Consider the following 144,179-nt stretch of genomic DNA (forward strand, 5'->3'; position numbering starts at 1 on the left):
TGGCTCTTAATTGCTTCCACGAGTAAGTGACAGATGACCCTTCACTCATAGTTCAACGGGCATGGAAGTACAACATGCCATGTGCCTGCAGGAGAGTGGAAGCCCGTATGTCAGCAGCAAATTGACGAAGTGAGCACACTTAGCAACAGCCAAGTCCACGGGGCTTCTACTAATGCCAACTGTGGTGGCCGTAGCCCCTGGCATCCTGCTTCCTTTCCCTGAAGGCGGCTGGGCATTGCCGACCCTCCCATCTTTGCCAGGATCTAATCCAAGCCACTCTCTCCCCTGGTCATGCTTGTGAGTGGTACGCTGACGTTCCCATTGTTAACCCATCTAAATAATTCATACACTCAAGTCACAAAAAGCGCACACTTTTAGGCGCTTCCTGTGATCACAATTATCTTGTCGCCGGGCACACCTTATTTTCACCTCAGATCAAATTACACTCCCTGCATCGCTGACGTTCACAGTTTTTGTTTCTTTCTCAAAAATACTCAATCAATATCTCCCTTATTTGCTTCTCATCTGTGGTTTGACTGATGGCATTAATGGTCCCCGTTTTTCACCCCACCCCTGGATTCAGGCCCCTCGCCATGTGGCTTTATGTGGCCTCTTGCTAAAGAGGTGGGGTTTATTTCTCCATGAATTCAAAGGCTTTGTTTTGAATCAAGGAAAGTGTGCTTGGGTGGCACCTCTAGGCTCATCGGACACTGCTGAGAATGGCAGGAACCCACCGACAGGTGGGAACGGGGATCCTGAGCTTTTCCCAGGTTCGGTCGGAGCTGGGTGACAATCGGGTGCCTCTACCTGGCAGGCCTGGGGAAGGCAGGGGCCTGGCAACTGCTACCGATTACTCTCTTCCCGAGACTGAACTACTAACAGCCTGCTTATCTAGTGCTTCTCATCCCCGACTGCAAATCGGATCGCCTGGCTCACTTTAAAAAGTACCAGTCCCTGGGCTCCATCCCCCAGATTCTTAATAATGTGTAGCCTGAGTTGAGAACCACGTAACCAGTCTTCCTGTCCCTCAACTGTCCCTCCCAATTCAAGCTTCTTCACTTGGTTTTCTAAGTCACAGTATAGTTAGGCGCAATGCCTGCAATTTTTGAAGAAAAAAGATTAATATTCGCACAAATGTACAGTGATGTGCCATGTAAAGACGTTTCCATCAATGACAGACCACATACATGATGGCGGTCCTATAAGATTATAATAGATTATAATAAAAATTTTTTTGAAATACCGAAAGAATAAGCTGGATCCAACTAAGATGTTGAATTTCCTGCTCGCTCTGGGTAGTCTGAATAGGAGGCTCAGTGTGTTGTCCACCCGCCTTGTGCACCCCCACCCCTCAACCCCAAGTGAGGGAGAGGAGTGGGCTGGGGAGAGGGGTAGTCTGGGGGCACACACCCCACCGGCCTCTCTCTCTCACCCCGCCCCCCATCATTCCTGTCACAAGCTTTATCCCTCAGGGTCTCTTTCGATCCCCCATCTCCGCTCCCCCTCCTTCCTCCTTTCTGATGCTACTCTCCCCGCTCCGCCTCCCTCCGCAGTCCTCGCTGTCCCCCAACATATGTGCGCACATACTTTATCTTTGAGACCATATTTTCACTGTACCTTTTCTATGTTTAGATGCACACATACTTCCCATTGTGTTACAACTGCCTGCAGTACTCAGTACAGTACCTACAGCACAGGCTCGTAGCCCAGGAGCCATAGGCTGGCTATGCCACAGAGCCTAGGCATGCAGTGCACTATGCCATCTAGCTTTGTATTAAGTGTCCTCTGTGATGTTCACACGACAACAAAATCGCCTAATGTACTTCTCAGAACATATCCCTGTAGTTAGGAGCCATGCGACTGTATTACAAAGGTGAGCAAACTTTTTTTTGAGAATAACTTTTTAATCTACCGATTACACACAAGTGTCATTTAGAACATGTAAGGTGGCCGGATATAGGCATTGGCCCTAGCTCAGTATTTGCACGCCCTTCACAGTAATGATCTGATTCCTTAAAAAGACAGGGAGCTTATTGTAAGCCTTCAGAGAACTTTACACTGAAGAGATTCCTTAGGATATGCAGAAGAAGCCACAGTGAGACTGACTTGAAGACCAAAACTAAAGTATTACATTATTAATCATTCTACTTATTATAAAAATAAAAAAGAATTCCAATTATTTTTTTAAATATTAATTTTGGTCAGTAACACCCTCAATAAAGTATCATTTTAAGTTAAGAAAAAAGCAGTTTAAAAATTTTCCCTTAATTTATTTTACAGCAGATCACAGCAACTTAGCAAATGACAAAATATTAGGTTATCAGTATTTTTTAAAAAATTTATTCTCACCAACCTGGAACTTTAGACTTAACAGACTATTTATTACACTCTGGAGAGAGACACGAAAGAGAACACCAGGACACACAGCCGGCCAGGGGCGCTTTGGGATCTGTGGTCAGGGCAGGCTTCCTGGAGGAGGTGCCGCCCGACGTCAGGCCTGAATGGAAAGAAGGCGACAGGCATGTGACCATCTGGCAAGAAGGATTTCCAGGCAAAGGGAATGGTCAGCACGAAAGCTCTGTGCAGGGCTCCCGCTTGATGATGGACGGGAAAGGACGAGTGTGTCCTTCAGTCGATGCTGGCGGCAGCTCGTTGTCCAAAACGCCCAGCGCCCCAACCACCTGAACGCCGTAAAATGAACTGGGAACAGGAGCTCCGTGTAGTTTTAAAGCTCCACGAACAAGCACGGCTGGGGACGATACCAGGCTCTTCTGCATAACATTTATGGAGAATGGAGACGGGCATGGCCCTAGTCGGTTTTCCCTGTCAGTAACATGAAATACTCTTTTATTAATCTTATTATGAATCCGTTACCATTGTACGCGATCTCAGAAGACCATGTCAGAAATATACTATAACAATCAAAGGCCTAAATGAATATGAAAAGGCAATTATATGGCCAAATAAAAGTTTCTGCCTATTCTGTTACACTAGAAAGCATTTTGTAAATGTAAACATCGTACACAAATGTTGAATAAATATGTTAACATAATCTTCCTCTGGGTTTTCTTAAAATAAGCATCTCAGTAGGCAAAGAGTTATAATTTCATATTTAAGAGTTCTCTCAGGCCCACACTTTCCAGATCTAACAGTTACAGTAGGGAGCCACGGTCTCGGTAGAGACAATGAAGGTGACGGCTGGAAGCATTGGGTCAGGGGTAGACAGCTAGGTTCAAGTCCCTGCTTTGCCATTCGATAGCGTGTGACCTTGGACAAGGTACATAACCTCGTTTCAAAATGTGTAACATGCGATGATTCTTTTCATTTCAAATTGCTGTTGGAACACAATGACATTATTTCGAGAACGTAGCGCAGTGGCTGCGACACCCTCACGTTCACGATCGCATCAGAGGGCACGGGCGTGTTCAACAACCGCGTGCTTGTAGACTTTGAAATGCCCGAGACGGCCTCAGGATGAGAACGACACTGGCGTGCCTGCTGCCCTCCCCCTGGAAGACTTGGAACGGACAGCTGCCCTCTGCGGCTTTGTCAATCAAACCTCTGACAGTTCAGAACCCAGAGGAGACGAGATCAGCCTGCTGCCAGCTGGCTGGCTGTGCCTTTCGCCTAGCCAATTTGGCTTTTAATTCTTCATTAAGGAATTCGATAATAATCTTTCAAATGGTTTCTGGAGAGGATTCTTCCTGAAACAAACTATCACCTAAAAACTCATAAAGAATAACACCAATCCATACGAATAGGAAGCCAATTATACAATAATTACTTTGGAGAACTGTAAAGAGTAACGTTAGTCATGATAAAGAAAAAGATTCCACTTTAGGCAGATTTCCTATGCTGCTGCAGGGGTATCGATATATTTCCCCCTTTTTTCCATTTAAAACAAAGACAGTGAGTGCATTAACGATAGATAGTAAAATTTATTCTGGGTATCAACTCGAAATATCAACTGAGAGATGGAAAGGACTCCACAATCAACACCTCATCTGCTGGTGAGGTTGCATCTTCTGGATTTCAACTGCTATCTGTCCTGAGGTTCATTCTGCTTAGTAGCTCTGGCCCCTTCGTGGAGTGACTGATGGAAATGAGCACAGCCTCTTGCATCACAAGAAGAATCACGGCCTCCTCTGGACAACCAGCAGTCCTGGAAGAGTCAGGGTCTCTTAACCCAAGGGCCGGGACATCACTTTATTGGCATCGTTAAAGATACGGTGTGTCAGGAGGACAAACTTTGTTCCCTGTTGGACCAAAAAGAGACATAAGGCTTAAAAAATAGGCTGTTTCTTTTAGCTGCTGCTGCTGATTACTAAATGATCTTATGAACACAAAATCTTAAGGGTCTAGCATGTGTGCAAGTGCACGAAAGAATCAAAATGGATTCTATGGAACAAACACGCTGCTTAGTTTCATGGGGAAAAAAAATAACGAACCCAAAGTGAGGACTTGGGTTCAAGTCTAAGGTCAACTACTGTAGCTGAATGACCTTGGGCATGGTCATTTCCCTTCTCAGAATATATTTACTCATCTATAAAATGGGAATGATAATATTTATTTCACGTTCTTCATAGCATTGTGGTAGAAATTAAAACAGTATGTGCAGAAGTGCTAGGAAATTATAAGAGGAACTGCCATGTACATGGTATTATTACCAATTTCTAAGAATTATTGAACACCGTTTCCTTAGACCATAGCAGCAAACTGACACCTGACAAATGAGAACTCGATTTCATATCCCCTTGCCTCTGGCTGCTCTCGTCCTCAGTTGATAGGGTTAGCTCATGTGTCCCCGTTGGCACAGATCCTTGGGAGAGGCCATTTCTCTAAACGTAGGAAGGATTTCTAGCCCCTGTCCCATCCCATCTCTTTCCACATAGCCTTATGCCCGAACAAATGTCACTCAAAATTCCTAAAGCAAGAAAACCACGGGAAGCATGTAGACCCCCTGTTTTAGGTTCTCTCACCTTTGTCAAGATTCTTTATAGATCCTACTGACCACGGCCTCAACTCCTGAAATCTCTCTATAACAATAACTATTTCTTTACCATTTGCTGAACGCTTACTGTAGGTGGTCATGACATAAGCTCTTGCTGTGGAATATCGTATTTGATCCTTACAACAAACTGTTATTGCTCCAAACTGAAAGACGAAGAAACTGGTATTTGGAAAGCCAAACAGCTTTCTTGGGGTTGATAGCTAGCTAGTACATGTCAGAGATGGGACTAGACCCCAGGTATGCATGGCTCCCAAGAACGTGGTCTGATCACTACACTATCAAGTTTTTCCTGAAAAATTGTTCTATTGTTACTGTTAGTTTTGTCTAGACTCTACTCTTGGGATGGGTTTTCTAGCATACAGACTTCCTTCAGCATCAAAATTGATATTGTCGAATAATTTGTGTTTTCCTTTCAATAACTATTTATTGAGTTCTTCCTGTCTTCCAGGTACTACACTGGGTAGGTAGTGATTGTAAGATATGAATGAATCCAGTCCCTCAATTCTACAGAGCTTCCAAGTAAGGATAATAAATCAGCTACAACCTCCTCTCTAAGATATGTTAACGTGCACTGTATCGGGAAAATCTCTTCAAATTAAAATACAAACTCACGAAGACTTTCTTTATTGTTTATAAAAAGGTTCACCTTCAGATTCCTGATTTTCATTCATTCAATCAGTGAAACCATCAATATTTGTTAGGTGACTATTAGGAATCAAATCTCATGCTAACCAACCTAAAAATAATGTTCCATCTAGAAACCCTTTGTTTACTCACAGCTATTCCAGAAATACTATAGAACACCTAATGTTAATATACGTTAATTCTCAGTAACCCATCTTGATGGGGAAAGAAGATGGTTGGAATAAGTGTATATATATGTCTCAAGAATTTGAGACTTCCCACTTGAAGCTTTACAAAGATCTTTTGAACTTATAAACAATCTTCTTATTTTGCTCTGTGGAAGAAGTATTTATAAACAGTCCAATAGCTAAGATTTAGGATGCAAAAAAGAGGTAAAGGGAGAACTGAAAAGCAGCATGGGTAATCGGAAAGCTAAGCAAACTCTTGAATAACATCATTGTTTTTAATGTGTTTTCCACGGTTTCTCAGCACCCAGATCAAATCAAGTTTTCCTTTGTCTGAATGGTGATACCATTCTGTACCATAAAGCTTATTTTCAGATTTGTGGGGGTCATCTCTTTGGAAGAGAAAGAAATGGCCCTGACATATTTCTTTATACCTTCGCAGTAAAGAAAATAATTTGGGGCACATTAACAGGCACTAAATATGTACTGGCTGAATAACGGATAAAGATTCTTGGAGAAGTAACGGTAATACGTGAAGAACTGCACAGAACAAGAACAAAGATGTTACATAAAAGCCACTGTCTTCCCATTTGTTGAAAGAAGTTAGAATATAGTGGTTAAGAAGCCGAGTTCTGTCATTTTTTACTTCTGCATCTTTGGACAAATTAATCTTTCTGTGCTAAAGTTTATCCTCATCTATAAAATTGATAATAATAAGAGTGTTTACATTGTAAAGTTGTGAGAATTAAATTAGTTAATACAAGAGCAGCATTTATAACATTGGCACACAATGTGTTTGATTAATGTTAGCTATTATTTGTGATTCTTTTCTCTTATTTTCGAGAAGGCAAAAGTACATTAAAATGAGAAAATAAGATATAATAGATTAATTCATTTAAAGATGATAGGAAATTTAGCCCTTGTCACCACTTTATTTAGTTCTTTTCAGCACTTGTTTAATTTAAATAATAAATTCAAACTTGACTTTCAGGTAAAACGGCAGGTTTCGCACGTGCGTCTACTTTCATTCCCTTCCGAGACCACTAAAATGGCAGAAAACAATTTTTTAAAAGGCTAAACCCACAAGGACTTGAAGAATAAAAGAGGAGACAATGGCAACAAAATTTCTTCAGTCAGATCCTCACACGCATGGGAACTGGATTTATAACAATTCTGGCACTGATTACAGAACAGTGGGAAGGATGGAATGTGGATGGAAAAATACAACAAGGCATCCAAGAGATATGGACAAAACCAAAAGATCTAACCTATGTGTAATTGGAAGAAAAGATAAACAATACTTGGAATTTTCTAAGATGAAATGACAGATACCAAATAACAGTTCCAAGACCCTCAAAGAAAACCAAGCAGAATAAATGCTCCCCTCCCAAAAGGACCCCCACACCATAGGCATATCATATTCAAAGTGCTGAAAACCGGAGACAAAGAGAAAATTATGAAGGCTGTGAAAAAACACATGGTCCATACAGGGGAATAAAAATTAGTAGTAGACTTCTCTTTAGAAACTATGCAAGACAGAAGACAATGGAATTCCGTCTGTTACTTCATAACAATTAAAATCTGTCAAGTCAGAATCCTATACCCAGCAAAAATGTCTTTCAAAAAGGAAGGGGAAGGAAATACTGTCCTGAACCCAAACCAAAAACTAAAAACAAATCTGAGTAAATTCATTACCAGTAGACCCGCACTATAAGTAATGTTAAAGAAAGCTCTTCAGGCAAAAGGAATATAATAGCAGACAGAAATCTGAATCTACACAAAGAAAGTAACGATGTTGTAAAGGGAATAACTAAAGATAAAGTTCGGAATTCATTTTTTATTCTTTTTAATTGTTCTGAAGATAACTATCTAGAACAAAAATAGAAGTCTAGTGTATTCACAGCATCTGCAAGAGTAAATACGCAGCAACAGAAGAACGAGGCTAGGAGAGAGAAATTAAGGATATATTATTGTCCTTAAATTAGATATGAAACAGACTATTATTTAAAAGTAGACTCTGGGTAAATAAGATGTAAACAGTAAATCTTAAGGTAACTACTCCCTTTTTTCAAGAGAGGTATACGTGATAATCCAATAGTGAAAATAATATTAAATCATAAAATATTTTCAATTAATCGATAAGGACACAAAAGCACAAAAGGAACGAATAGAAAACAGTTGATTAGGTGACAGATTTTACTTCAACCACATCAGTAATCATAGTCAACACAAATCACACTAATTCAAAGATATATTGTTAGATAAGATAAAAAGCAAGACCTAATTATATGCTGCCTACAAAAATATCACTTTAAATATAAAGACATAGATTAGTTAAAAATAAAAGGATGAGAAAAGATAAGCCATACAGACACTATTCAAAAGAAAGCTCAAGTAGCTTTATTAAAATTAAAGTTGGTTTCAGACCAGAAATATTACCAGTAATAAAGCAGCCTATTACATAATGAAAAGCGATTCAATTTCCCAAGAAGACAAAAACATTAATGATTTTATGCCTATAAATTCAACAGCTTAGAGCAAATGAACAAATTCCTTGAAAAGTATATCTTATCGAAATTACATAAGGAAGAAATAGAAAAATTCAAATAGCTTTATATGCATTTTAAAAATTAAATTCATAATTAAAAACCTCATGACAAAGAAAACCCCAGGCCCAGATGGCTTTACTCATAAATTCTATCAAAAGTTTAAGAAAAAAACTAGAACTCTAAGAAAATAGAAGGAAATATTTTTAAGTTGTTTTATGAGGCTAGCATAACCTCGATACCAAAACTTGATAAAGACATTTAAAGAAAATTATCGACCAATTCTTACATGAATAAAGATACAAAGTCCTCAATAAAATATTAAGAAATCAAACTCAGTATCTATGAAAAGGATAAATGTTATTAATAAATGGAGTTTATGCCAGGATTGCAAGATGGGTTTCACGTTATAAAATCAATTCACCAATTGTAATTCATCACATTAACAGAATCAAAGGGAAAAATAATAATACCTCAATTGATGCAAAAACATTTTTGACAATATTTGACACGCATTCCTGAAAAAAATTCTGAAAATACTAAAAAAAAAGAAAAAAAATTCACCAACCTCATAATGAGCATATGCAAAAATCAACAGTTAACGTCACTGTTAATGGTAAAACAGTGAATGCTTCTGGCTTCGGGAGCAAGATGGCTGCTCTCTCCACATCTGTTCAGCACTCTACTAGAGGTCCTATCTAGTACAACAATGTAAGAAATAAAAAATATACAAATTTTTTTAAAAAGAAGCAAAAGTGTCTCTTTTTCAGATGACATGATCGTATATGTAAAACATCTTAAGAAATCTATCCCCCCAAATAGAATGAACAGAAATAATAGCCCACTCCACAACTGAGAATTGAATTAAGTAAAATCACAGGAATCAAGGTCAATGTACAAAATTTAACTACGCTTCAATTTTTACCAGCAAACAATTAGAAAGTGAAATTAAAATGCAATTCATTTATCATCTCAGGAAACACACAAACTACTCAAAAATAAGTTTAAGATATGTAAAACTTGTATTCTGAAAACTACTACATTTTGCAGAAATATATTAAATAAAAACTTAACACATATTGCATGCTGAAAAAACATATTGGAAAAATTAATATTGCTAAAGTATCAATCTTCCCCAAGTTGATCTGTAGATCCAGTATAATATCAATAAAAAAAAAAAAAACCAGGAGGCTTTTAGTAGAAATTAACAGCTGATCGAAAAATGTAAAATGTATATAAAAATGCAAAATATGAAGGGTAGTCAAAATAACCTTAAAAAAAAAAAAAACAAATTTGGAAGACTTATACTACCCGTTTTCATGACTTACTATAAAACTACAATAACACAAGTCAATAAAACAGAGTAAAGTCCTGACCATATAGCTCCACATTTATGATCAATTGACTTTGAACAAAGACACACACACGTGTGCACACACACACAATGGGGAAAAGAAAGTTTCCGCAACAAATGATTCTAGAACAACTCTATATCCATATTAAAAAAAAAAAAAGAACCATGCCTACTACCTCACACCATACACAAAAATTAGATTGAGATAGGAGGACCTAAAGGTACAAGCTGAAACTATAAAGCTTCGTGTTTTCTAAAAACAAACAAGCAAGCAAACAAACAAACAAAAAACAAGAGACTATCTGATGATCTGGAGGTTGGCAGATTTCTTTGACAGGATACACAAAACACTAACCATAAAAAATCATAAATTGGACATAATCAAAGTTAAATTTTTCTGCTTATCAAATGACACCATAAAGAAAATGTAAAGAGAGCCACGGACTAAGAGAAATATTTGCAAAACTGATTTCTGACAAAGAACTTGTTATCTAGAATAGACAAGAGGTCCTACAACTGGAATCACTACCAACAAGTGAATTTATACATCAGCAGTAGTATACTCACACAAGGAAATACTGTTTGGTAGTTACAAAGAATAAATTTCTGCATGACCCTCAGAGACACCATTTTGAGCAAAAGAAGCCAGACACAAAAGAGTATTGCATGATGCCATACAGGCTGTTCCAGAGCAGGTAAATCTAACTTATAATGAGAGACTATTACGACAGATATAATGAGAAATAAGTGATTGCCTCATGGAGGAGGATGGGCTGCAAAGGTGTATGAGGGAACTTTCTGGGGTGATGAAAATGTTCCACAGTGTACAGTTACATGGGTGTATTCATTTGTTAAAACTCATTGAACTATATATTTAAAAAATGTGTTTTTCATTGTATATAATTTATATCTTGATCTTTTACAAAAGTTATTTTAAAAACACCTTAATAGTAAGTGAAAAGAGCAAATCACAACAATATGGTTCCATGTATATAACATTCAAAAACAGGCAAAGCAAAATAACCTGTTTCTCACTGTGAAATTATTTTCTAAACAAATCTGCCACAAGAGCCGAAAGTGGTTGCTTCTGGGAAGACTACTGTTTTCCTCACAAAGCTAGGGACAACTTGACACTTTAAAATCCGGGTACACATAACTTCAGTAAAAATAAAGACAACAAAAGAAATCTTGCCCATTTGCAGGTTGCTATTAGCGTCAACAGAGAATTGTTGACATTTCATTTCGAATAGGAAATTATTTCCGATGGGTGACTCTGGCAGAAGCTTCAGGCCGTTCAGTCCAGGAGACTGAGGCCATTTGCTGTTGGGTGTACACTACGGGCCACCTTGTTCCTAGTCAAGCATAAAAGACAGTGGGGGGACTGAGCACATCAAGTGTGACAATGCGCTGGAAAAGTGTGCATTCGAGAGTAGAATTGTGACAGAAACCCAATCTGTACTGCCTAATTACAAAGTCTCACTTTCACCAAACTGACACAAATGTTAAGTCGCATTACATACTGTCTAATTAACGAGCAAACACAACACTTGAAGACCAGCGACTAGGTATTATTCAGTCGAATAAATGAAACACAAGGACTTGCAAATTCTCGGCCAACCCGGATCTGCCGTCTCAGCCAACTGCTGCAAGGTTAGGCCATTTTGTTTTCACACATCCCTCCTTTCAGGGCTCTGCTTGTAATATTTACAGAAAAAGGCAATGCTGGTAAACAGTTTCACACAATGAGGTGTGAGAGTTGATAGGGTCCTATTCAAGCTCTGAACTCCCCTGATGAGCTGCCAAAAGTTGTTAAGAATGGCCCAGTTGACAGGGTGATGACTGATACAGGAAAAACAAACAGCTCGGGTAATTCATGAAAACATGCAGCGCCAAGACAACTCAGAGTGTCGAGTGACAGTCGAGATAATGGAATTTTGGAGCTTTTCTTAAGGGGTCTTCTCTATGCAATTATTCTGTTAATAGATGCCCCCTTAATGTAGCTGATCTTCAACTTTCCACAGAATCATATTTATTATGATCACTGGCAGAGAGGTACTGGCCTTGGACTTTCATATAATGGTCAGTTTTTCATTCAATTTCCTCTTCCCAGAGCAGGATGAATTCCAGTCGAGGCCTGTGTCTGCCATTTAAAGAAGTAAAATATCCTATTTCCATTTCTATTACTAGAAACATTTCGAAGCATTGTTCCTTCATTTCTTTCATTTCTGAACCATTTGCTGCATACCTTTGATTAGAAAATAAATATTGGTTTACACACTCAGTTGCTAATATTTTAAAAGAGAACAATTTAAATGTGATTGAAATCAATTTCCAATTCATATAACCTGTTTTGGGTTCATTTCCTTAAATCAGGCGTGACAAAGCAAGAAAGTATCAATTTGTCAACGCTTTGCCTTTGTACCCATGAAGTTCACTGTGGTTTCTGTAACAATGGTCTATTTCTCAATGTTTTAGGAAGCAGAAATATAAAGACATACGCGAAGCATGTGCATACGCACACATGAGCGCTATGGGATCATATTCCCAGAGAAAGAGAAGGGAGGAAGTGTCAGGGAGCTGTGTCGTATTTTAGAGCCTGGCTACCCCAAGGTCTGGGGACAAGCAGTGTCTTTTATCAAAACAATTTCTCTAAGTTAGACCATTTATTTCAATTATTTTCTCTAAATAGAAAAAACAATCTTCGCAAAGTAACAACCAAATATACAGATTCTCCAGTAGCCTACCTAACCTAAGAATAGACAATGTATTTTAATTCTTTAATTCAGTTCATTTGACTTCAGTTTGTTTTTTTAAAAAAAGACGACCAGGAGCACAAAGGCTTTGTTTGGAAAGGTAAGCCACCTCCCACCATGTGACATGGGTTCTCCTGGGCCTCATTCTGCATTATTCCATTTGCCTGGTATCGGCCTCTGCATTATAGAGTAATTACAGAGCCGTTTTGTAGTAGGCCATTTGAAAAGTAGTTTTTAGGAAATAATTATCAACTCTATATGGTCTTTCAGGACACTCCAGAAAACTGTCCAGCTGCTATAAGAGCTCAGCATGTCACCTAACTCCAAGGAAATTCCTCTGGTATGCCCAACATGTGTTAACAGCAGGCAGTGTTGGTCTCTGATTCTCGGTGCTATGTCATATTTATGACACACAGCCAATGAATTAAATCACTTTGACATATTACACCAGCCTCTGATATGTTGCCAACGTAAAATGACATAACACACTGAAAATGATATTTTAAACTGTGATCACACATAGATCCAAATAACCAGTATGTAATAACACTTTCAAATATTAAAATGAAATGATAATAACCACTTTGTCCCATTATGAAAATGTGTCCTTCTCAGAATACTAATCATATATAATACTAGCTATTAACATGTATTTAATACCTTCTATGTATAGCCATTGTTTGTTATAAAGACTTTACGTAGAGTATCTCACATCCTCCTCATAAAAACCCTCTTAGGGAGGTCCTATTAATATCCCCATTTTATAGGTGAGAAAATCAAGGGTCAGAGAGGTAAAATAACCTGCTTGAGGTCACACAGCTGATAAGGAGCAGAAGCACCACTAACAATCTTGCTACATACATATCCTTGGAAAAGAACCCAGACATTTTAGTGGGCCTTTTAAAACTCGCTCCATAAACTAAATGATATCTCTGACATACACAGCTGGGTAAGAAATACGGAGCCCGTGAATGGTATGCTAGGCTTGCTACCTGAAGGTCAACAGGCAAATGACTCAGCTTCTGTGAACCTGTCTCTTTATATCTAAAATGGAGATAATGATGGTATCGTTATTTTGAAAATTCTGAGTCTCCAACACTGTTATGAGCTGACCTGTGTCCCCCTCTTAGTTCATCTGTTGAAGGCCTAACCCCCAGTACCTCAGAATGCGACTGTGTGTGGAGATGGGGCCATAAAGAAGTGATTGAGTTAAAATGAGGCTTTAGGGCGGGCCCTAATCCAATGTGACTGGTGTCCTTATGGGAAGAGGGGATCCGGACACCCAGGAGACACCAGGAACATGCACACTCAGAGGAAAGACCTTATGAGGAGAGAGAGAGAAGGTAGCCACCTACGAGCCAAAGAGAGCGGCCTCAGGAGAACCCAGACCTGATGGTACCTTCATCTTGGACTTATGGTCTCCAGAGGCGTGAAAAAATAAATGTCTGTTGTTTCAGCGATTCGGTTTGTCGTATTTTGTTATGGAAACTAATACAGATATATTTAAAATAATTAGCATAGTACCTGGCAAATAGTACGTGCTCGATAAATGGTCTTACTATTAGTTCAGTTGTAACACACACACACACACACACACAATAATACACACACACACAGAGCCCTTATTTTGGCTTAAAGGACACGTACCCTAAGGTATTAAACACAATCTGTATTTAATCATTTAAACATGTATTAAAACACAATCAGAAACATACTTCTTTTCCAATCCATAGACCTTTCATGATACTGAAAATCAAAAGACTGAATAAGGTTCACTTTTCAAACTGATGAAGTTAACACTGGTTAAAGGTCAGTTACTATTATACTGCATCATATTGTGATGTTAAACTGAGTGTGACTTAGGAAAGCTCTTTTCCTTCCTGGTAGCCATCAGAACACATGGATAAGTCTAAGTTGGAAACTGACACCATTTCGACAGTAATACACAAATGTCACGACAGAAAGGGAGAGGGAATATCCGAACATAAACCTGCATAGACACACAAAAAAGCACGACACTGAAATGTCCCTGAATGAAGCTACCTCGATCAGACCGGCATACAAATGTCATCTCGAGGGCCAATTCCACTCACTTGACTTGAACTCCTATGTTGAGAAAGGTTCTGATGACACATCTGGGCTCAGAAAAGAGTGCCAAATAGATTAGGAATGTTTGTTTGAACTTGGGGGGGAGAAAGACAGGGGTAAGTGTGCTACCTGGTTACTATTTCTGGATCTGGAAATTGGCAAATGGGCTCTCTGATGCTCATCTTTTAAGTTTGAGGCCCATCAAAGATTCAGGCTGTTGTACATATTGAATGTATTTCAATACTATAAGTCAGCAATTCTGGATTCACTAAAAAGTAAATGTTTTTCTTTATGTATGTACTCCTTGGGACATTTAAGCTTTCTTATTTAAGAATGTAAGGAAAACATTCTGTTGAGCTAACAAAGTCTATCAGCTGAATCACTTTTCATGTTGCTCTAAAATCTGAGCTAACTAACCCTAAAAATCACAGATTTTCAGAGGAAGACAAGGTTCCCCCAAAAAGCCACCATGGTAGCCTCTGGTGATCATCAAAAAATCAGTTTGTGACTCACACATTTGGATCAATAGCTTCTCAATCTCTAGGTACTGTGTAACTCCTGATAATTGCATTTTACTGTGGAGTAGGCTAGCTTGGGGGTGTGCTGCCCACTGAGCTGTTCCCTGGAATGCGAGAGGGAACATATTGGTCCCATAATGCTCAAACTTCGGTGAGCCGGTGCTGAGGCAGTGGCCAGCAAGCCTCTGCCCACTAGGGCCCCACTGGGAAAAGCCGTGGCCAATGATCAGCAGTTAGCATTGGCATCCAAAGTGCCACGCCCAGGTGTCTAAAGAAAGGTGCGAAGTCCAAGAATCGGGGTTGAAGCCCCAAATGGGCCAGTTGGCCTCACAGAGAAACCTCCAGCTCCAACCACAGTCCACCCCGTGGGCTAGAAAGGGAGAATGACAGAAACAGAGTGAGACAGAGACTGACTCGAGCCGAGCTCAGCACACGGTGGCACCAGCACCCGTGCCACTGAGTGGGCACCCCTTCCTCTCCAGGAAAACCACACTCAAGTGGTAGTCGAGACTCAGGGTGACCGCCGCAGTGGGAGAACAGAGGAGGGGCTTCGATGTCCCAAGTTGGTCATTTCATCCTAAACATGGGAGGCCTAGTTTCCGGCGCACGGTGCGACACACACGGTGATGGGCAATAAATATGTTGACTCGTTGGTTACATTTTAAAATAAACATTAGCCTATTACTATTCACTTAATCTAACAAATTATGCTAACATCTCTATTGAATTGGTTGGAGTAAATTGTCTCCTGTAGTAACCTATTGTACTGCTAAAATCTCTGCCAAAAGCTTGCAAATTAAAAATAATTCATTATATTTCTTTAAAATTTTATTCGAAATATGAAGGAGAACAAAATAAGGATTATGTTGGTTTATTTTCTATATAGAAAACTATCTAGAAGACTTTAAAGAACTCTTTGAGCTCTTAGAAAGTCCAATGGGCGAAAGAAAATATTAAAAATTTGACAGGCTGTTAAGATTTTCCAGATCGGGGGTGTCCGGCCAGCTGATATCTACTCCAGCCTCCCTCATGCTTTCCAGCTATGCACAGCGAGGGTCTGTAAACGGCACGTTTCTCATGCCGTCTGTAAGCAGTGTTTTCTCAGGCCGGCTTTGCCTGCCACCAGCAGAATCGTCATACTGTGGAAAACACCCAAAGTGACTGCTTTTTTCCTAAGAAATGCAGAGACAAGCTTTTATATAGAACAAGGCTGTCCTTAACTGATTCAGCATCCCATGCACGTCTGATCTACGGACCTTTCCGATTGAAATAATATTTCGTTAGGCTTTAAAAATGTTGCTGCTAAGGGAATGCACGTTCTCGTGCAAATATCGGGTTTCTAGCACCTTAACTGAAGAAACCCCCCAGTTCCTTTGCACTTCCGTCTCCTGCACGGTTCTAAGAACCAGAAGGCACGAAGACAGAAAACGGATTCGGGCAGCCTGAGTGGTGACCCCCTCCCACATTTCCTCTCCTCTGCGACCCCATGGAACGCTGTTTGAAGTCAGAAGGAGCTCCCCAGGAGGCGAGGGCTGACTCCGGCGCCGGCAAGCAGAGATGTTCAGCTACTGGACACGGAGCCACATGCGGCAGCTACGAAAACATCGCTGGGATGTGAAATCTTCGACTTACTTCGCTGGTATTCCCCGTGACCCCAAGTCTTTTTCAAACCCAAGGAACCGTGGGAGTAGATGAGCTTGGGGTGGGAAGCGAGACATGATTCTGTATTATTTAGCAAATTTGTATCGTGCAGTAAATCTCGGGGCCACGTCCCACTGTTTTTATTCCGCATCGTCCCCCGCGTCTGCAACTTCAGGCTGGGAGAGCACTGCACTTGACGCAAAGCCCAGTGGCACGCGGGGCTGGAAAGCTGGCCACTAAAATATTAGCTGTTTTACACTAATTATAAGTCAGAAGGAAATAGATGCCAGAAGAGGTCCCCAAAGTGTCTTTCTCAGGCTAAGCACAGCACTTATTTAAGTTTCTCCAGAGTATAGCTTCCTTTATCCTGTGGACAGAGGGCTGTGTGCATTTGCCAAGAGCAGTCGGGAGCCGGCTTCTGTGTCCCCTTGGCCTTGGGGAGCCGCAGAGTAGAGCCCTACTGTTTCATGTGAGCAGTCAACTGCAAAACAGCAGCGCTCACTCTACCGGTGGCTGGCTTTATCACACTTACGTTTTCTCTATAGTGCCAACAGAGTTGGACCAGACAGATGACCTCTACCATCTCTTCTTTCTCTGAGATGTCATAACTCCAGCCAGTGGTTCTGTAGCGCTGCATGCAGAGGGAGGGGACACCACGGAAAGCAGCAGAGCATGACTACACCAACCGAGGCTTCAGCATCAAACAGACCTGGGTCCAAGTCTCAGTTCTCTCATTCATGAATCCCATGAACTTGTCTTCTCTGAGCCTCAGTTTCCTCACTTGTAAAAGTAGAAATTATAGGGATAATCTACCCACTTTATGGGAATTAAATGAGGTCATGCGTGTTACACATGCGACGTGGTGCCTGGCACCGAGTAAACGCTCAGGAAATGTGAGCTTTCGTCATTAGCATCAGCTTCCAACCGCGGAGCACTGATCTACAAGCTTTTCTCCAAAAGGGACTGAGTTTAAGTCATCACAGCTGGAACACAGATGTGGGGGAGAGTGAGAGCAGACAGAATTTTCCTCTCAACATGGATCCCAATCTCACTCCTTCATAAAGCAGTATGGACCTGGCACATTACAAAGCAACGAAGGTGTTTCTGATGGCAGCTTCCTCCAGGGCAGACAGAAGGAAAACGTCACACTTCCTCCAGTCTAGAATAATCTAGCCCTACTTTAGTTAGCCTTCTTTATTCGTTCAACAAATATGTATCAAGCAGGTGCCAAACTTTGAGTCAAGAGTGGTAGAAGACAAAACTTGCAGCCTAGAGAGGAGAGGCGATGTGTGATAGGGAACACGGAGAACCAAAAGGGCTCCCTGAGGGGGTGACAGTGAAGCCCGGATCCAAAGGAAGAGACAAGAGTCCCAGGGAAAGAGAACGTAAGGACTCGAGGTTGGAAAGGGAAGCAGAAGACCAGGAAAAGTTGGTCAACAACAGCAAAGCGTGGGGTGGCTCGCTAGTCACCCACGCTCAGGGATGCCTCCTTCCAGAAGCTTTCGCACAGAGCTCATCATCTCACCCGTCCATGGAGCTCTAAGAATACAAGCTCCTAGCAGCTTCCAGAACCTTCTCAGCTATTTACCAGTTTAATTAAGATACTGCCCATTTGCAACAACATGATTGGACCTAGAGGGTATTATGTTAAGTGAAGTAAGTCAGATAGAGAAAGACACTGTGATTTCACTTACAAGTAGAATCTAAAAAAAAAAAAAAAGAATAAACAAAGCAGAAATAAATTCATAGATACACAGAACAAACTGATAGTTGCCAGATGGGAGAAGGGTTAGGGCGCTGGGTGAAAAAGGTGAAGGGATTAAGAAGTACAAATTGGTAGTTACAAAATAGTCGCAGGGATGTAAAGTATAGGGAGCACAGTCAATAACATTGTAACACAGTCAATAACATGGTGCCAGGTGGCACTAGACTAATCGGGGGAATCGCTTTGTAAATTATATAAATGTCCAACCACTACACTGGACATCTGAAACTAATATAAAGTAATGCTGAATCTTAACTGTAATTGAAAAATTTAAATTAAATTTTAAAAGAGATAGAGTCTGTAATAAAACTGATGTGGATCAGACCCAAATCAAAAGAGGTCTTAGAAGTTTTCACGACTCAAAAATGACCACCAAGGTAACCTTCCTCTACATCGACTCAGAAAATGGGAAGGAGCTGGTGGCAGTGGGCGGGGGGCTGGTTTCCACACACCTGTTTACCTGCTTCGTCCACAGCCAGTCCCTACATGGCTCAGTAGGTGCAGAAGGTCTAAGTTGATACTAATTACAGTTAGGCAGTTAAGAAATTCGAACTAGTCTCCTTTTCCCTAGACACATTTTTTCTCCCACTCCTCACCCACAGCCACTTCCTCTAAGATGCTTCAACTGTAAGAATTTCATGGCCCTGATGACAAATATGAAACCCAGAGTGGGTGATGGGTGATCTTTTAAGAAAGGCCTACCTGGAGAACAGACTCTGCTGGCAGGGCTGGGACTAGGGTGAGGCAGGTGAGGCAGGTGAGGCGCCTAGAATGCCAAATTCTGGACGGCACGCACCCTTGGCATCCAGTGAGACCTCCTCCAGGCCCCCTCTGCTCACCCGCGTACCAGCTGGTTCCAGACATCCTACTCTCACCCACAGGTACGATGAATTGTGGCTGCAGCGTCTGCCACAGAGAATCGCTCGTCAGACAGGAGAAATGGACCTGGGGAGGCTCACTGATGCGGCATGGAGCAGAGGGGGAAGCAAGGAGAACACGAAACAGTGCCAGACTCTGCGGACATTGCGACGTCAAGAAATTCATAAGGCTTTCCTTTTCCCTTTCTTTCTTTTCTCTTTCCTTTTTCTTCTTTAACTTTTTCTTTCTGTCTTTCTTTCTAGTATTGTAAACATCGGTACAAATAAACATTTTTACACAGAAATAAAAGAAAGAAAGACAAGAAAATCATAAGGCGGCTCTGGCTGTGAGCCTAACCCAGGAAGGAGTGTCACATTGAGGCAAAGGTTCCCTAGTGTAATCAACTGAAACACAGAGAGAGATTTTATATGGATTAAAGGTACAATCCACCAAGAAGATACAGTACAATTAAACCTTTACTCCATGGAAAAATACAGCATCAAAATTTATAAATAAATTATTGAAGATATAGGAGAACTTCTGAAAACCACAGCTCTCAGAGACTGACAGGTGGGGTATACAGAAAATAAGAATGTAGAATATTTGAAAACACAATTAGCAAGGCTGATTTAACCAGCCTTGATCTAACCAGACTTACGATGTTTTTCCTAAGGAGAAAATACGCTTTCGTTTTAAACGTGCATGGACTGTTTACAAAAATTAACAGCGTTTGATTACGAAGGCAATCCCAATATATTACCCCAGGTGGAAATCATCTAGGCTCCGTTCTTTAGCTATATATAAAACAAACAAATGAGAAATGAACAATAAATAAATGGATAGCTCTCTCTTCCTTACCTGCAACTGCTCCCAAACAACAAAAAAATTGCTCTAAGCATTTTTTTTTTTTAATTAACCAAAACTCCAAGGACAACCCATTTTTTTTTTTTAAATTCTCTTTTCAAAATAACTCCTTGGTTAGGAAACAATAAAAATGTAAAATTATGGACTATTCAGTTATAAAAGACAATGAAAGCAATATATATACAACTAACTACTAGACACAGCCAAAACAGAACTTAGAGGATAATTTATAGCCTACAAATATTTATTAAAAATCAAGAGAGATTATAAAAATAAACAAACTAGGCATTTAGCCACAAGATCCAAGCAAAAGTCACTCATATAAAGTGAGACTAAGTAAAAGGAAGAATGAAGATGAAAGGAAAATCAAACGAGTGAAAAAAAGAACATAACAATTAAACCAAAATCTTTTTTTATGCAAAATAAAATAAAACTCTAGCAAGTCTGAAAAGAAATAAAGTGGAGAAATCAAAGTAAACCATATTAGTTTAAGAAAGTGACATAATTACAGATATGGGGAAGATTTTTAAATGAAAATATTATGTAGAACTTTACAATGATAAATTGAAAATCTAAGTGAAATGGATCATTTTAAGAAAATACAAACAATTCAGAAAATAATCAAATATTTACTCCCTTCTCTTCTCCAAAAACAAAACAAAGTACACATTCATCCATTCGACAAATATTTAGCAGCTATTATTCTGAGATATCACATAAAGATGTTCATTCCCTTCCCCAGATTAATCTTAAATTCAGTGTATTCCCAAGAGAAATCTCCAAGGAATTTTAAAATGGAATTTGCAAACTGAGTCAAAGACTCATCCGAAAAAGCAAACATGTAAGAGGTTAAAATTTCTTTTGTAAAAAAAGAGATTTGACTTTACAAAGTCTAAATATACTATACTATATCAAAACATCCTATAAAAATTTCTACAGTCACGGTTCTGCAGAGGGCCTCCTTCCCCACACTAAGAAACAACAATAACACAACAACAGAGCCTGTTCAGAGTCATAAACTGTTGAGACTGGAAGGTGGGGACTAGACAGGGCAGTAGAGGATGGAGAATAATTTTTACTTTTCATCTTTGTAATAGTTTTCTATTGCTGCTGTAATAAATTACCACAAACTTGGCAGTATAAACAACACAAATTTATTTTCTCACAGTTTTGGAGGTCAGAAGTCCAAACTGGGTCTCACTGGGCAAAAACCAAGGTGTCAGCAGAGCTTCGTTCTTTCCTGGGAGCACAAGAGGAGAATCTGTTTCCTGCCTCGTCCAGCGTCCCGTGGTGGTGGCGATCCTTGGCTCACGCTGCAAAGCCAGCAGACAGCTTTGCTCAGAGGACTCTGTCTCACGTGCCATCACTCTGAGACTCTGCTGCCTGCCTCTTGCACATTTAAAAACTCTGCGATTACACTGGGCCCATCTGGATAATCCAGGATAATCTCTCACAATTTTAAAGTTAGCTGATTAGTGACTTTAATTCCATCTGTAACCTGCATTTCCCTTTGCCAGGTAATGGGGCACATTCACAGGTTCTGGAAATTAGGATGTGGGCATCTCCCCTTACCACAACTTTATACCTTTCTAAACTATTTGTACTTGTTAACGTAAATATGTATTGCTTTTATAATGTAAGATTAAGAGTCTTTAATAGATATTTTCAAAATTTTCAAGATTTATACTTACATTTATGTTAAAATTATAAAAAGTGTTATGTTCAAGTTTAGACAAATGGAATATTCTGAAGAACTGGCAATCCAGTATAGATGGAATATAGCATTGGACAAAGGTCATATTTTAAACCATGGAGAAATAAAGTAACAATTTATAAAAAAGAACCTGTGGATATTACTGGAAATATAAAGTTTGACCTTTTTTCACACCATACACCCAAATAAATCCCATATGGGTTAAAGATTAAAACTTACAACAAAATTAATAGAAGAAAATGTAGGAAAACATACTTGCAACGTTGGAATGGTGAAAAGCTTCTTTATGCTTCCATCCATAAAGCTAAACTTGATAATAGTAAAATAAAACAATGTAAAAAGACAAGCAACAGAAAAATATTTGATAAAGTATAACAAAGTCAATAGAGATCTTTTATAATTTGATAAGAAGAAAACACTACAAGAAAATGAGCAAAAGACCTGAACACGCCACTTCTCAGAAGAAATGTAATGGCAATAAACATAGGAACACACATTCACACTCAATCAGGAAAGGCAAATTGCAAGAAAAAGGTATCTGTGCAGGCACACTGTGTGGGTTAAGAACTGCGGTACGCCACTCCTCGATGTGGGGCCGAGCTCGGCTGATTACTCACCCGTGGACGTGGGCAAGTTACTTAAACTCTCTGTACCTCAGTGTCCCTGTAGGTAAAGTAGGGATTAGAATACATCTTAACTCTTTATTGCAAAGATGAGATGATTTAATATACGCGGTGCTTTAAATAATACCTGGCATAGAGTAATCACCCAATAAATGTTAGTTCCATCTTTTATTACGACACGTGCACAGAGATGCACACACACATGCTGTACACACACACACTTAGGCACACTCAGAGTTCCTTGTAACATTATTCGTCACAACAAAAAACTGGAAATAACTTGAAATGACATCGGTAGGCAATAAATTAATTTTTTACCTGCAAAATTACCTATTAAAAAGAACGAGGAAGATCTGGGCACCAATATAGAAAGATGTCTTTGATAAATTACGTGGGGAATAAAGTCACAGACATCTACAGAAATATCTAAAGTATGTTCTCTCAATACGGTAACGTAATATATGCACATAAATATATATCTGTATGTGCACGTGTATAACATGCACAGAAAATATTGTGAATGTTTGATATGTCATCGAATTGTTCGCAAAGGTGATCAAAGGGTCGGGAAGTGTGACGGTTGAGAGGGTAAAAGGGAGAGTTTATCAAATAAACATCTAGTTTCCTCTTTTCTTTTAACATAAGCATGTATTGTTCTAAAAATTACTTTAAAAAAATAGAAATCGTGATCTGTTGGAATAAATTCCCAAAAAACTGACATAGAGACAATGGTAAGCAAAAGAAAGTGAAAAAGTCAATTTGTTCTATAACTATATATTTTTTTCAAGAAAGAATGATTGGTAAAGAAATTAGTCTAGTTAACCCTTGAAAAATGGCAGTTTAGCTATAGTTTTTCAAATATTTTGAATGTGGGCTAAAAATGTCAGACATATATCTTTCAAGGACAAAGTTTCTACAATAAATAGCCTCCATTAATTGTTTTCACTGTCCATAACATTTTGTAAGTTTTATATCTCCCAGAAAAATGTGTTCGAAATTCAAATCATTGTACTTCAATACTGCTTAGATGACATAAACAAATTAAAATAAGGCCGACCTAAGCCAGTTGTGTTGATCAACCTGATCCCCTCTGAAAACGAGAAATGAAGTCGAATACCCTTTAATACTATTTATTAGTGGAGTAATATAATACATTTTGACAAGCTGAACAGTTGTAACAGGCGGCTGTGAAAGTCTCTACAGGGCTGTTTAGAATGAAAACAGGAGTGAGAGACAGCTCTATAACTGGGTTTTAAGAACAGCTCAGCCATCAACCGTATCCTAACCAAGTACTTTTATCCAGTTAATTTACGAAGGGAATCCCTTAGGGTCTCCAGCCGTCTACCACCGCAGCTCATTAGAGCCCAATATCCAACTTTTCTCATTGTAACACTGAAAGCATTTATGCTTAAAATGTAATTAAACTTAAAACAAACAAGATCTTTATTCCCTGACAGTCCCGCTATTTTTAAATTGACAAAGGCATGAACTTATATAGGATTATTTAGAAAGCACTATACATTTCAGCCACTTATGGCAAGACATTTGCCCAACTGTTCATCCTGCGTGCAATTAGAAATCTAAATACTTGGGTAACGGCTTTCTATGGGGAATTAAACTTGCAGATCTCTTACGAACGAGTAATGTGGTAAGACTTGCTGTCCAATGAGGTGTCTTATTGAAATATCCCAGGCCGTTTCACTTGTCACAGCTGTCGTTTCAGCCGCTTGCACTCACGGTGTATAGCTTTCATTACGAAAATAGAAATTTGTGTCCTAAGTGCTGTTACATTACTAATGCTAAATATTTAATTCCCTGGGGTTCCAATTATGGTCGAGCACTGGCAACACTGATTCTACTTTTTAATAACAACTGTAAAAGCAATCTGAGCATTTTTCAATTAATTAAATACATAGTGAACGAGTAACCTCTTGTCATTTTGCCCTCCAGGACCTGAGCTAATTGGTGTAGAATAAAATGTTTTGAAAATTAACGGATATTCCGGCCTGCACACTGTTATACCATTACATTACGGTTTGCGAAATGAAGTTTGTCCTCTAAGAGTTACCCTCGATACAGTCTGCAGATGTGAGAAAGTACCTGTGTTTTATGTACTTAACTGCGCCTCTAATTAGAGCAGAGATGAAAGGCGAGCGTAGTTTCTCTAAACACCAGTCAATATCAATAATACTTGGCACTGTTCACAGATAAATGAAACGAATTTCAACAGAGGAAAACTGACCAGGTTTCATTCATTATGTGTATTCGCAACTTAAACATTTTAAAAGTTTGCCGTAAGAATTCCTATCATTAATTCCACTCATGTAAAAAAGTTCAAAAATAAAGTTTTAGGCTTCTTCCAGGATAGAAAGTTACAAATCAAACATCTGGGAAAACCCTTCCTTTTGAAACACTGTTGTAATTTCTCCCTTTACCATAGAACAATGTCATAAATAAGCTCTAAATGGGTTTTTCCCCTTTAAAAGTACGGTGAAGATGAATCATAAAAGCAGATGCTATTTTACTCACATTTAAAAATGAACCTTTTTCTGAAGTGCGATGAAATCTGATTAAAGAGACCATCTCCTTGTAGAAAAACGTCTCTGACAGGTGTTCTTAACAGCTCCGCGTCTTGATTGGTCATAATCTAAAATCCATGCTCGGAAAGTGGATGCCTTTTCGGCAGCTGTCTTCCTAACAGAGATGATCCCCTAAACAGGTTTCACTGAATTAGGAATCTCGGCAAAAGCATTATGGCTCATGGAATAAGACACAGGAAGTGAAATTAATCACTCTGGGAGAGAAGGACAAAAATAATAGGGAAAATTTAATTATCTCCATAGCAATTTTTAGGGTTTAGAGTTTTAATATTTCTAAGATTTTAGTAACATCTTTGAGAAATGAATTTTAATTATAAGATTAACTTGATACTACCAGTCTGTTAATATAAATAGATCTGCCTAAATTTCTGATTTTTTAAAAACCAAACTAAATAATGAAAACATTTTAGAATTTGGGGGTTGGGTTGACTTCTCAGGAAGCAATCTTCAGTCCATTAGCAAATACACACACGCACATAAATAAAAACAAAAGTATAAGTTTGTTTAAGGTTTATTTAAATGTTATTCTATATGGAATGTAACATCTTAACAGACCTTCAAAATCATTGGCTTAACATAGCCTATTAACAAAAATTCTTAAAACAAAAAGCCATAAAACTTATAAAGGACATTAAATCTAGTTAAGCAAATTATTTTTGCCAGACTATTTTTTCCCATCTCAAAGAACAGTTATATTCTAAAACCTAAAAGTAACAACAAAGGAAACTTATGTTTTGGATATGAATGGCACAGATATTGTTTTAAGATATTAAGAAATGGATCATAATTTATACCAAAACATTTAAGTACTCAGTTTTGAAAAATAATTTCATTAGCTGACTACTGATAAAGGGCCAAAACACAACTGAGCAAAAACAATACTTGGTTCTGTAAAAAACTGCTAAATTATACATGCAATAACCGATAATTAATTAACAGAGACCTCGTTTAAAATAGAGTCAGGAGGCTAAAAGAAGGAACTCTCTCAAACATGTCACTCCACTCGACGCACACTACTGAGCCCAACAGGAAGTACCTGCGTCTCGCACAGGAAGCGATGCAGCTTTTCTACCTCAGCAAGGGGAAGAAAAGATTTCTCCTTGCCCAGTCCCAGCTCAGCCAGTGGGAGGCTGCCGTAACTCAGGCAATGACAAACCACTGTCCTTCAAACTTGCAGTTCCCTCCAGTGGGCTCTTCGTCTACAGCAGCCCCTCCTCCCAAGTCCAAAAAGAGCATCATTCTCCTTGGTTTCACTGGACCTGTGCATGGTTCACCATTAGACCTTATGCCTCGAACTGCAGCTCTTTGTTGTTTCTAAATAAGACCATTTTGCTTGAGAAATATCTGGCTATTTGTTTTAAGGTCAATGTTATGGCTTGGCTCATACAGGATCCAGAGAAGATCCTCAGCTCCGAGGCTGGCAAGCGACCTGGTGCAGTCACCACGGAGCCCACTGAGCTCACGGCTTCCTTACCATCACCGGAGTCTGAGGGTGAGTCCTTCTCCTGGATCCCAGCTCCTGCTCACCCGTGTTTTGAAGCTCCCCAGGTTCTACTCGGGATCTAATTCAGGACTTTGTCCTTTCCTGGTTAAGGCCTTGGTTTGTGCACAAGAACTCAGCTGGTATTTCGGCCTGACTCTGGAAATCGGGCTGCTCCACTGGGACTGTGCCATTCGGCCGTGGGTCCGATTCCTTCTGGAACTAAACTGTTCCTCCTGGAACAGCTTCTGCTGTTCAGCCTTCAGGCTGACTTTTTGACATCCAGCTGCTCCCAGGAAAATTCTGCTGGTACTTGGCCTGCAGGCTGTTTCGGCTTTTGCTCTAATGAAGAAGCTGCTGGAAAATGGGAGCCCAGCTACCTAAACACTTTGAGGGCACCCTTCATGGACCCCGGTTGATTTTGTTTAGAAATTGCTTTTCCCCATGCTCATTTCTGACTAAACGGATCAATTTGACCAAAAGTAATTTAGAATAGCAATAGCCATTATGGGGGACTTTTGAACTCTCCAAACTTACTTTTCTTAAAACTGAACTGGATAACCACAGCTCTGAAATTGTCAAAACTGAATGGAATGCCTATTTCGATTGAGGCTACTTCACACATTACCGGGAGTCTGAAATTGCCTCTTTGCAAAAGAAAATTTTTAAGATTAACTGAGGCAAAAAAAAAAAGACAAAACGGATCCTAAAACCTCATGCTCTTCTCTCCTGGGACCTGTGTCTCAGGCTCTGCCTCCGGGGCCATCCTCCTCCTCCTCTGGACCCTTCTCCACTCCTTGCTCCTCCGAATTTATCAGAACCTTTCCCTGTGAAATTAAGCCTTCTGAGGATCAAAGGGCCAAAGCCCTAATTTCTTAGATTCCCTGGACTAAACCTAAATTGCACATCGCAGGTAAAGATTTTCCCAAAAAACTGAGGATCCCCACATTTTTGCTAAGGAATTCAATACAGTCATTCAAATTTATCAACTTGATTTCTCTGGCTTATATTACTTAGTTTATATGCTTGTTGGTGAAGGCCTGACTAAGCATTGGGTGAAAACTGCCAATTGGGAAAATCTCGAAAAGTCTCTAGGATTCCAGCCAAGAGACCCGCCCGCTGACTTATATGTATCGGGCTTGGGCAACTGCTAAGCAACTCCTTTGGCCCATTCCTAGGGCTTACCCAAAGTCTGCTGATCGGAACAAAATTTGGGATCATTCACAAAAGTCTGATGAACCTGTTCATGACTACTGTAACTGGCTTCAGATTGTTTTCAGAGAAAATTCTGGTCTTCTTTCATATGTTGCTGCCACTCGAGTACCTTCAAACCTATGTTTATGAATGGGCTGAACGAAGATCTTTCTCTTTTAGTTAAAAGGATGGAACAGGAAACCACGTCCCTTCTAGATTTGGTCAATTTGGCAAATCAGCTTGCTTATACCCTAGGTGAGTCACCTGAAGGAAAAAAAAGCTAAAATTCTTAATTTACGACTCTGGCAAATGAAGGTCTCCATACAAAACCCAAACCGCCTAGTTTCTGCTTTTATTTGCAAAGAGCCAGGACACGGGAAAGTGATTCTCACAAACTTAAGCACTTCAAGTGACTCCGGCCTTCCGACACCCTCCTCACGACAGGGCTCCGAGGAGGCGCGGGGCTCTTCCCCGCTCTCCCTCCGAACTGGCTTGGAGAAACCACTGCCCGTGTTGACGCGGGAGCCACACTCGTGATGCTCAACCCCGCGGCTGTGAAGCAGCCCCGGCCTCAGAGGACGAAAGCAGTTCACGAGGTGGGGCTCTCTAAGCAGCCTCGACAAAGCCCTTTCTCTGAAACTAGCCCTATTTGTCTGAGCCCTTTGAGAGACACTCTGTTCTCCGTAGTTCCTCCGCCCCATTCGTTTATCAGGCCGAGACGCCTTAGAAAAATATCACGCTAAAACTGTTTCTCGCAAAAGAGGGAAATACTTCTAGAATTTGAAAGTAGCCATCAAAATAGCCAATCAGTGAATTAAATGACTGCTCCATGTCTGACGGCATTATAAATGAATCTGGGATTCATCCTCTTTATGGGCGAAATCTTCAACTGATATTGGCAGAATCCAGTGTGCCTCCTATTGATTCAAACAGATACCTCGAAACCCCTTCCCACTCAATCAATACCCTATAAGCAAAGAAACCCTTCAAGGTATAAAGCCCAACGATTACAAGACTCAGGGCCTCATTATCCTTTGGACGAGTCCCTATTCCACTCCCATTTTACCTGTGAGAAAACCCAAGGGCCAAGGGGAGAGGTTCATCCAGGACCTCTGAGCAATGAACAACACTGCCATCCTGACACTCTGTTGTTCCTAACGGCCACTAACATCCATCCCAACAGCAAGCAGGTCCTTTAGTGCAACTGACTTGTGTGGTGCATTCTTTAGCATGCAGGTTGGTGAAGGCAGACAAAACCTTGTCTTCACTTGGGGAGGAAAACAATTCACCTGGATGGCAATGCTTCAGGGTTTACCAAGAGCCCCTCTTACTTCTCACAAATTCTGAAGGCTGATCTGGATGACATGAAGTTCCCTAAGGGTCCTACTTTGTTGCAATATGTCCATGCAATATGACTTGCTTCTTTGCTTGTCCCGAGTCCATATGTTAAAGCTTTTTGTCTTTAAGGAACATAAGGTTGCCAAGGAAAAACTGCTGTCTGCCCAAACCCAAGCTCGACATTTGGTGCCTCTAATATCAGAACAGGGCTGCACGTAGATCCAGACAGGCCTCAGGTATTCTAAGTTTCCCCAAACCCTAAAGTAAGCGTCATCTGCAAGGTTTTCACAGGCTAGTTGGATATTGCTGAAATTGGATCCCTTATGGCCAAACCTTATGTTTTACTAAAGAATGAAAACCCCTGACCCAGTTTTATGGGACGAACAGGATGACACAGCCTTTAAAGCCCTAAAGGAGTTTAATGAATCCTCTGCCTTCGGGTATCTCAATTGTCAGATTCCCTTTTTCCTTTCTGTATATAAAAAGGGAATGCCCTTGGGGTACTCACCCAAAAGCATGGGGACCGCCATCGAAGCACAGGGTATTTTAGCCAGCAGCGGGACCTTGTGGCACAGGGACAATCCCCTTGGAGCCAGCACTGCCACTGCCCTTTGGTTAAAGTCACCAAGGAAATCGGTGGGGTCCCCGTGAACCATCTTTGTACCCCATGCAGTAGAGAGAGGCTCTCTGAATTCTCATCACATTCAACATGGTTCAGTCAGCCACCTCCCCTGCCCTGAAATCTTTTCGTTAACTGCTCCTCACGTAACTCTTTCACGTTGTAGTAATTTTAACCCTGCCTCTCTTCTCCCTTCCGTCACTGACAAAGCCCCTCCCAGATCTTAACACTGATGGATCACCTCCTGATTGACCCCTCGTGATGATGTGCAGGAAACTCCTTTGTGTAATGCTGACTTCTCATGGTTCACTGATGGTTCTTACTTAAAAGGTGACAACGGCAAATGTTGTGTTGAATATGCAATATAAACCCCCTTTGATGTAACTAAATTGGCACCTTTGCCTTTGGCTACTGTGAGCCAGAATCACACGCACTCACATAGACGTGCACCCTGGGCAAAGGCAAAACTGCCAACATTTACACTGACAGTATATGTGCTTCTGGAGCAGCTCATGATTCTGGAATGCTGTGGGTGCGATGTGGCTTCCTTAATTCCAATGGAAACAACATGTAAAAGGGCCCGTATATTCGGGAATGATCGGATGCCAGACTTTTACCTGCTGCTCAGCTATTATTAAGATCCCGGAGCATCCTAAATTTGACTGTCTGGAACCGAAGGGAAATCGCCCTGCTGACACATCGCGGAGGAATGCTGCCCTCGAAGGAACCCACAGCAGTCACACCTCTGTCACGGTCCGGAGGGATATTTCCCCAAATGATAACTTAGAACACCTGGCGAGAGAAGCCCAACGATTGGCCTCAGAAAAGGAAGAACAGGATTGGAAATCCAGCAGTCGTCGGTTTGCTAAAAGAAAAAGCTCTGGTTCGGGCCAAACAACAGCCCTACCCCACAGTGCTACCCACGACTCTAACTTCCACCCTAACTACGGCACCTGCGTCAAACCAGTCCACTGACGAAACGAAAGCCCTCACGCATCAGCACCGCTGGGGGGACATTTTAATGGCCTAATGACCACTCGAGGTTTGGCAAATGGATTTCATACAGTTGCCCCCATCTCGTGGGCAAATATGTTTTAGTCCTGGTCTGTATGTTCTCTCACCGGACTGCAGCTTTCTCTCGTAGACAGGCTACGGGCTCTTCTGTGGCTAAAGTCCTTTTGGAGAAGACTCTCCCTGCCTGGCCAGCCGCTGTTGACTCCACAGTGACCAGGAAACCCATTCGACCCATCAGGTACTTGGACAGGTCTGTGCTTCTCGACCAGTTATGACACTTTCACTGCATTTACCACCCTCACTCCTCAGGGTTAGCCAGACACACCAAAGGCGTGATAAAGATTCAACTGACAAAATCTGTAGATACTCTCCAAATACCTTAGCCAAGAGCATTGCCGTTGGTTCTCCTAAACCTCAGCTCCACCCGCTTCAGAATTCAAACTCTCATCCTTGAGACAGTCCCAGGGTGCCCAATGCCCCGGCCCCTACCTCTTTTGATCTGCAGCTGATAAAAGGACATATACTTCAGTCCTGTAAGGCCGAACTGCTTCTACGAAGATTCCCCGTGTTCTGGCAGAGCGACCTCTCCACGGGGCCCTCAGGGCTTGAAGACCTTAAGCAAGCTGGGGATTTTGTCTGTTGGAAAAGACACCTCCAGAAGGGCTCCTCCCAACTGCGCTGGCAAGGCCCTTATCAGGTACTGCCAACCAATGCTGTGCCGCCACTGCAGGCAAGAGTCTCCTGGAGTCACGCGAGACACCTAAAGCAAGCCCTGAGCCTGACTGGCTCGGCACGCCATCTGGTGACCTCAGAGTGAGGATTTCCCCAAATTCCCCAAATTCCCCAAATTGAAGCAGATGACACCTGATGAGACAGCTTTCCCAAGCTGTTCAGACCAGGCCAATGAGAAGGTTTAAAATTCAGTCTCTCTTACGTCGACACCAGTCACTGACTAGATTCTTATCCAAAGTCATAGTTTCTGATTTTACAACCTACAGGCTGTAATACTGATAACACGTTTTGTTCCAAATAATTTCTTCTGAGATAGCAAGGCTGTTTAATTGCTTCATAGTTTATTCCTGCATTGTCTTCTCCAAGCTTTTGTTTAATTATTTCGGTTCTGAGCTCGCCTTTGCAGGATTCCCTATTCCATGCTACAGACTTCAGATTGGCAATGCCTGCGAGCGCTCCCTCCCACCCCTTCTTGTTACTCAGACGGGACCACAGCAGGTGTCCAGTCTGTGCACCTCCCCTCTACCATGGGACATGGCACCCACGAAAGGACCTTCCTGGCATCAAGGGACAAAAGGCCACTGAATCCAGAAAAAACTCTCTCGATCATCCATTTTTTTTTTGGAGAAAGATCTTGATCGGAAGGGGGAAATGTGAAAATTAATAAATAGAAACCTCATTGGCAATGGAGTCGGGAGAACTCTCACATACATGTCACTCAACACGCACTACTGAGCTCAACAGGAAGTACCCTGCATTTCCAAGGAAGGCAATACTACATTCCATATAACACACAGGAAGTGATACCACATTACTACCTCAGCTGGGCGGAGAAAAGATTCCTCTTTCCCCAGTAACAGCTCAGCCAATGGGAGGCTGCCATTACTCGGGCATTACAAATCCCTACACTTCAAACTTTCAGTTCCCGCCAATGGGCTCTTCGTTTATAACAGCCCCTTCCAAGTCCACAAAAGAGCATCGCTCTCCTTTGTTTCACTGGGCCTGTGCGTGGTTCACCATTAGAATGCATGTCCTGAATTGCAATTCTTTGTTTTTCCCAAATAATCCTATTTTGCTGGAGAAATATCTGGCTCTTTGTTTAAGGTCAGCATAACTAAAGCCACTATATTCGGTCTGAGGGTCCCCAAACTATGGTACCCAACTGATCTGTTGATCCTCAGATCCCAACAGGCCACCTCCACCTGCCTCCGGCAGTAACAGGATCGCTGATAGCGGAGGACCACAGACTTCTTCCCTTTGGGATCACATGCCAGTCGAACTCCCCTTCTCTTTCTCTGCAAGATCTGACACTTCATGTTCTCAGAGGAGTTAGCAGCCCCAGTCTGCAAATTGAGAACTAATGTGTCTGCACATCAAGAACTAAGTCTCCCCTATTACATACCAATGACTACTGAGGAGTTAGTGCGGAGACCCACTGGTCTTCGAAGCAAAGGATGTGAGCCCGATCCCGAGAATACTAACAACGGGTGACCTGGGGAAGTCCCTGGATACCTCTGCACCTCTGGTCTCCTGGTTCAGACATGCGGGACAATAAAACTACTGGGTTGTTCTAAAGATCCAATAGGAAAATACAACGAAAACATTGGAGAAGCCAAAGAACCATGGAAATGCAAGCTAGCCAAAGCTCTGGTCTAACATTCACCTGCCAGCATCTTTAACAATGAATTTTTCATTGTGTTATCGTACAAAAAACTTACCATAGAAAAATGTGTGTAACTCATCCATAATAACGTGCATTAAAAAAAGAAAAAAATTAGAATCACAAACATTAAGGACAACATGGTTTGGGCCAGAGATGCTATTTTTAGAATTAAGGTTTTAGCTTTAGTCCCAATAAATTACAAGCCAAAAGAATTTATGTCTAGCGATTTATTTAAAAAAGGAAAAAAGTGCTAGGATAAATTTGCAGGATATTATCACAATATAGGCAGCATTTTATAAACTATGAACTTAAAACGAGGTCTGTTTTCAACCTGGTTTTGTGTGTGTGTGTGTGTGTGTGTGAAGGAATGTTCAACTACTTGCCTCATTTCCCAGACACAAGGCTCAGGCTCCCTATCCCGGGCAGAATGAGCTTCTGCAGAGCTCTGTGAAGTAAGAGCGAGTTGAGGCGAGTCGTCAAGCAGACCTCCCGCAGATCACGCAGTCTGGCTAAGACTCAGAGAGAACAAGGATTTTCAGGGAGACAAGATTTGCTCCCAGGCTGGTACGCAGCTGCCCCTTCCCAGGTCGTTCCTGGGTTGGGGGGAGCCCTTTCTCACGCCTGCCTGCCTGCCAATGTCCTCACCTGGTCTCCAAGGCCACAGACACATAACAGCAGTTGGAAGGGCAGAGGGAGGGCTACAGGTAGTGCAGTGAGGATATGGTTGATAGCAACTGAAGAAACAGAACTGTTTTAGGAAATGCCAATGAGAATTAAAAATCAAAAACTAAACTAAAACAAAACACCCAAGTCCTTTAATGAGAGCTGAACTATACAGTGCAATTCTCACTGGTGACCATGAGTTATGATCAAAGTTCAATGAGACTCTACAGTTTTCCAGGTAAGAGGAAAAGGTATGATCTTTTTTTAGAAGGTTTCTGTCACAAACAGTTAATGCTAATTCTTAAAAACTTGGCTATCTTAAATAGCCCGCTCCCTGAGGATTCCAGATTATCATGGTAGATAGTTTTGTGGTTAATGTACCATAATGTGACATAAATAAATATAGCTTAGCCTACACATCTCCACTGAAAATACATATGTCATAAAGTGACAAAATAGGTCAATAAACCAACCCATAGTAAATAATTCGAGTATAAAAGTATATAACATTAGAATAAACTTAAACTAGTCCTCTTCAAAACTGGCAACAAATTTATTCAAAATGGACCTTCAAAATGAAAACCTAAATGTCCAAAGGTAAATGGTGAGAAAAGAGGTATAAAACTGCTAATTTATACACTTTTGATAAAATCTAAAGAATGTACTACACTCATGAGAAGAGGCTACAGGAAGACAAACCTAGCTTATGCATCTGTGTGATGATTAAGTAATATCCTACACCATTCTTATTTGATTTCATATCATAAAGACATAGCAGGTGCTCAAACTGTTGAACTGTACAATTTACAAGGCATCTGGATGTCATGTAAATAAAGACAGGGGATATCAGGAATATCACTAGCTTTTTGGGGGCATTGGTGTTTGGAAATGTAAGACATGAGGAAAAGGGGCGAGGAAGAGTTTGAGATTTTAAAGGAAAGCCCTTCACGGACAGCTATAAAGCACAAGCTGACTGTTGCATCTGGGGCGAAAGCTGCTGGGTAAGTAACGTCTAGTTCCCGTCAGCTTACAGAGGACATCGTGGCTCATCTGAAGACACTCAAAATAGCACCAGGAGATGACAAGGACAAAGTGAGAAGCCCAGCCTCACAGCTCCCCCGGCATTAGCCTCACTCCTAGGTGGTCCCAGTTAGTCAGAGAGACAAAAGATGTTCTCGTTTGTGGTTTGGAGAAATAGGGTGGCAGAGTGACCTCCACAGAGCCCTTTGGAGCAGAGGAAGGTGACAAAGGCTACGTGTATTATTAGCAAGTCTTCTTCACCTCCTTCCCTGGTGCTGGTTACGTCAGGGTTTTAGTAATCCCATTTAGATTTTAATTTACATGGCTATTTGGTTTGGGCATTTTATAGAGTATATGACCACAGAAGCAGGCCTTTTTGCCTTTAACGTCTACTGGTTTAATTTATGCATTGCCACTCTGTCAACCACTCTGTGTTAATCACCTTTGCCAGTCTGCCCTGGGTGTGACCCCTAGACAGTACACCAGACCATGGACACTGGTATCTCTGGTGAGGGCCTGGGCCCTACCCCTTTAAGAAAAGCTTAACTCTCCACATCCCAAATTCACGCAGCCCACCAAAACACAGGCAGACACCGCTGACAGCACAAATTCACTTTATGGCAAGGTTTTAGTCCTCGAAGTTTCATATAAGAATCTCATCTGTCTATCTCATAAAGACCTGGGTTAGGGATTAATTTTACAAACACTTACACCATGTTCAGTGCGTGCCATGCATCTTTCACTCCAGGTTTCAGGCCTCTGCAACTGATTGGCAAGTAGGGGCAGATTACTCAGTGTTTATGCTATGTTAGAGGGAAAAAATCCAGGGATTTAGAAACTCTAAAGGTAAACTTAGCAAGGCCTCTGAAAGGCTATTTAGAGACAGGGCAGAAGAAGGGGTGCATTCTCTACCTTTTGAACAGTGTTTGGCAAACTGCAGCCTGTGGGCTAAATCCGGCCTGCAGCCTGTTTTCAAAATGTTATTGGAACACTTTTATAAAAGTGTCATTGGAACACAGCCACACCCACTTGTCTAAGGCTGCTTTTGCGTTGCAATGACAAAATAGTTGTAACAGACAACGTCTGGCCCACAAAGCCTAAAATATTCACCATTTGGCTTTGCAGAGAAGTCCACCAAGCTCTGCTTTAGCAGGTCTCTCTGAGAAGCAAGAAAATCCCAGGACTCTGCCTCTGCCCCGTGGGCCCTGACCTCGCTCTCCCCCAACCCTGAGCTGTCCAGATGCCGGTTTCGCTGTTATCTGGTAATTCTTCCCAACTACTGGCCTAAAATGCACCCCGTTTTCCAGTTGTGAGATGCCCAGTGAAGACACAAGTTATCAGAGATGTGACTAAATTCAAGTTCACTTCCCAGCTTCACACTCACTCAACACTGATGAGCACCGAGGCCTGCCCTACCTGTGCACTTGACGTCAAGTACAGGAAAGCCTCAAAGAGGATGTTAAAGGATGTGGGATTTCACCAGAAGGGGTGAGAGGAGGGAGGGCCTTCTAAACAGAAGAGGCAGGAGACGCACAGGGACGGAGGTGGCCGCGCACACTGGGGTGAACCCTCGGAAAGCCAGCTGCTGAGAGCAGGCTGCGTGAGCTGGAGCGGTAGGACATGCAGCTGGGGGAGTCCGCTGTGAGGTGGGGAGGGGCCCTGTGGACAGCGCTGACAGGTTGAGGTGTTAGGCAGGAGGGTGTCTCTAAAGAATTTCCGTGAGGCTATGACATGATCCGATTTCCATTTTGGGAAGATCGTTCTGACGGCTGGGGTGAGGCAGAGGGGGTGGGAGGTGTCTGTGCCCTCCCAGGCACTGCGGTGCCCTCCCCCTCAGGTGTAGTCTGAAGACCCCTCATCACGCTTCCCTACGCACTCCAGGCCGTTTGACCCTTTTTCCCGGGAACTCAGAGCACTGTCTGGACAACTGCACAAATGGTATCGTTCCCACCCCAAATCACCATTTTCTTGACTGCCTCCTAGCATCCTAGATGGATGCTTCTCCATCCATCTGCAGTGAAGGACCAACTGTTGTTTTGTTTCTAAATTCTAATCTTCTATAGACCAATATTTTTATAAAATACAAAGGCGTGTACCTGGATATCATGGCAATGTCAAACTGCTTTACGAGTTTCTAAATGTGTTCTTATTTTTGATACTTATCTTGAAAGGGGCTGATAAAAAAAGTTTGTGGACGTCCAGTTTCTGGTCTGACACGTAAGGAGCGTGTGGAAGTCATCACTCCACGCTAGTGACAAGTAAAAGGCTGAACAAACTGAAAAATCAACAAATCTTCTTAGGTCTGTAAGAGAAATGAGGTCGCAGGGCAAACAAACCGCTGCCCCGCAAACTGGAGAGACAGGTGAATCCAGAGAATCGACTTACCTCATGGGGCCCGGGGCCCAGGGCTGGGGCAGGAGAAACTGAACGTAACTCACAGATTGCTGGAGGCTCAGAGAGTCAGAAACTCGGGGAGGTGCTGTCACAGGGAGTTCCCCACACTTTTGTGAGTTTTCTCTCCCGGAGTTCAACCAGCTTCTCACAGTGATTATCAGAAAAAAATCCTCTCGCGTTTCTGAGGTTCCAGCAGGAGGAGGGGGTAAAGGAATCACTGTGAAGAGTGCCAGAGCATTCTGTTCTTCTTAACGAGATATACTGTCAGGAGAAACTATGTGAACAGAGCCTAATCTGCTGGGGTTTTATTAGAGCCTAACTGACCGGAGAGAAAATACCCACTTCCAGCGGGCTCTAGCCTTGCACGCAGAGGAAGGGAAATATGCAGCTCCAGCCCACTCTAGGCATCCTGTCCCACCTACGGGGGCTGGGTGACTGAGAAGCACTTCTGAAGTTCAGGCAAGAGGCACAGGCCCACTAAGAGACTGAGACCTGATCACAGGGCTACTGACACCTCCCCGCCCACCATGCCCCATCACCACGTTACCAAGGCCTATTTACGACAGTTCCTTTTACACAGTACGCCATGTCTGGATACCAAGAAAAAAATTACTAGGCAAACGAAATAAAACTAAAAGGCAAAAAGCAGTTTGAAAAGACAAAGCTTCGGAACTGGATTCAGATATGGACAGAGATGTTGAAAATCTTAGACCAGGAATTTAAATCAACTTTGATTAATGTGATAAGAACTCTAATGGCTAAAGTAGACAGCATCCAAGAACTAATAGGTAATGTAAGCAGAGAGATGGAAATTCTAAGAATCAAAAAAGAAATGTGAGAGATAAAAAAAGCACCGTAACAAATTAAGAATGCCTTTGATAGGCTTATTAGTAGACTGGACACGGCTGAGGAAAGAATCTCTGAGCTTGAGGATGTCTCAGTAGAAACCTCTACAGCTGAAAAACGACTGAGGAAAACAGAATAGAATATCCAAGAGCTGTGGGATAACTACACACGGTGCACATGTGCATAATGAACATTCCGGAAGTACAAGGAACAGAAAAAACCTTTGGAGCAGTAATTAATGTTAGACAACCAAACCACAGATCCAGTAAACTGAGAACAAGAACAGGACACATGCCAAGGCGGGGAAAAAAAACCCTACACGTAGGCATGTCATATTTAAATTGCAGAAAAGCAAAGATAAAGTCCTGAAAAAAAAAAGAAGAAGAAAAACACTTTACTTAGAGAGGAACAAAGGTAAGAATGACATCTGACTTTTCGGAATCATGCAAACAGGAGAGCGTGGAGTGAAATACTTAGGAGAGAAAAAACTCATCAATCTAGTCTTCTGTTTCCTAAAAAATTATCCTTCAAAAGTGGAGAAGTGAAGACTTTCTTAGAAAAACAAAAATTGAGACTTTGTTGATAGTAGACCTGTCTTGCAAGAAATGTTAAAAGACGTTCTGTAAGAAAAATGATGCGGTCCAGAAACTCAGATTTATATAAAAGATAAACACAGGAAAAGGAGTAAGTGAAGGTAAAATAATTTTTTCTTTTTAATTGCTCTGACAGTTTGTTCAAAAGAAGAGGAACCAATGTGATTATAGTGCCTCATTGTGTGTGTTGTGTGTGTGTGTGTGTGTGCTTGTGTGTGGTGTGTGTATACACACATACAAGCTTATGTATGCTTATGTGATAAATCCATAACCACAGTGGGAGATTCTGACACCTTTCTGAACAACTGACAAGGAGAAAGAAAGAAATAAGTAATTATATATATTGAATTGTGAACAAAGTCTATACGGCTTAGTGATCATGCTCCTTGGTTTTTGCCCAAATGCATTTAAAACTTTTATCCATGCGAAGACCCGTTAATAGCAGCTATATTTATAATTGCCAAAACTTTGAAGCAACCAAGATGGCCTTCATTAGGTGAATGGATAAACTGTGGCACATCCAGACAATGGAACAGTATTCAACCCCAAACAGAAATGAGCTATCGAGCCATGAAAAAGACATGGAGGAATCTTAAATGCATATTCCTGTGAAAGAATCCGATCTGAAAAAGCTAAATGCTATGTGATTCCAATTATGCGACATTTTGGAAAAGGCAAAACTATGGAGACAAAAGATCCGTGGCTGCCAGGGGTTAGTGGGAAGCGGAGGATGAATAGAGCACGGAGGATTTTTAGAGCAGTGAAACTATTCTTTACGGTACTATAACAGTGGGTAAATGTCATCAAACAATTGTCCAAACCCATAGAATGAACAACACTTGGGGTGAACCCTGATGCAAACTATGGACTCTGGGCGATGATGTCGCGGCACTGTAGGTGCAGCAGTTGGAGCAATGTGCCATCTGCTGGGGGATGTTGATATGCGGGAGGCTGTGCATGTGTGGGCGTGGGGACATGGAAAGCTCTGTATGTTCCACTCACTTTTACTGTGGACCTAAAACTGCTCTAAAAATAAAGTCTATTTTAAAAGTCTGTGGTCTTCCACAGTCCATGAACCACACTTACTGTTACACTGTGGACTGTGGCCTTTCTAGGTACAAAGAGCCTGACTCCTCAACCCTATGTCTCCAAGTATCTCTTATAGTGGGAACAGTGTGAGATTTGAGAGGTTTTAAAAGGTGGAACTGACCGAATCTGAGAAAAGCTATGAGAGTAACACTGACCTGATTTGGTAGCTGGGCCAAGAACAAGGCCATGAACCAAGACAAAATGTTGAGGCGGGCAAATAAGAAGCAGGGCTGGGGTAGAGAAGACGAAGCAGGGCGGGGTCAGGAGCTGCCCCAGTACAGAGCTGAAAATCCAAGACCAAGGCTCAGGCAAGGAAGCAACACTGACACGAAAGGCAGGGTCCCAGAGAGCAGGAGGCTTTGGGGGTTCGCCAAGGGAGGTGGCCAGTGAAAGCAAGAGTCAGGGGCCGTAAAGAGCCACCTTCAGGATTTCTAACCCATCGGCTAGACTGTAAACTCTGTCGGGGAGGGATCATGCCCGCGGAACGGTGGCCTCCACCCCACGCGCAGCGCTGTGCAGTACCCAGCATCTGGTAGGTGCTGAGTAAGTACTCGTGGAATGGATGTCTGAGGTAATAAGATGCAGATAACATTACATACTAATTACTCAAGCATATGCTGTAATCCACACTCATCAAGTTTCTAAAAACAAAAATACTCTTCGGTGTTTTTCTTGGAAATGTTTTGCCCCTATCTTTAAATTTCTATGCACAACTGAAACTGAGTACACTTAATTCATTGACACGTTTAGGGGATAACGACAACGAGGAGCACTCGCTCTCCTCACTTTCCCTGCTTCTCAACACCATCTTTTTCAAAACGAACACTGTGCGATCACAGTGAAGAGCTCATCTCTGACGACTTGCTTTTCACAGGACCATCACAACCATATCATGCAATTAAAAAAAAAAAAAAAAAAGAAAACATATTGTTTTGAGAAGTCCAACCTCTGGGAGAATAAAACTTACACCAGTATGAAAGAACAGAGTGTGTTCCCTGCCTGCTACTGGACTGTGAGTTCCAAAGCCCCTGGATGTCCTGCTAGCACCTGAAACCAATGGCTCGGCCGGCTCGCACTGGACCGTCTCGTCTCCCCTCTCGTCCTGCTTCCCCTGTCTCAAATCACCTGATCGCGGAAGTTCTCTGGAAACCGCCGTTGACATGCTTTTCCTTCACCCTCGTATGCAACAGGTCGCCAAGTCCTTTTACTTCTAGCATCTTAGTGTCCATCGAGCCACTGACATCTCTCCTTCCTCTGGCCACTCTCTTAGCTCAGGCAACTATGCTCTCTCACCTGGACTACTGTTGGCAAAAATCACCTCATTAGATTCTCACCATCGAATCGTGCTGGCCTCCGGTGCACCTCCCATGCCATCACCGAAAATCGCCTGAAGCAGCTGAATGTAAAACAAAGGGCGATTCTCTGTCAGGCAGATAAACGCCCTCCACAGCCGGGCCCCTGCTTACTTTCGTCTCTCTTTCCCATCTCTGCTCCTCTCAGACTTCTCCCGGACCCCAGTGCACCATGCTGTGCCTTGCCTTTGGTTTTTGCTCTCCCTGCCTGGAGCCCTCTTCCTTCAGGGCTCGACCCCAACGCCCCTCTCCTCCAGGAAGCCTTCTCGGACCTTGCCCACCCTCTGTCAGGCTTGGTTACGGACAGCTCCCCTGTGGTCCCACAGTACCTGGCCTTCCCCTCACCACGCTGTGCTGAAATGGCCTGTTTATACCCGTCTCTCCACAGTCGATGCTAAGCTCCACGCTCCACAAGGGCAAACCCTGCGTGCTGTCCACCATTTTCTCTCCAGGCCTGAGCCTGGTGCCCACTTTCTTGTTTTCAGGGAATACGTCTCATTCATATTTGATTCCCTGGATTTATCACAATGTTAAAACACAGAAGGTATGCATAAATGATAATGAATTCTACTGGTTCAAATTCGGTTCTGAGATTAACATACTTTAACTTGCTACTTATGCCCATATTCAGTGCCAAAATGTTTATGACACGTACAGATGATAGTAGACATTAATTTCTACCATATATAGAAAAACTATTACCAAGAATATGGTTGCGATACAAAGGTCTGGAAACTGAATTTCTTGAATTGGGTACATGCATCTTGAAGTTGGCAGCATTTGCTTTGGAGTCAAAAGCATCTGATCATCACTTACTAGCAAGTCATTTCATCTTCCTGGGACTTACTTTCTTCATATGAAAAACAAGTCTTCTAAAATAGCTTCAAGAGCCTGAGAGTGGAAGTGGCCTGCTATTTTTATGCATTAAGTTTGAAAGGTATTTTGAATAAGAAAATTCCTGGAAAAAAATTAAGTAGTCTACCAGTGTGTCTTGCAACTGACACTGTAGTATATTCATGCATAAAGTTTAAAGATGACAAGTGGGCTGGGGTAGTTTAGCAATAAGTTGTTCTAAAAACATTTTGTGGAGAAAATATATATAAACAATTACAGACAAAATTATAAAGTGCCTGGTATTTTAAAAGAATACACAGAGAATACAGCAATCACGCCAGAGTCAGGAAGTCTAGTGGTAACCAACCTATGATTTGCAGTATTTGTAAAAATTTTTTTAAACTGTCTAAAATTACACCGTTTCTTTTTCTTTTATTTTTTTTAACTGCTAGATAAACAGTATTACAAGATGATTCCACAACGCTCGGCCATTATACAGACTCAGAACTCTCAAGTCACTGACCTAACGTAGCCCTTTCACAACACACAATCCATTTTGGCGTCCACACGGGCAATGCCGTGTGGTTGGGGATGCTGGAATCAGCATCGCTACGTATAAAATCCTGAGTATCTTAATGCCTTTCATAACCACTCCGATGGAATCTATGATTTATATACATTTAAAGAAACGCTAAGAGACCCTACATCTCTTCCTTTTACCAAGTTCCCAAGTTAAAGGGACCTCGGTCATATTATAGCTTCCTATTTTAACCACCTAAAATTAGATGCATATTTGAAAAGGCGCTTAGCTGTTTTACCGTCTTGAACACTTTTAAAAAGTAATGCACAGAAATACCTGTATTTTCTTAGGTGGCTCAAAATAGCTTCTTAGTAAAGCCATCAGCCCTCTATATAATCTTACAAATGTATTCTTTATGCAACTTTTTATCTATACGTGATCTTGCTATTTTAATTTTGGAGTTCTTCCAAAAGGACTTTAAGTTCTTTCGCTATTTTAAGCCTGAAATAAACTCAAAATTTTAAAGTATTATAGTGTTAAAGATTATGCATTTAACATACCAGCAAAGAATAAAATATCATATTCCTTACTTACCATAAAAGAAGGAAAATAACATTTTGGTTTCCACGCACAAACAGATTGAACATCATAACCCAGAAGATACCTCCAAGCCCTAGTTTTAGGAGAATGAGCATCCACTTGTTTTTTTCATTCAAGCCCACTTATTTAAATTCAAATATTACTCTTTTTTAAAAAGCATGCTTCATTTCTGATGAGTTCCTAAAACACAGGAAGCTATTAAATATACTTTGGGGCAGTGACATACCCCTTTGACACCCCAGCAAATTCTAGCCAGGCCAGGTTCCACCCCACTTCCAACAAACCACAGCCCGGCGCACCGCCCCCCTCCTACCTGATGTTCTTCTCCTCGTCATCATATCTAAGCGCCTTCAGAACTCAGCCTGCCACACTCTGTGAGGCCTGCTCCAGCAGTTTCGGCTCTCCTCGTTCTCCAGGGTTCTGAAGGCTCTCATTTCTAGCAATGCGCACTCACGCTGGTCTCCATCTGCTTCTTTTTGCTTTCCCCCGTCTCCACTGCCCAAGGTAAACGCTATGAGAACCATGCTACGAGAACAAACAGATTGGCTGGATGACTGTTAGGTTCCCAGTGCCTAGAAGTGCTAGATAATGCGGGGCTTCGGTAGCTGCTTAAGGATAAATGACTACTGGTACATAAAGATTCCACATGTGCATACTAGCTTTCACCCAGGTCATTTTTAAGGGCAGGGATTTTGTGTTATCTTATGTCATTTGTATCACTACAGTCATGACCACAATGGGCTAAAGACGAGACTATAGTTAGTAGCGATGAAAAATGGGTCCCCTGAGCCTGGTGCTTCACTCAGAAAAGTTAAAGATTTATAACACTGACTTTTATTAGAAGGATCACTATAACCAGTTAACCACATCCAATGTTTCTTTAAAAAAAAAAAAAAAAGAAGCTACATCTTCCATCAATTTTAAAGTCAATATATATGATGAAAGATCAGAGTAAAAATTATTGAATATTCTTTCAGTGGGTCTCCCCAAAAATATAGCATACACGATTTTACACATACCTATGTCTCAGTAAGTTCAATTTAACAATATAATTTCCACCAGGATTTGGAACAGAGCTGTTTCTTGCATTAAACACCCTGTAAAATAGTTGTGTTTTTAGGAGCTATGTACTAGGGAAAAATACTTAAATTTTTTTTTCTTTTTCCTACTGAATACATATAGTTGAATTAAATAAGCATTAAATGCAACACCACTGATCACAAATTATAAAGATAATCAATTAATTCCATAAATAAAAAATGCAGGGAAGATGATAGCAACAAAAGCTAAAGTGTCTATAAATTCAGAAATTATTATAACATATACGTGAATGTCAAGTCTCTGTTAACACTTGGAAAATTCCCCCCAAGTTTCTCCAAGCAACCTGTCAGCTTTGCAACATCTTTCTACAGCATGTCTACCTTTATTCCTTTACATAGAAGGTGTTTCCCCCCAAAAAAGAAGCAATTTTTTAAAAAGTATTTCTCTAAAAATAAGAAAATGCTTTTTGGTATCTGGCTACAAATGATTTATGAGAGTGTGCATGTTTTAAGATCCTAAACAAATCCAGTTAAAGCAAAAACCCCACAAAAATGTAGGTGTCCTCCTTGTCTTCCCTTCCACACACATGAAATCACTTCTAGTCTTAAAAAGAAATACTCTATATAATGATCATATGAACCACAATGCACTCCTGGGCATTTATCCCAGGAAAGTGTGAACTTATGTTCACACAAAAACCTGTAAACGAATGCTTACAGCAGTTTTATTTGTAATAGTCAAAACTGGAAACTCTTGTCCCAACTGATGATGGTTAAACCAACCACGGGCCAATCACACCACAGAATACTACCCAACATGAAAAAAGAACCAATTATTGATGCATGCAAGTTGAATCTCCAGAAAATTATGCCTAGTAAGAAAAGCCAATCCTAGAAGGTTACGTACTATGCGATTACATGTATGTAACATTCTTGAAAAGACAAAATTTTAGAAATGGAGGACAGACCAGTGGCCGGTAGGGCTGAGGGAAGGGCGAGGAGAGAAGTGAGTATAGACTCCGACGGCACGAGAGATCCCGTGGTGAAGGAAGCGCTGTGTCTGACTGTGCCCATGCCGGCGTCCAGGCCGTGGTGCTGCACCACGTGCTGTAAGATGTCACTGCTGGGGCAACCGGAAAAGGGTACAAAGGATCTCTCCATTACTTAGTACAACTGCATGGGAAATCTATAATTATCTCAAAATACAGCATTTAAGATTAAAATAAAAAAGAAATACTCTAGTGTAATAAATTGACTCTGCCATATTGAGATCTGAGCTTAAGAAGTCATCACAGCACTTTGATTCTTGTAAAAACTACAGGAGCAGATGAAGTACTAACTGGGTTACTTGCAGCAGTTCCCGCGAGTGGCATCGGCATCTGCGGATCTCCCCAGGTCCCCCCACCCCCGGCCAAGGGCCATCCTGTCAGACACACCCCTTCACAGTGTTCACACCACAGGGGCTGGACGCCTGCCTGCCACAGGAATCCTGTTTTCCTATGTCACCACGAAGGCCACAACAAGGAGTTTCGCAATGGCAGGGCAAGTCATTATTATTCAGTCTCCTCAAATGTAAGAACTCTGTGAAAACTGCATGTCAACCTTCTTTACATAAATCAAATGTTCAAACACATAGCAAACGCCCTGCCAGTCAAGGCAACTATTTCTTGTACATGAGTTGAGCTAATAGATTTGTTGAGGAGAAAATGTTCTATTCCAGAGGGACTAATATAATTAAAATATATATGGACATGTATCAAGTCTTTTTTCTCCCCAAAACATAATAAGGTCACATTAGAAAGAAATTTTAAACCTACTCTAACGACAATGGATTGCCAAAAGAACTGCTATAATGGAGAAAGGCATTTTTTTGAGGCCTCTTTTTCAGGTATAAACATTCATTCGACCCAATAAAGGCATTTTAGAAAAAAAGTCAACATATAAAGTTGATTTTCTTCTAAACTTTGATTAAAACAGAAAATGTTTGCTGATACTCTACAATACTAAGCACTTCAAGTAAAACTGGTGAACAAGGAGCGCAAACGTTCTTCAGAATGACAACTGAGGATTTTAATTAGAAAAATACTATAGTCTACAAATAGGAACATCCAAAACATTTAAACCACTTGAGCCCTTGGATTTTTCCATGTCCTTTGCAACTAGATTGAGCAGACCCCAGGAAATTTCAAAGACCGACAGTTGAATCTGAAAGAAAAAAAAATCCATTTATTTGTCATGATCACTGTCACCATCAATCCCTAATATCTTACACTCCACCAACTGCACTTAACTTTGCCATGCACTTAACTTATGCTCAGGAGAAGACAAATCACTAATCGATTATGTACACTAATTAAAATGCTACCTTTAGGAGGCATTTCAATAACTTTGTAGCAGGGGTGAGTATTTCTTGTTTACTTTTAAACACATTTGACAACCCCTGAGCCAGGATGCACTGAACATTTGCAAACAATGCTACAGTCTACATAAACTATCAAACTGCCCCCTAAAAGTAGTACTACAATTCTGCAACTGGTGAGGTCACATGGGAAATAGAATTATATGCTAATTTGTTCCTATATTAAGTTATCCTAGAGCGTCAGATCAAACACAGTAAAATGAATTCTGGAAAAAAAAAATTAAGTAGATTGGTAATGTACTGTAGCAAAGCAAACTGTTTATCTTAATAGATACAAATCCATGAAAAATTTTTAAAACCAGGGTATTTTCACCTTTTCGAAAGCTAAATGTTTTAACCAACCCCAGGCAATGACTTGCATGATTTAAAAACATTGCATAAAGATTTTCCCTAAAGGAGAACAAGGGCAAGTTATTTTTTTTTTTCAAGGAGAGAAAAGAGATGGAGAAGGGCATAATATCCAAAAGAGAATTTCTCCAGAAAAAGTTTTACTTTATCAAATATTTAGTAGATATAATTCACAAAAAGTTCTACACAGGTACTGTAAAATGAACATACAGGTTTAAACTAAATAATGGGGTCAAAAGTTCTGACCATAATACATTTATTATTCTACTTATTATCCTTGCATGGATTTATCTGAAGAAAAATATGCTTTATTTAAAAATAACTATCAAAAACTCTATATCCATGTTTTTTCCTGGAAGGCATATCTCTAGATATGCCTTATCCATAGATACATTCTATGACTACTACACCGACTTAAAAAACCATAAACCAAATTAATCGTTGAAGAATTTGGACTACCAGGTTTATACATAATGATGGTACATCCCTCATATTTCTATCTTCAAAAGTTCTTTTAATAGAAAAAGGGAAAGAATTTGGGGGAAGGGGTGGTGGAAAAATAAAATCTTATACCATCTGAAACCATGGGACCAGTATTTTATAAAGCATCTAGTTTGTTGCAAGACACACTAAGATGAGTGACAGAGACTGTCGGTGTCCCAGACAGATACCTGGGAAAAATAAATAAAATAATTTTTTGTTCTAGAGTCTAGTCTTTTTCCATTAAAAGATATGTTTACATTGCAACATTTCCAATGCCATGCTACAAGAGGACCAGGACTCACGAAGAGCCATTTGAATTTCCTTTAAATCATAACTAATTTTTAATTTCTAAAGGGATTTTACCTCTCGCTTTTAATAAGATTTTATCACTATTAGTTATCATAAAATATGTTAGGTTCCCATGAAATATCAGTTTGACATCTTGTTTAAACACTTACTTTTCTTCTATATATTACTATTTTCCCCTCACCAAGTGAGATATGGAGATACTTATTCAGGCATAAAATCTTCAGGCTCCTTGATGGACTATAAAATAAAGCTATATCCGTCTCTGCTATCATTCGTTTGAAAGACCTTATTATGTATTGAGATCTTAATCCATAAAAAGGTGAGAATTACATTTAAAGAGGGGGTAGAAGTCTGACAAAAATGAAAACACGCACTGATGCCTACAATATCAGGACTTAAGTAAATTAATCTTCATTCCCACTGAAAGCAATCTGATGTCCAGGGACTGGGAATTATTCTACCATAAAATACGGCACATTAAATACTACAATATCCCATTTGAAATGTCTTAGGATAATTATTATGTCACCTACAAATGACTGTATATATAGTTATATTTTAATATTCATTACTGTAAATTCTAATGCAAAACATGTCGAAATTGTAAAAATATTAAGTAAGTTAAAGATAAGATCAAGTAGATCAATAGCTATGCTATGGCTAAGAGTAAGACTCCAAATAAAATCTGAAAAAGAATCGATAAAAACAAGGGCAAAATATTTGGACCCTGGTTATCACAAACGACACTATCATTCCTGATGGTTTGCATATAAAACTCCTTATCTCCACTAGCTAGTTGAAAAGAATGAAAAGCTTCTTAGAACCAGCTAAAAAGAAAGTCTTTACCGTGCTCCTTGAAAAAGCTCATTTTCACATTACTCAGGCTTCATTATGCTAAATCAATATTCGTTTAGTCACTGGGGTTATTGACATATTTTAAAATAAAAGTATACCCTTCAGCTACTGCACTCATTACAGGTAATTTGTCTTGTCAGAGAGCAGGGAATATTATCCTAGTCTTTCAGGGGCTGACAGCCCATGGAAATACCTCCCCATGGTTACAACTGTAAATAATTTTAAGGTAAAATATTGAAAAATCAATGACTGTTTCCTGCAATCTGTCACAAACAAATCAATCATAATCTGTACTGCCAGAGAGTATGATGTGAAGGAGATGGGAGCAGATGTAATTCTTGGCTGGAATCTCTCATTTCAAAATCACTTCACATAATGGTGTCATCATTTAAACACTTAACAGTCAGTGCAACTGCCACTGTAACGTCTAGTTGGACAAAACCACAAGGAGGAGGAGGAGAAATGCCATCACTATTATGTTAACAAACATTTAATTTAAATGGCTGCTGTATTAGAAAAATCCAGCTGAAAACTCTTCTACCTAACCCCTGTCAGAGTTCTAAATTCATCAGGGCTGCTTTTCTAGGTACTAATGCTTAATAAATTAGCATATGACTCAAAATTTGACTCTCTAACGCATGTCTACCTATTGTTTTAAAAGTCTATTATAGAGAATAAAATTTGGAATTAATAAATGAGACATCTGGATTGTGGAATGCCCATAATTCGATCTATATAACAAAGACAAAAAATAGTGTCAGAGATGTCAAGATTATACTTTTAAAGTAGGTCTAGAGGTCTCAGTTGCCCAGATATTAAATTTTATATTTTCCTTCTATTAATGAATATTAAATTTCAACTTTGTAATATTATAGCATATTTTAAGATGACCAGTAAGACCTATTAGTCAATTCAAAAATAGCCTTGCATTCCATACATACGCTACATCATAAAGCGATGTTTTAAAAGCCGGAGTACTAACCCAAGTATACGAAGTGTAAAAGTTGGTCCAGGTCATAATATTGAATTGTTCTGCAAACGTAAACTGCTTTTCAAGTAATCACTTTGATACCACCGTTTTTTTTTCCTAGGCTACATTTTAATGGTTTCCTCAGCTGTTTACAACCTCCACCTAGGCATGAATCAAAGAATCTGAGATTGGTATTATTTCCCCTTCCTGTTGTGTTAACCACATCACTTGATTGAAAGATTAAAGAGTCTTTTCCTGAAGATTTTTGTTTTTAAATGCATACTAGCTCCTCTAATAGAAGAAATTAATTTTATCACATTGCTTACCAATTTCCTAATGATATAATTAGACATCACGAAGCCCTTTATTTTCCTACTAATATCCCTCCACAGATAGAGTTCAGGGAGTAGATAGTTTTGGTGACTAGAAAAGTATATGATTTTTCTTAAAAAGGAAAAAAAAAAAAAAAGACATAAATGCCATTATACAATCAAGCCTGCATAAACAAACATTCTTAGATGTAGTAACTAGTCTTTTATGAGGTTTACATTTTTAATGTAACCTGCATATTCAATGTTGCGACCTAGCTTTAGAAGACAGCTTTTCTTATTGGTACAAAATAAATATCATTTTTATTCTTCGAGACTCTTAGATCCATCCTTTTAACACCAACATTAGGTTTTTGAAAATGAAACAGCATGTGAAGAAATTACCGAAGAGATCCAGAATAATACGGAGTCCTCCACTCCATCTGAATCCCTGAGACAGCTGCAAAGTGAGCAGTAAGCCAACCTAATGAGAAGAAAAGGAAAGCATTACTCGTAGCCTAGGATTACACGAAAAATGGAAAGGGACTTAAAGCTGTGAACGAGGAACAGAACCCGTGTGTGTGAGCTCCTGGCCTGCGGTGCACCAGCGCAGCAGGGGCTGGGCCCGGCTGACTCCCTGGCAGAGCTCTGGAACCAGTTGTCAACCACCACGTCTCCCACTCGGAGTTTGGTTGTGGCTGGCAATAAATCGGCCTGCAGAAGAGAGCATTCCCCCAGAGGAGGTAACAAAGACTGGGAGATAAATGAGGACGGCTCAGCAACCTGCTAAATGCACGCACATCAACCACAAACTGAAATGACATCTACTAGAACTGTGCAGGCAACCATCACAGATCGAATTCTCAGAAAGACGCTATTTTAAGGGTGCTGAGTATGCCTAGATGAGATTTCTCAGCTCTCCAAAACACAACCCATAGCTCTAAGAGGAGCAGCTCAAAACCTTAGCACAGAGAAATCAGATCATTTTCATATCTCAAATGTAAAGAAATTGCTGTCTACTAGATAAAGTTCTTATATGTAATAAAGGCTTAGGATTACAGAGGAAAGTATTCTTTTAAAAGAGATAATGTTACCTCCCTATCTTCGGAATCTCCTCCTTCCAATAGCCAGTATAGTAGCTCCATTATGAACTGTAGAGTCTTAAAAAGAAAAACAGCAATAGTTAGCTTCATCTTTCCTATCACTTCCTTCCTTCGTGGAATTACAATTTAATTACCGATACTTCAATTGATTTTATTCCTGAATGATACATTTCTCAAAGAGCATACTCTGGCTATTTCCACTAGAGAACATTTAGTACAACCTTCTCAATTAATCAAGCATAACCTATTACTGCTGAAAGGACATGTTTTCTTCATATTCTCAAAAGAGTGGGGACCCTCCCACTCCCCCGTACTTATTTTATATAAAAGGGGTATGAGTTTTAATACATTTGAATACCATGAATATACATGACATATAAATCTTAAGTATAAATTTTGGCTGACAACAGATATAAAACTCAACCAATTCACATATATGTTTAGATTTTTCTTAGATTTACCTTCAAGAGCAAAAACAAACAAACAAACAAACAAAAACCAATCCTCTTATCTTTTAAATTCAATAACTTTATATGTGGTTAAAAAAGAAAAAACAACAAAAAAAAAACTAACCTTAAAGGCAAACAAAGAGAAATCAGATTGCTTGCTGCTTAACATTTTCTTTGTGTTTGTGTTGCGTATTTTCTAACTCACTGTATGCTTCCACTCTTGGTCACACACACGAAAGCCCACCTCCATAAGACATCATCAGTGATAGGGGAACACAAGTATGCTATTTAAGAACAATTATGTACTTCATACTTAAGATTCACTTTAATGCCTTTCAAAGTATTCACAGAGAAGCATTTCTTCTATTTCAGACTCCACTGCCTTCTGTAAAATTAGCTGTGTTTTGGTCACAGAACCACCTTTTTTTACTTAACAAAATATTCTCTATCATGAAATCCAGCTCCTTGCTCTCCCCACTACACAACAGAAATATTCCGCAAGATAATTTTTTCTCATAGCTGCTCTCACCTGCTTATAATCAGGAGCCCCAATTTTGATGAGAAATGACAAGCTGTACACACAACTGTGTCTTCTTTGTCATTAACAGAGTTTAGTACTCGTGACTGGACGTGGTACTCCCACTAAATTTATTCTAAAAAGAACCGGGTAATGAAAATAACCAAAAACTGTAAGTTGGTATAAACACATTATTTCCTTTAAATAACAATTCAATTTCTAGAAAAGATCATAACCTTAGTCTTAATTTTTATGAAAAGCATCAAGTTTATAAATTTCACTATCCAGTGATATCATTAAAAATAACTTCAGGGTATTTCCATGTATCAAAAATTTTTCCATTTACTGAGGCTTTGTTTAATGCATTAGTAAAATTTTAATAACCAAAAGCTCCAAATGACATTCTCTACATTCTGTGCTTAGTCCCTGTTATCAATATAAATACTTTGGAGAAACTAACAGCGATGCTATTTGAGGTTCACTCCACACACAGGCACACTGTGCAGACACTCACTTGCCGATGAGCCTGGCGATGCGCAAGGACAAAGTTCAGTCAACATCTGGAGGAACCCCACAGTTCAGAAGTCAACTGAGCTGAAAATATCCGAATGTGTTACGGAAGCATCATACTTATCACCTGCACAGAAAATGGAAATGATTCTGTTTAAGGAAACACAGAAGGCCAGTTAAATACTTTTGGGATATTAGATATGAATATCTAATCTAATTTTCTCCAAGGTATCACTCCATATTATGGCAAAAAATAAAATAAATAAATAAATAAAAAGAGTTGTATCAAGGTATGAAATATAATTAGCCTGAGAAAAGGGTAGAAAAATGGATTACATAAATGACAACTGCAGGAGAAAATGATATTCTCTTCTCCTGAACAAATGTTAGGTGCATCCTCACTAATAAAGACTTAAACTCAAACTACATTACGACATACTGGTTTTCAATTTTGAAGCATCTAAGTTAATTTGCCAAGCTAAACTGGTGCTCAGGTATACTCGAGCTATAAAAATATTGCAGATTTATGCAGAAATAAGTCATAGGAATCACACTTCACAGTAGTGCTATAAAAGCAAACCAGTCATTACCAAGCAAGAAAAAATAATTCCAAGATTTTACATCTTCTGAGAGTTGCATCAGCTGCTATTCTATTAAGAACAATTATCCTCTATAAAACAGGTAACAATTATACCAAAAAGATGTCAGAAATCCAGAATCCAGTACAATGTCGAAACTGAAGGGAAATATACAAAGGTATTGCAATATTACCACAAAACGGGCTGTGCTATCTCAGTTAAAACATTATTCCAGACCGATACTGTTTTCATAATCTGTAATTCACTCGAGGTTACATGATTTCATTTACTTGCACGTTATCGACTGAAGAACATTTAAAATTTTTCTAAGATTTCTATAATGCAAAAATATATCAATTATTAGTGTGAGTCGTTAAAATACATGATAGGTTATTAGTTCACATTGCTACTTCATTTCTTTTAACATAGCATATCAAATTTGAAAATAATACATGGATAATAGCATGGAGAAGCTGATCCTAGCTATCAGAAAAAAAATTCTGATGGGGGAGTTGGGGGATCAGTAAAGCACTTATCTCAAAATTATTGCTCTTGTTTTAGTTTCAACAAACAAATCTAAATGAGTCTTTGATTTGAGTTTACCGTGTAATTCTAGCCAGCTAATTATGCTTGGAGTCACGAATGAGCTGTGACTCTACACCTGGCTTCTCCGATCATATGCCTATGGCCACCTCCACTTTCATTTCCTCTTTCTACAATGAGTTTTAATATTAAAGAAAAACAGTCACACATCTTACATACAGACTGATGGACAGCCAGCTTCCAGGAAATCATGATCTACAAAGGGGGCGGGGGCGGGGGACTCTTAATGCAATACTTATGTTAAAGGGTATTAGGTGCTGGGTAAGCCAAGTATAATATGATCAACAGTATCCGTCTTGCTATTGTTTTTGCATTCAGAGATTTGAAGCCAAGGACAGTAATATTAATTAAGTGGTCATCCAGGTTATGATTCATATCCTTAATCTAATAGAGGCTAAATGCACTATTCACTTGCTCATCAATTCAAATTTGCAGAACGATATTTTGGAAAAAGAAAACAGTCTTTTTTTCTATTTCTGGAAATAAAAAACAAGGCATTCCATAAGCAATGTAGCTAAGTATCTGATGATATGAAAAAAGAAATTGTTTTAGATCATTAAAACATTCTAGGAGACTGTTTTCCAAAAAATGGAGGGGCAAAAATTTGTAATATATTTACCTTTTTTTATTATATTCCTGTTTCTGCACATCAAGCATGCCTTCCTCTGCAGATTTATTCTGAACACTAATAAACGTGTTTAATATACTGCTCTATTTATGCTTTTCTTTCTAAATTAGTAACCATTATTCCACAAAGAGCACAAAGAAAGCCGACAAAGGCATTGCCAAAAAGCCACAAGTAGTATTAGGACATGCCAGAACACCTAACATTAAACTATCATTTCTCTCTACAACTTCTGTTGCCAAAGTGCTCACAAAATCTGGAAGCTCAAAGACAGGTTTCAAGTGCAATTAAATTCTCCAAAAGCAAAACTGTACAAAAATAGGCCGCCCTTCTTATGTCACCATTTTATAGACAACATTTTCTCAGGATCTTAATTAAGATAACGATGCACACCTGTGTCAACATTCTCTGGAAAGACAGCCTTATCAATCATAATCCTTTAAGTACACTCCAAAACAGCAAAGCGATATGACAGAAGCAATCTGTTGCCTTTCCTAGTCAGTGCTGTGTCTCTCCCACAAGAATGATGAGATCTTTAAAATACAGCAGACCTACTTTTATGAGTCTTTAAAGTTTTAACTGTAAACAGTTATTACACTAAATAAACAGGAATAACCTCTTTTGCACTTGATTTAAACAATGACAACTGTACAGCCAGAACTCGAAGAGCAAGCTCTTCTGCAATGTCTCAGCAATACAGCTGTGGATCTTATTTTAAAGTTTTCAGTTTTAAGAGTTATGCATATCTGGATCCGTGCAGACACGACAAACCAATAAATCCTTATGAACTTTTAAAATTAGAATTCTATAAGTCCGACGTTAAAAACAATCAGGGCATACCTATTCCTAGTCTAAGTTAAAATGTTCAGAAAGATACAAATGCAATAGTTAGCTCCCTCCTCGCAAACGAGTCGTCTTGGTAACCTGAAATAAGAGGTAGATGGCTAGCTGCCACCTGTGCTGGGGGAGAAAGCTTCAGTGACAAGAGCCTAGGGAAACTAGTACTAACAAGCAAGCAGGTCCCCAAACGGGAAAGCTGATGAACAAAGGAGGGAAAAGTGGGGAGAGGAGAACCTATCATCACCACCACAAGATAAAAAGTTAAAACCTCGTGTTTACCACAAAAAAAAAAAAAGAAAAGAAAAGAAAGGGAAAAAACCGTGAAAGCTTTCATATGAAAACGGAGAAAACCGGCCGGGTGCGATCTGAATTCCGTGTGCCTGCTAATGACCAGCTCTTCCCTTTCATATATTAACACAAGTGAATCTCAGACGCCGGGCGGCCGCGGCCAGCCGCGCTGCAGAGCCATCAATGTGCAAATAAAGCAGAAAATAGAGACATCCTTAAAAAATGAGTCTTAAATTTGACGTAGAGCGGAGGTGACAACCACAGCAACAGAACCATAAATTCTGAATGCTTCAATATCTTTCAGGATTCTCCCGTCTTGAGACCAAAAAAAAAAAAAAGACAGTAAAAGAAAAGGGGGAAAAAAGTGGGGGGTGGGGGGACAGCCAGCGGCCCAGAGCGGCAGGATGATCTGAAGATGCCGGTGACAAACTCAGATGCTCAGCGGCACAAACCTCCACGGTTCCATTTCCGAAATCGGCATCCTGGACGACAGCCGAGGATGAAGCCGCCGCGCGTGGATGGAGGGGACACGCCCACGCGCGCGCCCGCCCGAGGACCGTGACAGCAAGGGGAGGCCCGCCCCACACTTACGGTGCACCAGGGGACACGAACGCGGCTCGAGGGGCGAGACGCCCGGCCGCGACGGGGCGGGGACCGGCGGGACGGAGCGCGCGGGGCTCACCTCTCAGGCGCGGCGCGGGCCGCGGACGCTCCCTCGTGGCCGGCGCGCGCGAGCCGCTACCGACCGTTACCGCGAGGGGCTGCGGCGGCAGCGGGCGGAGCCTGGGGCGGTCGCTGAGGAGCGGAGGGGCCGCGAAAGGCGGGAGCCGACGGAGCAGGGGCGTGGGGGACGCGGCGAGGCGCTGCCCGCGACCCCCCGGGGCCTAGAACGCGCGCCGCAGGACCCCGCTCCTCCGCCGCCCGAGAGGCCGCCGCCGGCCGGCTGCACGCTCCGTCCTCCTCGGGCCGTCCGGGCCGCTCGGCCTCGTCTCGGTCTCGGTGGGGCTCGCAGCCACCTCGGCGGGGCTGTACCCGCCGCCGCTGCCACCGGCTTCCCGTCTCCATGACAATAGTGCGCCGACGCCCCGCCCAGCCCCCCCACTCGGCGCCGTGACTCGGAGGGAAGGCGGCTCACGTCCTCGGGGGGCGGAGTCAACGGAGGCCAGAGTCCAATTAGAGGTGAAGGCAGCGGGGACAGGGCCGCGAGGACCGACAGGGTCTCGGGGAAGGTCCGCTCGAGGGGCGGGGCCTGGGGAGGCGTCAGGGCGCATGCGCGGAGTCGCGCCGCCCTGCGTGGAAGAGGGAGCCGCACCGGCCGGTGTGCGGGGGCCGGGTCTTAGGAAATAAAGTGTACCTCGCCCGTCGAAGTCATTGCCGGGCACTTTGTGTATAGTCGTGCCTCGGCTTGCGCGTGACCCCGTTATCCAGGGCCACAAAGTCCCGGATATACCGAGCTCCAGCGCAGTGCCCGACAATGTGCCAGCCCTTGTCCTGGTTCACCAGCGCCCCTGTCTGTCCCCGAGATCGAGTGCGCCTGTAGCAGCAGCTCGGGGTGGAGAGACGCGCAGAGGGTCTGTTTCGTGCTCTGTAGGGCCGTCGTGGGCAAAGGGCTCCGCCTGTGACTCAGTTGTGTGTGTTTGTCTTGCCAGCGCCTCGCTGAACAAACAGTAGTTGGGTTGGGCACTGCTCTGCGGTGTGTTTACAGTGGCGCACGGGCGCGTGCGAAGGGGACAGGGGCTCGCACCGTCTACCGCCACCACGGGCTTGGCGGGGCGAGCAGCGGACGGAAAGCGCCGAGAACCCAGCAGCGAGGCATTGGGTGGGGGGGAGTGGGGTCCGGAGACCTACTCCAGTGTAGACGCTTCTCCGTCCGGCAGCTCTTGCCCACTACCGCCACTCTAGTGAAAGGCTACCCCGGCACGTCCTGGGCCCCCAGTATCTTCTCCCTCGCCGTCTGGCGGGGAGTCGGTGGAAGGAAGGCCGGGTCCTTTACGTGCAGATGTCCAAGGCCTATCCCTCGCCCACCTGCTGCTGCTGCCGCTGCTGCTGCCGCTGCTGCTGCTGCTGCTGCTGCTGCTGCTGTTGGCGGAGAGGGACAGGAATCCCGGACTCCCTGCGCCCTGGCCGGCGGTATTCATCTGGCTCTCCCAGCGACCTTCATTGCGGGTCCTCAACTCGCTGACTTGAGGGAGAAGCCAGGGGCGGGGGGTAGGCGATCCGCCTCAGCGCCCGGCCTCCTGGCGAACAAGAAATCCGCTAACTACTCGATATACTGTGGCGAAGAGATAGCAGAGCGTTCGCGCCTCGTTCCTTTTGTGCTTAGGGACGGCCGGACCGGCCACCAGGGCCCGCGCTGCGTCGGAACCCGAGCTCCACACGGACTCAGCAGAGGAGGAAAGTTGGAAGAGATCGGCGCGCCTGGGATATGATTGTCATCCTGGGGCCGGCGCTCTAGAGTCAGAGAGTGAGAGAGAGAGAGAGAGAGAGAGACCGGAGGGGGAGGGGGGCAGAAAAGGAGGAGGGGTAGAGGAGGGCCGCGGAGGAGAGGCGGGCGCGAGGGAGGGGCGAGGGGAGCGCCAGCGAGCGGGAGAGGGAGCCGGGAGGAAGAGGGAGAGGGCGAGGCGCGCCTGGCGGCCGGGTTGGCTGCGGCCGCCCAGAGGCTCCTGCCAGTCCAACCACCGACTACACCCCGGGAAGGAGGAGCTTCAGGCGCGCACAAGGCGTCAGAATCCTCAATTTCCAACTTAGCATCTTGGCAGGACCTTTGCGAAGCCAAAAGCAGAGCCCCCCAGTGCAAAGAGCGAGGGGGAAAAGAGAAAGCAGCAAAGGAGGGGGGGTTACCCAGCCGGGGCGAGTGAGACGCGCAGAGGAGCGGTCTCGGCGGTCACAGCCGGAGACGCGCGGGAAGCCAGCGAGGAGGCGCCGCGAGCCGGAGCCCGGGAGCCGGGGCCCGGGAGCCGGGGCCCGAGGAGCGGCGGCCCGGGGCGGCCGGAGGCCAGGTGCCCGCCCGTTCGCCCTCGCAGGGCGCCGCCCGGCTCGTTGGCGGCCGCGGCGCGGCGCGCCCCATGCCCGTGTGTGGCCATGTCCTACCCGCAGGGCTACTTGTACCAGCCGTCCGCCTCGCTGGCGCTCTACTCGTGCCCCGCGTACAGCACCAGCGTCATCTCGGGGCCCCGCACGGATGAGCTCGGCCGCTCGTCGTCGGGCTCCGCGTTCTCGCCCTACGCCGGCTCCACCGCCTTCACGGCGCCCTCGCCGGGCTACAACTCGCACCTCCAGTACGGCGCCGACCCCGCGGCGGCCGCGGCAGCCGCCTTCTCTTCGTACGTGGTGAGTGAGCTGGAGCCGCGGCGGGCGAGGGCAGCTGGGGCCGCGCGCGGCGGGCGGGGGCTGCGAGAACCCCGGCCTCGGCGCCACCGCGGACTGCCCGCGCCAAGCTTCGCGGCCGCTGAAAACTTGGGCGATTGTCTCACTCGGCTTCGCCCGGGCCTGGGGCTCGGGAGTGACACGGAGAAGAGAGCCGCGTCTTGCTACGATCGCTGCGCTGGCGGAAAGTGTTTTTGGGGGAGAGGTCGCTGCAATTAAAAAGCAGCATTTGGTTCAAACGTGAGCTCCAGGCCGCCTTGCGATTTTTATTTTATTTTATTTTTCAGTTTTGCAATTTTGGAAAAGTAGTTCTAAAGAAAGGGACCCGAAATATGAGCAGAAGAGTGCGAAATCTATGTAAATGTGTTTGGCTTCGCTTTTAATTAGTCCTCCAAAATGTTGCAAATCCGTAATCCTATCTTCGCAATCCGATTTGGAGGTATTAAATTTCTGAAAAGTCGGCCGAGCTGCGGTGCATCCGGGATTTTTCGGCCGGGTGCACTTTCTGGAAAAGCGTCGTGGCTTCGGTTTGGGATAACATTTTTGGAGGGGTGGGAGTGCTGCGGCAAGGTTTAGCTTTTCGTTTGCCTTTCTTTGGGGTGGAGAAAATGCCTTTGCTTCCCCGTGCTCTTTCTCTTGCGCCTAAAGTGAAGCCACCCGGGCGCGGAGCGCAGAGTCGCCGCCGCTGCCGGGGCCTCTCTCTGAGTGGAGGGCCTGGCCACGGTGGTCGCATCTGCGTATGGGGGACGGACGTACCCGGGCAGACTGGGGCCTACAGGGTGCCGCCGAGGCCAAGACGGCTTCAAGCACCCCCGAAGGACCGGACTCAGGAGTTGGCGCCCCAGCTGCCTTCTGAGTAGGGGGAGGGGTTGCCCTTGGGTCTGAGCCCGCCAGTCCTAGTCCAGCAGAAGCCTGAGTACGGGCCTCGCCGCCCGCAGACCCCGGGTCGCAGTGAAAGTGTGTTGCGGTCTCCCAGGTGGCAGTGGGGACAACAGCCCACTCTCACCTTCTTTCTACCTGTTCCCTGCAGGGCTCTCCCTATGATCATACACCCGGCATGGCAGGTTCCTTGGGGTACCACCCGTACGCAGCGCCCCTGGGCTCGTACCCGTACGGGGACCCCGCGTACCGAAAGAACGCCACGCGAGACGCCACCGCTACACTCAAGGCCTGGCTCAACGAGCACCGCAAGAACCCCTACCCCACCAAGGGCGAGAAGATCATGCTGGCCATCATCACCAAGATGACCCTCACCCAGGTGTCCACCTGGTTCGCCAACGCGCGCCGGCGCCTGAAGAAGGAGAACAAGATGACGTGGACTCCGAGGAACCGCAGCGAGGATGAGGAAGAGGAGGAGAACATTGATCTGGAGAAGAACGACGAGGATGAGCCCCCCAAGCCCGAGGACAAGGGAGACCCTGAGGGCCCCGAAGCAGGTTGGTGGACGTGGGAAAGGATGTGTAGAGCAGGAGTAAGAAAAAAAGGGGGGGGGCGTCTAGAGAGGGGGAACACAGGACCTGGAGTTTGGGGGCAGGGGTCTTTGCCTCTGCGGTTGGGGACCTGGAACCCGCCGCGCGGCCTCTGCGCCTCTGATTGCCTGGGTTTCGCCCGCAGGAGGAGCGGAACCGAAGGCGGCTTCGGGCTGCGAGCGGCTGCAAGGGCCGCCCACTCCCGCCGGCAAGGAGACCGAAGGCAGCCTCAGCGACTCCGATTTTAAGGAGCCGCCATCCGAGGGCCGTCTCGACGCGCTGCCCGGGCCCCCGCGTGCCAGCGGGCCCTCCCCGGTGGGGCCAGCCGTGGCGCGGCTGGCCGACGACCCGGGCCCTCACTACCCCGCGGGCGCGCCGGCTCCGGGCCCGCACCCAGCCGCGGGAGAGCTGCCCCCCGGTCCCGGCGGGCCCTCGGTCATACACTCGCCACCGCCGCCGCCGCCGCAGGCGGTTCTCGCCAAGCCCAAACTGTGGTCTCTGGCGGAGATCGCCACATCCTCGGACAAGGTCAAGGACGGGGGCGGCGGGAGCGAGGGCTCTCCATGCCCACCGTGCCCCGGGCCCGTATCGGGGCAAGCTCTAGGAGGCAGCCGCGCGTCGCCGGCCCCGGCACCATCGCGCTCGCCCTCGGCGCAGTGTCCCTTTCCAGGCGGGACGGTGTTGTCCCGGCCTCTCTACTACACCGCGCCCTTCTATCCCGGCTACACGAACTATGGCTCCTTCGGACACCTTCATGGCCACCCGGGGCCCGGGCCAGGCCCCACCACCGGTCCGGGCTCGCATTTCAATGGATTAAACCAGACGGTGTTGAACCGAGCGGACGCTTTGGCTAAAGACCCGAAAATGTTGCGGAGCCAGTCCCAGCTAGACCTGTGCAAAGACTCTCCCTATGAATTGAAGAAAGGTATGTCCGACATTTAACGCGGGCTGCGTCGGTCCCGGACTTTGCTAATTTATTAAAAAACATGGCCTTGGCAGTTATTTTTCCATCAACAAGAGAGAGAGAGAAAAAAAAAACCTACCCCTTCTATTAAAAAGTTTATAGTTCATGGAGATGGATGACATAAAAACGCAAACATCTCCACACACAAAAATGTCTTAACCAACAAAAAAGAAAAAAAAAAGGATTTGTATTAAATCTTATTCTGTATATTTAATGTAGCATTTTGTATTTAAATTGATAATTCAATATCTTTGAAGTAAATTATGAAATTAAGACACCTGTACAGGCATTTAATGTTTTTTTGTAATATAAATATATACATTTGTGTTTCCCCCCAAACTGTTTCATAGTTTAAAAATACAAGTTTAATTTAATTTTTTTACACCTATTGATTTTTCTGGGTATGAACTAAAGTATTATTACAGAAAGGAAACAGGTTATACTCTTAGATTTAAAAAGTGAAACTGCAGCCGCCTTTGTAAAATGCAAAATATTTAATTAAAAGAGATTTTAACATAATCAGAGCCACTCATTACTTTTTAGAAGCCTCAATAAACTGTCCATTGCCTTGGACAAAAGGTGCAAACTGCAACTTTTTTTTCGAAGTAGGGAACGAAAGGTTTCACAGAACCTCAGTGAGCCGGGGGGGTTCATAATTAGATTGCAAGCCGGGGGGAATCTGGCCCTGCCCCAAATGCAGGTTTGGATCACTGATGCGGGCTGCTGCTTGGGGAGATTGGACCCTGGAGGAAGGAGGGGAGAGACCCAAGTGTATGCCCAGACGGGAGGAAAAGATGGCAAAGCCAGCTAGAGACAGGCACCACCCAAGCTACACCGCTTAACCTAATTACTTCCAATCAGTGTCGTGTTTTATGCAAAGCAATCAGCTGGTGAACTTTGCTAATGAGTTCGATTTTATGCCGGATTTAGTCCTTATTACTATTTCAAAGGTGCTGTGGGCTAATGCGGTCGGGGAGCGTTAGGGGGTGCCAAGGAGAAGGCCTTCCCAGCCCACCGTCTTCTCTACCCCTTCAAAATCGGGCACTGATCTCTCCGTGTGATTGATTAAATTAGTAAGTGTTCCATCCGCGACCGTGCGGGTTGGTAGGCGGCCCGGTAGATGCCGGTGCAGCCGCGGGATCGGGACCGCGGAACCGGCGAGGGGACGGTTCCCCCCTTTCACAGGTAGGTGTCACACTTGTCCTGAATTTCAAGCCTGCACTTTGCAGCGTAAGAGATTGGAGAGAGAGAGTGAGTGGAAGTGGAGGAGGGAGCGCCACAGGCTCTTGGGGGAAGCGAGGGGAGCCCTGAAAGGACCTGGAGAGCACACCCCGCCCCTCACCACGGGCCCCGTTTTGGACAAGTGGCCTTCAAAAGTTCAAGGAAATTTGCCTAGATAATGAGGCCGCTGTGGACTCGGTCAGGCTTGTCGCTTTAGCACTTTTCCCGGCTCAGATTCGAGCGTTCGAGTAGATACAAAAAATAGTTTTGAGGTTTTATTTTCTCGTTTTAATCCCGCATATTTAATCTCGAAATGAAAGGTCGGGATGTTTCTCAATCCCAAAACAGGAGGAGACACCGCCCTGCACCCGGGCACGCCAACACTGTGGGTGCTCGTGTCTTCATTTTGCGCGGAAGAGGTAGAACCGTGGACGTGTTTTACTTCGTGGGAAATTTTCGGTCATCGCGGAAGAGGAAGGGTTTACTACAAAAACATACTCCAGCGAGGGGAATTAATTTGCTCTGTTAAGACCCAAGCCTGAGTGTAGAGAGAATGTGTTTGCACATAACATCGGTTTAATTAGGCTAAATCAAAATGCACTTATTTGCATTTCTACTCAAGACAACTTTAACCCTACTTGCTTTTTTAAACACATCCCCAAACTTTCATCGGAGTTTTTACTTTTCCTATTTTTTTTTTTTAAAGCTGCAGCGGGGCTCCTTTGCTTATTCGAATTTAAAAGAGCTTGAAAGCTGCATTGTCCAGATGTTTTGTTTTGTTTTGTTTTGTTTTGTTTTTCCGAACAGCGGTCCACTTCAGAGTTTAAATTAGTGAGAAAATTCACGCAGGGAAATGGTTTCAAGGCTGGAAGTGTGAAGGCTTAAATATGCATGAGACGGTCGTATTTTATTTTGTCCCTTTAATTATAAATGATTTTTTAAACAATTGAATTCCAGAGATGACTTGCCCTACGCCCATCCCCGCGCCCCAGCCCTCCCCCGCCCCCCACCAACTGCCTGGTTCACAGTCAGCTTTTCCCCCCCTCACCCCCGTTGAATATGCAGCCCCAGGAGTCACCTTGTCTTCTAAAAAAGTCAGAAGAATAGGCCAGTCCCCTTCTCTTAAAGAGAGAGTTTAAGGACGCCATCAACTCTGCGGGGTTTTGGAAGCACTGGCCGTAAACCCTGCCCAAAGGTTTTAAAAAGAAAATTACAGGCCTCCTTGCTCCCGGGAGTATGCAAATGGCGCGGCGCGGGCCTCACCAGTTGGATTGCAGAGGCTCGGGAATGGAAGGCGAACGCCCGCGGCGCTGCCTGGGAACAGGAACCGCGCACCCGGGAGCCCGCGGCGTTTCTCCCCAACGTGGGGCTCTGCAAGGAGCCTCCTGGCTGGGGAGCGAAACCGCCAGAGGCTGGGAGGCCGGTGCCCTAGTCACTGCCCCCTCCCCACATCCCTCCTGCCCTTGGCCTCTGCAGGGTCTACGGTTTTCTTCGCGTAACGCATCTTCAGTTCAAGCCTCAATTAAGTAAGGGGTTTCTCCTTTGCAGAGCTGGGTTTTCGGTGGCCAGTGGTTTCTCTAGTGTCTAGAGTCTTTCCACTTTGGGGGCGGCCTGCCAGGGCAGATCGAGGTTCGGGCATTTAGGAAATGTCTCCGGCTTTTAACCCCAGAAGTAGTTGCGGGTCTATATGGTCCTAAATCTCCCCTCCAGCCTCCACTGGACCGCCTCTTGGGCCGTGTGGAAGGCGATGCGCCTTGGAGGAGCTAGAGAAAAACTTCCGGCGAATGCAAGGATCCGGGTTTGTTCGCAGGCTTGAATTGGGCAGTGGAAGTGGCTCGAAACAGCGCCTAATACACCTCGGTGCTGGAGCTGCGGGGGCATTCGCCACCTGCGCTTGGCTGCACTGGTTCCGGCCCCCAAGGATCGCCTAGCTCCTAGGGACTAGGAGGCGCCGAATCCCTGGCAATAGAAGTAGCGGGATCACCGAGTGGGGTCTATGCAATCAGCCTCCCACCCCCGAGACAGCGCAAACCGGAGACAGGCTGGGTTCCTTCCCTCACCCCTCTGTGCGAGGCGGAATCAGTTCCTGGGATTTGGGGGTGAGGAGCGAACAGCCCAGTCAATACCCGAGGGCACGTACGCAGGCGTTGAGGAGACGCGGCGGGAAGAGAGGCCTTTTCTTCCCAAGGTCCTCCGCTCAGAGTGCTAGGGCCCGAAATGTTGCTCCCCAGCCTGGGTGCCGGGCCTATACCGAGGACTCCTGGTTTACCAACCCCTCGGAGGCCTCCCATTCCCAGTGTGTGCGCAACTCTCGGAAGATGGAAGGTTGGGGGCGGGGGCGAGCGTGAGGTTTCATAACGGGTCGTGCCTCCCAGCCCACCTGTCTCCCACAACTATCCCAGCTGCCAACTCGGCGGAGGCACGAAATAGTGCTTTGCAAAAAGCCCAAAGTGAAAGGAATGTGATTGGGCTCCCAAGAGGGAGCTCGACGCTGATGCAGTTTAGGAAGGGCGCCGCCTACTGGTCCCCGAGCGCCACGCCATTCGCAGAGAGGAGGAGTTAGGTGACACGGGTCTATGCCCCACTACCCGCCACTGAGCCTTTGCTCTGAACCCCAAGCAGGTCGAACTTTAACTGCTGCACCACCTCGCTCGCTGCTGCCCGGGACCCAGGACGCACTTAGCATTGGGGATTTGGAGAGCAGGATCTGCGACCAAAACGGTTTTAACCCTACGGATTCCCGCCACGACTTGCGCACAGTCCTGAAAACCATGTGGCAGGCTATTGAGAAACGTGCCCGCGGCTGAAATAGCCTGAGGGTGGGGGCCGCGGCCCCGAGCAGCTCCAGTACTGCCCAGGTGTTCCCGGTCGGCTTCAGGTGCATGCACTTGCGTTGCTGCTGGCCAGGGCTCTGGAACCGCGCAGTTTTGTTTAATTTGCGGTTTGGCATATCTGGGGTCTACCGTGCAACCTTGCCCCCAAAGATCGTTTCTGTCTTTTGGCCTGTGGGTTGGACATCTATAGGAAAAAGGGAGAAAAAAAGCAAAACTAACCTCCGATGCTTCAAACCCTCCTATTTGGACCAGACCTTTAAAGTGGCGAGGCAGGAGGTGCTCGCCTGGGCGTCCCCCTCCCCCCCCCCACCTCCCCAGAAGAGCTAACGGGTAATATTAACCCGTCTCCCCTTAACGCGGGGATATCACCGGGCGACGCGGGAGCGGCTCTTCGCATCCCTCGCCACTATGCCACCGAACAGGCGGAAAATCAGGCCTGACTAGGACCTTGCCGCCTGCTCTGCCCCCAAACTGGCTAAAGCTGCGGGACTGCCTCTAGACCCACCCCGCGGGTCCCCTTTTGTGACCAAGCTAGAGTTGGTCTCCTTTTCGTTTGCGCGCGAAATGCGACTTGGGTCCCGCGCCCAAGGCGGGGCCCAGGTTGTGGCCTAACAGGGGATCGCCTCTGGGGCCGGGCTGCAGCTCCTGCTGCACCCGCTGCTGTGGCGAGGCCGTTGAGGGGCTCTGGCCTCCTGTTGACTGCCGTCCCCAGCCCTGGAGCTCCAAGGCCGCCGGCCCCGCCGCGCTCGTTTCCGGGGCCCGGTGGAGCCAGGCGCGCCCAGACGCCACTTTCCCCAGTGAAATCTGCTTTTATTTGCTCCGAGCAAACCCCGGGCTCTCAGCGCTCCCGCCTGATGGATGCAAATGTAAATGTGCACTTATTTAATTGGATCAGGCCCCAAGATAAAAGAGATAAACGGCTCCCCGTTTGCTAACTTATTTTCCGAAGCATGCAGCGCCGCGTGGAGGGGAAGCTAATGAAGGCGCTCGGCGCTCGAGCTCTCTGCGGCGGCAGAGCGCTGGTCCGTCCGCTCGGCTGCAGCTGCGGGTCCTGGTCAACCTCCTTCACATGGGCCCTGCCCGCCGGGTAGGATCCCCGTGGGACCTTCTGTGGCACCAGGACGCGAAAGTGAGAAGGTGCGGCGTGGGCTTCGCGCCTGCAAACACCCCGCCCCTCGTCACACATTCTCCGGCTTGTTTTCTTCTTTCGTACTCAACTCCCCACGCTGGAGTCATACCCCAGGCCCATTCGATAGAAAATTCTTTCTTGCTGCTGTTCCCAAGCGTCGACTTTCACTCCAGGTGGCGGTTTCAGAGCAATAGACGCGAGGGCCACGAAAAGGACGAGGCGCCCCGCCTCCGCCCCGCCACCAGGGTCCCGTGGAGCCGCCCTTCAAGCGGAAGGACCTCCATCTTTCCCCAGATGGCTCTCCTTTGGAGTCTGGGATTTCTTTCCGAATCGGGAAGAAACTGTCGATTACCCGGTAACCCCAATGATGTACGCGCGCAATACGCACGGCCCTTCAATAATTTCAAGGGGTCGCGGAACCGCGACATCCAGACATTAGGAGTAGAAAGGGCTTCCTGGCTCCTCCCTCTCCCGGGCTAGAGTTCAGAACTTCAGCGCCAGCTCGTCCTCACCCTCAAGTTCGTTCCCCAATTTTGGGCCTCGGTTTTCCCTGTTCAGAGGGCTGGAGAGGAGATCGGGGTGGGCGAGGGCAAGAGGCAGGACAAGACAGCCTGAGGATGGGTGCAAAGGAGCGGGCCAAATGGGGCGCCCTAGGCGGAGACCCTCGCCCGGGAGCCCCCGGAGGCAAGGTTGGGCGGAGCTGGGCAGGGCCGGGCCGGGCGAGGCCTGGCTGGGCTGGGCTGGGCTGGGCGGCCGGGCCGCGCCCCATCCCCACCGCGCTGATGGATTGGCTTGTCAGGAGAGCTCTGTGCGCTGAGCCCATCAGAAAGCACTTACCTCGCTAAACTGAAATTACTGTCTTTTCAGGGGCTAATTTGTGTAACTCCCATGGAGGGGTTTGGAGGGGGTTTGATGAGGCATAAAATGATGATTAATGAATTTATTGGCCGCCGCTCCTCAAACAAGGGCTGGAGAACTCCGGTCCGCACCGGCAGCCTGGCGGCGGCGCTCAACACAGCTGGGGTTCGGCCTCCTCCCGCTCAGCGCCCGAAAGGGTTTCCTCTGCCGCGGGGTTCTGGCCCTGGGCGCTTTCCTTGACCTTACTGCCTTCTGCTGGTCCGCCCGGATTTGGGGCGCGGGCTCCAGTCGTGCCACCATCGCCCCCTGCAGGCCGGCCGCTCAGACCTGGGGGGAGGCCAGGGCTACTGTAGCTGCAGGCCCGGAGCAGGGAGGCCGTCTCCCCCGACTAGGCCTCGTGGGAGCCGGGACTCCGGTGTGACCAGGGCACCGCCGGCAGCATGAAGAAGGAGAGGTGGTCTGCTGTCCAGAGACGTTATGGCTTCCTGGTTACGTGCTTGGGCCTTGGAGGCTCAGTCCTACCTCTGCAACTCACTGAGCTGTGCGTCTTCAGCAGATCAAACGACTTCTCTGAACTTCAGTGGTCTTATCTGTAGAAAGGGGCCCTGGTTTTGTGAGGATACTAGTGGGTGGCATATAGTTGTCCTTCAGTATGGTTATTAGAGTCATGATCTCTTAAGACTTCACTAGCCAAGGCCTGGGTAAGAGCAGAGGATTGAGGCTTGGGGTTCTGACTCGGTGACCATTCTACCAGCATGGCTGATATTCCTTCCACTCCCCTCCTCCTCCTCCCCACCTCCTCCCCACTTTCTCTGGCCTCGAACCACAGCCTGGGGCTTGAGTGGGAACACTGGGGAGCCTGGGAAGGCAATTAGACAGGGAAATGACCTGATGAGAGCTGAGCTTTGAGGAATGGACTGGACCTCACTTGCAGTAGAACTGAATTTCAGGTTCGTTTCCAGGAAAGTCCAGAACACCTCAGCTTATACCCCCCCTTTGTCTGCAGGCTCCTGTCTTGTGGAATCTGTCCACAGCGGCCTTTTAGCGGCTTCCTCTGCTCTCAATCCAGAGCCTGCAGCCCAAGAACTTAAAAATTCTGGAATTCTTTACCTCCCCCGCCAACCTCGCACCCCCCACGCAGGCTCACCTAGATCTCCCAACAATCCGCTCTACCTTTGACCCTGCAGCACATCCTGCCCTGCTGAAACAGAGCGTAGGAGAGACCTTGGCACTGACCTCTCCAGTGGAATGCTGAGGCTGGCCTCCCTGTTCTAATGCAGTCATGAACAAAACAAAGGCCCTGTCCTCCTGGAGCTTACACTTTAGAGAGGAGACAGAAAGTAAACAAGCGAGCGTGACAATGGTTTATCCCAATGTCCAGGTGATGAGTGTTAGGAGAAAATTTAAGGAGAGTAAGGATACAGAAGGGAGTGTGTTTGTTTATCAAGGGCAGTGTGGGAAGTGTCCCTTAGGAGGTAGCATTTGAGCAGAGACCTGAAAGAAGTTAGAGACTAGGCCATGAAGATATCTGGGGAAGGAGGGGGGAGAGTCCCGGGCAGAGGAAGTAGCAAGTGCAAAGATCCTGAGGTGGAAGCAGTTTCGAGCAGCTGCAAGGAGATCTTTGTGGGAGAAGATGAGCCTGGAGCAAAGCCAGGTTCAGGTTACAGGTCCTTGTAGGTCTCGGTGAGATGTTTGAGATTCATGATGAGAGCGAGACAGAGGAAGAAGAAGAAGGGGAGGGATTTGAGGTGGCGGTGGGACTTAATTTATGTTTTAAAGTCACCGCAGGTGTGAGGAGCCGAGACTCTGGGAAGACAAGTGTAGAAGCCATAACCAGTTAGAAGGCTGATGGTGAAGCCAGGGGCAGGTAATGCTGCCTTGGACCAGGGGGTTAGCCAGAGAGGTGAGGAGAAGTGGTCAGATTTGGACTGTATTTTGAAGGTAGAGGCAACAGGCTTTGCTGATGGATTGAGTGTGAGGGACGAGAGAAGGGGGAGTCTGGCTGCCTCCAAGGATTTGGGCCCGAGCACCCAGGGGCTTGGGGATTGCTATTTGCTGAGATATCAAACAATAAGAGAGAAGCAGGATTATTTTTTTCAGAGAGAGGAGAGGTAAGATATCCATCGATTTGACCCTAAGCCCTTTGGCCCAAAGGAGTGTCTGTAGATCAGGGATCCCCAACCCTCAGGCTGCAGACAGGTACCAGGCCACCAACCGGTAAAGCAGGAGGTGCGTGGCGCTGGGCTGGGTGAGCGAGTGAAGCTTCTTCCATATTTGCAGCCGCTCCCCAGCGCTAGCATCACCGCCTCAGCTCCACCCCAGGTCACCAGGCATTAGAGTCTCATAGGAGCACCAGTCCCTAGTGCCAAACATATTAAGGACCGCTGCTCTAGAGGACATGCTGGGCATCCAGTGGCAAAGTTCACAGCACCCAGAGCAAACCCTGCAGTGAACAGATCCTCCCTCCCGACACCAGAGAGCTCTGACCACTGCGTCTTCCTTTTATAACTGTCAATCGTTTTTTCCTTTTTCTTTTTTTTTTAATCAGTGGAGAAACTGGGGTTCAGGAAGTGAAAAACGACTTTCTCATGCTCACTCCATGAGTTTATCAGCAGAACCGAATCAGAAACCTGGGTCTCCTGACTCCTAGGCTTTCTCCCTCTGCCTCACCCACGCTAAGTTCTCTGGGATATCTCTATCTGAACAGAGGAGTCTTGGAAACAAAACGCCTTAACAGAGAGGAATGAATTTATAATGGTGGAATTTCAGACACTGTGACAGGCTGTCAAGGGAGATATTTTTAGGCCAGGCTGAGAAACATCTTAGCCCTCCTGGAACGCGGCTGGAGCATGGCTGCCTCCTCAGGACTCCGTGTGTGAAGTACAGATGAGGAGAAAGCTAGGAATGTGCCATCTCTCCCAGACAGTCAACAGCAAGGAAGAACTGGGACTGCCACCCCTGCCAGGGAGTGTGTTCTTCCCTAAATAATTGCTCTTCAAAAAGATTTGCTCATTTCTCCTGCCGGAAGCGACTCTTCACCCACCCACAATTCATCTCACATAATACAAGCAAAAATTAATGTTCCATCATTTTATAGAGCAACTCCTATTAACAAAGATTTGAGTTCGGGACAAGTTTCTGAATTATGGGTCTTCCGTGCATTTATTTGAATTTCTTCTCCTTCCTTCTTTTCTTTTCTTTTTTCGTATCTCAGCTTGACTTTTTTTTTTTTCCCTCATCTTTTTCTTGACTGCTTGTGTTGTCTGTATGGTTGTCATCTTGGGGAATTTTTTCTATAAAACTATCAGTGGCTTTGTCCCCAAGGGAACCCACAGGCCCTTAGGAACAGCATCTTGACATCTTTCAAGCAGAGTGAGACATCTGTTAGCCTTGAATTCCGAATATCCTCACAGTTCCTGAGCACCCCAGACACCTTCTCAGCTAACACGGGTTGACATCAGACTAACCACACAGTTGTCATTTCTGAGACTTTTTTTTTTTTAGATCCAAACCACAAGGTTTTTTTGTGTTTGTTTGTTTGTTTTGTTTGCCCTCTATTCGTAGCCAGCATCTAAATCCAAACCCTGTGGCTCTTTTTCCAAAGACTCATATGTGCAGATGTTCTTTGGTCGTTGAGGGCCGATTTTCCTGGATGACATAGAAGAGTGGATTAGTGGCAACTTAGAGAAAAGGGCTCATTTGAAATAAACACCACCTCTTTGCTCTCTTGAAAAATGTGGTAGAAAAATTGTCAGCCTGGTTTATTTTGGTTGGTGGACTTGTTTTGCTCTCAGATTTTTTTTTTCTTCCTTACTCCCTTTTTTCTTTATAATTTTCCCTTTTAATCTGGTAAACGCCTGACAGATCCTAGAACATGTAGGAATGTCTAAGAAGCCTCCATAGGCCTTGACACTGCAGGAAATAAGCCCTCACTTTACTCAGTGCTCCTCATAATGTACTCGTTCGAGTACAAATCCTCGTCATGGCCTCCGCTGTCGAAACTATATACAGAATGATTTCCTTCTAAGTTTGTCACCATTTACTTATACTGAAAGGAATATTTATACCTCTACTGTAACTAAGAAACTAGTAGCACTTGCCATCAATAGAGGATAATTACTTGACGGTCTTGGCCCCCTGGGCTTTGAAAATGACTGGCATCTCTCAGTGTCTCCGGTCGCTGCTAGAGGTTTTCCCAACCCCGTTCCTTCCGCTTTGCCAGCTGCCTTCTGACTTCTGTGGGCCACACGAGCATCTCTTCACCCCCATTTAAAATCATCACGTGTCCCCCCAAAAGATGCGCTTAACTACACTTTGGGAAATAGTAACTTCATTTTACATATATGGAAACTGAGGCCTCGAGAGGTAAAGCAACTTGCTGAAGGTCACACGGCTGGTTGGCGACGAAGGCGGGGCTGGCTGCCTCCCGGTCCCCACCCTGCTGTCCGCACGCCCCTTTCTTAATAAGCCTGTGCCCTCTAATCCTCATCTCGGGGCGTGCTTCTAGGGAGGCAGGACCGAAACTGGAGAATCCTTGCAAACCTGCCAGGCTGCTGTTCTTTCCATCCCACTGGTTCTGCAAGGCCCGGATCCCCTTTACCTGTCTGTGCGTTACTCTTCGGGGTAAGAGGCCAAGACCCGTTGCCCAGTCTGCTCTTTGACACCACAAAGGACTGTGGCCCTTCTCCTTTCCATGCAGGGGTCTCTAGTTCTGAGAACAGCTTGAGGAGGGGGCGGTAGGCTCGATGGGGCAGATGCTGTCTCCCTTTGAGAGGTATCTGCCTAGCAGTTCCCACCACCTGCCCCAGAAGGCCTGCTGCGACTCTCAGCAGACGTGCCGCGCTCCTGGCCTGCATCCGGCCCCAGCTCTCACCCCTGCTCTAGGCTGCACATCTGACCACCTGACGTGTATCTCCAGCTGGAAGGACCACAAGCAACTCAAATTCAAAACGTCCCAACCGAGGTCACCGTCTCTCCATTCCTAGCCATTCCCCGACTCCAGATCAGCTTCTCTTCCCTTCCTTCATCCGATCGCCCAGTAGAAACAGGCCGACACCTCTCTTTCACCCACGCCTCATATGCACTCACTCCCCAAGTCCCACAGGTCCTTCTGCCTCCCCTCCCCTGCTCTCGTCTGAGCCTCTGTCATCTGTTATACAGCTATAGCATGTCCTCCTGACTGTCCCTGTCACAGCCAGCTTTGTAGCACCAACACACAGCCCAAAGCCTGAAGTGTCCTGAGTCTTCCCTACATGTTGGTGGAAATGAGAACAAATGAATGGACCCCCAAGCCTATGTACTTGTTTGTTTCTTCCCACAGAAATATGAATTTCGAAACAGCTCTGGGGGCAGATGGATATGAGTTCAAATTCTGACTGCAACCTGTTATCTCGAATGTCTTAGTGAGCCAGATTAAATGACCATGAAATCTAGACAGAGAGGCCCAGGACCCTTGGTGATCGAGAAGGTGGGTTCCAGTGCCGGGCTGCCTGAGATCCATTCTCATCTGTGCCATCCGTGCTGTGCAGCCCCGGGCAGGTTTCTTAACCTTTCTGAAAGTTAGTGCCCTCACCTATAAAACAGGAATAATAATGTATCTACCTCAGTGGGTGAAGTTTAAATGAGATAATGTAAGCAAAGCCCACCAAAGAACATGTTTGACTCGCCATAAATATAACCTCTTATCATTGTTACTCAATAAATATGGTTTCATCTTCTCAAAAATGACTACAGCTGAGAATTTCTAACATCGTGTAGTGTGTTTTCCCCAGCTCTTAATTATTTTACATCTTTTTGCTGACCAGCAATGGTTAAGATGTGTAAAGTTTGAAAAGAAAAAAAAAAAAGCTTATTTTAAAAAATCACTCCTTGGAACATCATTTCATTACTTAAACTTTCTGCTGACTCATCTGTTCCTTGGTAACTGAGTCTTTCTTTACCAATAACTTTAATTACATCAATCACTCATTCCAAAAACTGCTGAATAATGAAAACCTCTAGAGGTGACACCGTGGACTTCTTTTACACAAGTAGGGGCTTGTGGAGGGAGAATACGTTTTTCTTTTCTTTTTTTTCTTTCTTTTTTTTTTTTTATAGCTATTAGTACTTCAATCATGGAAAGTATATGTGTAGTTTTTATGATATGCTATCTATTTCTCTCAGCCATTTCTAATTAGCAAGAACAGGAGCGATGACAATTCACAACTTCTTATTTATTTATTTTTCATAACTTCTTGAATCGAGTCGAATGGAATTTGTTTCATCTGACATTTCTCAGTTGTAAGGCCCTTGGGGGTAAAATAAGTGATGTCTGAGCATTCCAACACCAAGTCCTTTACCGAAATCTGCCAATCATGCAGTTCATGGGTCAACATATTATCCAAACAATGATTTTGTTATCAATAATTGCAGCTACCTTATTGATCTCTTAGTATATGCCAGTTATTGTACTAAAGGTTTTACATATGCGATCTCAGTAGAGTCTCATCAGACTTATGGAGTAGGTGCTATTATTATCCCTATTTTACAGATGAAAAAACCAAGGCACTGAAAGGTTTACTTGCGTAAGTAGGTGTCCAAGTGGAATATGAACCTAAAAGTGTCTGACTCCCATTTTCTGGACCTAGACGGAGCCATGGGGAGTTGCCGGCTGCTCTTTGCTGCTTTAGGCATTAGCCACAGGAAAGCAGAGATCCTCAATTTGACGGAAGGAGTAGGATGCGGGGTGGGAGTCGGGTGCATCTCACAAAACCCTGCCCCAAAGCGCCTGCTCTTCCTTCCTCTCCTCCCCTCCAGGCTCTTGTCCTCTCCCTCTTGGGGGGCATCAGCTTCCTAATAGGCCTCTCTGTCTCCAAGCTCTCCCCCCATCTTTCCGTCTTCACGCTGTGTCCATTTTAGCCAGGAGACACTAGCCAGGGGAGCTACGGGAGGTCGCAGAGCAGGAGAATGACAAAATCAAAGCTACACCTCGTTCCCCTCTGTGTCATTCGAAGCTCTGCATCATTCGGACCCGACTCTCCTATGTGGCCCTGTCTCCCGAGACCTTTCATGAGTATCTGGTGCTGTGGTCCCACTGTCTAAACAGTCACTCCCCAAATCTTTTTCCCAGGCTGCTTCCTCTACCTCAGAGCAATGCATCCCAGTGACCTCTCTAAATCCACCCACCCTTCTGAGATTGAGCTCATTTGCTTCAAGAGGCTTCTAGGGCTCCTGCTCACACTGCTGCTGAGGAAGAGGTAGCAGAGTACACAGCCTCTGCGGTCAGGGAAAGCTGGGTTTGCGTCACATGTCTGCCAGGTACCCCACTGTGTCACCTTGGGTGGCTGGCTTAATCTCTCAGAGCCTCAGTTCCACCCCAGCAAAGTAAGAATGATAACACCTGTGTCTGTGGAGTGTTTTAGAAAGCCATCCATTTTATCACCGCCTGCAACGCCAGTACGTGCATCGATCGCATATTGAGTGCTCATGCGTTAGACTGGAGCCAGGATGATCCCAAAGTCTCACATTTCTACGAGCTCGGAACTGGCCTTTCCTCTTCGCACGTGTGGTTCCATCAACGCATAGACCTGACCGTGAGCGCTCACGGTCAATTTGTCTTAAGCTGGTACCATACTGTTTGTCTTACTATGGCTTTGTAGTGTGTCCCGAAGTCTGGCAAGGGAGTCTTTACTTTTTGATTTTCTTTATCAAAACTAACTGACCGGGCATTCGTTCTCCCACGTAAACTTTTAGATAAGATTATCAAGCGTTTAAATCATTTATTTTTGTACTCTGTACCAAGAGTATATATTACTTATCGATACTATGCCAGGCACAGAGTCTTCCCATCAGGGGAAAGGGGGTGATAGCATCTCGGTGATTCTCTCCGGATACGGGTGGACAAAGTAATAAATGCACACCAGAGTTCTTTCAAGATGTATCTCAGGTGGCCTGGTAGTCAGTCCTGAGGTGAACCTGGGGGCCCAGGTATCTTACTCTGGGTAAGGGGAGGAGCAAGGGCCTGTGGTGGCTCTGAGGCAGGGTGACGGAGGAACTGGCGAGCAGCACTCATCTATACTTGGTGCTCTTCGCAGGGGGACAGAGCTGGCTGTGTGAGGACTGGGGACCTCTAAGGTACCCACACTAAATGAGGGAGGTTTCTTGGCTTCGATCAGAACTCTCTTAATACCCCCAGCCCAGTCCCGAGCCCTGGTCCTTCCCTACTGAGTCACAAGCACAGAGGGTACAGAGAACATTGTGACTAAGAGTGTGGTCTCGGAACCGGGCTGTCTGGCTTCCTGTCCTCTATGCTCCCTGCCCCATCGGCTCTGCCTTAGCAAATGGCACCGCCGTCCTGAAACCTGGCAGTCTCAGCCCTTCCCATCCTCTCCAAATTGCCACCTCCCGTCACCGAATCCGGATCGGATGTGGTGGATTCACCTTCCTCTATCTCTACTTCCCTTCGTTCCCACTGCCATCCCTGTTATCCTTACCCCAGCCACTGTCATCTCTCGCCTCCTCAATGACCTCCCGCCTCTAGTCTTGCTCCCTGTAGTTAGCTGATGCCCCCCACTGAAGACAGACTGTGTTCCTGTCCCTAAATTATTTCATGGCTCTCTGTCGCCCTCATACGAGGCCCGGACTCCCAAGTATTATGATGCTCTTTCAAACTTCATGCTCTAAACCTGTAAAATAGTGTGATTTCTATGTACTATCTTCCCTCTGGGCTTTTGCTCATTTTATTCCTTCTGCCTGGCATGCCTATTTTCACTCTTTCCCTACACTTTTCTATAGTCAATGCCTATGTAGTAAAAGGTAGGTACTTAAAACTCCCCCTCCCCCAGTGCTTTGCCCCAATCTGCGCTAAAGGTATCGAGTAAGGGGTAAGCAAAGTCCCTTAGGTACTTAATTCACATCTGAGGTTCAGTTTCTCCATCTGTAAATTGGGACACAATCATGGTGATAAGAGTCCATTCCAAGTGGATACTTTAAAAATCAATGTATGATTCAGTGTCTCGTAGGATTATTGTGAGGATTGAAGGAGATCATTGCAGGCAAATTTCATAGACCAGTGGAGGAATAAACAAAGGCATGAGGCTCAATCCTAATCTTAAGGAACTTTCCCTGAGTTCAGATTCATACCACCATGGCCGACAGCTCTTTGAGAGCCATTGCCTTCCTTCTCTTTTGGGCTGGCAATGTGCCCAGCCCTAGGGGATGAACCATTTGTGTCTAGGCCCGTTGAAATACCTCCATTCCCCATTGCCAGATGCTCACTTTCCCAGCCTCCCTTGCAGCTAGGTGCTCATGTGACCAGTTCTGGCCAATGGGATATAAGAGACATCTACTAATCTTTCTGAATCTCAGTCTCTACTTTTGCAAAATGCGGTGGTGAGATTAAAGAGCAGTGAGGTTTAATCTCCACCTCATCCTTTTTCTTTTTTTTTTAGCAAAAGATCTCTCCCTCTCCCTCTCCTCTCTCTCTCTCTCCCTCTCCTCTCCCTCTCTCATATCACTCATCCTCCTCCTCCTCCTCCTCCTCCTCACTCTATCCTCCTCCTCTTCTTCCTCTTCTTCTTCCTCCTCTTCTTCTTCTTCTTCTTCTTCTTCTTCTTCTTCTTCTTCTTCTTCTTCTTCTTCTTCTTCTTCTTCTTCTTCTTCTTCTTCTTCTTCTTCTTCTTCTTCTCTCTCGCTCACTCGCTCGCTCCAAAGTTATCTTACATGGAATTTTAATATATTATAACAAACAAAGCACAAATGCTTCAATCAAAAGAGAAATCGAAGAGTGCAGGAACCCCATCTGAGCTTCGCAGGCAGCCCCTGAAGCACATCTACAAAACAACACTTGGAAAACCACTGGGTTGGAGCACCTCTACATCTTATAGTGGACAAGTGTAATTTTATTCGTGTATACTTTTGGACAGTTATTCTAGCCCAGCATCCTAATTTTCCTCAGGAACCATCTCTCCCCTACTCTGAGTTGATATGCTTTTGATGAAGTTAATTCAATTCTGATGCTAGGGCTAGACTATTTAGGTCTGGCCAATTGCCCATCCCCCTGAATACAGTGATTGGTTCAGGAACATGCACAATACCCAGTTTGGTCCAATGAGATTGAGACCTAGGATGTTTATGAAAATTGAGGAGAGTTAGAGGCTTTCTCTTCCCATTGAACATGAACCCTGGGACTATAAAACCTGAGAATGAAGTCCACATGGAAGGGAACAGAGCTGAGAGATGGAAAGAGACCAGATCTTAGAGACTTTGAACCCTCGAATTAAGCTTTGCCTGAAGACAGACAGAGTTACTGCCGGATTTTTGGTTTTGTGAGTCAATAAATTCCCTTTTCTTTGGGTACTTTGAATTTCACCTTCTATTTTTGTAACCCAAAGAGTCCCAATTAGTGCACATCCTTTCCAGCCCCCAATCCCTGGGGTCTTCTGAGAGGTAGATGTGAAGGCTGTTCACAAACTTTCCAGTTTTTCCCCTCCTGTGCATGTGGTAGGATTGTACATCCTCACTGACTTCCTTTGCCAATGAAATGTGCATGGAAGTGATACGTGTCACTTCCAGGGGGGCCCTTTTAAAGCCAGTACACGATTCACCACTCTCTCTCTTTCCCTCCCATAATGATGTTCCAGATGGTGGAGGCTCCATCAGCCTGGGTCCCAGACTGAGGACAACGTGGAGCAGAGACCCCTGCTGACCCTCGATGGATATGTACCGTGAGCAAGAAATAAACCTTTGTTGTTTTAAGTCATTGAGATTTTGGGTAATTTGTGTAACAGCACACCTTAGTCTATCCTGAATAATATAACCAGAATTATTCTTCTCTTCACACTCCTCCTCCTCCCCCCCTCCTTCTTCCTCTCCCCCTCCCCGTCCTTCTTCCTCTCCTCCTCCTCCCCCTCCTTCTTCTCCTCCTTTCTCCCTTCTTCTCTCTCTCTCGCTCTCATTTCTGCCATGCTCTGCCCAGTAGTCATGACTCTGTTTTTTAACTTATCTTCCGTCAGCAGAGTGTTAGAAGGCATCCATTTTTCTCTATCTCCTGCTTTCCCAGTGATGTCCAAGTGGACACTGGCAGGAGATAACCAGCCTGGCCCCTACAAAGCCATGGCCCTGGCATCACCGCCAGTGCCGGTCAATTACAGCTGTCAGTCAGTCATCCTCCCCAGCACTGGCCTCGGCAGGCCAACTTCCTAATCATATTACTGGACTCACAGGGCTCTGAGTTCTGGAATTAAACCTTCTCCAGGAATTCTCACTCATTATCTTATAAAAGTTAACAAGATCCTGAACATTGTGCTATGGTATTCATAACATAATGCTCTGCCAAGATAAAAAAAAAATCAAGCATTAAAAAAATTACATTGGCCTTACTTGTTAATAATCAATTTCTAGAGCTGAGCAGTTAATTAAGCCAATCCACAAGATTCTGCAGCTAAAGTGGAGGCTTGGCAATGACTAAGTTCTTTGAAAAGCAGAAAAGTAGAAGTAAAACATTCCTGAAGCTCGAGCGTGATCATCATCCTTAAGATATATGGCACTCAGATGGCTCAGGTGTCACAAACTTGCCTGCTGACGAGGGCCAGAAAGGCCACCTCGATAGGCACAAAGCAGGTCGTATGGGGTTGGTGGGGCCTGTGTGGAACTTCTCTCTTTTCTACATTTAGCTCTAACTGATGGTCACCATACAGGATGCAGACCTGGAACTGCTGGTTCTTTCAAATGTTTTTTGGGAGGAAAAGTTAAAATCCGCATAAATCATCAACTGCATCGCGTTTTCCCTAAAATACTGTAACATCCAAAACTCGTGGGCCACCACAGGTAGAATGTTCGATCGTATGGAACGGGCACCTTTATTACCTCTTCCCAGTCTGCATCGCCTCCATCTTACAGATCAGGAAATCGAGGCTCAGAAAGGTGAAGGGACTTACTCAAAAGGACATCGCCAGACTCTGAAACTCAAACCCACGCCCTTCAGCTCCAACTCAACCACTTTCTCTTCCTCCTATATCACAGCCGTTTTCTTACAGCTCAAGTGTGTGGCAGAGAGGCCAACTGTCCACCAAAGGTGCCTGCCCCCACTTCCGTAGGCTAGGCCGTCAGTGGGGAGCACCTACAAACCAGGACTGCATTTCCCAGGCCCTCTTCTAGGTGGGGGTCACGTGATTAGTTCTTACCAATCAGATAGGAAGCGATAGGCTATCTCCGGGTACCAGCAGTTAAGAAATAGGGGAGCCCCCCACCCTCTCTTTCTCCTTCTACAGTTAGTTGCAGAGACCTTGGCAACCACCATTGAATGGAAAAGGACCACGAGGCAATGAATCTGCGTTCCTGAATCATCGTTTGGAGGAAATCCACCTCCATTCGAGAGCATCCATTTTGGACTTGACATCAGGATGGATAAACTCGCATTGTGTCTGAGCCATTATACATTTTTTTTTTTTTGGTTTTATTTGTTTCAGCCAATAGCATCACCTTAATCATAGAAACATAAATGGATTTTTAAGAATCTTTTTTTTCCCCTTTCTATATCAGCAGGAGGAGCTCGCAACAGGGTCATCTACTTGAATCCAGTGGGACTTGGGTGAGAAAATGATTCGTGATAAGTTTGGTTTCTGGGGATGGGAGTGGAGTGGGCCTGAGTGTCACTGCATCTTGCCACCTCTTCCCACAACAACCTCGCTTTGAAGAAGGACATGTTCCATTTCAGCCGGAGGTGAATACATTATCATTGAGCCCTCCTGGAGGAAGACGAAAGACAAAACAAGCATTCGGCCTGTCTGGGCCACACACTCTCAACCAAGATAGGAGTCAACATGTTTGAGAACATCAAAGACAGTGCGATATCTTAAGCATAAGGAGATTAACATTTACAAAGGTTTGCCCCTCGGCCTGTTCCCAGGAATCCAACACACAGAGCCAGGAGGGACAATTAACATCACCCATCTGCATTGGGGTCTTCTGGCATCTCATATGAGAATTTCTTTTGCACTTTCAGCTAGGTTTGGGAGGAAGGAGGCAAGGTCTGGTCTCATATTTGAGTGAAACCCATCCATACACGAGGGAGATGTAAAAACACACTGGGAAATGACAGCGTGGGACGAAGTCCTGAGGGATAATTCTGCCCCCACAAATACCAAATCATGGGGCGGGGCGTGCGCGGAGAGAGAGAGATACTGTCTTTATCCATCTTCTTATAGTCAGAAACAATCAATGCCCTGAGCCAGCTAGTCCATATAAAAGCAAGGCCGAGGCAGCCGGCAAGAATGGAGGAGGGGTGGGACACTGGTTTGTCTCTTTGAAGCAAGAGGCCAAGAATATCTCAACACACTCCAAGTACCAGCAACAGTAGGCAATGGATGGAGACCAAAATCCCCTACAGCTGTTGGAAACCATACCCTATTCAGAGATAATTGGCAATTAGTTAAACAACTCCTGTTTAAAACACTCCTTCTCCCCACCCTAAAAGACAGCTGTGTTTTAAAAGGGGAGGGGAAGGACTTCTCGAGAAATGCGGAAACCTAATCTTCAAGTCAATAAAACAAAACAGGAGTAAATGAGTTAGAGAATTTAAAAATATGTCCAGGCAATAGAACATCTTTTGAAAATCCACTGCTTCAGTTTTTCTCTTGCAGGGTCACGTGGTGGTCAGTTTGGGGGTCAGAAAGGCCTGGATCTGAGTACCTGCTCTGCCATTCACCAGCTGCATGAACCTGGCTCCATAAACTTAATCTTGCTAAGCCTCAGTTTTCTCATCTGTAGAAAGGGGATGATAGTGATCGTATTGTGAAGATTAAATGAAATGGGGCATGGAGCCTGGCACACAGTGAGCACTCAGAAACATCAGCTCTTAGGCATACATGCTTATTTCAACCCAAATTCCTTAGCCTGGCATTCAAGGTTCTCTACAATTTGTCTCCAACCCACTATTCCAAACTCTTCCGCATTTTCATGTCCTCTATTATAAACTAGCAACCAAAAGGATCTAGTCCCCAGGGCCCAGGCCTTAATTTCCTAATCGGGGAAATGGGATAGATGGACTGGATTCTCTCAAAGGTCCCTATCGATCCTTTCTTCCCATCTCAAATGTCAGTCTTACCCAGTGTTCAAGGTCAGGCTCCAACATCACCCTGAAGCCTTCCCCGGGGAGGAATTGATTTCTTCCTGTAACGCTTAAACCAGAGTTGCAAACTGGTAGTCATTTTGATTGACCAGCATTATATTTTTAAAAATCGGAAAATATTGCAAAATAATTTGGATCTCCAGCTTCTCTAAAAAAAAAAAAAGTCAGAAGATTTTATAATCCTGGCCTGGACAAATGCCACGGTCCGGAGACGGGTCGCTGCTGCCCTCTGCAGGTGGGGCAGGCCTTCATCGATCTCTCCACCTCGGACGCTTCCCTGATTGGCTTTGTCTGCGTGAGCCCTGAATGCAACTGAGAGCATCATCATCACCATCCTCCTCTCCCCTCCTCCCCGCCTTCCTCCTCTTTCTATTTTTTCTCGTAGGGGATATTTCTTGCTTTTTATGGTATGTTGGAATTATTGATGTTTATAGACATCTTCATCTCCTCTGCTACAGGATGTGAGTTCCTCGAGGAGGGGGGATGCTGCTATTCATCTGTGAAGCCCAAAGGCGCTGGCCAGTGTCTGGCTTCAGAGGGAGAATGAACAGGATGTCTGCATACATGTGGATGGCACCCCCTGGAGTTGTGCAAACCAACCCTGTGGCTGAGCGAAAGAATGAATGAATGGTGATGACATGCACTTCCTTAGCACCTCCGATGGACCAAGTTACTAACTTATTCACATGCAAATGAATGCATGAATGAGTATTGAATGGATGGGCCCCTTTGCTTGGTTCTCCGCTCAGGGCTGGGGACCCCTCCTCTCTAGAAGACCAGCTCTGAGCCTGGTAGGTTTGGGGGCTCTGACCACGTGCTAGTTTTTGGTCTCACCGAGATCCACTCGCATCAACGGAAAGGGTGTAGGGGAGACCGTGATTGTTCCCAACCTAAAAACATTGTCCAAAGGGCTGCCCCAGGCCTCAGTGGAACCCTAAGACCAGTGGTTGGAGGTCATGGTAGCTGCAAAGCTAGACCATCTTTTAGTTTCCCCTCCAACGTCACCCAGAGCATCTGCCCGAGTCTTATTCCCTGGGGTAAGAGTAAAGCGCTTTCGCATCTGCACAAATAGTTGGACCGATCTGTGTCCCATGCATGATGTTTCAGAGCTTCGGATACTTCCTCCTTCCCTATCTACTTTGATCTTGGAGAATGACCCCATTTCTCTCCCACCTCCCCATCCCCGTTACATGGCACATAAAACATGCGTTACCTCATACCCATTCTACAAGTGAGAAAATTGAGGTCATAAAGGAGGAAGGGATTTGCTCTCAGTCACACTGCAAGGCAGAGGTTATAACTTGGAGCTTCTGGCTTCAGTCTTTTTCTATGTCTGACTGTAAAAACACACGAGGCAGGGAAAACATCCCAATCCATTAGTCACCATTGTCATATCAAGAGACAGGAGGGCGTGGTGGTTTTGTAGATGAGGGTGAGGGAGAGAAGGTGCAGGGAGGAGGGGCCTGGTTTGAGCGTAGCTGGGGAAGCCCCTGAGCTGATAGCAGGAAGGTGAGAATCACAGCAGAGAGATAAGAACGCAAAGGCCATGGGAACAGATTCTAAGAGAATCAAAGAGGAAGGGAGCAGGACAGGGCCTCGGAACCGGGCCTCGGAACCGGGCCTCAGAACCGGGCCTCAGAACCGAGCCTCGGAACCGAGCGAGGAGCAGGGCAGTGACTAGGAGCGCAGCCTCTGGAGCTGGATAGGCCTGGGTTCAAATCTCTCTCACTTCTAGATGTCTGACCTTGACCAACTGACTTAACACCTCTGGCCTCGGCTAGCTCATCAATAAATCGAGGCTGCGATCACCCTCAGGTTGTTGTGAACGTGAGCCAAGACAGCACCTAGTAGGTGCTCAACAATCGGTCGCTGTTGCAGGCAGTCAGCTACTTTGGTCTCCCGGCTATACCTCTGAGGCATGAGAACTGGCTCCTCCAGTCCCACGGCAAATGAGGGACAGAACCTGGGCCTCCAGCCTTCTAGCCCACAGCTCTTCGAAGGCATCACTCAATAGTCAAGGTTCCCACGAGAGGAAAGCCTGCTCCCCACCAGACCGATGCTGTGCCCACCGTCTGCACTAGCCTTGGCTTGCCAAGCCGTAACAAAGTTCCTTGTTGGTCTAAAAGCCAGAGTCGGGCTGTGGTGGTGGTGGAGGGGGGGGAGGGGGGTCAACAGATGACATTTTATGCCACCATCACTCTCCCCTCCCCCCCTGAAATATCCTCCTTGTTCCTAAGCCGAGAAACTGGGTTCTGCTTCACCTCCACCCGCTGAGAAAGTCCCAGGACCACAGGATGCGGTTCCTCCCTGCTGAAACCCAGCCCCAGCCCTCTCCTCTCCCTTGCCCTCCTTTCAGAGCCAGCGGCTGCTGCCTCCCTCTCCCCCAGGACAGTCCCTCTTCCTAAGCCTGCCACCCCGACCTGTGTCCTTGCTAAAGTTCAATTGCACCCCTGCCTCAGAGGCCGCGAAGAGTCAACCGTCGCAGAGCCATGGACGAATGCAATAGAAATTAGACAGAGCCAGAGAGAGAGGCAGATTCATAATTTATGGTATGGCGGAGTGTGAGTGACAGGCAGCAGCAGGAGGCCTCAGCACCTTATCGATCCTTTCAAAAAACCTGAGAAAGGGCCCCTCGCTGAGGGCCAGGGGAGGCATGAAAGGTGCAGGCAGGGGCAAGGCCATTAAGGACGCACTGCGACCAGGCCAGCCGCCAGGGTGTGCAGGGGGCTCCGGCAGGTGGGGGACACACACGCGTGCCTCCGATCGATGACACCATGTCAAAACATAAAATGCATGCTTTGGCTCTTAAGCCAAATGTGCGTGAGATTTTTTAAAAGCATCGATTCAGGATGGATCAATGGAAATCGAGGCATTTTCTTTTTCCCCCCTGTGCAAAAAGGGGGTGATAACACTTTGCAGAGAGGCAGCCGGCAGGGACGGCAGGAGTCAGTGCTCTGTGAGGAGGCCCTTCTCACTCCGCTGGCCACCAGAGCGCTCTGGGAGGCAGGTGCCGGCATCTACCTCAGCTGCCCTCCGTCTGTGGCTCGGGGGGATGAGGGTCCCTCGTCTGCACCCCCAGGTACAGCCCTGCATTCTGTTCACCCAGCTCCCACCCTGACACCGACCGAGGATAATTCCACACTTTCTCTAGTTCCTGAGCAGATCCAGCCAGCTCCGCCTTCAAAATACGACCATCGTTCCCCCCACTCCTCAGTTTTACCATTTCTGCTGCTTCCACCTGGCCCCCCTGCCACCTGGATTATTATCTCGATGTACCTTCCCCACACAGAGCCAGACAGCTCCCATCTCGCCCAGAGTAACTCGGGGTCCTGGCTGATCTGACCGCACGTCCTCTCGTCCTGACCTCACCTCCCACTCCCATCTGCTCGCAGACCGCAGCCCCCCCGACCCCAGAGACACCTTCCCCGGCCGTGAAGCCTCACGGTGGCCCCTGCCCACCCCGCCCCATGCCGTGACCCTTGCCCATGTTTTTCATGATGCTCGACACTATTTATAATATCGCAGTTTGCAGGGTTGTTTGTTTATTGTCTGTTTCTTTCTTTATAGAATGTGAATCACATGAGGGCAGGGACTTTGTCTTGCTCACTGATTTATTCGCAGAGCTTGGCACAGGATTTGTGGAAATAAGAAAAACGGAGTGAGAGAGGAAAGGAGGAAGAAAGGAAGGAGGGAGAGGAGGAAGGAAGGATATAGAAGGAAGGAAAGAAAGGGAGGAAGGAGGAAGGAAGGAGGAAGGGAGGAAGAAAAGGAAGGAAAAAGGAAGGAAGGAGGGAGGGAGGGAGGGAGGGAAGGAAGGAAGGAAGGAAGGTAAGAAGGAGCCACACCCAAGTAGGAGACCACAACACACGGTGACACTATGTAGCACCAGCACTGTTGCTATAAAATACAAAAACGAAGGAAAACCCACCAGGTCCCATCTGCAAAGTCTTTCACAGAGCCTGTTCATCTCTAGCTAGGTGTCCTAACAAGAAGCTCTGAATTGAGGATTTAGAATCATTGAAGAAAGCGTGTTATCCAAAGTCGCCCTTCTGAGGGGACAGCTCACCTTTCTGCCTGAATCAAGGAAACTCAAGTGGCATCCTAAGCCTTGTCCCCCTACCCAGCTCTGCTGAGGCGGGAGCATGATTAGGGACAAACCTCTTTCTCTGGGGTCCAGGGAGGCAGCGGAGGCCCCTGCCCTAAAAGTAATCCAAAGGGCTGCAGATATCGCTGGAGTCTCAGGGGGGGTGCTGGGCTCCCCGGCGTCCTGGGTGCTGGCGTCTGGACTCCCCCTGGGGAATGGAGGCTATGGGCCTGCTTCGATTTCTCTGGAGCCCTTCCTGGAGCCACACATCATTTTTCACTGTCGTGAGCTCTTACCTGGCCAGGAGAGTTAGACTCAATGATGAGATGAGATGAGATGAATCTTCGCCACCCGTGAGGGAGACTGAGAGCTAATTCCTCCAGCCGGCCTGTGACCTGGTCCCCGTTCCCGTCCCTCACCACCAGGGCCCATCTTAGGAAAAAAATGTTGGAAAGAATCATTTTATTTAGCCAATGTTCATGGAGACAATTATTTCATGATCTCCCTAAATCGTTTTCCAAGCCCCCAGTCTCATTCTGTTTGTAGTCTATGCGATAACTGAATCACCGGCTTCGAGAGGGGAGAGTAACGGGGATTGGGTGAGGAGTATTGGACGGGAAGGGAGATTAAAAAGCACTCGCTCAAAATTCTCTCTCCTTTTACTTCGTCCCCCTCAATCGTTTCAATATGTCTCTCTCCTCTTTTCCTCTTCTTTCTCGCCCTCCCTCCTCCTTCCCTCTCTCTGTCTGCTTCTGCTTCTGTTTTAATAGGTCCCCTCTCTTCTTCGTACTCCCTGCCTCAGCTTCCAGCCAGGCTCACAGATAAACTTGACCCTTAATAGTTTCTGACAGTGAGATCCCGCCCCGCAGAGCAAGGAGCCCACCTCCTCCATCAGTGGCATCTTTCGTCGGACACCTTCTGTGGGGTTGCATTAGTGAGAACCCAGTCTCGGAAGAGTTTCCAACAGGAGCGGCTCATTTTCTGGTCCTCGCTGAGGGTAGCTCCCCGTCCCTGATCTGGGCTCCTTTAGAGAGCATTCAGCTATTCATTTGGTGCTGTTCAGAGTCGGGGAGGCCGCTGTTTCTCCAGCTGCCTTCTGCTATACCTAGGTGATGTTTTTGCACAGTGTTCAGTGCCCATCAGGCTGAAGAAGGGTCCCTGGCTAGGAGACAAGGCAGAAAAGCAGATGGGCTCTGGTACCAAACTGTACCAGTTACCAGCTGTGTGATCTTGAGCAAATTCTCTGGGTATCAGTGTCCTCATCTGTATAAAGGGATAAGTCCCATCTCCTTCGTAGGGTTCACGTAAGGATGTGTTAATACTTGCAAAGCACTTAGAATAGTGACTGGCACGTTACAAGTACACATTCAATGTTATTTATCGTCTGTATCTGTCGTCTCATGTGTTCATGCAGGCGGGGTGGATGTGAGGTATGGGATGTGCTCTCTGGCCTGGACCCAAATAGAACGAGCCTGTGAGCTGCTGCTAACAAGGCTGAAACCATGGGCAGATCATTTTTCCTCTTTAAATCCTGGTTTTCCTATCTCTGCCGTGCAGATACTGATAGTACTTGCATCACAAGAGTTGGGAAGCTAAATGAGCTAATGCATGTTAAAAACAAAGATTCTAAAGCCAGGCTTTGTATGTTCAAAGCTAAGCTCTACCGCTTATTAGCTGTGTGACCTTGGACCAAATTACTCTCCGCGACTCAGATAGTTCACCTGCTTATGATACAACCACTGCCTCCCGCCCCCTGCCCCCTTCTAACAACTTTGTAGCTAAGTAGCCGAATTAAATTCCAATTCCCTGTTGCATTCCTGAAGTGGGTTTTGTTTTCCTGGATGTGCTCTGAGTGACAAAAACAGCAGGCAGCTGCCGTTCAATGCCAGCCAACTGTTACCCACCAGACACGTGAGCCTAGCATCGTCTGATTTTCTGATCTCTCAGGGAAAGACAGATACCTGGAAATTTATGTGACGTTAGCAACTAATTCCAGTTCTAAGCTTTTATTCTGAAGGCTGAATAAAGCCAGTCCACAGGTGTCAGTCTGCAGTTCTGATCCGTGTCATGATCCGGGGGTTCTGCCACTGCCTCCTTCTCTTGCTGTTTCCTGGGTCGGACCCTGAGGAGGGGGATGGGGTCGATCGGCGCATGTCTGTAAGGCAGGTCACTGGTCGCTCAATGGATTTGGCCACGTGGCCAAGGTTAGGGATGGTCACCTGGGACAAAAGCCAGTTGATTAAAGAATAAATGGCTGGCTATCCGAACGGGCGCAGAGTCCGTTTGGCAAAATGGCTTGTATCCCAGTCCAGTGCTCTTTCTACTTTACCAGTTAGGTTTCCTCTAATTATTCAGCACTTTTTGTTTGTTTGTTTGTTTTGGTTTTGTTCAAAATCAAAGGCAATTTTATGACCTAGCTCTCCAGACTTGAATGAGTATACTCTGGTCTTAGGACTTCAGCTTATTTTTCTGAAGATCGTTCTAGGCCTGATGGTCTATGATTCTGCAGCTGCTCTTTCTGTGACATCTGTCCATCTATTTCACCATCCATCCATCAACCAACCATCCATCCATCCATCCATCCATCAACCAACCATCCATCCATCCAACCATCCAACCAACCATCCATCCATCCAACCATCCAGCCAGCCAGCCAGCTACTTATATTATATTATAAATATCCAACAAATATTTATCGATTGTCTACTATGTACCAGGCATTGTAGTAGGTACTGGATAAAGCAGTAAATAAGACAGACTAGAACTGCCCTAATAGCAATATATTCTGGTCGGTGGAGAGAGATAATAAATAAGCAAACAGATACATATATCTCGTAATTTTATTTTATTTATTATTATTATTTTTTATATCATGTAATTTTAGGTAGTGATAAGTGCTATAAGAAAAATAGAACAGATGGATAGGGCTAAGGGCAGAGCAGTATGTTAGACTGGCTACTCAGGGAAAGCTTGTGCAAGAGGTAACAATGGAGCTCGGATTGAAAAAGGATTTGGGGGGGGCGTGGAGTATGTTCTAGACGGAGGGTTCAGCCAATTCGAAGGTACTGAGTGGGAAGGGAGGGACAGAAAGAAGGCCAGAGTAGCTGGAGCACATGAAGGGGAGTGTGTTAGAAGACGGGGCCAGATTTTCTAGAGCCTCGTGGGCCGTGGGAAGAACTCGAGGTTTGATTCTGAGTGTAATGGGAAGCCATTACTGACCTGTGAGCAGCAACCTTGCACGTCCTCTAGCTGTGACCACTGCTGGGCTGTTATATCTCTACAGAGACCAGAACAAGCTGATGTAGCCAAGCCTCGTCCCGGAATGAGGGAAGCCCTGAGCATCTTGCCATTGAATGCTGGCTGGGGCCAGACTGGCTTAGGCCAGTCTAGAGCTTAGGAGGGGCGTGTGGGGTCCACAGGACTAGACATCCAGTTGGGCCCGGATGAAGCTCTGAAACCCAGTGCTTCACGGTTGGCAGTGGGGAGAAGCCTTATGATGTCAGGCGATTCGCTCTGGTGGTTAAGGAAAAGGAACAGCTAAACTGGCTTCGAATCCTCTTTTGCTAGCGGATGACCTTGTGCAAAGTACTTAACCTCTCGACCCCCAGTTTTCCCATGTGTATAAAAGATATAATCACAGCGCCCTCCTATGGCCACGGAAAGGATTAAATGAGATAATGCACAGAAGGGCTGAATGCATAGAGCTCAATATATTTTAGCTATTTTTTCTTATCGTCATAGTATCATCAAGAGCAGGACTCTGTGGAGTATGGGTGCTTGTGGAAAGAGGCGGGGGTGGGGGCTTCCTGGGTGCCATTTGGTCTTAGCGCAGTTCTTCTATTAGAGGCAGAATTGCTATCAGAGAGGTCTTTAAAAACAGAGGTGTCATACCTAGTACCTACCAGGCTTTGTTGTAGAGGACAGAGCAGTGCCAGCTACATTCATGTTACTCTCACTTTCCTTTGCTCATAGGATAAAATTTAAAGCTACAAGCATGATGGTGGCATGGGACAATGGGAGGGAGTGGCCTGCCCTGGGGGAGGGAAAGGCAAATAATAAATCTAGTCAAGGTTTCTCTTTTTTTACTATTGCCATGCACCAGCAATTCTAGACAATGTCAGTAATAAATATTCCGCCCCATCTTGACCTATAATCCGGTGGCCTTATAATTTGTCACCCACCCTGGGGCATTGGGAAAACAGGAGTAAACGAACACCTGGAGGTCTCTAGAGGATCTCTCCCCCATCTGCCTCTGTAACCTAATTTCTTGATGTTTCTACCTCTTTTGAATGTAATGGCCCACTGGCTTCACAAATGTCCCAAGCTTCCTCTCACCTTAGGGCTCTGCCCAAGACCTGAAGGATTAGACTTGTCTGGGGCAGGGGGCTGGGCGCTGCGGCCAGAGAGAGGGTCCTGCTCGTGGCCTTCACGGCACTTCCCTTGGTCCTTGTCCAAGATCTTCAGGTCATAAAAATGCCTTAGAGTCTTGGCTTAAATTCTCAGAGGCCCTCCCTGTGACTAAGCCTGGGGTAGGATACGGTCTCTCCTACATAGTTCTTTCCCTTCCTATCTTTGATCACGGTGGCCATTGTTTTGTTATTTGCACAGTTACTCTTTCATCCTCCCCTCTCTCAGCTCCTTGTCTCTAAGCTCCTTGATGTCGAAGGCCATGTCTGATTTGCTCGTGTTTGTACCCCCAGCACCTAACACGGTGCCCGGCACATAATCGTCACCCACTCGGCATTGAGCGAACGAATGAATGGATGGATGCGTGATGGAACTCGGATCCAAAACTAGCCCACGTTCTTCCTACCTCCTTCCTTCTAAGACTGCAAGCCTGGTTGGACACGCCGATCGTGTCTGGGCTAGAGATGCTCCTTATCCAAGTCAAGGCCAAGATCGGTGTGAAAGAATCAGGTCAAAGCAAAGGATCCAGATGTGCAAATTTCCTTCAATGAGGCAGATGTGACCCAGAGATTCCAAGCCAGGCGTAACCGTTGCATCTAATTCCTCGTTTCCATTAAAGGAATTGTAGCAGGTGCAAAAACCGGAGATTATCCCAAGAATTAAGATATGAAAAGCATGTTAGATCACTAAACTCCAATTAGGGAAATTAAATTGTGCACACTTCCCTCCTGACGCAATAACGGGAGCTTGCATTAGCTCTGGGCTCCGGTTCTAATAAAATTAGAGAATAACACTTTAATTGAATTGTGCTTAAAAGGATCATGCTGACAAATGTGATTGTATCTGGCTGGGATGCACACCTTCTCCAGCAATCATTAAATCCAATGAAATGCCAGTCTCAGGATCTTGACAGTTTTCTGAAACAATCTGTGAACCGTGCTGTATCTTGGAGTATCTAATCAATTTAGAGCCGCCTCATTAGGACTTGGCTGCTAACGGATACTTAAAAATCAAAGCAAATTACTGCACTCCATGGATAACTAGCTAATCATATCGATACAACATGGCTGGATTGTGTTGCAACAATTCATTTCCTCTTTAAGAAGCCACTGTCACCCATAATTTAGGGATTGAGATTCATGAGCCTGATGCAGTCAGCTCCGAAGTCGAAGATTTTCCTGGGCTCAGCACCAAGGAGTGTACGCCATCCCAACTAGTAGGGGTGAGCCAAAGTCAGTCCCTTAACTCCTTTTATTTACACTGTACCTACCCCTCAAGCTTGGTCCTGGATAGCGAACCCAAGACCCCTATTGTACAAAAGAGGAATTAGAAGCTCAGAGACAGACAACGTCTTTCATAAGTTCACACAGCAATTGGTGGCAGAGCTAGGGTCTGGCCCTTCTTGGCATTACACCAAATTTTCTAATGTCATTTTAATAACAATTTAGAACAGTGAATATTCCTTCACTGATAGGTTACGTGAGTCCTATTTTAATATTCTTACTAACAATAAACATCACCACCATCGTTATCATTATGGTAAGAACAGCCTCTGCTTAGATGGAACTTGTTACACGTTAATTCATTTAATTGTCTCAACAACCCTCCATGTACGTTCCACGATTATTGTAGTAAGCGCTGATGCTGTTCACCAAATATTTCTGGCTCTTCCTCTCCAGGACACGTGCTAGGACTGCACTTCCTGGGCCCCTGTGGTTGGATGTATCGGGAGACTAGTTCTGGCCAACGAGTGTGGACAGAAGTGACGTATGTTATTTATAGGTCAGAGCATGACTACTGGTTCAAGATCTCCATCATTATTTTCCCCTCTGGTTCATCAACCAGCAACACTTGAGTTGGTAGCTGCTCTGAATACGATGAGCAGAACTCCTAGTCAACCCACAATAGACTTGGAGTATGAGGGAGAAATTAACCTGTGTCGTTGGAAGCCACTGAGCTTTTGGGGTGGTTTGTTACTGCAGGATAAGCTTGTCCTGATTGGTAGAATCATCATCTCCATTTTAGAGATGAAGAAGCTAAAGCACAAAGAGAAATGTCTAATCCTGAGTCCCGTTTGGGCACTATCAGTAGATTCTGTACAGTCCAGAAGTCTTGGCTCCAGCTCGTTCTACTTCCCAGCCTCTCTCCTCATTCTTCAGTATGTCCATGATACCATTCTGGGCCTGTGTCATCACAGTGAGTGGTGGGTGCCAAGAACTGCTTTTCAGAGACTCAGGGTGGGCTTGTCCAGACCAACTTAGCCCCTGTCACTCAGTTCATACCTGGGCAGATATGCTTTTCAATATATTCTTTTTAAGGAATCCGAACCATTGACTTTCTCTGAAGAAGTCTCTTCGGTGTCCTCAGAGATAAACATTGTAAAACAGGAACTTGATGAGAGCCATGCTTTATCAAAGGATTGCCTCTTTGATGGAAAAATTCCAGGCACAGTGAAGGTCTGGCAGGGACCATTTAATGGAGACCTTTCTGTACCTACTCCTCAAGCCTCCAGCTTAACTAAGTTGGCAGCCACGGAGGTGAGTTATGGGTGAGGGAGACTCCACAGTGATGTTCTGATCATGTCTTATCATCGGCCTTGCAGAAGTTTGAGGGGTACGGTTGGGAGGAGGGAGCCTGAGCTTTCAGCCCTCGAAGAAGGAGAGGAGGAGAAAGTTTGCAGAAATTGTATACAGCATCAGGAAATGCATGCCCTCTTTGAGCCATATCTGAGTCGGTTAAGACGGTAATTGCAGACCTTCCCCGACACAGAGAGAGGGCAGGATGGCAGGGCCTGCTATTATCATGTTCTCTCAGGCACAACAGCTTGTTTACAGGAGGGATGTGGACTGTGAGGTGATTGTCTGTTGGCTCCAGGGGCAAGGGCTTGCCCCCACCCCCTGCTTGCTCTTGGGCCTGTGGCCAGCAATCCTAGTGCTCAGTCTTGGGGTGTCTCTTACCAGGATGCTTGGGGGGAACAGCTGCTGGGGTGAGATGTTTAACTAGATTCCATTATTGGCTCCCTGTTTATGCCTCAAGTTCCCCCGCACCACATGCCACATGCCCAGAGAAGGCCAGTACTTCCCCAGCTGGGCTGCTTTGTGGGAAGACATTTAGAGACCAAAGACAAGAAATCTGGGTCCTTGGTCTGGACTCTGTTACTCATCCACTGGCAGGTTCCTTCCCCTGTCTTATCTTCAGTCTTTTCATTTTGAAATAAGAGTCCACTCGATTAATACTAATCGAATTTAGATTATGTACCCAATTCTTTTAGGAGGAAGTACTTCTTGTGCATACTGAGGTTTGACACAGATTACTTTTCATTTAATATCATTTCAGTATTTATACGCATGTTGCGAACAACAGAAAACAATAGTGCTTAATATAAGCAGAAAAAACATATTCGTGAAAGTCTATAGAGTGGCTAATAGACTCTCCCTGAAGACTCGAGAAAAAGGATGGGGGCCTCATATCACCAAATCAAGTGGCATAACTGGTCCTACAGAGCCTGATGTGGGACCACTGCTGACGTGGATGCCAGAGCTGTTTATTCAGACACCATCTATGCTGCGCTCAGGTACAGCAGCTACCATAGCCACCAACTTCCTCTGAAAGGATTCTACATAGTCTTTCTCCTTTTTTCCATCCTAAGTTTCCAATGAGTCTGGTAAGAGTGCATTTGATTGGTGGACTCAGGTCATGTGATTTGTCTACAGCTGCAAGGGAGCCTGGGAAAGCAAATTGCTGGTGTTTTCAGCTTCTCCATTCAGAAGTAGACCCTGATTCTTAAAATGGGATTTTACTATCATAGGAAGAGTGTTCAAATGCTGGGTGACAAAAAGGTCAGCAAGTATCCCCTGTGAAATATACACATAAAACTATCTTATAGCCCTTATACAGGTATATAATGCAAAGACATTGATGAATTAAATATAAACTTAGACAAAAATAGTAACATTCAAACTTAAAAATATTTATGTTCAAATTTTAAAACTTAAATATTTAAGATGAAGAGTAATATTGTTTTATCAAAACCAGATCATTGCTTGAAATAAGAATATGGTGCTGACTGCTACACTAATGCTCTCTTGAATTCTAGAAACAATCCATAATACATTTGTCAATTAGTTCTCTTTGGCATTGCTGTATCTTTTCGTATTAAGTTTATCTCTGTTTCTCTTCTCCAGTGATTATAGCTGGACTTCTTGACAGCAATGTGATTAGAAACACAAAAGTAGACATGACATTGGAATGTGTGGCAGTTCTCAGTTATAAGGTGGTCAGCCCAGTGGCTGGAATAGTCTGAGAACAGTTATAAATGTGGAAACTCTTCGCAGCCTGAGATCTGCTACGATCTAAGGGCTTCTCCCACGTGCTCCTCATCAGACGTGGGTATGGTAGATTTAGTCCTGCTCGACAAAACTTCCAGTCTCCTTCCTTCCCCTGCCTTCCAGACACACAGAGGAATGGCACTTCCTTCTCCCTTTAAAGCTAGATGTGGTTTTGTGACTCGCCCAGACCAATGAAAGTGTCATGTCTGAGTGGAAGCACTCCGAGTTAATTCTCGATTCTCCGCTTTCCCTTCACCCTGTCATGGTGGCCCGTGACATTCCAGAGGGTGCCTCTGTCAGCCGACATGAACAAAGAGGACGTGGAGCAGAGCTCTGTACCAGTGTGTGATGGACATGTTGTTTGAGCGAGCAAACCAATCCTTCTTGTTTTAAACCACTGAAATTTTGAAGTTATTTGTTATGTAGCATGGTCGAGCCCGTCTTGACTGATACGCTTAGTGGGGTAGGAATTACAATCGTTGTTATCTTCTTTTTAAACAACAGAGAACTCTGGCACAGGGAGTTTGGGGACCTTGCTCAAAGTCAGACAGCTAGAAGAATTCAGTTGTAGGACTCAAATCCCAGCCTAGTCATCCTGAATCCCATGCCTCTTCTAGCGACTCACATGCCAGAGAAGACAGAGGCTTCATAACCAGCAAGCAAGGCCGACACGAAACATGTCATGTCTTGGCGGCTGGAGCACAAGTTTTCAGAGCTACCTAAGTAAGAGACTGTTCTGAGTGCCAGGCACATTTCCACTTTAGAGTTTCCCAACTTTAACAGTGAGGCATTCTGAATATTTAAATTGAAAAAGTCACAGTTCTCGAATTCCCCCCAACAGCCAAGGAGGTTGACAAGATGATAGATGCTCAGGAAGCTGTCGAGCTTCCATTCCAAAAAGTAGTCTTAAGGCTTTAAAGCCGTTCAATGTGTATCCCCAGGCCTGTGGGGGGCCGTGTGGGTTATAGGAAAAGGACTCTCTACTCTCTGCCTTGAGGGCTCTGCCCATCTTCACTTGAGAAGCAAGCATCTCATTTGGAGGCAGATGAAGTGGCTTCTAAGACAGGTGGCTCAGGAAAACACCAGGGCGTATTGCAAGGCTCGCAGATGCTCCCCACAGGTGATGTCAGGGGGAGGTGACTGGAAGCAGGCAGAGATTGCATAATTTAACTAATATTTTCTTCAAATGAAGCAGCAATCATTGGGTGTTCGGAGCTCAATTCTGGTTTCACATTTTGAGAACCAAGTGCTTCCTAGAGGCTCCTGAACATTTCCAGCCTGGAGCTCCTTGTCAAGCCATTTGGGCTGAAATCAGGTGTATTAGTGTACATATATATCCCTCTCTATATATACTAATACTATACGTATTAGTTCATATCTATATCTATATCTGTGTCTGTATCTGTATCTGTTTTCTCTCTCTCTCTCTCTCTCTCTCTCTCTCTCTCTCTCATATCATCTATATCTACCTATACCCCTTGTTTGATGAAGATCTATCTATCTATCTATCTATCTATCTATCTATCTATCTATATCTATCTATCTATCTATCCATCTATCTATCTATCATCTATCTACCTACACATCTATCATCTATCTACAGAAAGATTTATTTTAACAACTTTGCTCACATGATTGTGAGGGCTGGCAGGTCTCAAATTCACAGGGAGAGCTGGCAGACTGGAGATTCGGGTAAGAGCTGACGTTGCGGTCTTGAATCCAAAGGCCACAAACTCACAGCATTTCTATGTGGCAATCTGGAGGCAGAATTCCTTCTCTGAGAAACCCCAGTCTTTGTTCTTAAGGTCTCCGACTGAGTGGATGAGGCCCATTCACGATGTAAAGGGTCATCTACTTAAAGTCAATTGACTATAAATGTTAATCACAACTAAAAAAATATCTCTACAGAAAGGATTAGGCTAGCGTTTGACCAAACAACTGGTCGCCATAGTCTAGCCAAATCGACACAGAATTAACCATCATACAAGAATGCATTCTGGAGAGTCATGACCACGAATAATGAAGGCAGCTAAGGTCCTCTGCACCATGGCCCCACATGAAAATTTTTACAGCTGGTTCTCCAAGCTCCTAGCTCCAACTCCAGCTTGTGGATCCTCTGATAAGTAATAACATTTGATGAGTACTAATAATGAGAGCAGATCGCATTTGTTCAGGTCCATGGGTGCTTTCATTGAACTGTGTGTACAGTCCTATGAAATAGGGATACTGTTATTCCATCTTACAGAAATGAAAACTGAGACATAGAGCAATCAAGTTTACAGCAGTAAGGCCTGGAACCCAGATTTCTCTCATCCTCTGTTCTGCTTTCCCTCATAAACATCCTTATAGTTCACTATGGAGAGGGTTTTCCTTTTATTTTATTCATCATGGAGCCAGAAGCACCAGTGCACTGGGGTTGAGTATGCTTACTATATGCTTCCTATCACACCATGGTACCCAAAGCGATTGGTCCCAGAGCCCCCGGCAACCAAGCTCACTTGAATTCTAATCTGGGAATAAGACACCTACAAGTTTGCATCTTTCAGAGCCCTGAACACATCCTTTCTCTCGTTTATGCATCCTCTTACTCATGCAACAACATTTTTTCAGCCTCTACTCTGTCCCAGGTGGTCAGGATGTAGTCATGAATATAACGTTGACAATGGTGGTGGGGATGATTCGATGAAGATGATGATGGTGGCAGTGACGAAGGTAAAGATGCTAGTGATGATGCTGATGGTAACACAGCACCCCAGACAGGGGCTGATCAGAGCAAGGCCAACACCTCCCTTGCCCTAGATACCGTGCATCTATGCAAGCATCCTGTGCTCACATTCAGGGAAACCGACATCCTGCCACTTGTTAATTTCACGGCTGTGCCAGCCCTTGAGCATATACAACTGCAAATACTCACCATCATCCACTGCCACCATCGGGCCCTTCCACGTCTGTGCAACTCAGAGAAAGAGGGTGGAGTCCGTGGCCACGGCGGGTTGAAATCAGAGAATTAGGTCTTACTCTTTTATACCTCAAGGTCTTATCTGCCTGCTGTTGGGGCACAAGTCTCACTTGTCTGCTGATAAGTGGGACTACACGTTATCATCCAGGAAGGGCAGATTCTCCCCCAGCCTCATGTCTGGTAGAGTCCCCCAAAAGAAGAGAAGCGAAGATGGCGACCACTTCGTCCGGCCATGCCGTCACAGTTGCAACCTCTGCCAGGCCAAAGGTTTGGGGCTGCACCGTCAACATCTGCAGTTCCTTGATGAACGGCTAGCCAGCTACTTCTCAGAAAGGACAAAGCGGCAGAAACAAAAATCAAGGATGATAAGTACTTGGTCATTCCCTTGTTCTACAAAAGCCCTTGAAAACCCAGACCTTCACTGGGCTGGTTCCCTACGCCTTGCACCCCACATCACCATGGGTGATCTTTCTCTTCCTGGTGACTCTTTTTTTTCTCATTTCCTCATCTCTCCATACGCAGGCGTTTTCAAGTCCTGCAAAGGCGTGGCCCCGACGTGTCGTCGAGAAACTCTGCTTCCTACAGGACAAAGGGAGGAGAGTTCCACCGGAATTCACTTCCTGTGTCCCTCATGGTCCTCCCTATGGGGCTCTCCCAGCTCAGCCATGGCAAGTCCCAAAGGAGACTAAGGGATGGAATCAAGTCCCAGGACTGAGAGTGAAGGTGGGTGCTGTCCTCTGTGACACCTGACTCCCAAAGTCAGTCTGGGGTCCTTTATAGTCCAGCCAGCTGGGAGGGGAAAGAGCATCAAGCATCACACAGGGTGGAGAGAGTTAACTCTGTGCCTCACTTTCCCCCAGGCCAGACCCCTCCTCTTCCATGCTAAGTGGCTGTGGAAGCTTCTCCATTCCATACTCTTGGCAGCTGCTTCAGATGAACTAAAGTTGGCACCTTGATTTGAGTGGCTTAAACAACACGTACTTCTTTGCTTCTCTGTTTTGGAGGTGCCAGGGGGACAGAGACACCATAACCATGTCAGGGAAACTTATGAAAGGCTTCGAAATGGGTAGAAAAAAATTGCTGTGTGTCCTGTTTAGCTCATCCTCCTGGATTACGTCCACTTTCTTTAGTCTTTGAGCTATTTCACATCTCTGAAAGTTGTAGAAAATGGATGATATTTCAAATGATTCTTTTCTGTAGGAGAGTAGATGAATCGTGTTTGCTGGGAATGCAGTTGATTCATGCTGCGTGGATAGATTATTTCTGCATCTTTTTCTAAATTCATTTCAGCTTTTTTGATTGCCTGTGGATATGAGTTCTTTAAATTCTCCTTTGAATAACGGTAGTATCTTACCAACTGTCTCATTAATTAAGGAGTTCAGTAAAAATCTCTGATGCGTATTCATTTTATATTTATGCATGAGTCGCAATTTTACCTTTTAAATATATATATATAAAATTCTTTAACAACTAAAAACCTCCAGACGGAGGAGGAAAGCCCTGTGATACATTATACTCCCCTGCTTCTCAGGAGCCTACACGCAGGGCAAGGAGTGCTCATTCTATTTTGCTGCTAAAGACACTGACCCACAGAGGGAACTCTCAGATACCAGAGACCATGTTGCCAGAAATGGCAGAGCTGAGAATTCGAATCCAGGTCAGCTGGATCTTAAAACCTGCGTTCTTAACCACTGTGCCCGTCTCCCATCCCGCCGTTCCTTCAGGCCAATGGGATATCGACAGGGCAGATATTAACACCTTTTTCATCTGGTAAGTGATGAAACTGAGGCTCAGAGACGTTGAATGACTTAGAGGTAAATCTGGGTCCAGATCCCCATTCTGGACCTCTATTTCTTCGGTCATTTTTATATCATCCAACTGAGTGTGTTTTTTCTAGCTAGAATGTTCCTTGAACATCTGTTCTAGCTTTTTGTTTTGTTAGGGGGGGGAAAAAAAAAAGGCCGGGAAGATTACTAGGTGGTTTTGGTTCCTAAAATGCTCTCTGAACCTTTATTCATAGTAGCATAAGTGAAGCAGGAACCTGGGCCAAAGCGGGCAGCATCTGTCTTGTAGGGTTCAGGCCCTGGAAAGGACTAGAGCTGCAGAGCTGGCACGGGACATCCCTCTGGGGCCGCAGGAAGGTCACGGTCCATAGAGGTTCCTGCTCAGAGGGCCCTGCCCAGGACTTGCTAAAGCAAGCAGAGCAGGGCCAGGACTGAGAAGCATCTAGAATGTGGAAGACTCAAGGGCTTTGGGGTCAAGTGGGCCTCTGCTACTTATCCAGTGTGGGACTTTGAGCATTAAATGTGTGACGTCCTTCTGGGCTTCAGTTTCTTCATCTGTAGTATGGAGGTCATAACCCCGACTTCACAGGGGGACCCCGGTCCAGCCTGCCTTCCGCTCAACCAAGCGCCATGCCTGTGGGCTGCTGCTGCCGGGGGCGGGCGCTCTTTCTCAGTTTGCTCACGTCGTATGGGCCTAGACTGTCACAGACGGCTGGTGTGCAGAGGGGACCAGCCTCGGGACCACCTCACCTTTTCCTCACACTTCTTGCCTCCCTCCGTTCACTTCCGCAAGGTGGCTGCAACTTGTCACTGCCGGCAGGTCAAGTGTCGTTGACATCTACTCACGAAGGGTATGCAGGCCCGGAGAGGAGGAGAGAGCGGCCAGCAGAGGCAGGCGTAGCACCAGGCCACTCCCCGAGCCTGAGCTGGGGCCTCCCCGATAACTCCGGTCAGGCTGGGGACCGGCCACCTTATGTCTATGTCCCAAAGAAAACCCACCCTGAGAGAAGCCCAAGGTCTGCCCTTGTCTGTTTAGCTGGCTTTGCCTGCTTGTCGCTTGCGTCACCCCCGGGCCCTTGCTGTTTTCGACTCCTGCAGGCCCGGGTCCTGCGGGAGTCCTCTGTAAACTTTACCTCTCGTCAATGGTCCCCGTTCAGGAAAATTGGCTCCTTTGACACCGTTTTAGACAAACCATAATGTGTGTGGAGCTGAAAGAGGTTCTATTTACAAGTCTGCAGGAAATAGCCCTGGGCAGAGGATGGTAATTGTAGGGTGAAGGTTCACCAGGGGCTCGGAGGGGAGCGAGGACCGCCCCGGGGAGAGGGTGCAGTGATGAGCCGGGGCTGCCTCGGTCCCCAGGACCTGTGACGGCAGAACGATGGAGCGAGGGTGCCGAGGCCTTTCCTCGCTCCCTTCCAGGCATCCCGGGCCCTCAGCACCTGTGTTCCTCACACGCTCTCCCGAGATGCTCTCTCTGCCCCAGGTATCTGAGTGGCTCACGCTCTCACTGCCTTGAAGTTCTGGTTCAATTACGACCTCCGCTGATCAGCATTCCCAGCCTCCTATACAATCTCTCTCTCACAGACACACACGCATGCACCATACATGCACACGCACATACACCACACATACAGATACATGTAAACACACACACACACACACACACGTACATGTGCGCACACACGTATACGGCATATGACTCAGTCCCTATTTACTTAACTGCTTTATCCGCCTTCACAGCACCCATCATCGCCAGCCACATTACTTCACGTGTTCCTGCCTGCCTGTCTATTCCTTCTACAACATAAGTTCCACGAGGACGTGGGGCTTTGCTTCGTTCCCCGTTAAAGTAGTAGTGCCTAGAAGAATGCCTAGATGTAGACGGAGCTTGCTTAAAAAGTATTTAAGGAATGACTGGACAAAGGAACGAGTGAGTAAATGAATGAATGACTAGATCCAACATGAAGGGCCTCTTAGGTCCCCTCCCCTGATGCATCCTGTCTCCCCCAGTAGAGGTAGGCTCACTCAGGCGGGAGACCTTCAAGCTGAAGACACCACAGACCCTGTTTCCTTGGACCTCCGAGCTGGTAGACGCCACAGGGAGTCACCCAGACAGCTGTTTACGAGGTGGTCCCAGCCAGAGAGCTGAGGCCGGGAAGTTGGGTGACGTGTCCGAGATCACGCGAGATCAAGGTGGAACGGAGCCAGGGTTTGGAGAGGTGCTGCTGCTCCTGGTCCTCTGGGCCCCCCGGCTTAGCAGATGAAAAGCGGGGAGCAGAGAGAGATTACAGACGACCGGGGTCTTCCGTCTGCCGTCCTGGGGGAGGCGGCCTTGGCTCCCGGGATTTTGCCATGCGGAGGAGGGGCACAGGTGGGGAAGGCCTGGCAGATTCCTCCTAAACTGTATGCTCGGCAGGACACCACCCTGACTGGCTGGTCTTTGCTCCACTCACAGCTGCCAGTCTTCTGTCCTCAGCAGGTCACTGAGTCCCCCTGGGACCTCCCGATTATTGGTGGCCGTGACTAACGTTAGCCAAAATGAAAGAGCTCCTGGGCTGGCGCGAGCCCTCAGCAACCTGTCCCCTGGACAGAACAAGGACCAGACTCCTCTCGTCCAGGAAGGGAGGCCAGGCCCGAGAGAGGGTAGAGGCCAGTCACCTCAGGCTGGCCTCAGTATTTTTAGCATCTTCCCTCCTTTCGTCCTTCCCACAAGCCACTAGCTCACTCCTTGCCCAAATAACAGTCACCAAAATAGCCCTGGCAGTTGACTGAGGGGTACTGGGAGGGTCCCCTCCCTCCTGCTGGTCAGTCAGGCGTGAGCAGAGGTCCAGGGGTTGGGCGAGGCCCAAGCGGAGGCTGTTAATTGTACCTTTGGTCCGAAAAAAAAAAAAAAGTTCTCCTCAGGGCTGATTCCAGCGGCGGTTCAGAGGACCCAGGTGCCTGCCTCTGGCGGGCCCCTGGGCTCACCAGGGAGGGACGCCTCTGAGTCTGGAGCAGGACGGCCCCCCTAAACGGCAGCAGCAAGGCGGGCAAGGGGACCAGAGAGAATGTCTTGCCCAGGTTTTGTTGTCACATCTGTCATACAGATCGGGAGACCGAGGGCCAGAGAGGACACATATGCTGAACTGTCACCTCCTCAGAGACCTTCACTGACCACCCTGCCCCAGTCACCAGCCCCTGAGCTGCTCTCGTTTTCTTCAGAGCGCCGGTCACTGCTGGCACGACATTGTACATCTCTTTGCAGATGTATTTCTTGCCCTCCCCACTAGAAGTCAGCTCCCCGGACCAGTCAGCCCCTGGTCTTTTCGTCCCCACTGTGTCCTCTGCACCGAAACTCACGCCTGGAACTCAATAAATTCAACATTAGCAAAGAACTGGATGAAGAAGAAAACAATGGCTTACAGCAGATCTGGCCAGTTCTCGACTTCTGCTGGGTGGTGAGAAGCCAGAGAGAGACAATCAAGAAGCAAGGTCCCCACTGGGCAAGGTCCCCAGCGCCAAATTCCCTCAGCCAGGCCCAGACACCACTGAGAACAACCCTTCCCATGTGGCCAGCTGTCTAGTGATTCCTGAACCCGCAGCCGAGAGGCTCCCTGTTCATAACCATGAACCAAGCACTTTCTAACTGCTTTATTTATGTAACAGGCGATTCTGGCAGAAATCCTGAAAAGTAAGACCCATTATTATCTCCATTTTATAGGTGACGAAACCGAGATCCTGAGAAATGAAGCAACTTGGCCTAAATTGCATGGCCCCTAGGGATCAGTGCTGGGATTTGAGCCCAGGCTGGGATTTGAACCCAGGCAGCCTGGCCCCAGAGGCCCTGTCTTAATTTGTGCACATACAGCCTGTTGCTTAATGAGGCCCCTGACGCGCACATAGGTCGTGACCGTCTCTCAGCCGGCCCGGGCTCTCGTCGCCCTGCCCCCGTTCACGATACCGTTCGTACCTTTTTTTTCTTCAACGGTGTGTAAAAGGGCTTCACGCGTGTCACCTCATTCGCTCTTCACGACGACCCTGAGAGGTGGTATCGTCATCCCTCCATCCACTCCCATTTTTCAGAAGTGGCATTAGAGGCCCACAGAGGCCTCCGTGGGTAGCGTCTCGTGGCTTCCTCTGCCCGGTTGGCCTCCCTGCGCCTGCTCTGTGCCTTTCCTTGGTTTTGACGGGGGCCCCGGCTAACGTGTTTTCAGCCACTTGGCCTCTTGGCCCAGGAGGCAGCCCTGGCAGGAGCCCTCATCACCACCCGGTAGCTATTAAACACCTTCTTGACTTTTTATGAGCTTTGTCACCTTGCCACGCTCCGTGTTGCTTTTATGGCTGCACCATGATGGCAAATCATCAAGAGTAACAAATAAAAGTATAAGGGGTTGGATGCTTACCCATGACGCTATGGCAGGGTGTGAACTTGAACCCCTGCCCACGGCCTCCAGTAGCCCACCCTGTGCCCGGAGTCAAGGGATCTGGGTTCTGGGGCTCTTTCCGCTGACTTCTTTGTGTGTGCCTTGGATGCCCGATCTTGCCAACAAGGACAAGTATCTGTGCCTTGGGGTTTTTCTCCAGGGGTCCGGCTAAGATCATAGAATGAGACACAAGGTTTTAAAGTAGTGTCTGTAGGGGCGACCGCCCCGACTCCTTGCCCAGCTCAAATCTCTAAGTTTTCAAGGTCACTTTTCAATGCCCGGTCTGCCTCTCTCTTGGATTCCCTGAAGCTTCTACCTAGTGACCTTTGTGGGCCAGCCTGCACCAGCCCTGCCCCAAACCTGGATTTGTCTCTATTTTATTTTTTCTCATTCATTCACTCATTCATTCCCTGCTCAAATGTTACTCCCTTTCCTCCTTTACTGAGGGTTACACACTTGTCTCTCTTCAACGCTTGACTCTATTTCTCTCCCTTGTGACAAGTAGCTATCTGACATTAATTCTTTAATCTCTTCATCCTCTGTCTCTCTTCCTAGAACGTCAGCTCTGTAAGGGACGCGACATCATCCTATCTATTCTCCTCAGTATTCGTGGAGCGAGGCCACCCTATCTAAAAGGTCTTCTGGCAATTTCCTCTCTCAGGGCCCGCCAGAGACCCCGCTCCCCCTCTGAGGATTGTCGTGCAGGCCTATAGACACCCCGCTGCTCCGGGGTGATGGCGAGGCCTTGACAGGACACCGTACTTCAGCCTGGGAGTTTCGGACCCTCTTACACCCACTCAGGGAGTTTCTGGTCTCCTCGGGGTTCCTACGCGCCCCACCTCCACCTGGCTTAACAGAGCAGAGCGGGCCCCGTGATGAGCTTTGCACACCGACTGCCCAAGATTTGGTGTCAAGAAAGAGTCTCACAGAACAGAAAAAAAAAAGTCTTGAAAACCTTTGTTTTTTATTTCATTTTTTAAAATAGAGCAGCATATAATGCGTGAGTGCAGGGATCAGCAAGCTCTTTCTGTAAGGGGTCAGACGGCAAATATTTTAAGCTTTGTGGGCCACGCAGTCTCCGGCGCCTCTCGGCTCTGCCTTTGTAGCTCAGAAGCATGGAAACGGACGAGAGTCTGTGTTCGGGCAAAACTTTCATTTTATGGACATTGAGATTCCATTTAATTTTCACATGCCGTGTTGTATTCTTCTCCGTTTCATTTTTTTTTTTTTTTTTCTGACCAGTTAAAAATGGAAACACTCTTCTTGGCTCCCAGGCTATAAGAAAGGGCCCTCGTGTGCCGGCCTTTGTAGTAACAAGAAGACCCGGGTTCGAGTCCCGCTTGGTCATCCAGTCACCAAGCAGCGCTGAGCAGTTAGCTCCGTCAGCCTCTCTGGGGCTCAGTCTCCCCATCTGGAGAGGGAAGATCTGGGCCAGATGGTCTCTAAAGCCCTGACTCACTTTAACACCTAATGGCGAGAATTTGGGGGGTGAGTAGGGGGAGACGTTTTTGCCGAGAGTGAGAGAGGAAGCCATTCGGTGGCGAGGGGTCGGGGGGGGGCTTGAACCTCATCTCCTAGGAAGAGGAGAGGGTGTCCCCTTGCCTACACTCAGCTCCGCTGTCCACCACTAGAGACTGAGTGGGTCTTCGGGTCTTAGGGGCCCGACGACCCATGGACAAAAAGGTTTTTGGCTGAGACATCAGACGTGATCGTCCCCACCCCGCTTTCCAGCTCCCAGCTGGGGCCCCTCACCATTCAGACCTGCCCACCCCCCTCACCCCAATGCCTTGCTTAACAAAGACAGAGACAGCAGTTGACACTGTAATGTTGAAAATTGCTTGTTTCAGAACATCCCATAAACAAGCCCGTCTTTGTTTTAATCCCAGCCTAGCTTACTGTAGTTAATTATAGGAATTTGTGGCTATTTATGTGAACCGAGGACAGGCGAAAACATTCATTTGTCGGCCGTGTAAGTGCTGGGTGGGAAGGGGCTCCAAGTGCCGAGAGGACCTAGGTAGCATTTGTCCTGGGGGCTGTGCAAGGTAGTGAAGGGCCCAGGTGTGTAATTATTCCCTATGCCCCCAAAGAAAGAGAAGGCCGCCATAGAAAGTGACACCTAATGACTGTTTTCAACCCACGGTGGGTAACGAGAAAGGCCCCGTGTTTAAGGCAATTGCCTGAGATGTGGGCCTTGCACCTGCCAGGTGAGCTGGGTGATTTCTGGGCCTGTCCGCCACCTGCCCCATGTTCCTGTCCCCGGTGGGTCTGGTGAGAGGGAAGCAGGGCCAAGCTTTCCCAGGGGCTGCAGGAGCTGGGAGCGGGGCCTCGGAAGCTGGAGGGCACCCGAGCCACCCTTCCTCCCTCTTCTCCAGCCCCAGAGGAGCCAGAGTTAGTGAGGAATGTTAACAAACAGGAGACAGCACTGGCTAAACAGAGGCCCCACGACAATTCCTGGCCCAAACAAAGCCACCCGGGCCCCCACCCGCTGGAGAAAACAAGCCAGGCCTTTGTGCGCACTCAATAATTATCACTTGCAATTACTGAGTCAGGGCAGCCGGGCTGTGCTGGGTCGGCAGGCGTAGAGAGAGGCACTTTCGAAAACTCTGGGCATCGGGGGGTCCAATGTCTGTCGCTCAGGCCAGTTCTTTACTACATTGTCTGCTGGAGAGCCTGTCAGGGGTCCGGTGCCCTGCTCCAGACCAGCCCTGGCCTGGACTGCCCCTCTGGCCGGGCCGTCGGGAGCTCCCGGAGGCTCAGCCCGTGCTCCAGCGCGCCACACAAAGGGTGGGTTCGGGTCCGCGTTCTGAGCTACGCTCTCATCCCCTGGCCTCCTGTCATCATCTCGCAGCCCTCACGTGCCCGTCTCCCTGTGTCTTGGTCCTCAGTTTCCTGCTCATTTCTTTTTCTCTTCTCGCTTCCTTCAGATCCAGATTCCACCTCCTCCAGGCAGCCTCGGGGACTGCTCCACTCAGTGCTTACCTCTCCTCATCTGGCCTTTTACAAGTTAGGGAGTCACTCTCTTGGACTCGTCTCTAAGTGAGAACACGTGCACATACATATGTGTGCACGAGCGCTGCTCTGCCTGCTGAGTTATGAACTTCATAATAACAATAAACTCAGTGACGATAATGACACCCGGCATTTACTGAGTGCCTACTACGTACCAGGCCCAGCTCTGAAAGTTTTCCAGCAATGTATCAATTAAATTTTACAACAATCCTAAGAAATAGGCACCATTCTTATTCCCGTTTGACAGGAAACTGAGGCACAGAAAGGTTGAGTAACTCATCTGAGGCCACGGAGCAGGAAGTGGTAGAGATGGGGCCAGCGGCGAGCTAGCCGGAGCATGTAATGGCTTGCGAACTGGTTGTGTGCCTCTTTCCCCAACTCTGCATTTAGTCACGTTGATGCCCGGAAATCAGCCAGAGCCGTAATATTCATACCGCAGGAATTAGCAAATGCCAGGAATCAGGGTGACTCCCGTCCCCCAGACAGTTGGTCGTTAAGCGTTTACCAGCACACCACGGGGCTGGACTCAGGCTGCCCAGCTCCCAAGCCTGTGCTCCCTGCATTATGGGTGAGGGTGTATGTGCATCCCCTCTGCTGACTCCCACACCACAAGGTGGTTCTGGGTGTGTAAGAGGCGAGCTTGTTCCTTTGTCCACTCAGAAGAGCAGGATTGATTTTCGAGATATTAGATGGGGAGGGGGCCTTGGCTTTCATGTGGAAGAGGACAAGACAGCACCCTCTTCCTCGGCCCCAGCTGTCCTTCGGTAAATAGAGGTCACTGCGATTCCTTTGTGAGCCCAGAGCCCCAGGCCACGGAGGGCCCCGTGACGAAGAGTGTCCTCCAGGCCTGACCCTGCCAAAGGCTCTGCACCTCTGTCCAGCTGCAGGCAGAGCCAAGAACTGCAGACACAGATCAATTAGAGACTAGCTTCATCTTCGTTTCAAAAAAACAGAAATCAAGAAAAGCTGTGGGTAATGTTAGAAAGGGTCCAAGTTAGCTTTTTCCGAGAGCCCCAGTAGGGCTGGGCCCGGACGGCTGTCTCGTAAAGTTATTTTGGTTTTCTCGCCCGGTGACTTGGAGCAATTTGCTCGGCACCCATCAGTCAGAGAGGCCAAGAGGCTCCTGCCATTGGGAGCTGCCATTTTACACCCGGGTAATGATGGTTTCTGGGCAAGAGAGATCAATAGTGAGTAAAAATAGGCTTCCGTCCCATCTGGACGCCCGCTTTGGGCTCCTAGATGACTCAGAGGCACCCTGTAGGGAGCTGGGATGGAAACCATCCTACAGGACAGGTCTGGCAAAGCGCTGTAGGGAGAGACTGCCTCCCCAGTCCCTCCAGGTCACATAGCCCCCAGGGCCAAATTGGGAGACCACTAGAATGCAATGTGGGGTAGGCCCTTACGGCACCCACATTCTCGCCCCGTTTCTTCAGGGAAGGCCCCTCTCAGCTGCCCATACAGCAAGAGGAGTGAGGGGTGAGGGACCTCGGCCAGAGGGAGCCAGCAAGCACTCCCCGGCACCTGTTTTTGTAGCTGCAAGAGGCAAGAAAAAACAGACTCTCGTGCCTTTAGAGAGCTCACAGTCTGGGCGAAGAGACAGCCCGGGGAGCAGAGAAATATCTTACAGAGAGACAGCCCTGCAGAGGCCTGGGAAGACCCAGGGCAGGGCCCCCTAACCCAGCATCATAAACAAACGAACAACAACAAAAAAGACATATAGGAAATGATGATTATTATTCGGGTACAAGTTATTTTAGATGTATTATGTCGCTTAATCCTCATAAGAGCCCATGAAAGTCACTGTTAAAATTATCTCATTTTGCAGACAGCTAAACTGAGGCTCAGAGGCCCACAGAAACGTACTCAGAGGAACCAGATAAAGGAACCAACGCTGGCCTCCCTGCCTCCCGGAGATGCAGGCTCCAGTTTTCCGCTTTGGACCAGGGGTTGGCAAACTTTTTCATAAAGGGTCAGATAGTAAATATTTTAAGCTATACAGGCCAGAGGATCTTGTTACAACTCTTCCGTTATCACACGAGGACAGCCGTAGATGAATGAGTATGTGTGGCCCTGTTCCAATAAAACTTTATTTAAAAAAGCAGGTGGCGGCTGGATTCGGCCCACTGGCCATAGTTTGCCTAGCTTAGCCCTAAGATATATTTGATGATGAAACTCTCTTGAGGGAATTCAACTTCTGGATCTTGGAAGATTCTGGTAACTTATAGCATTTTCTGCATTGTTTGTTCGGGACTTTTCACTGTGTGCCCTGCCCTGGAGTAGCACTGTTTAATAGAAATATAAACATAAGTCATATACATAATATAATATTTTTTAGTAATTACACTAGAGAGAAAAAAACAGGTCAAATTAATTTTAATAACATATTTGATTTAACCCAATATGTCAAAATTCATATGATTTCAATAGCTAATCAATACAATGAACTATAAATAAGAGTTCTTACATTTTTTTTCGTACTAAGTCTTCAAAATCTGATGTACATTTAATACTTACAGCACATCTCAATTCACACTTCTTTATTTTCCGTGTTCAATAGCCACACATGGCTACTGGTTTTCTTACTGGGCAGTGCAGCTTTAAAGTAAAACTAACGTATTTTTACTGGTATAAGATGAAAATACAAGAACGATAGAAATAAGAGAAAAATTCTTGGGTGGGTCAGTGCATTAGTCAAGGTTCTCCAGAGAAAAAGAACCAATAGAATGAGCAGAGGGAGAATGAGGGAGACAGAGAGAGACAGACAGAGAGAGAGAGAGACAGAGACAGAGAGACAGAGAGAGACAGACAGCCAGACAGACAGAATGAGATTTACTCTAAGAAAACTGGCTCACTCAATAATGGGAGCTGACAAGTCCGAAAATCTGCAGGCATCGAAATGGAAACCCAGGAGAGCCGGTGGTGTGGTTCCAGTCTGAAAGCCATGACAGGCTCAAGATCCAAGAAAGGCCCAATTTTCAGTTCAAGTTCAAATGCAGGAAGAACACGGGTGTCCCAGATGGAAGACAGTCAAGCAGGAAGAGTTAGTTGCCTGTTACTCATAGGAGTGTCAGGCTTTTTGTTTTACTCAGGATTGGACGAGGCCTGCCCATCCCGGGGAGGGCCGTCTGTTTGACTCAGTCTCCTGATTTGAATGTTCGTATCATCCCGAACACCCTCCCAGGCAGATCCGGGATAACGTTTGACCAAATATCTGGGCATCTTATGGCCCAGTTAGGTTGACACATATAATTAACCATCCCAGTCAGGGAAGGCTTCCTGGATGAAGAGTCCTCCGGGTTGAAATCTGGAAGCAGAGATGCTTACCACGCAGGGAGATGGTCCGTGGGGTTCCATGTAGAGATAACAGCATGTGCAAATGCCCAAGAGTGCCAGGGCATGGAGGCCTTCCGGGGCTGTAAGCAGTTCAGGTGGCTGTATTATTTTTTTTTCCATTCTGAAGGCAGAGGAAGTCATGGGTTGTAGCCCCTCGATAGTTTCAAGCAGACACCCTAAAACCTCTCCAAATAAAAGCACAGTCTAAGGAAAAACTGTGCAACTGCCGCTTCAAGACAAGTCTCATCTCTCAGAGTGTGGTTTTCACACCAATGATACCAGCAGCACCTGGGAACTTGCCGGAAACGTAGAAACTTGGGCCCCAGACCTACCGAACCCAGTGCGTGCGCCCGAGAGTCTGTGACCATTGAGTGACCTAAGCGCCTTTGGTTCTGGTAAGAGGGGACCTTTCTGAACTCACTGCTCTTTACCGTCTTCTACCTCCTCCCTCAAGCCAGGAGCATCGTCTCTCCCTGCGCCGGCTTGCCCCCTCAGCCCTCGTGCCCCAAGAGCCCAGAGAATTCTTCCTGTTGCTGCCACAAACTGGGCCTATTAAACATATGCCCTCGATCCCATTTCCTGTTCATTTGGCCTCAACATTTTCCCCGTTTGGATCTCCTAGAGCTGGTGTAGATCTCTGCTTTTCTCTCCCAAGGCAAAAATGGCCGTGGCCTTGTTGCCGGCACCGGTGTGCTTTGCAGAAAGCATTAGGCACATGGAGACTGGGAGGCCACTGGCTGGACTCCAGAAGCACTTGCTGTAGGCCCGGCCTGCTGGGAACAGAGGCCGAGGTGAGGGAGGAGGCCTGAGACCCTGGGGGAATAGAGCGTCATCACGGACGGGGAAGCGTGTGATTGGTGTCCAGGCTGTCTGCCCCGCCTGTGTCATCCTGCTTATTTTACACTTATTCGAGGGGGGCCGTTAAGATGTCTTCTCCTCAGATTGCTCTGGGGAGGGGAGAGAGCTCGTTCTTGTTGCAGAATCCGAGAGACATCGTCGTGTTACTGCTGTGAGGCAAAAGAGTGGTCTGAGCACAGTCCAGCAGCTTTCTAGAAAGCTCTGGCCTCGCTAAAGCTGCCCAAACCGACGGCTTCTTTCTCTTTGTCCCCAGTATATAGCTTCTCACAGCAGGGGGACGTCCTGGGAAGATGTTTAAAGGTTGAACGGAGAGCAGTTACACCAGCAGGCTGATTCCTGAAGCACTTTGGGAATTGTATCAAAATGTCTCCCAAAGAGTCCAATTGAACGTGATCATTATTATCGATCGACTGACTTTTATATCATTGACCTCAAAATTATTTTAAAACAAAATCTTCCAACTTAAAAAAAATTTATCCTCTCTTGTGATAGCATTCTGGGTGAAAAGAAAAAGATTGCTCTTATGATATTCCTCAGACAGATCTCCTGCCACGACCCAGGGCTGTGAGTTTTAGCTGCACAAAATGAGGAAGTCATACAAAAGTGATAGTAATAATAATGCACGTTTATTGAGCACACGTGATGTAGCGCCGGGCTCAGCGAATCCCATGTGTTAGCTACAGAATCCTCACCACAGCCTGTCGGGTTGATCATTTTTCACACCCATTTTACAAATGAGAACAATGAGGCACAGGAAGATCAAGGGTGTTGTCCAAGGTCATGCAGCCTGGCAGCGACAAATCCTGGATCTAAATGCATCCGATTCTGATGCATCTGCTCTTTATCCCCAGGCGATCCCGTCTGTCAATGATTTGAACGATCTTATTTGATCCTCATGACCACCCTTGAAGAAGAAATTATTATGACTTGCGTTTTACAGATGGGGTGGCTGAGATTTCAGGAGATGGTATAAGCTCGGGAAGGGCAGGATGAAGACATTAGCCCAGATCTTCTGGCTTCAAATCCTCTGCTCTTTCTGTTTCCTCATGGGTGGCAAACTTAGGGTCTGGCAAGAAACGTAAACAAGTAAAGAGGGCTGCAAAAGACTTGGTGGGGGGACCTGAAGGGTGCACGCCATCGGGGGAAGCAGCCCCCACACTTCACCAGACACTCTGTAGGGCTGGCATTGGGCTTAGCTGCTCTATCTTCTGATTTTCTAAGAGAAACTGGAAGTTCAGGTTTCTGTGGGAAATTCCCCCATTTAGAAATTGTGACAGCTAATGACAGTTTGTAAAGAAAACGTTCCATGTTTCCAATACATCCGTTTGTGGAATATGGCAGCCTCGTACAGTCGGTGCCCCTTCCACACCTGACATGGCTTCCCATGTCGAGAAAACTGCCTTTTTTCTGTGCTTGGAATGAAGCGGGACCCTCAAAACTCAGTATGGAGTCAAAGTTTCTGGACCCAAGTACGCATCCTGCATCGAAGTTCTTTCTCCGAGGCCATCCTTAGCTCTTTGCAATCGGGGCCCACGTACGTCTCTTTCTGCTGTTCTAGCCCAGGTCTCACTGCTTGTTAAAATATTAAAATACACTCAACCAGCTGGCAGGTAGCTGCTTTCTCAAGGCCCCGTGTACCTTCCCACCCTGCAGCTCCAGGCCTTAAGATCCCCGATTTCCCACGATTTGAGCAAAGAGAAGGGAGAGCCTTACCCAGCGTGGGCCACCCAGAATGCACTCCAGGAAGCCTGTTGGGGCTTGTGAAGTGCGCTCATTAAATGTTTGGAAGATCACCCTTGATCCTGTTACTTAAGGGTCATTTTTGTCAGCTGGCTCCTCCCTAAGATATTTAGGGTCGGCCCTTTCCTGTTTCCACTGACTTGTCCACCATCCGCCAGCTTTGTTATCTCCTCTTTTACCCAGACTGGGTCGGAACAAGAGCCCACATCTGCCCAGCTCGGCTTGTTTTCACCAGCTCCTGCCCGCGGGAGGCAGTGCGGTTTTTATCTTGCAGAGAGAACGTTCTCCAAGGCCTCCGTGCGTTTGATGAACTCTTTCTCTGGGCAGAAAGTAGGGGACCCCTAAGGCAAGGTGCTCGTCTTCAGGAATGTGGCAGGCGTGCAGGGATGTGGGGAACCAGCTCTTTCGCATCCACCGAGCGGAGGGGGTGGGGGCAGGGCTCCCATCAGGATAAATCCAGCCTCCGAGAGGTCAGGGACGGACATAGGCAGCTTCGACTCTATTTCACACACTGGGGTCGTTCATGTCTATTACGCTCCCTTTTGTGTGTCTGAAACGTTCTGTCTTCATTTGGACAAATGGCAAAAACATATACAGGTGGCAAAATCCCTCCCGGCACCTGCGTGTCCTTTAGAAGAGACTCTGATGCTCACCCTCCAGGGAACAGGGTTCAGGAAAATCAGTTTTGAAGCCACTTGTGGCCTGGCATGAGACAGACCGATGGGAGCCGGAGAAGAAAGACAATTGTGATGGGCGGCTGCCATTTCCCTTCTGGCTGGGACACTCCCCTAGGCTCATATGTAATTACTCCTTTGTTCTTTCTATTATTTATTATCCACTTCCTCCTGCTAGAGTGTAGAATTTGCAAGGACAGGGATGGGTATCAGTTTTGTTTACTGCTGTATCTCAGGCTCCTAGAATAATGTCTGGCACATAGCAGGTGCTCAATGAATATTTAAGAAAATGAATGACTAAATACATCCTTAGAGATGTAAGAGGTTATCTCAGCCATCTCAAGGGGGACATCGAGGCCTAGAGACAGGAAGGGGTAGTCTCACAGCCAACCGGAGACAGAGCCTGGACCTGTGGGTTCTGTCCCTGGGGGACATCAGCCAGGGCTTCCATTGCCATCCCTCCCAGCCTGGTCCAGCCGCCCATGTGCTAAAGAACTTGCTGTAACATCGTCCATCTTCCTGGCATTTTCTGTCTACTCCAGCTGTGTCCTCCAGGAGGCTGCCATTTTCTGTGAGAGGGCACAGAGACTTTTCCAAGTTATCACTTATCCTTTGTGTGGTGTTCTATGTCTCGATCTGGAAGCTGGTTACACAGGTGTGTTTGCTTTGGAAAAATTCGTGGAGCCGTGCATTTTGAGATGTTTGTATTTCTGTTTGTATGTTCTGCATCAATGAAAACCTCGCCTGCATCAGACTAACATAAACACACGCACGCACATGTACGCCTACAGACATACGCGGCCATAGGCATCTGACTTGCTTTGAGAGATGATGGTAATAATATTGATAATATTCTTAGTTAACCCCTTGTTGAGATTTGCTGTGTATCTGGCACTTTTCTAAGCTCGTGAACATCAATTAACTCCTTTAATCTGGACAGTAACTATGAAGTAGGGATTTTAAAAATTTTCCATTTTGTAGAAAAGAAACTGGGACACCAGAGATTAAATGACTTTCCCAAGGTCACAAATAGAAACCATGGTCTGAGTCAAACCATGGATGTTTTAGTTTCATTCCAAACAATCAAGGAAGGCTTCCTGGAAGAGAGGAGGCTTCAACCATGTCCCAGGATAAGTGATGTGTTGAAGAAAAGAAAGACGGAATCCAGCTCTTTGTGCTCAGATGTAACAACAGTTATCGCTTATCCTTTGTGCGGACACAGGGCTGGACACTTTCCCATAGGTTATTTTAAATTTATATGTGGTGGGGAATGTTTGTCCCAATTTCACAGGTGGGGAAACTGAGGTATGCCCAGAAAGCACTGACATGCCCCACCCAGGGTTACTTGACAGACAAGCAGCAGAGCTGAAACCCAGGCCTCTGTGTCCTGGTACATAGTCAAGCCTTTAGTCTACACTGCTTTTTTTCCCTCTGTGACATTTTTCTGCTTCTGTGACCAACACTGGTGGAATTTGTGGGACCTTAGACGGGTGGCCAGCTCTGGGGGGCCTGATCTCTCCTCCCACGTAAGTGAGCATATCGGACCAGGGGATCTCTCAAGAAGCCCATCCTTCTTCAAGGAGCTGGCAGCCCCTCTCTCCCGAGCCTTCCAAGCAGCTGTGGGAACTCGGTGGGGCTCACTGCCTCTTCCCAACCACCCCTCTCAGAAACTCAGATTACTGCCCTTTTCAGAATTAATCTTCCTCAGTTTGGGGCAACGGCCCCTTCTTCGCCCATACAAATCCAAGGCTGGGAAGAAGCTCCTTCTCCCAGGAAGCCCTGCCACCCTCATCCTCCAACACCACCCCCCTCCCTCATCTCCCACGATCCCGTTGGCCTCAACTTTTCCACCCCAAGCTCCTGGGGAATAAAAACTCCTGACTGTATTTCTTTAAACCGATCGTCGATTTCCCTTTTATGAAAATTAATGCTAGGTAGGAAGTGCCTTGAAAAATACATCAAGGTGAGGCAAATGGCTTTTTGAGATCAATCCCAAAAAGGTTTGGGGCGGACTTCTCCTGATCCCCTCTCCAGACCTGGGCCATGGAGCCAAAAAGCGGCAGGAGCCTAACGTCGGGCAGACGATGTTCTGCTTCCTGAGTAATCGCATCCCCTGGGGCTGCCCGGGAGAGCCATGCCCGGGGGTCTCCGACTCCCCTTCCCCTTCACTACTCTCCTCAAGGTATTTGGACTTAATTTTGTTTAGAAATTTGAAAAGCCAGTGAAAGCGCAACATGATTATAGACTTTTTTTAAAGGCTTGATTTAGGTTTCTCTCTGTTCTTATATCAAAGATAAAGTGGAAGTGGTGGTATCATGTTCAGGTAATGAGATTTTATATTAAAAAGAATAAATTAAGCTCATAAAACCGCAGGTAGAAGGGCCAGGCGGGGCTGGCCGACAGAGGACGCCTATGCATTTACGTATCGAGCATCCGCCGTGATTGTGAGTCCAGCCGTGGACTCTCTCATGTCAAGAGCAGTCTCTTCCCTCTTTCTTTTTGGAAATAGCCCCCCAGAGGCCCTCGGGGATGAGATTCCGCGGTTCCGGGAGCCTGAAACAGTCGTGGAATCCTTCGTTTTACCGCTGATTGGCTGTGTGACTGTGGGCAAATCCCTTCACCTCTCTGATCCTCCCTTTTCGCTCCCCTGAAACGGAGGTCATATTAGCGCCCGCTCAAGGCTCTGGCGGCGTTTGTGTGAGATGCCACATATGAAGTCCACACAGCTAGCGCTCAAAGAGTGTATACCGCGGTTACTTTTTGAGCGTCGGTTGTCTTATCTGACGAATGGGGATATCTCCATCCCCCTAGTGGAGCTGAAAGGATGATGGATGAAAGAAGAAAATGAAGATCCTAGTACAACATAACTAACTGGAACTATTATATTCGTATAGTCATCACTGCAAAGATGCTCATGCCGGCCAGGCCCTGGGAAGAATCTCTCCGTGTTTGTCAGGCGGGGCCGCATTCTCCGCAGGGCTGGAGGCTGGTGGGGATCATCAGACATGCCAGCCTCCCTGCTGCCCGCTCCCCAGGCCTCACCCCTTCTTCCTTGTGAGCAATGAAGCAAAATACAAAGAACGAGAATCAAATAAAGACCCTGAAACCGAGCCGTCTATGGTCATTTTAAAACAGATCCTTTTTGAAAAGCCTGGTGACATTTTCCTTTAACGCCTGATTTTTTTTTAATGCCGGCTGCATTTTTTAAGCACCCGGCCAGGCTTGTAACCAGCCGAGGCGGTACAGTAGCCGCGCCGACTGTACCATTTGATCATTAATTTATCACAGTTCTAGCAGTTTGTCTGACAGGTGATAGTACTTTCATCTAATGAACCCACAGCCAGGGTGGGGCGCGGGAGCCCGGGCCGGCCAGTCTGCGGGGTGAGGGCCACGCACATGTTCTCTACCCACCTGATTTCATTCCCGGGTCCGAAGGCCCGGAAAATGGCTGACCAGTGGGGCTGGCATCATCATCTGTGCCCCAGATAAGGCTGGAAAAGCCTCCTACCCCACCCAGTGGGCCAAGGAGAAGAGGAAATGGTGGGCGAGACCCCAGTCTTGGCCACTCAGGAGTCACTGCATGCGTCAGGAAAAGCTCAGTTATGCTGCAGTAACAAATACCTCCCCAGACCCCGATCTCGGGGGCTTCCAACAGCAATGCTGACTTTTTACTCATGCGCCATGTCCACGGTAGGGTGGGGCTATGTCTGTTCAGAACTTCGTGAGCCATTTCAAAACTCCTGGTCCAAGTGACATGTCACTTCTCTCTCGTTTCATTGACCTAAGGCTTTGAAAAGGCCACGTACCAGTCCAGAAAGGCAAAGAAGTATGATTCTATCATGTGCCCCCAAACAGGAAAACCAAGTCGCTGTCAACAGTCCTGATGACCACAGTTGTCATCAATTCTGCTTGCAAGAACAGCTCTGCAGTACCTGTGCTGTCTCCCGGTGACATCCTCAGACCTGTCCTGGGCTCTGGACCCCAGTGGCTCCTATGCTTTGGAGTAACTTTCTTGCGAGTTTGTAAGTCAAAGTCCTTTTCTAGTGGCTGGAAGCAGCTGGGGCCAGCGGGGCCACTGGGCACCCAGAGTCCAGACAGGGACTGGTTTCGATGCTGGTTCTGATCCTCTATCCCATCGAATACATTGGGTAGACCAGATGCTCCAAAGAGCTCTGGAACTCAAACCTATGGGGCCATCCTGGGGCCCACGGCCCGGCCATAGCTCCAGGAGGGTTATGTGGCAAGCGCATTACTCCTGCGAGCCAGTGCAGAATTTCCGTCACAGCATCTTGTGAATTCTGGCCACCAGAATGGTGCCGACTCATTGATTTGGCAAGACTCAAGTTATTCATATAGACAGAGGAGGCCCTAAAAAATATTTTTCCCTGCACACCCATGGCTCCCTAAGCATGCCTGCTTCCTCCTTCCACTCATGCCATCCTTAGATCCATACTCCACCCAGCAGCAAAGAGGACTTTAAAAATCCTCCCGTGAATTCCATCACATTGGGTGGACGTCTCACAACGGTCCACGGAGGCCCCATACCACTGGCTCTCCCGCTGGTGCTCTGTGGAATCACTTGGGAGAGCTTGGTCTGGACCCCACCCTAGGCCGATTACATCAGAATCCCTAGGGATGGGGCTGGAGTGCGGTAAGGTTTGAACTGCTCCGGTATGATCCTAATGTGTGGCCCAGAGGGAGAACCTCTGGCGTCCGTGATCTGGCTTCTCACCTCTTACCTGCGACCCCTCCCTTCCTCATCTTGTGCTTTGCCAACTCCGCTTTCATTTCCCGCAAAGCGCCAGCTTCTTCTCCCACCCCCAGGACATTGGCACTTGCTGTTCCCTCTGCTTGGAATATTGTCTCTACGCGAATGTTTTCAAGGCTTCTGTTTTCTTCCCATTCCACTCTCAGCTCCACGAAGATGCTTTTTTTGACCTTCCAAGGTAACGTCACCACCTCTCCACCCCCACCCTATTATTTTCAGAGTTACACGTTTTCTCATTTTTTCTTGTTTATTTACTTGGTGTTGTTTATTACATATTGTGTGTTTTCATTCACCAAAATACACTTTACGAGGGCAGCGACTTTGTTAGCTTGGTTCATCCTGTTGCCCTAAGCTTCTCAACACTCAGCATCTTGCGCAATAAATGGTTATTGACTGAATCAATGTAAAGACTGACATTTATAGAACATTTTCTGAGGTTTGGTATCTTCGTTGATTATTTTCAGACTTTAATTCTGGGAAAAGGGTTGTGTCTCTCGAACAACTGGTAAGAGTGGATTTCCTTTGAACAGGTAATTGTCTGGACTGTGTAACTCCGGAATAATAAATTTAGCCCCGAGCTTCCTGGGACCCAAGGCAAAAAGGGTCAGATTGACCACCGAAACTATGTTGAGCCATGTGGCTGGTATATTTGCCTCTTCCTCCTCCTTCCTCATAGTCTTTGATTTTCCATGTCTATTTTCACAGCATCTGATTACAAGCTGTATCAGATCCTTTTTGGAAGCAGGAGGAGTATAAATAGCTAGGAACACAAACAACTGATTCATGTGTGTAATGCCTATTTTACAGATGTGCAATACAAGTTCTGGGCAGGTGAGTTGGCTTGTCTGAGGTCACACGGCCTGGGCAAAAACCCACGTCCCTTGAGTTCCAGACCAGCTCACCCTCCTCTGAACGACAGGAGAGGGGTCATGCCCTTACTTTGTTTCGACTCCTAAAAGTCGTAACACAGTGCTGGGGATCTCACACTATTTAGTACCTCTCTAAGGAAGCTGAAACCCAGAGAGATTAAGTACTCGGCCAGGGTCACTCAGCAAGTTGGAGACTGAGCCATACCCCAGGAGGGGCCTCTCGGTACTGATTAGAAGGCACCATCTCTGTCTCAGCGATGAGCCCGAGTGCCCCCTGATAACTCACGGTGCTCAGGGACGGGAAACCAGCGGTGACATTTGCACAGCTGGAAGAGGAAAACGGAGCCATTCTGTAATGATCTGCTCAGCGGCCATAATTGCTTCCCATGGAAATTGTCACCAGATCGGTAAATGCCAAGAAGAGGGTGGGCAGTGGCAACGACCTCTGGGCTCACTCAGTGTACTTACTGATCTGACGGATAGTCATCCTATCGCACAGATACTTTCATTGAAGGGAGTAATTATGAGCCAAAAGCATCCCTCAGCTCCTCCGACGCAGAGAAGTGAGAGGGAACAACGCAACGACGGTGAAGAGGAAGTAGAAGCTGGGGACGTGGTTTTGTGAACTGCATAAAAGTATCTCCCACCAATTATTGAACACCTGCTATATGCCAGGGACTGGCCTTCACACGTCAGATGTCTCTTCTTATCTGATTTTCCCTTTTCAGGAGGCATCATCCTTTCCACCTGACGCAGTGAGAAACTGAGACTCGGTGACCTTCAAGTGACTCGCTGGAGGCCGCATTGCTGTAAGAAAGAAAGACTTGCACTTTGAATTGCCAGCGAGCATCCTAGTACTTTCCATACGTAAACTCACGGATTCCTCGCGAGGATCCTGTGAGATAAGACCTTTCATCAGCTCCACCTACAGATGAAGAATCTGAGGTGTGGCGCATGCAGTGACCTGCCCAAAGTCACACAGTGGCAATAAACAGGGTTTGAACCCAGACCCATAGGAGTCAGTGCTCTTAAGCCCTGCGCTATACACAGCCTTAACAAACGGCCCCTTTGGGGTTCAACTCCAGCCTCCCCAGCTCCAGTGCCCCTTCCACTCTGCTCCGTGTCCCATTGAGGAGAGTCCTCTGCCTCTCCCGAGGACTTCATAACGAGTGGCTTAATCTGGCTGGAGACCAGCTGCTGGCCCATCCATCCAGTCGGTTGCCGAAGTGAAACGTGAAACACGACTCTGCGTGTTGTCCCTCATCTAGGGGACACTCAGAGGGCCTGGGTGTGTTTGGATGACAAACGCCTGAAACAGTGTTGTCATCAGCCTGTGGTGGTGGCCCAGCCCAGAGCGTCTGGCTGTGGCAATTTGGTGGCACAGGATTCAGTGAAAGGGGAGGCCACCTCGTGGTCTGCACGGTGCAGACGGAGCTGGCAGCAACCCCGGGATCTGATGAAGTTAAACCTCAGGTAATTGGTTTGAACAGCTGTATAGATTTCTGAATGCTGAAAAACATGGGCCGGAAATGGGAATTCAGAGGCTCCTGTGAGAACCGCACTCGTCTGTACGAAGCACGCATGTGAAGCCTGAGCTGGTACAAAGGTTCATGGGAAGCAAGAGGGTCGCCGCGGCCAGTCTCACCCGCACTCCCCCCACTGCCCGAGCGGCAGTTTCCACCTCCCCGCACCCCACCTCGGAGACAGCCCCATTCCTGAGGTGTGACCGACTCACTGACTCGGTCGTGGGTATGGAAATAAAAAGGCCCCCGAAATTCAGACTTATTCATCTCAATTCACACAGGGAGCAACAGAGGCTGCTGTGACTAAGATCCGCTTTCACGAGCAGGGGAGAATAATTCATAATCGTTTATAATTAGCACATAGCAGCAGCAATTTGCATGCACAGCCCCTGCAAAGCTGGTTTTGTTCTGAAGGCCAAATCTGCCCCCTGCAGTCTTGTGCACGGTCTTGGTTGTCAAGTCCATTTTCAAGTGCAGCCCCAGAGGAAACTTCAGCAGAGTACCCCCTGGACAGATGCGGGCCTCTTTCAATGTTTCTTTCTACAAATATTCTTGACCTTGGGATTCCATGTTGGCTTTAGTTTGAATGTATATGGTTTTTCTGTATAAATAACATCAGTATCCACGGCAGCACATGACAGAGGGTGCTCTGGCCACACCAGTGAGTCTCAGCCAGGGGTGATTCTGCACCCCACCCCAGGGGACATTTGCAATGTTGAAGGTGTTTTTGGTGGTCACACTGGGCGGAAGATGCTACTGGAATCAAGTGGTTAGAGTCTGAAGATGCTGCTAAACACCCTACAATGCAGAGAGCACCCTCCAGGACAAAGAATTCTCTGGCTCCCAATGTCAATAATGAGAAAGTGGAGACACACCAGGCTACAGTGATCTTGCCAAGGTTAATCGTGTGCCGATTTGTTTGCTGGTTGTTAAAGACTTTTAACTCTTATTTGGGTCCATTTGTGTATGAATTCTCATCTTCATACACAGGCATCAGCCATCAAAGCTGCCTAAAACAACAAATGACTGCCCTTGTCCCTGGTGGAGTAAGCGGGGACTCGAACCATTGTTTGCTAATTGTCCTTCTCTTCATTAGGGACAGCAGCTCCTCCCGGGGGCTTCGGCCTAAAAAGCCAAGTCTCTTGGGATGTGTCTGACCTGTCGGAATCGCCACCGAGGAGAAGAGACGCAGGTCGTAAAGCTGTTGTGTGTGCTTAGAGATGGAAGCGTCTGTGTTTTTATACTGATTCATTCAACTTCAGATGCTGGCGAGTATGCCTCAAAAAATTAGAAATTGAATTACTCTATGGTCCGCTTCTGGATATATGCCCAAAAGAACCGAAAGCAGACGCTCCGCGCGATGTTCGCACACCCAAGCTTTTCAGTATAGCGACATTATTGACAACAGCCCCAGAGTGGAAACAACCCAAGTGTCTATGGATGCACGAATGGATATACAGAGTGTGAAATATGCGCCCGTGGAATTTCGTTCATTCTTAAAAAGGAAGGGCATTCTCACACATTCGACAGCGTGGATGAAACTTGGCCAGTCGCTAAAAGACCATTACTGTGTGATTCCGCTTCTCTGAGGTACCAAGAGTAGTCAAACTCATGCAGACAGAAATGAGGCCGCTGCTTGCCAGGGCCAAGGAGGAAGAGGGAACGGAGAGTCGTTGTTTAAAGGGTATGAAAAAGTTCTGGAGATGGGTTGCACGACAATGTGAATATACTTAACACGACCGGACCGGACCCTTAAAAATAATTAAGATGGTAAATTTTATGTTATACATATTTTACCACAATTAAAAAAAAAAAAGATGCTGGTAAGAAAGAGCTGGTCACAGACAAGAAAGGATGAAGCAGGTTAGTGGAAGATCTGGGGGCAGAGGAAAGGGGTCAGCGTTCCTGTAAGGCTCAGAGAGTCTCGAAGCTGCCTGCGTAGAGTGTGACGTGTCTCAGGGGCAGCGTCTGCCATCTGCAGGGCCCGGTGGAGGGGGGCGCCGCTTGAGCTGGGAAGGAGGACCGGGGAAGCCGGACGAGAACTGAACTCCCCTGAGAGCCTTTCTGACCCTCCCAGCCATTCATCCCACGGTGGGGTGTGCTCTGCCCTTAGAACGTGAACTCCATCTGGGCCACGGACACTGTCAGCCTTCTCAACCGCTCAGTCCCCAGAGCCTGGAACAGTATTGATACAGTAAATGATCGTGCAAAGGATGGATGAATCCTCATCACTGCAGCCCAAGTGACGCCCCTAAACGTCATCACTGTTAGTCTCCCTCCCGTGACTTCCCGACGCTCCCGCAGAGTGGAGGCGGATGCTTTGGGGCAGCATGCGAGGGCTTTAGCATTCTGAGCTGTTAGGCACCAGCCTCCTTTCACATGACATTCCCCTCCAGACTTCACCAGCTCCCCAAAATGCCCTGGGCTTTCTCACCCACGTCACATCATAGGGGGACAGTGGATGGCACCCGGGCTGAACCAGGCCCTCAGAGACAGAGCGTAGCTTCGTCTACAGTGGGAGCCCTGAGCATGAGGCTGGTGCCTAAGTAAAAGTTAGCACACTGCTAAGGAGAAACGCAGGACTCAGCCGGCTCTGGTGTGAGTCAGATCCCACTTTAGATCTGGGCCCCTCCATCATCCTCAACTTGTCTCTGCCTCCGTTTCCCCGGTCTGTAAAGTGGGAATAACAACCGCACCCACTGGATTGAGTTAACGCGAGGATTCAAGCAGACAATGCAAGGAAAAGTGTTTGTTTAGCACAATGCTGGACACTGACAGTTAAACTCCCACAAGATACTGGCTATTGTTATTAACGTCATTTTTCATTATTGAGATAATAATAATAATAATAAATATTTGCGTAGCATTTTAGAGCTAGCAAAGCGCATGAACACCCTTTGCTAAATGAGGGAGTCAGGTGAGTTCGCCTTGTTCTCATGTTACGCAGGAGGGGATTTGGGACGGGGGCTGGCATTTATTGAGCCAGATATACACTACATACCCATCGTCTCTTTTAATCCTCTCAGCCACACGAGCTGGGTGATCTAAAGATGCCCATTTTGCAGATATAAAAGCTGAGGCTCAGGGAGGCTGCGGACAGGAGGGATGGAACCACAGCTCTCTCTGACTTAGGCTGGTATCTGGGCCAAGAGTGCCAGAGGTGGCAGGCGAGGCCTATGGAAAAGGAAGGACTGCCTCGTGCAGCGGAGAATAGGCTCCCAGCTCCTCCCTCCCATACCCCTTCTGGCTTGTGGGCCTGGCAGCTAAGGCAGAGAGGACACACTGGGCTGCAGGTGGGGGAGGGGGCTAGGGTTCCTGCTAGTGGAGGTGGCCTAGATCCCCTATCCTCTTGGGGAGCAGAGAGCCCAGGCCTTGGCAGGTCTTTTGTGCCCCAGAGTCTCCTCTCTAGACACCAAGAGGGTACTTGATCCCAATTACAGAAAGTGGCTGGGTCAGCCGTCACCTTGCATGATCCACATGATCCGAGTGCCTCAGATGGCAGCTGATTAAAACTCAGACAGCACTCGCCTGCTCTTGGCCTTGACTCTGAGAGTTGGGGCCTCCCTGGGCCTCAGAGTTGTGCCTGGATGGGCATGGTCACGCCTCATCAGCCCAGGCACAACGGACAAAGGGATCACTGGAGTGGGCCAAGGGCTCGGTTACCATGGGTAGAGCCTGAAGGTCATGGACATGTCCACAGACTGGGACATCAGGGGTGGCCTGGCCTGGAGACACCCATCTCCCCAGGGGCTGAGCAGCGTTAGGGTGTGGCAGTGGTAGCAGCCTGCAGGAGCTCTGCCTCCAGGCCATCCTGTCTTCAGGTTTCTGAGGCCCAATCTCTGTCCCCTCGGCTGGGCCAGCTCCCAAACAGCGAGGACAAGCCTCGGCCTTCTGAAACTCCCTCAACTGGGCCACAGCGAGTGGCGAAGGGAGTCCCTCAGGTTCAGCGGAGATGGTGCTGACGGTTCCTTCGATTACTTGAAGAGTGTGCCTCGCCCTCCCCTAGCCCCGCGTCTCATCATCTTCCAGATGAGCTTTGCTGGTGGGCAGCGCTGCAGGGCTGATGTGGAGCGGGAAGGTCCTGAGGGCCACAAAAAAGGTGGCTTGTGTGTGCAAAGCCAGGGGACAAGGAGGGCTGAGACATCCAGCGGGGCCGCAGGGAAGGCCGTGACTCTGCTCTGTGACCCACCATGTGCTGTCACGTCCACCTTCCTATGGGCCCTCAGCGGGGCCCTGAGGGCATTAATCTCCTTTGATAGATGAGAAAACTGAGGCTCAGGAAGAGAAAGCGCCTGGATGGGCACAGTCACCTCTTGTCCGAAGCTACATGGGGAGCTGGACCATGAATCCATCCAAGCCCCCGTCCAGAGATAGTCCCTTGGTCACCGGCCTGGTTTCCTGGCTTCCACACACAAACCCGCGTGTGTCCCTCGCTCCCGTCCCTGCGCCCTGGGCTGCCTTTGCTCCACGGCCATGGCTGATGCTCATGCTCCCTCTGGCCTCAGGCCACAAGGTGTACCAATTCCATGAGTGCACGTTCAGTCGGGTCGATCGTGCATTGACCAGAAAGGGTGGGTGGAGTCATTTTGAGAGTGGGCGTGCCCCAGAGGGGAACACAAGGACCCTTCGCTGTCTTACACGGCGTCTTCGCGCCCATCAGCGAGGTACAGCTTCCCCAGGGCCGGTGCGGCTTCGTACCAGGCGCTCAGCTGGGAATGAAGTCCGGGCTGCGGCTCCTCTCCCGTCGGCTTTGTTAGGGATGCTCTGGTGCAACCTGCACGGCCGCGCACAGTGCTTCTGAGCTGTCCCGGGACCAGGAAAGCCGGCTTTGGTCACCCACACTATTCTTAGCTATCTGCTATCTCCATTCCATTATCCTTAGATCTGAGCCTATCAAGTGGCCTATCGAGTCAACGGCTTTGATGCAGGGCAGGTGTTTTGGAATTGGAGAGGCTGCAGGGGTTGAATAAAATCACCTCGACCCTCCTCATGGCGGAAGCAGGGACATCGAGACCCAGAGAGAGCCACCCAGGGCTTGTGCCCTGCAGCATCACCCACCATATGCAGGCCCAGCCATGGCCCAGCTCCCTCCCAAGGGCGGTTTGAGTTAAGGACTAACGCGAAGGGGCCCTTCTTCCCCTGCCTAGCAGAGTCCGGTTTTGATTATGGTTTATTGTGAGGCTGCATTCCATTCAGAGCTTTCCAGAAGAACGATTCCAATTCTTTGGCCCAGCTTGGCCCTAAAAATAGACACCAGCTGAGGTGTTTCTTCTCCCTCCCACCCACATGGTGAATGGAGTATTAACTCCTGTCTTTTGTGAACTTGGCAGATTACCTAGCCTCTTGGCTCAGCTGTAGGATGGATCTGCGAGGCGCCATCCTTCTCTGGGTAAGATGAAATAATTGATGGAGGTAAGCAAGCACAGATGGCCAAGATGTAGAAGGTACCATAGTAGGTGAGACAGTGTGGGCCGGGGACATGGAAGTGACTTGAACTTCCAAGGTGGTCTGTCAATTTGTCCCAATATTTTAATCATCTCAAGGAGATAAAATTGGACCGAGCTCCACGGATTTACCAAATGTTCTTGGCTCTTGCCTTCCTTGAGGATGACCTGCTAGATTAAGATAATGACTCCTTCCAAAGCTGCTCCCTTTTGCCTGCAAGAGCTCCTCTGCTTTGTCCTAAAATGGCCCCATTTAATGGAAATGTGATGTGAGCCACGTATGTAATTTTAAATCCACTAGTAGCTACACTTTTAAAGAAGTAAAACAAAACAGGTGGCATTAGTTTGTTAATATAATTTATTCAACTTGGTAAGTCCAAATGATTATCATTTCAACATGTAATCAATATAAATGTTGATGAGATATTTTACATTCCTTTTGCATACGAAGTCTTCAAAATCCAATGTGTATTTTATGATTATACGTCTTAATTTGGGCCAACTGCGTTTCAAAGGCTCAGTACTCTCAAGCGGCTGTCGGACTGGACAACATCATTCCAAACCATCCCCTTCCTTCCTGCTGGGTTACTTCTGGCAAATTTCTCTCTTCTTTGGACCATTACTGTTTCATCTGCATAATAAAGGCATCGGGTAAGAGCAGGGATAGCCAGTCTTGGGCTCGCTCGATCCCCCGCCCTCCTTCTGCACCTGTGGCAGACATCAGTAATGGATAGCCAATCACTCACAGAAGTCTTTCTCATGGAGCCCGGATCTGACCTCTGAATCTTCTTACCCCAACAGACATTAGCAAACGATTGCAGGCCGCAAACCAAACGAAGCCTTTCTGGCCACACTGAATCTGGATGTTCTCAATGGGTTCGTGACTTTCTGACATTTGAAGACCCGGAGTCTTGATTTCTGCCCCTCCATCTCTTCTATGTCTGTATTCTCACCTCCTGTCAGGCTCTATTTAATTCAGACCGCGGATGCCTGACAGTCTGGTTTAGCTTCACCTATTTCAGATGCTTTTTTCCAGCTCGCTCTTACCCGACCTGGGTCTTAGAACCAGAGCTGTATGCGAGGTTCAGGGCCCGTCAGGAGTGTGAAGTCGGTTCTGAGCTGTGGGCAGGTGGGTGTCATCTTCTCTCGTGCTAAGGTCATCCGGCCATCAGGGCAGGCACAGAACATGGTAGGGAGTAAGCCACAGAGGACAGAAATAGACTCACACTCACGAACGAGCAGCTGTAACCTGTCCTGCCTCGGTTACCCAGATTCATGAGGCAACGCAGCTTTTCCAGGTATTTGAACCTTTTAGGTAATTGAAAGTTCCCCTTTCTAGAAATAACTTTTTCTTATTTAAATTTTTTTCTAGTTTTTCATGGGAACATTTTCCTTTTCAAAACACATTTTCTGAAATAAATCATATACGTCCCTATTTTCTTAGAGAACTCAGAGTATTATTTAACCTTCTATAAAGGGTGACTTAAATATGAATACTCACTATTGCCGCATGCATTAGTACGCTGAGAATGTGTTCAGGACCCACCCAGGTGGGGGAGGGCTGTTTGTCCTTGCACTGAATGTCCCAAGGGACTCTGTGTTTTCAAGCCTCCCACCTGCCTTCCCGTGTTTCTCTGTCGTTTTCCTGTCAGGATGTGGGCTGCCATTTCTGCTTCCTGAAGTGCGCGCCGCTGAAACACCACCTCTGTCCCTGTCCTAATTTGTGTGATTTCTTGAGATTCGAAAACCACATCATTACGATTGTTAGAACTGTTTGTCGAGGAAGAGTAATTAAGCCTTGAGCAGCGTCTCGTGGGACTCTTCCGTAAATAAAAAGGTACAGATGAGGCGACCGTGCTTTAGAGTTGTATTTTGGACTAGCGAGGTTTTCAAATTCACTTTGTATAACTTGTTCTCAATACCACATAGTTTAACACTTAGCTGTTTCCTAAATCGTCCAGGTACATTTAATTTTTTTTTTTTTTCTGCTAGCATATCGTAGGTACATGGTAAATACCTCTGTAGACACACAGGGGGGCAGTTCTAACAAAAGTGGAAGCAACAGAGGAAGGAGAGGTGGCTGGATTGGGTTGGGGCAGCAAGGCTGGCTTCCTGGAGGAGGTGAGCGTGAGCTATGCTGGAAGGAATGAAAACGAGTAGAGGGAGGCGGGGGTTTCGGGCAGAGGCCATCGCAGAAGCAGGACGCTCAGATGATCATATTTCATCAGCTAAGGAGTGATGATAAGAAGGATGTGAGTTTCTCTGCATCCACCTCATTGAAGAAATTAGATGGTTCCTCACCACCCTCGCATGCTCCTAAGTCGAGTCTTCCCTAGAAGGGGTTTGAAGGCTCTTGATCGATATCTGTATTGAAGCTCGTTTTCCTCATCTGTGAAATGGGGCTCTCTTGGCTCTGCTGACTGACAAACTCTGGGTGAGAAATGCTTTGGAAACTGTCGCCATCTCTAAAGATGAAAGGCTAGGGAGCATAGGTGGCTTTCAACGAAGTGTTCATGCAGCTAAAATGTAGATTAAATTTTAATTACACGAGGAACACATGACTCCATGCAGATAGGTGCGGATATACACATTAGAGATTAGTTTTAAGTTCCTGTGACCACTGCTCTTCAGTCCTGGCCCCCTGCTCCATTCCCCAGAGGCAATCTCTGGTATCCCATGTTGCAACTTCATCCAGACATGTCTCTGTGTGTTTACATACATGTGCGTGTCCCTATAGAAATATATGGTGGTGTTTTGTTTGATTTTGCTATAAATCAACGCAAAGTGCTATGCTTCTTTCCGTCCGACTACATGTCTTCACGATTGTCCCTTGTGAGAACACGTAGGACTACGTTATTCTTTTCGATGACTGCACAGCGTTCCATGGCATGGTTTCATTAGATATCCTCCCCCCAGTGGACACTTAGGCTGTTTCTAGTTTTTCAATATTCACAAGTCACATCGTGAAACATCTCTGCACACACCTCTTTAGAGGAGGTGGCCCGTTTTCCTGGAGTAGCCTTGAAGAGTTGTAATTTCTAAGTCATAGGATGTAGGCGCATTTGAAATTTCAGTAGCCACTGCCAAACTGCCCTCCAAAATACCTGTGCCCACTGCCATCCCCACCAGTGGCAGCTGGTGGCAGCCATTTATCCACATCCACCCCAGCTTCTGATATCAGAACTACACAGAGATCTGGGTAAGAAGGGTCCTTGCTCTGAGCCTTGTACCTCAGAAGACCAACTCTGTCCACCTTGCAGCCCCGCCCCGCCCCACAGGGCGAGGAGTCTGGAGGCGTCTCTGGTCCAGGGGAGGTGCCTCCTCAGAGCCTGCTCCCTATTCTAGACGATGCTCAGAGTACCCGGAACGCTGAGATTCTTGCCCAAACAGCCTTTCGGGGCCCACGTAGGTCTCTTGTTCGAGTCCATCTCTGCGCAGGTGAGCTATACACCTGGTACGTGGCACCCCTGGTCCCCAGGGCGGCCAAGCGACAGCTGTTGGAGCTGGAGGTGTGTGGACCGAGCTGGATGGCCGGACTGGGGAGTATGCACACAGCTGTGAGGCGCCTCCACGGGGAGCCACAGAATCGGGAAAGGGATGTCAAGAAGGGGGGTTTCTTGTCCTTGGTGGTTGTGACATTATCAACCTTTGCATTTGGGGTCCAACATTTCCTAGTACATTTAATCCTCCCAACTCGCGTGTGTGTGTGCGTGTGCATATGTGTGTGTGTGTGTGTGCGTGTTGGGGAGGGAGACTTAACTTTTCCTTTTTACAGAGAGGTTAAGGAACGTGCCCCCGATATTCTGCCGGCATGCGACCCACCCACGACAAGAGCCCAGGCCTGCCTGGCTCGGACACCCTGCTCTGCCCTCACTCCCAGGTCTGGCTCATCATCATTTTTTTTTCCTCCATCCTAATTTTCAACCAATTTGATTCCCCCTTTGGGAAGGGCTTCTCCTCCTTCGCATCTCTGGGAGGGGGACCCCAGTGTCTAAGGTGGCGGCTGCCTCCAGGGACTCGTTTCCAGCCAAGCTGGAGCACTTCAAACGGGCTCCTTCCCAGGAAGCACGCTTTTCATGGAAATTAAACCCACTGAGCAGGTGTCTCTCCTTCCCTGCCCCCTCTCAGGAGAGAGGGGCAGGGGCTGCCCGGGAGCTGAAATAAACGGTGCAAACAAACCTCGGCACCCGTTAGCGACAGCTCCCAAAATTTAAAGGGACACGTAATCACTGCTAATACACATCCAGGGCCGAGAGCCAGATGTCGCTGATGGCAAAGAGCACGGCTGGCAGGGAGAGGGGCACGTGGCCCTGCAGCTCCCCCGACAGGCCCGCCCGCTTCCCCAGCCATCTCTAGACAGACATCCTCCTCCTCCTCCTCCTCGTCACCACCACCTCTGAAGCTTCCGTCCGCTGAGGGCTGGACCATGCCTCAGGCTCTGTGCAAGGAGCCTGCCACGAATTGCTGGTTTAAGCCTCCTAAACAACCCCACGCAGTAAGGAGTACCATCCCATTCCCACGGATGTGGAAACTGAGCCTCAGAGAGGGCACCCCTTGACCAAAGTCGCCCACTAATTTGGGGGAGGGATGAAATGCAAACGCGGGTCTCTCTGACTCCAAAGTCAACGCGTGCTGCCTCTTGGGGTGCTTGTCGCTCCAGAACCTGAGGCCCCGGAGGCTGAGCAAAGGGCAGAGAGGCTGTTTGGGACTGGAAGGTCCTGTGCTCATCCTGAGCAGTCCTTCGGCCCCAGCATGACTTGTCTAAAGAGGGTGGGGTTTGGGGTGACTGTATCTAAACTCCTGGGTCCTCTCTCTCCTGCAGCCCAGTGGTGCTGGGGCAGACAGGGTAGGTGGGAAGCCGTGGAGAGTCACACTCACTTGGACGCACTGGGGGACAAGGCTGTTAGTTCTGACTCGAGGAACTCTGAGAAGGGGCTTCTGCTCCTAGACATCTTCCCCGTGAGCCCCCGAGGTGCCACCAATGCTAGGTCACACTACTGGGTAAGCATGGCCCTTTTTGGCTTCTCTTTGAGAAAGCAATGAGTCTGGAGACGCATTTAGTGCCTGCCACCTTGGAGTGAATTAATTTGCATTGACAGAAGCCTGAGGGCAGCATGGAAGCTACTGGGCCCCTGGTGAAAATGAGAACTCCAGCCAAGAGAAAGGGAGCCGGCCTTCTCTGGCCTTCTCTGCATCACTGCAAAGTAGCCGCCAAGCCCTCCTGGGGACCCAGGGCTGGGCTGGTTCTGGGGCGATTAGACCACAATTAAGACCAACCAGACTCGCAACGGAGTGGTTTTATTTGTACCTTCGGGACCAGAGGCTCAAGCAGTACTCACAATAGGTCTGGAAGGACAGAAGGTGGCTCAGAGAAATTAGCCTCAGAAAGGGATGGTGAGTCACGCAAAGACACACAGCATGTAGGGAGTTGGATCAGAACCACAACTACACGCACCCGTAGCTGTGCACAGGTCCCGGCTCAGCCGAGACCATCTCCCAAGCCGGAGGGAGGCCAAGGGCGGCGAGGGGGTCAGTCCCAGCAGCAGGCTCTGCTCCTTAGGAAGTCGGGCCAATAATATCCCCATTTTCCCAATGGGAACAAAAGAGATTCAGGGGAGTGACCGATCCTTCGGCCTCTAAATGTCACGCTCCAGAGACTCCTCTCTGGTCAAGAGGCCCCAGGCCTCAGGGTCACACCCTCCTCCTTGGGTACTGTACCCACTCTGGGACCTTTTGAAGGTGGCTATAAGTGGCTCCTGTTGGCGTGTGGGCCTGTCTGGGTGGGTAAGTAAGTGGCTTTGGTGACGAACGGGATGTTAGCCCTTCCCCTGGGCTATGTTTAGAAAGGTGTCAGCCCCAAACTGGCCGGTCTCGGCGGTCACCCAGGAGGTAATCACGAGTGTCTCTAAAACCCCATCTCTGACCTTCTTGCAGCCAGACCTGGGGGCTGCCAGAGCCACCAGGCGAGATGGGACGTGGGCACAGCCGGCGGGCTTGGTGGGGAGGATGCCATCCTCCCAGCTGAGCAGATGGGGCCCCAGGCAGAGAGCAGGGCTGGGCAACGGAGCTGTCACCTCGCTCCCTCCTTCACGGAGCAGTGAGCATCTAGGAGGTCAGGCTCGTGACAGAGCACTGGTCATTCCACATGTGTTCACAGACAGCGCACGCGCACACACGTGCACACACCTGCAACACACTCACACGTGTACACGTACACGCACACGCACCGTTATATTCTATACCACCCTTAGCATTCCACATGTTCAGTTTAAATGTTTTACTTTTATATGGTCTTAGGTATTTAAAAAGCGATCATAAAAACACTATTATAGAAAATCCGAAAAATCAAAGACACATCAATATATATTCCCCAATTTAAATCTTTTGGAGCTCATTGCTGCATTATTTTTTTATTTTAAAATGTTTCGCGTGTGAGCCTCCGAATAAAATTTCTCCACTTGCTTTTGTTAAATCGAAGTATACCCTGAGATAGCGAAGTAGGTTGTTAATAAAAAAATAAAACCGTTATCGTTTCAAACTATTTTCCAGTGGGATTCAGGATGCTCTTTATGATATGCGCAAAAAACAAAATACTGAAATGAATCGCATACCGAGGCTGGCGAGACCCCGAGCGAGACATTTGTAACACTTGGTTTCAAATTTTGACATTCATCCAGGGGTGATATTCAAAATGAGGCCAACTGGTGCAGCACTGGAAATGTCAAATTAGAATGGACAGTGGCCCCCGTGCTGGAGCAGGGTCCCAGGGTCCCTATCCTGTGCCAGGCACGAACTATCGCGATGCCGGCTGGAAGGGGTGTGGGTTCATGGGGAAAGTGGCCAGGGCTGAGCGTGGAGTGGGCACATGGCACTAGTTAGCAACTGGCATGGAAGTATTTCAATATTTTAACGACTCGTAAGCTCTATCAGCCCCCACAACGAGAATGTCAGGCCTGTACTCATCCAAGTTCTTCTGCGGTCTTACGGCGACATCTAACTTTACTGACAATCTGCCTTTCGGTTAAAGTGTTCAGCCCGTAAACGTTTAACGAAAGCGTAGATATGGCTGGATGGAGGTCTGCCGCTGTCTTCATTTTCTGTTATTATTTTTCTTTTATTCCGTTATTATTTTTCTGAATTATTTTTACTTTATTATTTATACCTTCAGGGTTTGTTCCCTCGTCTCTCCTCCTGCTTTCCTTTGAGTTATCTGAATATATTTTTAGAATTCAATTTTATCTATCTATTGTCTATTTAGCTAAATACCCGCCGAACTACACTTTCTAGTGGTTGCTCTAGGATTTCAGCATACGTCCTTCCATCTCCAGCATGTACTTAGGGTGATGTTGTATCACTTAAGGAAAAATGTAAAAACCTTGCAACCAGGCAGGTCTCCCCGCCCATCCTTCATGCTGGCATTGTTATGTGTGTCAGATCTGCATGTATTACAAACCCCCACACTCTGACGTTATCATTTTTGATTTAAACAATTCTCTGTATGTTAAAGAAATTAAGGGGAAACCCAGTCTTACATATGTATCCAGATAGTTACCATTTCTGATGCTTTTCATTCTTTGTGAATATTCAGATTTATATCTGGTATCGTTTCCTTTCAGTCCAAGCGTGGCCTTTAACTAAAATTGTGTGTGTGCGCGTGTGTGTATGTGTGTGTGTGTGTGTGTGTGATCCACACCTGGTGGGGACGTGTTTTCTTAATGTTCTCTTGTCTGCAATGTCTCTATTTCATCTTTATTATTGAAGGATATTTTCCCTGAATATAGAATTCTGGATCGACAGTTTCCTCCCAGCACTTCGAAGACGGGGCTCTAGTTTCTGGCCTTTATAGTCTCTGATGAGAAGATTGTGCGAGAGTTTGAGGCAGAGGAAACAGCCCGCAGGAGAGGCTCCGAAGTGAGAGAAAGACCCAGAACAAAGGAGTTCTGTCTGTCCAAGCTCGGAAGGCTGGACAGACAGAGGCAAGAGCTGGGGTCGGATATAACTTTAATTTTCCAAACCTGGTTGGCGAGGCCGGGACTAGGGTGAAGCAAACGAGGCATTAGCTTTGGGTGCAAAATACAAGAGGACCCAATAATGCAGATAAATAATATTTGAATGCAATCTTTTAAAATCATCAAAATTAAGTTAAAAAATTCACGATGAACAGAATATTAACGTTTTAAAAGGCAGGCTCTGCTCCTGCACCGGCATGAGTGGACCCCACTTTCTTCACCCCAATCCCAGCCCTGTGGAATCCTACCTTTATTTAAAGCTTTGATAGTCTGCTCATCGTGGAATTTTTATTTTTTTGCATTTATTTTGGTTTTAAAAATAGTGCATTAAAATATTAATCTTGATTATCGAATATTCTGGCACACCCTTCAATTCCGTACCCGAGGGGAGGACCTCGCATTTTTTCACCCGAGTCCTGGCCCAGGACAGTCCTGGTTTGTCTGGAGAAGCTGCCGAAAGTGCTCCTTTTCAGCCGTGTTCCCAGTTTGTACGATAAACGACATGGTCACCCCACAGCACTGACACAGACCTGGGCGCTTCAAATTGGCAGGGAGTATTGCCACCCCATTGGTGAGACGTAGGCACCCCTTTCTCTTTCCAAGCATCCAGGACCCTAGGTTGCAGGTCTCTTTCCCACCCGCTTCTGCCCCTAGTCCCACTGCTTACGCCCTGGGATGTGGGGTGTTCGGGGAGAGGTGGCCTCAGACATGGCATGGCTATTTCAGGGCAGACGACGGCTTCCTTCTGCAGCCCAAATGAAAGCTTTCCTCTCCCAAATTCCCGAGCCCTCTCATTAGCGGTTGTGTTTGTGGATAATAGCTATAATGAGAAGGCAATAAAAAAATCCAGAATGTGCTGCCCAGCCTCCCTTCACCCCTTCCGCAGGCAGCGCCTGCCAGCTCCGGCCGAGCTCTTAATGACTCCGCTGTGGACCCGGCGGCTGGGAGTGGGCATTTGTACTACAGCTGGATTATTTAATCCCCATTAGTTAAAAATGGCCGGGCCGCAGGCCAGGAGCCCGGGAAAATAAGTGGTGACAGGTGAGAGAAAAATAGCCTCCCGGCGGCCTCTGCGGCCACTTCAAAGGCCACAGCCCTGCCAGGTAATTGAGGCCTAATGGACGCCGTGTCCGGGAAACGGCCTGGCCAGAGACGCCGGGCACAGGAAGGTGGCCAAGCAGGGAGGTGGAGGGAGGCTGGGCCGGGCAGGCCAGGCCCAGGATGGCCCCTGTCATTAGGCCGAGATGGAGCACATACCTTTCCTGTCAGGCCCTGAGTGACTTTACTCACGGTTTTCATTTGGGGAGGTGGCAAGGACAAGGGGACGCGGACCTTAAGGAGAGCTGGCCCCGTCGCTGCGTGGACCTCCACAGGGTCTGGTCCCGAGAGGAGAAAGCGGGGGTCCGCGTGTGCGTGTGTTTGCGTGGACGTGGTGTTGTGAGTGTGTCTGGGGCTCCCTCCCTCTGTGTCTCTTTTTCTCATTCTTCTCACATTTGGAATCTTACTTCAGGAAGGTACTGCAGCCCCCTAGATCCACTGAAACAGGCCTCCCCTCCAGCTAGATGTCCTACTGAATTTCTAGAATTCCGGCTCAGGGCTGGAGGCCCGGCCGGCTGTTTAGATAGTCACCCCAACCAGCAGGGGGCATGGAAGGAGCCCCTTGGCCCTACCGAGGCGATGGGCAGACCCTGGCCCCACTGACTGTCCTGGCAAAGTCCACTTAGGACTACCTGTGCTCAGAGTCCCCAGAGAGGCAGGGGGATCAGGTCACCCAGGTCTGGAGAAGCCTTAAAGGAAAACACAGGCTTCTGCATGTTTAAGTCGTGGGAGGACCTCCCTCACTCCCGCTCCCCCACGTCCACAGACTACTTCCACCGTTCCTTGCTTTAATATCTTTCATGAAATCAACTCGGTTTTAAAACTTCAATTGACTTTAAAAAGAAATCTTTGATCGGTACCAGAAATGGAAAAATCGATGTCATTTGGCATGAATAGCAGATAACGATAAAAATGAACACAGTGAAAACAGAAGGCGGTTTTAAATCCCAGCTACTTGTGGCTGTTCGAGGTCTAAGTTCAAGGCTGAGCCTCTCTCTTTGTTGCAAAGAACCTCCGGGGATGTTAGGGAAGTGTCAAGACGTGACAGTTCCCGTGACTTCTCTTCCGACGTCATCCAGAAAGGAAAACACAGCAATGCTCACTGCATGACGGATGGAGCACGGTGGGGGGCGGGGGCGGGTGATGAGTCATATGCCAGGGCCACCCCCAATCAACGCGAAGCCCACGAGCGGCACTGGCGAGCGGTTACACAGCGGGGCTTTAAAATCCGGCTGCTGCGCGGCGTTGGGAAGGTCGCCTGGTCCCTCGAGCTTGGATTCCTCCTCCCTAAGATGGAGTTGAAATGGAGCCTCTGTGGGGAGAATCACAGGGATTGGCTGGAAAGCCCGGTGCAGAGGACCTGGCGCGCCGTCCACTGGTGTTCAGATGACTTGGGCAGAAGTCGGGTTCTGAGCGCGTGCCAACGTTTGGAGCCTCTCAGCCTTGATGAGAAGCTCAGTGTGACACCGAGCTGCCCGGGCTGGGGAGTCATGAGACCTTCCCTGCCTTGAGCCAGAAAGACAGAGAGATGCTGAAAGCAAACACTGAGGCCTCTTTCTCTCACCCGCTCACCAGCCGCAGGGCAGCGAGAGAAGAACCTTCTACAGGTGAGAGAGGCCCAGGGACGGGGGTGGCGCGGTCACCAACATCCTTCAGATGTCAGCGAGGGAACTTCCTGTTCCGGCTCAAGTGGCACTCAGTTACACAAGCCGGGCACCCTTCCAAACGTTTACACAAATAGTCATGCGCCTCCTGCTCACTTAGGTACCGTACCGCCCCCTCATCTGCTGGGGGGTACGTGCCCAGACCCCCAGCGGGTGCCTGAAACCGCGGAGAGTATCAGTCCCTATCTATACACTGTTTTTCCTCTACATTCATACCATTTTCATTTAAAGGAAGTGATTTACAGCTTCTCTTCGGCGTCTCTGGATCGTCTGCATCCCTATTCCTGCGGCCATGATGAAGTAAAATAAGGGTGACTTGAACACAAGCACCGAGATACGGCGACAGGCGACCTGACACCCCAGATGGATCCCGACTGACTAACGGGCGCGAAGTGTCTGCATGTGGAGACGCCGGACAAAGGGAAGGTTCCCGTCTCAGGTGAGACCGAGCAGGATGGCCCCAGATCTCGTCAGGATACTCAGAACGGCATGGAATTTAAAACTTACTCGTTGTTTATTTCTGGAATTTTCCATTTCATATGTTTGAACCACGGTCGACCATGAGTAACTGACACTCTGGAAAGCGAAAGTGCTAAGGAGGGGGGTGGGGACATCTGCAATGATAGCGGGAAGGACCGTGGATTGAGGACTCTCGTCACCCATCCGCAGGTCAGGCCGAGCGACTCGCCCAAGGTCCTTCAGCTCACTCATGAAGTGGCGGAGCTGAGCTTCGAACCCAGCCAGGTTCTGAGTTCTTAACCACGGGGACGGGGCTGCCTCTCTTCAGATGCACACATGTGTGGCCGCGTTGTGTGTGGCGTGAGTTTGAGAGTGTGTGCACGGGTGTGGGTGCCCGTGTGAGTCATATCGGGGTGTCTGCAGCTCAGAGCGAGAGGAGTTTATTTTGCGAAACCGAACCCTGCTCATTTCAGTTTGTCAACATGAAAGCTGCCTCTAATCCCATCTGCAAACACTCCATTCTCCGAGCTACAATTGGCAGGGGTGGCCAGAATCACCCCATTTCACATTCCTTCCAGTCACCAAGTAGAGCAGCCAGAGTGTGGCCATAATTCAGGATTCAGGACTCAGGTTTCACAAGACAACATCAGAAATGCGTCTGTAACCACTGGACTCCCCTGTGGCCCGGGGAGAGGGCAAGGATGCGACCCACACTGCGGCTGCCGCGCTGCTCCTGCCTGAGCCGGGGGCCGAGCCGGGGGCCGGGCTGGCGGCCCGTCGCCGGCCCAGACAAGCCTCGGCTCTGTTGCAGCTGAGGCCCGGGGCCGATTACCCATGCGGGCACTGCATCGCTGCCTACCACAAGGACAGGGACGTTGGTTTATAAATACGCACCCAGCCAGCCTCTCACCTTCCCACTGCGACCAGGCATTTCTGTGGCCATGGGACAGGAACCCATCTGGCTGAATGCTGCCATTGTTGGCGGCCAGAACTGCCTGCATGCTGGGAGAGGGGACGGCAGGGCTGGGGTGGGCTCTGTGCCCACGTGCTTGGGGCCCCGCTGGGCACCTTGGCCCTTTAGGCTCCTGGAGGACTGGGGTGCAGGCAGCAGGACCTGGGAATTCAGCAAAGCCTGCTGCGCTCTTCACTGCACTGACTCCATTAACACCCCATATCTCTCTTAGACCATCACAGCCCCGCCTCCTCCAATCCAGCCTAAACGTCCCCAGAGTTATCATCCGGCAGTCCAGCTCTGATCTTGGAACTGATTGAAGCCCATCAGTCCTCCTCTCCCCCGCCAAAATCAAGTCTAAGAAATTCCAAGTCATAACCTGGAAGGTACATTAGATGCTAAGGTGCCACTCCCAGATCCCCTCTACTGGGCAACTGCACCCATCCCCACCTGCTGTGAGTGTTGGCTGCTAATGGTTCACAGCTGCCACTTTCTTCAGATATTGCCCTCTGCCAGAATGCCAGGGAAGTTAACCTCTCCCCACCCCATAAATCACTTGATAGGAATTCCTGTCTTGGTTCTTTTTCTAGGATGCCCAGCTTAAGAGAGTAGATTAGATGGATGGATGGATGGATAGAGATAGATAGGTAGATAATAGATAGATAGATAGATAGATAGATAGATAGATAGATAGATAGATAGATAGATAGAATTAGGTAGGTAGGTAGGTAGGTAGGTAGGTGGATGGATGGATGGATGGATAGGTGGAAGGCAGGTAGGCAGGAAGGAAGGAAGGAAGGAGGAAGAGAAAATTCAAGGGAGCAGAAATGAGAAAATTAAAAGTTTGCTAATGGGTTTTTTCAGATTGAACAGTTTGTCTTTCAATTTAGCATAGTTAACATTTATCGAACCTACAGTCATTAGCTGGGATATACATGCTAAAATCATCATTCACATATTCACAACGCAACATCACACATAGGCATACACATTTACACAGTTATATGCCATGCACATTGCCACATACACAGGTTCATGCTACATGTCCCTTTACATGTAAAGTTTAGCATATAATCCCATACCATGTATCCACAAACTCTGATACTCCATCTGTTTGTTTGTATCTGATATACTTCACACACAGACATATCTTAGACATGATTATGCACATGCAGAATCATATGACATACATGCACATACTTGGTCATCCACACACACATTTATATACAGACAAACCTCATTCTATGTCACGTCACAGGTATTGCATTTTTAACAAACCGAAGGCGAGACCCTCCATGGCCAAAAAATCATGATTCACCGAAGGCTCAGATGATGGTTAGCACTTTTCAGCATTAAAATATTTAAAAATTAAGGTATGTACACTGTTTTTTTTTTTTTTAAGGGGTATTGCTAGTACATACTAAATAGACTACGGTATAGTATCAACATAACTTTTATGTGCACCGAGATATAAACGCGTGTGACTTGCTTTATTGCGATATTCGCTGTATCGTGGTGGTCTGGAAGCAAGTCCACAATACCTTCGAGGTCTGCCTGTGTTCACGGTAGCCCTCCACCCGCACGTACCCATCTATAGTCACACGTCATAGTCATTTATATACACTCAGATTCCTGGGTAAAGTGGTAGCTTATTTCCTTAACAAGAAACACACAATGGATTAATTTTTTTTCTCCCTGAATTTCTCCCTTGTCAGATGGGAGGAGAAAGTTGTTGTTTGTGTATCGGGCCCATTAGCCTAGATAAACCGTTGGCCTCCCGTAATGATTAATGACAGAATAGTGCAGTCATTGCGAAAATAAGTCATGCGGTGAGGAGGGGCCTGAAGATTATATCTAACACCAGGGGATGGCTTATTAATCTCACTTCTAGAGGAATTCCTGAGTAAATCAGTCTCCTTTATTAATGATATTTCACTCTGCTCTGTGAGACATCTTTTATCCAGCCAGAAGGGCAATTATCTATTTAGGCCAGGAAACAATATTAGTTACTGCCTCAGCTCCAGGGCAGGGAGAGGAGCCAAGAGCAGAAGAAAGAAAGAAAAACAGAGCAGAGGGCTCCTGTCCACAGACGGATGGGGCCAGGGTCCCAGAAACCTCCGAGCAGCTTCCTTCCCTGTACCAAAGGGCTTGTGTGGTGTGAATGTATACGTGTCTGAGTGCGTGTGTGTGTATTTATGTTTGTGATTGGGGTGAAGGGACCTGGGGATAGTTGTCCTGCTGCCCTGCTTGAAATAGCCAATGCTGACTCATTTATTCTTTGGAGCACCTACTGTGTGCAAGGCCTTTGCCTGCCCAATGAGCATCTCCGGAAGCGAGGAAGGCGTGGCCCTCGTCCTCCACCTTGGAGTCTTTTCTGCTTTGAAATTTTGTTTTCCTCTAACACTTCTTTCATTGCAGTTCGTGCAGGATAAGGGATTAGGTCGTAGGCCAGGCCATGATTTTAAAAAAAAAGGTATGTTCTAGATTTAAACCATCATTTTTCTCTGATTTGTTTATTGTCTGCCATGTGGCAGTTCCTGCAAAGATACGGCAAGAATGGCGGAACTTATGTAGTGGGCTTACCCAGAAAAGTAACAAAATCACTGACTCTCTCAAATTTGTCCATGTCTCGTCTTTGTCATTCATTCATTTAGCAGACATTTATGGAGCGCCACTGTATACCAGCCCCTGTGCTAGACAAGGGGATCGATGATGATTAAGACATGATTCTTTCCTGCCAAGAGTTTCTAGCTAATGAGAGATTTGGCAGGAAAACAAAATAAAAACTCTGAGGTAATAAGGAATGAATGAGTTCTATGTGCCTAGCGCAGTGGCAGGCCCAACGTGCGTGTGTGTGTGTGTGTGTGTGTGTGGCAGATGGGAGAAACAAAAGCAGGCATGCTGTAGCAGGAAACACAGGGGTTGACAACAGTCTTATCTGACTTCCAATCCTGGCTGAGTCCCCTGGCCTCTCTGAGCTTCAGTTTTCTTATCCATAAAATGGTGCTAATGATAACAATTTCTTGTGAGGTTTTACGTGGACATCTTATTATCCTCATGGTTTTTTTCTAAAGGATCCCATATGCAGAGATGACCAATAAACAGAAACTTTTATAGATACAGGCAAAGCTGAGTCTCCGTCCTGAGAGGCATGATAACTTTATACTAATTTCGCTTGTAGTTTCTGAGCATTTACTATGATTCGAGCACTATGGGAAGTGATTTATATGTGTCCTTTCTCTGGATGAGTCCAATCCTGGAATCCTTGAGAGACTGAAGATTATTCTGGACTGAGGACCCTGTGAGTGGCCCAGACGGGAAGATGCATCTCACCTTTGGGGCAGAGCATGGTGGGAGAGCCCCGGGAAGCCTCAAGACCTTGGAGCTGACTGCCAACCAGCAGGATCGGAAATGCCACAGGAATGCAGAATCTCGTCCACCCTCCACCTCCTGGGCAGGGGCTGTGCAGAGGCCAACACAGATGGTCCCGCCTAGGGCAGGGGCTGTGGGGTGAGCCTGGGCCTCAGCCCCTCGCCCTAGTCTCCATGCTGGCTGTGCCGCCGAGGCCCTGCCCCTCTCTGCTGCCCCCAGCCCTCCCCACCCCAGTAATTAAATAAGTCTCTGGAAGAGGAGCCTGTACAGTGTGTCATAAAATCTCTCTGAACTACCTATATTTACCCCTGAAAGTGAATTCTTTATAAGACCCAGGATATCAAAGCGGCTGGGGATCAAAGCCGTTTTAATAAGCCGGCCGAGTGCGCCTGCGCGGCCCGGCCTCCTCCCGCTGCCCTCCTTGCAAGGCACTTAGGACGTCCCTTGGGCCTCGTTGTCACTCTGATTGCTCACTGCACACGCCTTCGGGGGAACAGACGCCGCCCCACTCACTCCCCAGGCCCTGCCCACCTGCCCCGGCTCAGACTCCCTGCTCTGCAGGGCTTGTCTCTGCACCGGCCTTGGACTTCACGTGCCTCCAAGTGTCATGAGTAACAAGTCACGGAGCGCTGGGAGAATCGGAGACACCGATGCGTTTAGTGTCCACAGAGCTTAAAAATAAGGGAACTAAGCGTAGCATTAAAAATTAGAACGAAGTCAGGAAGATGGTTCCCTTGGGGTGGGTTACTGAAAGCGGCCTGAGCGGTCTGGTCACCTCCTGTGCTTGGTTTGGGTGTTAAGTTACGTGAGTGTGTGCAGTTTAAGAAAATTCAACAAGTTGGATAATTAAGATGTGTACACTTTCTTATATGTGTGTTATACTTCAATGAACGTTTTTAAAAAGCGCAGAAATTCACATACAACTCTGTTTGCCCAGATTCTCAGATCTGGCTACCTTCAGTGGGAGCTAGGGCATAGCTGTTCGAGGTGACGGAGTTGGGCTTCACCTTGTCCCATGCCCCATGAGGGCCATGTCACACACTTAGAACAGTTGTCTGCCCTTGTGGGAATTTCAGTGTGAGATTTGGGGTCTCGTTTGACCTCTTATTGCACTAACAGGGAAACTGAGACCCAAAGGGATGGAATCAGTAAGTTGAAGCCAGACCTAATTTTTTTAGCTGTTGGTTTAAACTTGTCCTCTTATATCAAGAGCTGGCAAACTCTTTGGCTATGGGCCAAATTCAACCTGCTGCTTGTTTTATGAATAAAGTTTTATTGGAAATAACCACACCCATTTGGTTATGTATTGTCTATGGTGGCTTTCCTGCTGTATGATTCTGTGTTGCATGGTTGAGGCGGAGACTGTATGTTGCCCCCAGATAGTTCCAGTTCAGATCTTTACAGAGAAGGTTGGCTAACTTCTGCCTCATGGCATAATGTTATCATGTCCCAGCACCAAATAAAATGGGGATGCAATCGACCAATAGTCATCCGCGTCATCATTTAATCAAAGGGGTCTACTTGATGACCCCTTTATCCAACACCGTGCTGGGCTCAGGATGGGTGTATAGAAGGAAGGATCAAGCTCTGCTTCCCTACCTGGGAGCCAGAATGTGCCAGGGCGGCCAGCGAGCTAGGCTGCTCTGCCACTGCCCAGCAGGGTGACCTTGGGAAAGAGTCTCAACCTCTCTGCACCTCAGAGCAGCACATCTGCAACCCCCTAGTTACTGGAGAAAGTCTGAGAGATTGATTACGTGACCGAAAGTGCTTAGGAGGTTCTAAAGGCTGAGGCTGGTGACGGTGATGATTCAATGGTAATAACACCATTATCTCATAGTACTGAGTACCTATCAGGCTCAGCATTTTTAATGGATTATTCAATTGAGTCCTCACAACTAATCTTTGAGGTGGGTACTATTATTTTGCCCATTATATACACATGAGGAAACTAAGGCATTTAAGATTTTAAAAGGTTTGGTCAGTCCACAGATATCTATGGAGCACTTTGTATGTGCGCATGTGTGTGCGCGTGTGTGTGTGCGCGCGCGCGCGTGTGTGTGGTGTACAGTGCGGGGAGGCTGGAAGGAGTATCGTGATTAGGGCTGAAGACTCTCCCAAGCTCCTCTGCCTGCCGTGAAGTTTGGGTGGAGCCCCCAAAACTGTCCCAGAGTCATCTGTACCTCACTTTCTAGGCCTGGGCACGGAGACAGGTGGGCACAGCCCCACTCATCACACCGGGTCTTGAGGAAGCCCAGGCGGGCGGGGTAGCAGCTCCTTCTTGTGGCAAGAAGAGAGGAGGGAGAGAGGGAGGACTAGAGACCCCCAGCGGTCCTCGCCCGGGGGCAGCAGGTGTCGATACCAGCTGGCACTCAACTACGTCCTCCCTGTGCAGCAGGCACTGTCTTGGGCACCACAAACCTGCAAAGAAGAAACGGATAACACCTCTTTTTCGGGGACCAAGAAACCGAAGATCAAAGAAGTTAAGTAACTTGCCCAAGTCACATAGCTAAGAAGTGGTAGGGTCAGGGTCTGGTTCCAGAGACTGGATACAACCCCCCCACACACACACACACGCGCGCGCACACGCGCACACAAGTCACAGACAGTCATTGGCTCATCAGACCTTCACAAAACTCAGGGGCATGGCTACCTTAAAGGCACTGTCTCCTTTCGGCCCCTCTTGCTGGATTCCTGCTTCAGCCGTGTTGCCCAAGCTCGAGGGAGGCACAGATGGATGAAGCTGAAATAAAACCACCTGAATTCCACGCCCCTCCACCCTGCCTCCAGTCCTGAATTCCAGCCAAGCAGCGAGGACCGGACGCTGGGGAAGACACTGGCAATTAGCCGAGGAGACCAAGGAGACAGGAACCCTGATAGCACATTCTTTTCTTAGGTCTCAGTGGGCCCTCAAGTTCTTGGAGACCACGGTCAGCGAGGGATCATTATGCCCATTTAATGGATGAGGAAATCGAGGCTCCCGCAGAGACAGTGAACCACGTGAGAGCACCAGCATGACGGTGTCTAAAGCTGGGCTGGGTTCCAGCCAGCCGGAGCCATCCCTTCTTTTGGGATGGAAGAGAGAGGGTGGAAAATAATTCCTCACGCCTTTGTGATAAATATGTGAATCTCCTTCGAACCTCTTCTAGATCAAAGT

At 46.7% G+C, this 144,179-nt stretch overlaps 1 protein-coding gene and 1 long non-coding RNA gene across 23 annotated transcripts; one reads left to right on the forward strand and one right to left on the reverse strand.

Moving 5' to 3' along the window:
* Positions 1 to 3,914: 3,914 nt before the first annotated feature.
* LOC120617283 (uncharacterized) lies at positions 3,915 to 56,086 on the reverse strand. Of its 20 annotated transcripts, none has more exons than XR_005656860.1 (13): positions 56,023 to 56,086; positions 52,411 to 52,533; positions 51,909 to 52,032; positions 50,922 to 50,987; positions 50,233 to 50,311; positions 44,854 to 46,340; positions 43,409 to 43,620; positions 43,090 to 43,168; positions 25,074 to 25,338; positions 22,177 to 22,230; positions 21,374 to 21,520; positions 8,935 to 9,064; positions 3,915 to 4,256 (listed from the first exon to the last, which is right to left on the reverse strand). It is a non-coding gene; the product is annotated as an uncharacterized LOC120617283 (long non-coding RNA). The 20 variants fall into 20 exon arrangements; XR_005656862.1 differs by lacking the exon at positions 43,090 to 43,168 and adding an exon at positions 49,846 to 49,963; XR_005656873.1 differs by lacking the exon at positions 43,090 to 43,168 and having other exon boundaries at positions 44,854 to 45,255; positions 46,180 to 46,340; positions 56,023 to 56,082.
* A 1,859-nt stretch (positions 56,087 to 57,945) lies between these two features.
* Positions 57,946 to 77,915, forward strand: IRX5 (iroquois homeobox 5). 3 transcript variants are annotated; one of them, XM_039880901.1, is made up of 4 exons: positions 57,946 to 58,670; positions 59,737 to 60,142; positions 60,321 to 61,100; positions 62,709 to 63,306. In XM_039880901.1, the coding sequence occupies exons 1-4, from the start codon at positions 58,422 to 58,424 to the stop codon at positions 62,900 to 62,902; spliced, it is 1,629 nt and encodes a 542-aa protein (XP_039736835.1). In that variant the 5' UTR covers positions 57,946 to 58,421; the 3' UTR covers positions 62,903 to 63,306. The 3 variants fall into 3 exon arrangements, with proteins under 3 accessions (XP_039736835.1, XP_039736836.1, XP_039736837.1); XM_039880902.1 differs by lacking the exon at positions 62,709 to 63,306 and adding an exon at positions 77,801 to 77,915 and having other exon boundaries at positions 57,947 to 58,670; XM_039880903.1 differs by lacking the exon at positions 62,709 to 63,306 and having other exon boundaries at positions 57,949 to 58,670; positions 60,321 to 61,658.
* The last annotated feature ends 66,264 nt before the right edge of the window (positions 77,916 to 144,179 follow it).

Source organism: Pteropus medius, unplaced genomic scaffold, assembly GCF_902729225.1.
Source record: "Pteropus medius unplaced genomic scaffold, Ma_sr-lr_union100, whole genome shotgun sequence".
Lineage (NCBI taxonomy): Eukaryota > Metazoa > Chordata > Mammalia > Chiroptera > Pteropodidae > Pteropus > Pteropus medius.

Bases quoted from the DNA above. Each gene is read 5' to 3' on its own strand.
- IRX5 (XM_039880901.1), top strand. From the start codon at position 58,422: ATGTCCTACCCGCAGGGCTACTTGTACCAGCCGTCCGCCTCGCTGGCG. The intron at 60,143-60,320 runs GTTGGTGGACGT...TTTCGCCCGCAG, and splicing joins CCCTGAGGGCCCCGAAGCAG to GAGGAGCGGAACCGAAGGCG. The intron at 61,101-62,708 runs GTATGTCCGACA...ATCCCAAAACAG, and splicing joins TCCCTATGAATTGAAGAAAG to GAGGAGACACCGCCCTGCAC.